The sequence below is a fragment of the Primulina eburnea genome, chromosome 1 (assembly GCF_022965805.1).
Source record: "Primulina eburnea isolate SZY01 chromosome 1, ASM2296580v1, whole genome shotgun sequence".
NCBI lineage: Eukaryota > Viridiplantae > Streptophyta > Magnoliopsida > Lamiales > Gesneriaceae > Primulina > Primulina eburnea.
Window position 1 is genome coordinate 57,426,755 of NC_133101.1, and position 129,559 is coordinate 57,556,313.

At 34.6% G+C, this 129,559-nt stretch overlaps 9 protein-coding genes, 2 long non-coding RNA genes and 2 pseudogenes across 12 annotated transcripts; 7 read left to right on the plus strand and 6 right to left on the minus strand.

Annotated features, from left to right (window-relative positions):
• Positions 1-29,411: 29,411 nt before the first annotated feature.
• Positions 29,412-31,171, minus strand: LOC140833491 (protein trichome birefringence-like 6). The gene is given in 6 exon segments (XM_073197835.1): positions 29,412-29,752; positions 29,826-29,984; positions 30,071-30,261; positions 30,329-30,521; positions 30,611-30,809; positions 30,812-31,171. Coding segments are annotated over 6 exon segments (1,182 nt in total). The 5' UTR covers positions 30,936-31,171; the 3' UTR covers positions 29,412-29,436.
• Positions 31,172-32,809: 1,638 nt separating this feature from the next.
• On the minus strand, positions 32,810-42,268 carry LOC140833502 (probable glutamyl endopeptidase, chloroplastic). Its single transcript, XM_073197844.1, has 15 exons — positions 41,907-42,268; positions 40,661-40,874; positions 40,256-40,366; positions 38,367-38,412; positions 38,029-38,138; positions 37,299-37,802; positions 36,937-37,065; positions 35,697-35,996; positions 35,161-35,619; positions 34,993-35,058; positions 34,369-34,429; positions 34,139-34,288; positions 33,824-33,961; positions 33,300-33,613; positions 32,810-33,130 (listed from the first exon to the last, which is right to left on the minus strand). Coding segments are annotated over exons 1-15 (2,847 nt in total). The 5' UTR covers positions 42,151-42,268; the 3' UTR covers positions 32,810-33,129.
• A 2,279-nt stretch (positions 42,269-44,547) lies between these two features.
• LOC140808808 (bZIP transcription factor 53) lies at positions 44,548-44,964 on the minus strand. Its single transcript, XM_073166091.1, has one exon. The coding sequence runs from the start codon at positions 44,962-44,964 to the stop codon at positions 44,548-44,550; it is 417 nt and encodes a 138-aa protein (XP_073022192.1).
• A 2,404-nt stretch (positions 44,965-47,368) lies between these two features.
• On the plus strand, positions 47,369-49,841 carry LOC140808814 (small COPII coat GTPase SAR1A-like; annotated as a pseudogene).
• A 902-nt stretch (positions 49,842-50,743) lies between these two features.
• Positions 50,744-51,866, plus strand: LOC140812954 (uncharacterized). The gene has a single exon (XM_073171337.1). The coding sequence runs from the start codon at positions 51,161-51,163 to the stop codon at positions 51,713-51,715; it is 555 nt and encodes a 184-aa protein (XP_073027438.1). The 5' UTR covers positions 50,744-51,160; the 3' UTR covers positions 51,716-51,866.
• A 2,837-nt stretch (positions 51,867-54,703) lies between these two features.
• Positions 54,704-57,930, minus strand: LOC140833514 (phospholipase A1 PLIP2, chloroplastic-like). Its single transcript, XM_073197853.1, has 5 exons — positions 57,110-57,930; positions 56,236-56,769; positions 56,050-56,109; positions 55,468-55,884; positions 54,704-55,380 (listed from the first exon to the last, which is right to left on the minus strand). The coding sequence occupies exons 1-5, from the start codon at positions 57,671-57,673 to the stop codon at positions 54,853-54,855; spliced, it is 2,103 nt and encodes a 700-aa protein (XP_073053954.1). The 5' UTR covers positions 57,674-57,930; the 3' UTR covers positions 54,704-54,852.
• A 2,442-nt stretch (positions 57,931-60,372) lies between these two features.
• Positions 60,373-65,064, minus strand: LOC140833525 (dnaJ protein ERDJ3B-like). Its single transcript, XM_073197860.1, has 10 exons — positions 64,815-65,064; positions 64,576-64,724; positions 64,313-64,445; positions 63,572-63,683; positions 63,135-63,251; positions 62,937-63,023; positions 62,051-62,110; positions 61,466-61,543; positions 60,979-61,050; positions 60,373-60,874 (listed from the first exon to the last, which is right to left on the minus strand). Exons 1-10 carry the CDS (start codon positions 64,883-64,885, stop codon positions 60,716-60,718), a joined length of 1,038 nt encoding a protein of 345 aa, XP_073053961.1. The 5' UTR covers positions 64,886-65,064; the 3' UTR covers positions 60,373-60,715.
• Positions 65,065-71,875: 6,811 nt separating this feature from the next.
• LOC140812959 (transcription factor MYB14-like) lies at positions 71,876-73,510 on the plus strand. Its single transcript, XM_073171350.1, has 3 exons — positions 71,876-72,031; positions 72,182-72,311; positions 72,587-73,510. The coding sequence occupies exons 1-3, from the start codon at positions 71,899-71,901 to the stop codon at positions 73,206-73,208; spliced, it is 885 nt and encodes a 294-aa protein (XP_073027451.1). The 5' UTR covers positions 71,876-71,898; the 3' UTR covers positions 73,209-73,510.
• Positions 73,511-91,113: 17,603 nt separating this feature from the next.
• On the plus strand, positions 91,114-100,298 carry LOC140833546 (phenylacetaldehyde reductase-like). Its single transcript, XM_073197880.1, is given in 7 exon segments — positions 91,114-91,336; positions 98,302-98,471; positions 98,866-99,057; positions 99,284-99,446; positions 99,693-99,716; positions 99,719-99,884; positions 99,983-100,298. Coding segments are annotated over 7 exon segments (960 nt in total). The 5' UTR covers positions 91,114-91,230; the 3' UTR covers positions 100,122-100,298.
• An 813-nt stretch (positions 100,299-101,111) lies between these two features.
• LOC140808822 (photosystem II 5 kDa protein, chloroplastic-like) lies at positions 101,112-101,420 on the plus strand. Its single transcript, XM_073166112.1, has one exon. The coding sequence runs from the start codon at positions 101,112-101,114 to the stop codon at positions 101,418-101,420; it is 309 nt and encodes a 102-aa protein (XP_073022213.1).
• Positions 101,421-102,076: 656 nt separating this feature from the next.
• On the minus strand, positions 102,077-106,629 carry LOC140833536 (calcium-dependent protein kinase 8-like; annotated as a pseudogene).
• Positions 106,630-113,288: 6,659 nt separating this feature from the next.
• On the plus strand, positions 113,289-114,940 carry LOC140812969 (uncharacterized). Of its 2 annotated transcripts, none has more exons than XR_012113803.1 (4): positions 113,289-113,422; positions 113,512-113,732; positions 113,970-114,036; positions 114,622-114,940. It is a non-coding gene; the product is annotated as an uncharacterized lncRNA (long non-coding RNA). The 2 variants fall into 2 exon arrangements; XR_012113802.1 differs by having other exon boundaries at positions 113,305-113,422; positions 113,546-113,732.
• A 5,345-nt stretch (positions 114,941-120,285) lies between these two features.
• On the plus strand, positions 120,286-121,655 carry LOC140812977 (uncharacterized). Its single transcript, XR_012113806.1, has 3 exons — positions 120,286-120,462; positions 120,585-120,770; positions 121,008-121,655. It is a non-coding gene; the product is annotated as an uncharacterized lncRNA (long non-coding RNA).
• The last annotated feature ends 7,904 nt before the right edge of the window (positions 121,656-129,559 follow it).

Here is a 129,559-nt window from a genome sequence, read left to right on the forward strand (position 1 = left end):
CGGTTCGACGATCAGTTGTATATCAACTTGATTCATATGATTGATCAGATCGAGGATTGACACGAAGCTAAAGGTATGTGGAAGAATATCCATAAAAGCAGCAGGAACAAATGGAGATAATTAAAAGGCGAAAGAATATTGTGATGGGTACATGCTCAATTTAATTATTTAATCCAACTCGATTATTTATTTGTTGGATTAATAAGAATAAGTCCAATTTAATAAGCTCGATTCAATTAGTTATTTGTTTAGTTTAACATTATTTAGGCCCAAAAATTTTGGATTGTGTGTGCGAAAGCCCAAGCTCATTAAGCACTCCTAAAAATCTATGAATAGAGGAGTTTCTGCCCAATTCAAGGTATGCTCTCATTTTGATAAAAGTTCTCCTGTTCTCCGAGTTTTCTTTAAACTGCTTACTAACTTGAGCGTCGGAGTGTCTGCGTCGGGAACCCTCCCGACGCCCACTTGACAAGTGTTCGTGACGCATGTGACGCCCAGCAAATTAACTGTGTATCGTCTACGTGGATCCGTTTACCAGCCATGTGAGCTCATTTACGGGCCAAGTGGACCAGTTTACTAACCAGTCGGATCTCGCGTGCACAGTCCACGCGACTCATTTATTTTAGCTGCATCAAATATATATTGTTTCCCATGAAAATTTGTTGGGGTGCCAGGCACGTGATCGTGTCAAATGTGAAATGATGTGACTTTTTTTTATCAAGTATTGTGTGTCTTGATTCGATCGTTTGTTATAATTCACTTGGTATGACTTCAAAGCTTAAAATATAAACTGAGAAATATGATGAAATTGTAGAGAAAATTAATGAACAACATCAATATTAATTTTGTTGTTATGAACTCGAACGACATTTTTACAAGAAAGTTGGAGAAATATGCCAAAATTTAAAGAATGTAGAACGCTGGAAATTAAATAATACACAGATACATTATGAAGTGAATTCGGAGAAACTTTGTTGTTGTTTTTGTTGGTACCTTTTTTATTCTTCTTCTCAACTTTTGTTCCACTCCACCAAACAGTTTGGTCATCTTCTACGATCATTCATCGTGGATCATTGATCAACTCCTCTCATCGTGGTCTTCTACCGATCCCTTCACGGGACTTATCCATTGAGCTCTTCATATTTTGAGGGTTTATATCGTTAGTGGGTTTCAAATGATTATATATATTATCAATAATGCATGATTATGAATTGTAATATGAAAATAAGAACACACACACAGATGGATACATAATACAAGTCCATTCCCGTAGAAGGCGAAAGCAGTGAAAGAACCGGATTCTCAGAAAGGCAATCAAACTTTTTTTTGGGGAATATGCATTATTGATAGATGCTTTTTTGTTGCATGCTCGATGGAAAAAATCCTTTATCATTATTTCATATACGTGTATATATATAATTAGTTTATTCAGTGTAATTTCGTACAGATCATCACAACCTGATTATATATTATTATATAATTCTTCATTTTTTTGAAAAATATTTATTATAAATTCATACAGACCATTCAAAACATAGTGACAAATATATGTGGCACAAATTATTGACACGCATATAATCGCACCTCATGTTAAGTACTTTTAATTGTCAATATGTTATCAAAGTTTTTTTTATAGTTTTACTTTTTGTAATATTTGTTAGCTAACTTTTTCAATGTTAGTTTATTAATAATTTGACAAAAGTTCGTGTAAGACGGTCTCACGAGTCGTATTTTGTAAGACATATATTTTATTTGGGTCATCTACGAAAAATTATTACTTTTTAGGCTAAGATTATTAGTTTTAATTGTGAATATCGATAGGGTTGACCCGTCACACAGATAAAGATTCGTGAGACCGTCTAACAAGAGATCTACTCTAATAATTTTTGTCCATCTCTTTATTTTTTTCTGAATTTTCTCAACCTTATCTCTTATTAATCTAAGAGTTCTCACTAAATCTTATCTAATCAATAATCTATAATTATCATATTCTAATAAAATATTATATATATTTTGAACAAAAAAATTTATAATGGCATGAACGGAACACTCTTAATTTATTAAGAACGTACTGGAGACTTACCGAAAGGCACTCGAGTTTGTAAGATGTTTGGTGTCTCGTATTCTTTCTTCTTTGCTTAGATAATTCCGTTTGCACCAGTGATACATTATTTTAAAATCTAAGATCGAATTTTTGTCGTTTTGTCAAAAATTATATTTTATAATTAATAACAATGCAAAACAATCTTTTAACCCATATAATATCCCAACAATGTCGTACCTCAGATTTTTATAGTCCGAGTCGAACTTTGAAAATTGAGTCTCTCAAAAATAAATTCGCTTTGTAAAATTAAATTGAGGTTTCAAAACTAACAATATACAAGTACATACACAATTATAACAACAACTAACATACAATACTTAAAAATTATATCACAAAATTAGATCATAAGGCAAAAATATACTAAATATTTACTTAAACAATATTTGTCATGTTGTTTGTCAACTAAGTTTGCAAAAACTTGTGTGAGACGGTCTAACGGGTTGTATTTGTGAGATGAATCTCTTATTTGGGTTATCCATGAAAAAATATTATTTTTTATGCTAAGAGTATTACTTTTTATTGTGAATATAGGTAGGGTTGACCCGTCTCATATATTAAGATCCGTGAGACTATATCACATGAGACCCATTCTTTTTTTCTTTTTTTTAAATCAATATCATAGCTAATTCATTCAACTTTTCTTACAACATAGTGGATCAGATATAAGTCTTGATTAGATTTGTAGTGACCCGTTCCAGAATCACCTACTAATGAAGAACTAAGCATGCAATTAACTTAATTAATAATAATCAGAGATAACAGCGGAAATATGGCCGACGACAATAGTTATACAACCCAATCGAAATCAGAACAACTCAAAATATATATATTCGGTACAACCATATCGAAAAGAATAGTACTGAAAACTAAACCAACCAGCCATTCACTGTCCTCCTCCTGCTCTTCCTGAGCCATCCAACCTGAGGCCTGCCCCGTGGGAATGGGGTGTCCAAGATAAACAAAACCGAGGACGTGAGCGATAAGAACGCCCAGTACAAAAGCATGAGTATACAAGCCTATATGAAATGCACATGCTATGATATGATACCAGGGTAGTCAAGAAACAGGAGTAACAAAGGATCTCAAAATGCTCAGTCTAGAGGCGCCAAGTGGATAGTGCCGCGCGGTACTCCTCTGGGTCACTGCATCCACTACAAGAACAGACGTGGACCTAAAATGTCCCGGATCACCGAAGCCCTCCGGACCCGTCGGCCACTGTGTACTCTCGGTGTCCATGCGTCCACAAGACAAGACAGGGCTGAGCGGCCCCACAAGATATAGCTTATCTCGAAAGAGATACAGCTCAACAATAAAGGCTATCTCGAAGGAGATACGGCTCAACATGAAATGCAACATGCATCATAAAACGTGACATAATAGCATGCATCATATGACATATATCAATGCACCACATAATCATGCAACACATATAAGGATGTATACTCGACCAGGATATCTCGGATAGTACTTTCGTACCTCTATCACAGCAAGCCTAGCCTTACGCAACACCGCTAATCAGGTCTAGAACAAGCCTACGCATCAAAAGCATACCCAATGAACAATACTACCATGCTCGACTAGCAAAACCAGTACTACCAAAGGTTTAGGGTTTACCTTCGTCCGTCGACAGCCCTTTGATGTCGATTGTCTCGTAACTCAGGCGTCACTACGCTACTAATCCTGGCAGCTCTTGGCTAACGCTCGACCGACAAACTAACCCTAGAAACCTTCCAAACCTCTCAAAATGAGACACAACTTCAAGAATTGACAATCCAAAATGAGGAAATCCGAGCACTATTTATAGGCTATGTTCGGATCCACCGAACCCACTTCGGAACGTCCGAACTCCCACGTGTCCATCGGCTCTTGACACCTCATGATCAGATCCACCGAACCTACACTTCGGATCATCCGAACTCCTACGTGTCGATCGGCTCTTGACACCTCATGATCGGATCCACCGAACCCACTTCGGATCGTCCGAACTCTTCGGTGCTACCGAACCATCTTCGGTCCGTCCGATCATGACCACGGTCAAAATTACACATTAAACCTTCTTAATCACCATTAATCCGTTAATTACCCAATTTGGAATTCGGGCTACTACATTCTCCCCCCCTTAAAAGATTTCGTCCTAGAAATCAGGCTTAGAGGATGAACAAAACGAAATAACAACATCGTTATTACATCTCAATTGTTGTTGAATACAACTGATATTTCGATTACAACTGAAAACACAAACATATACAAAGCATAACTCAAAAGAGCTCTGGATGCTCCGAACGCATACGACTCTCTAGCTCCCAAGTGGCTTCTTCAGTGCCTCTGCGCTGCCACTGAACTAAGACAAGAGGAATGATCTTATTCCGCAACACCTTGTCTTTGCGATCGAGGATCCGCACTGGTCGTTCCACGTAAGACAAATCTGAATTTAGTTGAACTTCAGAGGGATGCAAAATGTGAGACTCATCTGCTACGTATCGTCTCAACAAAGATACGTGGAACACATCATGAATACTTGATAGGTACGGCGGCAATGCAAGTCTGTAAGCCAATTCTCCCACGCTTTCCAATATTTCAAATGGACCAATAAATCTCGGAGACAGCTTACCCTTGAGACCAAATCTCAAAATCCTGCGAAAAGGCGAAACTCGGAGAAACACTTTCTCACCTGGCTGAAAATAAAGAGGTCGCCGCTTGGTGTTCGCATAACTAGCCTGTCGATCCTGAGCGATCTTAATCCGTTTCTTGATTATTGTAACCTTATAAATAGCCTGCTGGACTAACTCCGGTCCCTCAACATGTCGTTCCCCAACTTCATCCCAAAATAATGGAGTACGACAACGTCGCCCATACAACGCCTCAAATGGTGCCATACCAATACTACGATGATAGCTGTTGTTGTACGCGAACTCAATCAAAGGCAAATGATCCTGCCAAGCGGTTCCGAAATCCATCACACAAGCTCGCATCATATCCTCAAGTGTACGGATAGTCCTCTCCGTCTGACCGTCGGTCTCTGGATGATAAGCCGTACTCAAACTTAGTGAAGTGCCCAATGCTGACTGGAAACTACCCCAAAATCGTGAGGTAAAACGAGGATCTCTGTCACTAACAATACTGACTGGCACTCCATGCAGACGTAAAATCTCTTGAATATACAAGCGAGCCATACGATCGAAAGTGAAATCACGGTTATATGGCAGAAAATGAGCAGACTTGGTGAGTCGATCCACCACTACCCAAATAGCATCACTGTTCCTCGAAGACAATGGCAAGTGCGTAATGAAATCCATCGCGATATGCTCCCACTTCCATTCGGGAATAGGTAAGTTCAGCAATAATCCTCCCGGTCGACGGTGCTCTGCCTTAACCTGCTGACAAACAAGACACTTGGAAACAAACTGATAAACGCTGCGCTTCATCCCTTTCCACCAAAATCGTGTCCTCAAATCTTTATACATCTTATTGCTTCCCGGATGAACACTCAACTTGCTTCGATGGGCCTGAGATAAGATCTCTTCCCTCAAAGTATCATCCTCTGGTACTACAACCCGATTAGACAAACACAGAAGACCATTAGACTGATAATGGAAATTGCTATCTCCACCAGCCAACCGAGCTAATCTCTGAGTCTTGAGATCAGACATCTGTGCATCTCGAATCCGAGCGAACAAAGCTGGCTCAGATAAAATGGTAGCAACACGAATGCTCTCCATACCTTTCCGATGTTTGAAATTAAATCCCAACGAACAACAATCCTGGATAGTACTAATCATAGCACTGGTCTGAAGTGCAGAGACTCTCACCTTGCGACTAAGAGCATCGGCTGTGAGATTCGCAGAACCTGGATGATATTTGATCTCGCAGTCATAATCTTTAAGTAGATCCATCCAACGACGTTGTCTCATGTTCAACTCAGCCTGAGTGAACAGATACTTCAGACTCTTATGATCAGTAAAAATTTCAAACTTAACCCCGTACAAGTAATGACGCCAGATCTTCAGCGCGAACACAATAGCAGCTAATTCTAGATCATGAATAGGATATTTTTCCTCGTGAGGTTTCAACTGTCTGGAAGCATAAGCGATCACATGACCATTCTGCGTCAACACACACCCTAATCCTTGAAAAGAAGCATCGGTGTAAACACTGAAACCATCAGATCCTGACGGTAACGCCAAAACAGGTGCAGAAGTCAGAAGTCGACGAAGCTCTTTGAAACTATCTTCGCACTCAGATGACCACTCAAATGGAACATCCTTCCGAGTAAGTTGCGTCAATGGTCTAGCTACCTGAGAGAAATTCACGATGAAGCGACGATAATACCCTGCCAGACCTAGAAAACTACGGATCTCAGCCACCGTCGTAGGACGTGACCAATTCAGCACTGCCTCAATCTTGCTGGGATCCACAGAAATTCCTTCCTTGGAAATCACATGACCAAGGAATACTACACGATCAATCCAGAACTCGCACTTACTCAGCTTAGCATACAATTGCTTCTCGCGAAGAATCTGCAACACAATCCTCAAGTGCTGGATATGCTCTTCCACACTGTGAGAATAAATTAAGATATCGTCGATGAAAACCACAACAAACTGATCTAGAAAATCCCGAAAGACTCGATTCATCAGATCCATGAACACCGCTGGCGCATTCGTCAATCCAAATGGCATAACTAGAAACTCGTAATGCCCATATCGAGTACGTAATGCAGTCTTGGAAATATCATCATCTCTAACTCTCATCTGATGATAACCCGATCGCAAGTCAATCTTGGAGTAAACAGAGGTACCCTGAAGCTGATCGAACAAATCATCGATACGAGGTAATGGATACTTGTTTTTGATCGTCACACGATTCAGCTGGCGATAATCAATACACAATCGCATAGATCCATCTTTTTTCTTGACAAACAAGACTGGAGCTCCCCAAGGTGAAACACTCGGGCGAATATAACCTTTATCAAGAAGATCCTGCAATTGCTGCTTCAATTCTCTCATCTCTGACGGAGCAAGACGATAGGGGCACGAGAAATCGGTGCAGTCCCTGGCATTAACTCAATGCCAAATTCCACCTCTCTAACCGGAGGAAAACCAGGAATCTCATCTGGAAAAACATCAGGAAATTCACAAACCACTGGAATATCATCTATACCAACACTACCTGTGGAGGAATCAATCGCATAGATGAGGTAGCCTTCCCCGCCCGACTTTAAAGCACGACAGGCTTTCAGAGCAGATACCACTGGCATCGGAGGTCGCGCTCCCTCACCATAGAAAAACCAACTAGAGCTCTCAGTCGTACGAAACTGAACAAGCTTCTGGTAACAATCCACAGTAGCTCGGTAAGTAGTCAATAGGTCTATACCTAGAATACAATCAAAATCTTCCATCTCCAGGATCATAAGATTCGCAATCAATTCGTTACCCTCAAAATCTAAGGGACAACCCATCACTAGACGCTTTGCTAACACCGAATGACCCATCGGGGTAGAAACGGAAAGAATGACGTCTACGATCGTCCTGGTCACCCCAACGACCTACACTTCCCTGACTACTCTCATCACCAAATTGGTCAGCCATCGCTACAAGATAGAATGGGGAAAATGGTAAAATGGTCAACGAAAATCCCAAAACAGAATCTATATCCCAAAATCGTAAGCATGCTCTGATACCATAAATGTAGTGACCCGTTCCAGAATCACCTACTAATGAAGAACTAAGCATGCAATTAACTTAATTAATAATAATCAGAGATAACAGCGGAAATATGGCCGACGACAATAGTTATACAACCCAATCGAAATCAGAACAACTCAAAATATATATATTCGGTACAACCATATCGAAAAGAATAGTACTGAAAACTAAACCAACCAGCCATTCACTGTCCTCCTCCTGCTCTTCCTGAGCCATCCAACCTGAGGCCTGCCCCGTGGGAATGGGGTGTCCAAGATAAACAAAACCGAGGACGTGAGCGATAAGAACGCCCAGTACAAAAGCATGAGTATACAAGCCTATATGAAATGCACATGCTATGATATGATACCAGGGTAGTCAAGAAACAGGAGTAACAAAGGATCTCAAAATGCTCAGTCTAGAGGCGCCAAGTGGATAGTGCCGCGCGGTACTCCTCTGGGTCACTGCATCCACTACAAGAACAGACGTGGACCTAAAATGTCCCGGATCACCGAAGCCCTCCGGACCCGTCGGCCACTGTGTACTCTCGGTGTCCATGCGTCCACAAGACAAGACAGGGCTGAGCGGCCCCACAAGATATAGCTTATCTCGAAAGAGATACAGCTCAACAGTAAAGGCTATCTCGAAGGAGATACGGCTCAACATGAAATGCAACATGCATCATAAAACGTGACATAATAGCATGCATCATATGACATATATCAATGCACCACATAATCATGCAACACATATAAGGATGTATACTCGACCAGGATATCTCGGATAGTACTTTCGTACCTCTATCAAAGCAAGCCTAGCCTTATGCAACACCGCTAATCAGGTCTAGAACAAGCCTACGCATCAAAAGCATACCCAATGAACAATACTACCATGCTCGACTAGCAAAACCAGTACTACCAAAGGTTTAGGGTTTACCTTCGTCCGTCGACAGCCCTTTGATGTCGATTGCCTCGTAACTCAGGCGTCACTACGCTACTAATCCTGGCAGCTCTTGGCTAACGCTCGACCGACAAACTAACCCTAGAAACCTTCCAAACCTCTCAAAATGAGACACAACTTCAAGAATTGACAATCCAAAATGAGGAAATCCGAGCACTATTTATAGGCTATGTTCGGATCCACCGAACCCACTTCGGAACGTCCGAACTCCCACGTGTCCATCGGCTCTTGACACCTCATGATCGGATCCACCGAACCTACACTTCGGATCATCCGAACTCCTACGTGTCGATCGGCTCTTGACACTGTAGTATCCCGATGCCTAATTTGAGTTAATTATTGGATTAATTGTATTTCGGTGGGATCGGAAGGACCGAACCGGGTTCGGATCGTCCGAAGTTGGTTCGGATCGTCCGAAGTGGGTTCGGATGGACCGTTCTGTTCGGAGTCAGACGAGTCATGTCATGTCAGAGTTCGGATCGTCCGATCAGGGTTCGGATCGTCCGAAGACAGGTGGCTGGACACGTGGAAGACATGCAATGTTCGGATCGTCCGAAGTGGATCGGATCGTCCGAAGTGTACCGGATCGGAGCGTCCGAAGTGGATCGGATCGTCCGATCGTTGTCTATAAATAGAAGCGCGAGGCTTCACTTGTCACTCGCCAATTCCGAGAGTTCCAGAGCGTTTTAGTCGTTTTTGATGGGTTTCTAGTCTTTTCCCGAGGTTCGGGCACTAGCGGGGAGCTACTGGTTTTGTAGCGGAGCTGTGCTCTAGTTGGGGGCTAGCGGCATCAGTGGGCTGACTACGGACGCAGGTATAGTTCTGGGTTCCCTTTGAGATTTGGGAGTATCTATTAGTCTAGTTAAGGCTTTTAGATGTGGTTTAGTGATATGGTATCACTTGGATTGTAGGCTTGATTCTAGGGCTGATTGCTAGGATCTACTGGTTTGAGGTACGAAAGTACTATCCGAGATAGCAGGATTGAGTATGCTTTACTATGTGTTGCATGTTTATATGTTGCATTATTATCTGTCATATGATGCATGGTTTATTATGCGGCATTTGCATAATCATGTTGAGCCTGATTATCTTTGAGATAGCCTGTTGAGAGGGTGCTCAGCCCTCGTTTGTTGTGGATGGTTGGACCCCGTTGGCCGACGGTGGTCAGGTCACCGGTATATCCACAGGTTTATTTTGGTATGGGAGCCACCTCCTGGTGCGACGGCGCAGAGTGCTACATACCTTGACGTCATTTGTCTGAGCAGTATTTCGTTATACCCAGATCCTGGTATCCAGTACATTTTGCATACATGCATGTCATAGTCTTGTATACTCATGCTTTCGGTGCTGAGCGTTTTATGCTCACGTCCTCGGTTTATCTCTGTTTTGGACACCCTATTCGATGGGGCAGGTCTCGGGTTGGACGGTCCAGGAGGGAGTGGACAGGGAGCTGGCAGAGGTTGACCTGTAGTTGTTGGTATTTGTTCTTGGTATTTAGTTCGATCTGGTTGTTTAAGTATTTTGTACTTACAGATTCGATTGGGTTGTATTACTGTTTTTCCGCTGTTTACCTGATTCAGTTTTAAATGTTAAATTTGCATGCTTAAGTTCTGATTAGTAGGTGATTCTGGAACGGGTCACTACAGACACCTCATGATCGGATCCACCGAACCCACTTCGGATCGTCCGAACTCTTCGGTGCTACCGAACCATCTTCGGTCCGTCCGATCATGACCACGGTCAAAATTACACATTAAACCTTCTTAATCACCATTAATCCGTTAATTACCCAATTTGGAATTCGGGCTACTACAAGATTCTTGGAACAATTCTGCTTCCCTAAACCCAACACTATCTGATTATGTATTATCACATATTGTCTTAACAAAATTGGATGCAGATAATTAGCTGCTGTATAGTTTAAAATCACACAATTAACCAAAATTCTCTAGAATTTATGAATCTTCATAATAAATTCACCAATAGCACTCTTCAATACAACAATTCACAACCATGTAATATAGCTCAAAGAAATTAAACTCCTAAACCATAATTCATACAAACCATGTTTATTAATTCAAATTGCACTTTAAACCAAAATAATCATAGTATTACTTGAATAATTCAATTTCATTTCCATAGTTTATTTTGCCCTAATTGGTATTTCAACATAAATAATTAAATAGTACGACATCGTCTCTACAACATCATGTCACATTCGCAAAACCATGAGATGAAGTTATCAACGCTAACATGAATATAATTTTATCTCACCAACATTTCACACAATTGAAAATGCTCCAATGCTCCATCCTCTCTCTCTTGAGTTTAAAGAAAGCAACAAGTTTCTTTACGTGAAGTGGGATAGGTCGTACGATCTAACCAGCAAGGGATTACTTTTGTAATCTTTTGGAGGGAGCTCTGTTTGGGAGGCAAAGCCGTCGGAGGCAACAAAAAAATGTTTTTATTTTTAACTCATGGTGTTTCAATTTAAAATTTTAGGCGATTAATTTGTATATTTTTATTTTTATCGTTTTTCATCGTAGTATGGGTGAAAAAAATATACTGAATTTTCGATATATCGAGATTATCATATCGAAAAAATACCGAATATTCGATATGGTACGGTAATGATATGAAATTTGAAAATTTTGGTATATACCGGAACACCGAATTACTATACCGAAAAAATACCAAATATTTGCTATGGTATGGTAATGATGTGAAATTTGAAAATTTCGGTATATACCGAAATATCGAAATACTGAAATAATATATAAAAATTTAAAATATATAATATTTTTAAACAATAAATTTATAAAAATTTAAAAATATAAGGTTTTTTCTATATATACCGATATCGCACCGAAATCTCGATATACCGTATAATCTAGGTATAATCGGTATGCTAATTATACGTACTGAAATTTTTGGCAATATAGATATAAAATTTTATCCTGCTGTTATGATGTGACGCTGAAAAATGATGACATATACCAAAAATTGCTAATATGGATACAAATATTGTGGTTGTGTTATTATGTATTGATCGATAACATAACTAAAAAAAATACAATATTTTTGTCGTCGGCCAAAAATGAGGGGTTTTTTTTTTTTTTTCAGCTGGAACACACACTTGCACATTTTGTTCATATCCTTCAGATTCTTTACATGAATCACGCCCATATATCTAAACTCATTTCTCTTGTCCACCACATAAAACTACAAATAAAATAATAGAATTAATCTCTCAATCATAATTTTATACGCATAACTTTCCGATTGCCTGCATATTATTTACTAAAATCCAAATTCATAATTATAATAATAGTAGTCAACTTATAACTAATTACTATCTCACATGTTAGGCCAAGTGCAATATACAGTTATTAATAAAATATAGATTCAATCGAATTTTTGAAAATTTCTTGTTAAATGAATTGTGGGAATCTGTTTTTTGTCACATAATTTTGCTGCTTCGCGATTTTGATCATGTATATTATCAAATTCAAGTTTCATCCTATATTTTTTGATTTTGACAAGTTTAGTATTTTTATCGGGAGTTCAATGAAACTATACGTCATCGTATCATCAATGTATTGGTGTTATGTTAGCTATGAGTTAGAAAAGGATAAAATTTGTCCGAAAAATGCACAAGACGAACAAAGCAATTTTTCCAAAAGAATTTTTGAACGAATCATCGACTAGTGAAATTGGGGTTTTTTAAACATTTTATAAAAAAAATATGTCAATAAAAAATATGATAATGGATTTATTTTATTTTTTTTTAGAAAAAAATTCCTAACCTTTTACTTGACTTGTTAAGATAATGTTATGCCAATCAACTTTATAATTAAATATTATCCAACATGTTTCAGACAGCACCAACATGCCTGCCATATATACATCTCAACTCCATTTCACTTGTATACAAACTATATCATTGAAAAACCTATAAATTTTTTTATATCAAAACTATATACGTATATATATACAATCGTCTTTTATCACTATTTTAAATTTAGAACGAAATCTCGAGATTAAAATTAACGAATCCCCCACCCCAGTGCAATAAAAAAGGAACAAAAAAGACATACATCCTAAACCATTATACGCCAACTCTTGAAATGAAGAACACTACTTCACCAATAGTCATAGATTGATTTGGTGTGCTTATCAGTTATCTAATCTTCTGCATAATGAATACTTCATCAGAAACCAGTTGCATTAAAAAAAATGTTCCGCCGGTGAGGGAAGCGTTCCGAATCCTCACCGCCGCTCTCCTCAGCCTTATCATCCCTCTCTCATTTCTACTTCTTGCGCGCCTTTCTGTCGCCCACTACCTCGGAATCTCCCCCTCCTATAATGGCCAGGATTCTTTTAATTTAAGCTCTGTTTTCTTCTTATTCAGTTCGCAGCGCATTCTTCTCCAGGTACTGGTTTCTGTCATTACTCTGTCATGTCTAGCTCATAGCTTAACCGGGAAATTGGTTTTTGTAACAAGTCAATCCTCATCGGAGCCCTTTGCGCTATCCCATTTATACGTTGCCTGGATTCTTCTCTGCGTTTTCCATATTTGCGTCGGCCTAGGGCTTGAAGGGAGCATAGCCTCCGGGATCGACGGCTCCGTTTTTGGTCAGCAGAGGAGTTTCGTTTGTAGAGTGATCTTCTTTCTTGGACTGCATGAGACAATGCTGTTTTGGAGCAGGATGGTGGTAAAGCCCGTAGTAGACGACACGTTCTTTGGTTTCTCGAAAGCTGAGGGGTGGGCGGATAAGGTGGCGATGGGACTGAGCTTGGGCGGACTGTGGTTGTGGCGTCTGCGGGAGGAGGTGGAGGCGGTTGTCGTAGTGCCAGAGATAATGGGAATCGGGGTGGCGTGTTTCGTGTGGTGGTGGCTGTACAGTTCTACGGTGGCGGTTGGGGTGGTTATGGTGGCCAGAGGTTGTGTTTTTACGGTGGGGGTCATTTTCAGAAGTAGAAATGCATTGGAAGGGCCGGACCATCATCCTGAGAAGTTTCATACTGAACCGGTGTAAGTAAATATATACATACATATATATATACATATACATATATATATATATATATATATATATATATATATAGGTTCGATTTTTACGGACACTTATGTGACGCACTGGAGAGGAAAAGAGGACGTTGTTTCGACGATATTCATGTAGATGTCCGAAATTACAATAAAGAAATATTTACAAATATGTATTTTGGTACAAAATTATATGGTTGTATGTATGATATCCTTGTGTAAAGTATTAGGACAAATTATACAGTGTGACACATTTCATTATTTTCATAATATATTTTATCTAACAAGAAATATGTGTATCACGCTTGATACTCTGTCATTGTCGTTTTATGACTCGTTGATTATATATGAATATATATAAAAATCTTTACGTCCATTTTTTCTTATATTCAAATCCAATTCCTAAATATATAACAGAATGAAGGCTAACAAAATAAATAATAATAAAAAAATATTGACGTTAATCCACATTTATATATATTATAAAAACTTGTGTGAGACGGTCTCACGAGTCATCTTTTAAAAGACGTATTTCTTATTTGGTCATGTATGAAAAAATATTACTTTTTATTATAAAAATATTACTTTTTATTGTGAATATCGGTAGAGTTAATCCGTCTCACGGATAAATATTTCTGAGATCGTCTCACAAAAGACTTACTCTATATATATTTTGATATATTGCACATTCATCGTGTATACTTATGTGAAACTGATGAGGTGTCACTTACCAATTGATGTAATCAAACATAGAAAAATTGCACATTCAAATAGGTGAGTGTTATCTCATTGGTACTCACATACGTGTGCACACAAGTGTGCATGATGAGTGTGTAACAGCTAAATATATATATATATATATACATTCTGACCAAAAGCAAATAATAAGTTTCTTTTCAAATTCCTTATGGACTTAATATTCTCACAGCATATTTCCAATTCATTTTCACTATTCATAAACATATTAATTAAATGTAAAAAAAAAAACTATGACAATTACTTCACACAATTAAAAGCACGAAACAAAATGAATTGGAAATTGTTTATAAAATTTCATACCACGATTCGGAGTGGGGGAGGTGACATATGAATTAATAAATTAATATATTATATATATAATATAATATAATATTGTATTGTCAGAATAGCTGAAGGTTAGAAAAATAAATTTTTGATTTTTTTGATTGAAAACGGAAATTAACAACTTCTTCCAACTGTAAACAAAATTTAAAATCATCATTAATGTATACTTAAACCGTCATAAATTGTAATATTAATATCATTACAACATTTCAACAAGATTTTAGGTTTATCTTTAATTCATATATCCTTCCATTTTCCCACTTTAATTTATGGGATAATTACAATTTTAAGTATATTTAATCCCTCTTCAATTGATATTAATATCATTACAACATTTCACCTACCTTTTAGGTTCCTCTTTAATTCATGCATCTTTCCATTTTCCCTTTTTAGTTTTTGGGATAATTACAAATTTGATATCATTGAAAGATATTACATGCACTGCACATAAAGCCATTTTCTCCAATACACACACATTTATTAAAATGTCTACTACTCGTTTTTCTTTAAAATATACTAGAATTTTTTTTTCAAACTTGCTTTCAGCCGAACATACGCAACTACATAAATATTTTTATTTGCATCATTTAAAATACCAACCAACTTGCTATTTGAAAATCCAAAAGAACGCAGTGCAAAACGTAAAATCATAAACCGTTATACCAAATCTAAAACTAGTCTTTCTTCAAATATCATAATCATAAACTCTTAAATCCTCTCAAAAGTCACTCAAAAACATCAAAAGTCATAAAAAAAAATTTAAATCATACTAATGCAAAAAAAAACTAGTAAATGTCATCAGATTATGTACGCCGTCAGTCCAACCAGTTCAACCATCAAGCCTTCCATCATCATCAAATTATTCTCACATGCATCATTCACAACTAGTAAGTCTATTGACTCAACAAACTTTAATCATGATAGCAAGTAGTATATATACATTCGCATGCACAATGAAAATACTTTTTATAAAAACAGTTTTTAATGAATATGCATGAACTATAAACATTTTTCTTTTGATCATATCCTTTTCTTTTCATCACAAACAAATACATATACATTTCCTTTAAGGTGAATGATTCGGTCGATTAATCAATCTCAGCTGTAACCATGGTACTAGGCGGTGAGACAACATTAACCACTTTTCTGTTATGTGTCTTGGCCTATAGTCGGTAGGGAGATTAGCGGCACTCTCACCCATCAACTGAGCCTTGGCCTTACATATCATCATATCTTTTCGATGGAAATTCGATCGTCGGACTACCTCTGGGGCCTTCTCCCATAAACGGTCTCCTTCTGGGCCTCGTTTATCAGGAATCCCCATTTTCTTACCGTCACAATTAAATCATTTTTTTCAAAACATTTTTCATCGTTTCCATCACTTTAGAAAAATAAATGCAATAATATCTTTTTTTCTTTCTTTTAACGAAGTATGCAACACGCCTTTTAACATTATCGATTTTCACCATAAAATCCCATAAAATTTCAAAATAAACATTTTGTCATTCATTATAGCATTCAGGGCACTGCCAGGACGTCTAACAGTTTTCAGGTATAAAATGATCGTTTTTCCCCTGAAAACCCTAACTTTCCCAATTTACCCTTAGACCTTAAAGCGACGACCTAAATCCATCCAAAATTAACCTAACATCTTAAAATACACCTATATACATTTCTTAGACATTAACTTCAGTTCCTCGACTAATTTTTCAATTCGTTTAAAAACTTAAACCTACATCTCGGTTTTAACCCGGATCTACTCGAAACTTAAACAAACTTTACCAAACTTTAACCATAACTTATTAACACATAACTGACCATTTTCATCCCAAATCAAGCCAATTAAAATCTTCGAAATAGCTTAGAATGCCTACTGAATTTTCTGCACTACAAATTGATCAACCCTAGCTTAACATACCATCAATCCTTTCGATCCTAGACCCTAACCGATTGGACCAGACCCTGACCAACCCCCCTAGGACTTAGACTGAACGAACCCCTTAATACCCACTTGGACCAGCCCTATATAGCCATGCACGAGGACTTGCATGGTTCTTCCTATTGCGCGCGACCACAACTATGTTGTGCCCTAGGTGTGCGCCTGTAATGCCCGGTTACTCGTACAAATGATTAGTAATACGTTTATGTCATTATTAGATAGCTAATTAGCTCATTATGTTTTACATATTGATTGATGTATTGATATTGAGATTGAACATGACTTTTATATTGTTTATGGTGCATTGAGAATGAATATGTGTTAAAATAGTGATAGTAAGAGGTGTACATAGAAATAGTGTAATAGAAGTTGTAGGAAATGAGATGTAGATATGGTAGTTCGTACGGGTTTTAGCATAATGATTTGAATATTGATCCAAATTGAGTGAGGCCATAACCATTAGAAAGCTAAGATATAATGCTACAACTTTCAAGTTTTGAGTTTTGTCCAAATCATTGTGGAAGACAAGCCAAAAGCGGCCCGAAGTGTGTCGTGTATACCGTCATTCCTTCACTGACACATGTTAGGAGAATGGGCATAACTTTTTACTCAGACCTCCAAATGACCTGAAATTTGGGGAGCTTAAAGCCAAGACATAGGGCGACAACTTTGTAGTTTATGACTTTTCCAGATTATGAAGGCAAGAGCCGTTTCTGGAGCGATTTCTGATGAATCAGTGCGCAGAGCCGAAACTGGCTCGCCCTAGCGATCAAAAATGTCCGCCCTAGCAAGCCTGTGCAGAAATAAAATGTATAGGGCCGAAACTTGCTCGCCCTAGCGGTCAAAAGTGTCCGCCCTAGCGAACCTGTGCAGAAATAAAATGTGTAGGACCGAGATTTACTCGCCCTAGCGGTAAAAAGCGTCCGCCCTAGCGAACCCGCTGTATAAAAAGATAAGTATCGACTTTCTAAACTATTTCCATCAGCTTCCTTCCTTTCTTCTTCAGCAAAACACGAAATAAATCAAGAAAACTTCCTCCCAAAGCTCCCTTCTTCCTTTCCTTCAACATTTTGAAGATAGATCTTAGTTCTTCATCACTAGAACATCATAGAGGTGTAAGTTTTCTTCCTTTTTAGTTATCCTACATGTATAGGAGTGATTTTCAGCTAGTTTATACAATAGTGACTGAATTATTGGTATATTTGACAGTATAGGAGCGTGAAACACCGTCTCAAACCAGTGTTATTAAGCTTGGACTGTAAGTTGGCATGTTCTTGAAGTAATACATGAGTAATATTATGAATTTCAAATGCATCTCATTGTCTATTGATATATGTACATTGTTAGTATGTTTATTGATGAAAACATAGCACCATATTCCATTGTTATGTATTAAATATGTAAGGAACTCATGAATATTGATGATGTGTGCTATGTCATGAACAAGAACATGAACATGAAAAGAAAAGGATTGATTTACATGATATAGAGCTTGTTGACATCATGGGTGGTTTTAAGTCCACCAAAGCTATTGGCCAATATATGTTCATGGGGCGTGGGGATGCCAAAGGTTACTCCCTGATGTCCAACACAATAGTAGCTATATAATAAAGCAAGCACGGTAGTACAGGTCAACTAATGAGGCTCAAGTACAAAAATGAACATTGAATATATGCTACGGTATGACATGTTTTTAAGATTCCTTGTTGATCACGACTTGATATGTATGTTCCTTCGATGCATATTGATACGTACAAGTGCCAACTTATTGAGTTTATAAACTCACGTAGCTCATGTATTACAGGATCAGGTAGTGAAGATGCGTAGGATGCCGGTTCGCCAATGGATGCTAGTGACGTGCCTCACCTCGACAAGAACCGGGCTTCTTATTGTATAGCTTCCGCATATGTATTATAATGAATTGAATGTCAGGGTTTGAAACAAGTTTTACAATGTTTATGTCTAGGGGTATGATGGTACATAATATGTTTGTGTGTAAGAATACGATTATATATATATGGGTTGATGTTGTTGCTTGAGTTGAGTTTGTGTCTATGTATATATGAATGTTGTTGCTTGGTTTGGGCTTATACAAAATATAGGGACATCATGCCAAAATTTTTACAAACCGTCAAAGTGATGCCCCTTGTTTGATTTGATTCATAATATAGTTATATCATTCAAACCTTATTTTGATTATGGTAATTATGCTAAGTATAGAGTAAGGGTGTGACAGCGCCCCTCCTCTACTAGCCTCTCCAGCCTTACGTGGACCACCATGGATCGATGCTAGGACCCTCACGAGCCCAGCGCCTTGCCTGAAAAGACCCCGCGTGGCCTCTTCCTTTTAACCTTCCAAAATCGTGCCCTAGCTCTTGTTGAAACTCATAAAAACGTGCAGCCCTTAACCTCCCTTTTCAGCCCTTTCACAGCCCCCTCTAGTACCATGACTAGACCCTATTAAGACCCTTGAACACATCTCAATAGCAGCACATAGCCACGCCCGACAATAGACCCAAATCGTGCCTTAGTTTCCATATGATCCCAATTTTCGTTCCTTGTTTTTCCCTTGTTGTCCAGCCCTTAGCCAAGACTCTACGGACCCTTAATCATGCTGAAAAATGTCCTTATCATGGCAGCCCCTTCGTGCAACATAACCATGGATTTAAAAGCATAAAAACTTAAGTTTTGTTCATGTTTTGCTATAAAACGAAAATATAAGAAAGTATATCATATTTTTCATGCAAACATATATTAACACATATAATATGGTATGAACGATGAGTGAAAGAAGATTAAGCTGTGCTTTTACGTATTTCACGCACGAAAACAATCCTTGACGCGAGAGACATTGGCGGAAAGACGAGGAGGAAGCTAGCTGCGTTTTTCCTTCAACTTCACGTGAATTTCCTTTGAAAAAGTAAGGTGTGTGGCCGTCTGATGGTGGAGATAAAACTAGGAGTCTTTTGAAGTTTGGTGGTGTGTGGTTTGAGGTGTTTAAGGTTTAGAAACTCTATATTTTGATATAATAATTGTGTAGTAATATATGCCCAATAACCTTAGTATAATAGTCTTATTAGGCTCATTATAACGTAGGTAAAATGTTTTGTTTAGAAAACTTTTCGAAAATATTAACTGACCCTCCAAAAAGTCCTTATTTTCGTGAAAAATCAATTATGAGTTTAAAAAGTACAATTCGACACGTAAAACACTTCAAAAAGCACCATTTTCGAAAAAATCATATAGAATATATCATATATTAAATAATTATTTAATAAAAATATTTTATCTTTATGGTCTCTGGTCTCCGTTCCTCGATTGCGTCTCGAATAACCTTTAAAAACACAATTTTATGCATCCTAGTAGAAAACCTTATTTTAAACATATAAACATGTCTGTCACATTAATAAATACAATTAAAATAATTTAATTAGGTATTTTCCATTATTCCTAGATTTACATGCAGTTGGATTACGTTATATATATTCGCTTAATTGTTATATTAACACCTGGATTAACACAATAACATACAAATAAAACAAGTCCGGTAACGACACTGAGCAAACTCTATGAAACAGTTTAATATAAGAAAGTGTTGGTAAGGACAATCAACTCGAGACGATTGATCAAATATCCATCTATTCCACCAACTCAGACAAGACCTTCTCAAGGACATGTGTTTATCTTTTTTTTTTATTGCTCATAAAACACATGCATATTTACTTAATTCAAACTTTAATGCTTTATAATTTATACAAATGAAAGATGCGATAAATAATGTTTTAGAATCAATACTCTTTCGAAGGATATCACATTAATACCAATTTTAAAATAATATATGAAAAAAGCACATTTAGGAGAAAAAAAATTCAAAAACATGAACAAACACGATTTTTTTCATTCAGATGGCTTTACTATCTAGTTATTTTGATAGTCATAATATAAAATTATCCATATACAATCTTACCACACAAAATAAACAAAACCTCCTCGGATTATTGACCCATTTTGTTGGGGGAACTGCATTGGAAATTGAGGTGATCTGTTTTACTGTTTATTAAAAAAAAATTAACAATTACAAAATTGTTTAAAGATATTTGGATCTAACTCAACTCAAAATTAGTTCAAGAGGATATGATTGTTCAATTTTATATATTCAACTCTCAGAAACTCTATCCAACCATCGCGCTCAGAAATGAACAACTAGAGCGTGAACACATTGACGGGTGGCGCAACTACGGCCAATCCAACATATAACGGTGAGTATGTACACTGATACCATGTTAAGATTGAGACTTGAATCTAATTCAACCCAAAAAACTAAATGAAGGAGAGGATTCAACAATTCTATATATATAATTATCAAATATTTATCCAACCGACGTTTGACATCTTAATAAAAAGGATAAAAATTTCACAAATCATGTTATTTTAATTAACGTGTACTTATTTCCTCAGAGAGGTCTCCTACTTGTCATTTGTTAATTTTATTTCCTGCGTGTTTACAATTGTACTTGAAGGAGACACACACTCTCATATTTGGAAGAAACGGGTATGGAACTCTCTTTTTGTTCAATAGCTATTTCCTGTAGCCGAATAAATTGCATGAAATCCTTATTAGAATCTGTAAGGAATTGTTGTACAGGAAATCAATTGAGACATTATAAAGTATGTATCAGAAGTTAGTGTTGTGTCCGGTGTTGTCAACATTGTACACAACACGGCAGCGGAAATTAATTATTTAACACACAAATATAACTTTAATAAATTAACACCAGATTTAAATTATGCACAAGTACGAATACTTGTGCGGTGCCTCATGGCAAAAAATTCACTAGAAAAATTATGTAAATCGTTTACACCAAAAACAACAATACTAGTGAGAAAACAAAACCAAATTCCTTGACACTCCAAGGAATTAAAAATGCATCAAAACAAACCAATAAAAACTAGATGCATAAAATAAAAAGCGTGTTGCTTAAAACCAAACGACGACACTCTTCGATCAACACTCTGCATCAGTGTTGTTCTTGAGTGTTGGCAACACCAATCGGCAACACGGTATAACAGTGAATCAATCACACAAACTTTGCACAATCTGAACTCTGTATGTGCACTCCCGAAAAACCTCCACCAGATCCTCTCCACAACAAAGTGATCACACAATCACACAAAAACGCCTCAACAAAATATAGGTTCGGCTTTTGTATTTTTCTTCTATGTATGCGCTCTTCTGCCGACCTCACGAAAGAGTCACAGCAAAGGACTCACACGAAAAGCTTCAACTCTCCAACTCTCTCCTCAAAACTCTACTGCGGCCGTCCATCCTCTATGTATATATATCCAATGCTTGACCTAGAAACACTTCCATAAAAGAGTCCTAAAAAATATGGAAACAAGATTTCATTAGATATAAAACTCTTTTAAACAAAGATAAAATATCTTGGAGATAAAAATCATATTAAAACAAATCATATAATATCTATACATATATCAATCAAGATCTTATCATATAGAAATTAGTAAACCAATATATTATCATTTAGAAATAAATCAAGCAAGATTTGATAATCTAGAAATAAATCAAATAAAATCTTTTTAGTCTAGAAAGGCAAAATCTTAAATTGATATTATCAATTTAACAAAATAATAAAGGAATAAAATATTCCTTTCAATCTCCCCCTTTTTGCCTTTCTGGACAAAACATCCAAAAATGATAATCTTGGTAAGCATCACCGTCATTAAGCTCCCCCTGCTTTCTCCCCCTGAGTCAAGGTTCGTCTCCCCCTGAATTAAACATGTAAGAGTACTGATGTTGTTGACAGTATTGTCAACACCATCATTAGAACACCTGAAAACATAAAGAATAAGAGCAACCCAAAAACAACATTAAAAACAGAGAATAAGTATTCATTCAATCTCAGCAACTCCAGATGCTTCAGCATCATTGTTTTGCATTTTTGGTCCTCATACTCCCCCTTTTTGGCCAGAATGTAAGCCAACTTTCAAAAGCAGATTATACTCAGCTATGTGTAGAACGTGAGAGAAAATTATAAAGATATATCAGGAGTTAAGCACAGAAAAAAACCCACAAAGAAATCACGAGAGTAAGAAAGATTGTGAGGGTAAATGAGAACAAACAAGAGTAATTATCAGGCATTTAACAACAACAAAACATATTTACTCTTAGAAAAGAAAATCGATTCAATCCTTCAGCTCCAGAGAATTTGCACGGTGAAGGTAATATGTTCGAAATTTACCCAAAACACTAATTACGATTCTATCCCAAAAACAAATAGAAAAATTGATTCAAACTCGTGTTACGACGATTTCAAAAGAATATCCTGTGAAAACCCACGTCGATTATAACCCACTGACATAAGTAGTCACATAAATTCAAAATTTAGGTAATCAAGGTTTTCATCAACCGTCATGAGTCAATACTGATATGTCACTGCACATGATGAATTCACGAAACAAAAATCAATATGCATGTCCTAAATAAGCCTCCAATATGATGAGATATCGAAATGTCAGACATTGTATAAATTGTGTTGTGTCTGAACTTGGTGTTGACAACACCTCCAAGCAACACCACTGAGTTTAATTCAAAATTCCATAAAATTCTTTTGAATCAGAAATGGTAGCTCCCACACTAGAAGAACGGTCTTCAAAGGACTCCCCTAGGTAGCTTTTTCATTACTTTTTACTTAGAAGTGGTAGCTCCCACACTAGAAGAACGATCTTCAATGGACTCCTCTAGGTAGCTTTTTCCATTTTCTTCTAAACAATTTTTTTTTTATTTACCTCTTTTCTGTTTTTCTCCTTTTGCTCACATTTTCCAAGTCATCTTTTCACTTTAGACAAGATCACGATTTTCATGAATGTCCTCAACTACTCAATGCCTTGGATTTGAGCAAAAACTATTTCTCAACATACGATTGGAAGTATGAACACTCAGAGGGTACCTTTCAAAAATTTGTCTTCACTGTTCAGTCATTACACAAATAAATAGGATGATTATGCAGTATGCCTAACATTCTAAAAATAGTCATGCACAAACGGATGTTGTCTCTGGTGTTGGCAACACCATGGACAACACTGAACAAATGTTTAAAGTACACACATGTTGTCTCTCAAAATCCAAAGGTTTCGTGAATATGTCACTCAGTTGATTCTCAGTCCTAACAAATTCCAGTCGAATTATGCCTTTTTCAACCAAATCTCGAATAAAGTGACATCTTATATCTATGTGTTTTGTTCGAGTGTGTTGAATAGGATTCTTAGAAATGTCTATAACACTTGAGTTGACACAATATACCATCATTATTATTGTTGGGTTCAATTTGAGACACAAAACACGAGTGACTTACCTGGGAAAACGTGGAGCTCATGCATATTAAACCAATCATTTTGCGGTAGTCCACCTTTTCTTTGTTTCTTGTTTGCACACCATCATGTAATTCACCAATGATTTGTGATGATGGATGATTCTTCTGAATCTTGCTGAGAATTTTTCTTTCACAATTGATCACCACATCATCATTATCATCGTTATCATTATCCACAGTTTCTGGTTGGTTCAGAGGCGGTGTTGTGCTTGGTGTTGCTTCACTGGTCTCAACACCAGACTCAACACTGTTTTTGGTCAGTGCCTCACTTATATCCAGCAATTCTTCTACATCAGCCTCCGGTGTTTTAACTGTCAGATCTGCAAGATCATCAAACACAACGTTAATTGATTCCATTGTAGTCCTAGTTCTAAGATTAAATACACGATAAGCATGACCATTTGTAGAGTATCCAAGAAAAAGACATTTATCACTTTTTGAATCAAATTTAGCTAGATAATCTCTATCATTCAACACATAACCTACACATCCAAAAATATGAAAATATTTAAGGTTTTGTTTTCTTCCCATTATAATCTCATATGAGGTCATTGTAGAACCACTCCTTAAATAAACACGGTTGGAAATGTGACATGCCGTATTTAAAGCTTCGGCCCAAAAACATTTTGACACATTCTTAGAACTAAGCATGACCCGAGCCATTTCTAGGAGGGTTCGATTTTTCCTTTCAGCTATGCCGATTTTTTGAGGGGTCTTCGGAGATGAATAATCATGAGTGATACCTTTCTTATGGCACAAAGAAATAAAATGAGAATTTTCAAACTCCTCACCATGATCGGTTCTTATTTTAACCACCCTCATATCATACAGATTTTTTATCCTAGCATGCAACTTCTTAAAAGCATCAAATGTATCTGATTTTTCTCTAAGAAAACTTACCCAAGTAAAATGAGAAAAATCATCAACACAAACAAACGAATATTTCTTACCACCCAAACTCTCAACATCCATTGGACCCAGTATATCCATATGCAAAAGTTCAAGGCACTGTGTTGTCCCAAAATGTTGCAATACCGGGTGCGCAACAGGGGTTTGTTTACTTTTCTGGCATGGACCACAGACATACACAACACCTAAACTTAAATTGGGCATACCTCTCACAGCATCAAACTTACGCAGATTCTTCAAGGTATTGATACTCATGTGTCCCAGTTTTTGATGCCATATGTCTAAATCACTCACCTTGACACTTCGGCAATCATCACATTCTCCCAATTGATAGCAATTTTCAGCAGAACGAGTTCCTGACATTACACAAACATTGGCATCATTAAAAACTTCACAATTATTTTTATTGAACTTAACATGTAAATCATCATCACAAAGTTGACTTATGCTTATTAAGTTTGAGTTAAGTCCTTCAACATGTAGAACATTGTCAAGTTCAGGAAGCCCATCAACGTTCAGGGTTCCTTTGCCTACAATTCTTCCTTTGGAACCATCACCATAGGTTACACGCCCACTTTTTATTTCAACATAATCCGTGAGGTGTTCTTTAGATCCGGTCATGTGGCGTGAGCACCCACTGTCGAAGTATCATGCACCTGCAATGTCAGTTTTTAAAGAAGTATAAATGATATTGCATCGAATAACAGTTTTAGGTACCCAAACTTTCCTTATGGAAGATTTCTTGACTGCGGTGTTGCGCCTGGTGTTGGACAACACGATGGGCAACACCCGATTTGATTTCCAATTCAGGTAGTCGACTCTTAGTTTGTAGGGAAGGGTCTGATGTGCCCAGGCTTATAGCAGTAGTGACAGATAAAATGTCGCTTTCTTTGCTTTGGTTTGGTAGTTGAAACTGGTTTCTTGATTTGTGATATCTTCACTGGAGGATCAACTTTCAAAGGAGAGGAAGAAGCTCTATTTTGTTTCGACCTTTGTTCCGATGCTAGCTTTGAGATTGGCAGATTCTCCATAGGAGGGTTCACCATTAAAGAGACATGATTGTCTTCATTTCCCTTTACAAACACAATTGATTTTGATCCGGAGTTGGAAGTTTCACCATGTTCATATGTGCTTTCAACATATCCAAGACCAGTTATGTTGTCCTTTCCCATAGTTAGCATTGAGTCAAGTTTTGACGAACTTGAGTTGAATTTTGCAAGAGTCTTTGAGGCCTTCTCAAGCTCCTCCTTGACTTTGCACAATTCAAGATCTTTCTTGCTAAGCACAACTTCAAGTCGAGACACAGATTCTTTCAGATCAGCATTATCCTTAGAGAGGATGGAATTTATTTTATTTCTTTTGATCCAGTCTTCGTATAGCTCCTCATACATAGCCTGCACACATTCAAATGTGAGTTCATCAGAATCAGTATCTTGGATTTCATGATTACCTGAGTCATTGTGAAATTTAGCATTGAGACACAAGGGTTTTGAATTGGTGTTGCGGCCCGGTGTTGCAATACCAGAGGCAACACCGTGCGGGTTGACTTGCAGCCAGCATTTTTCCTTCAAAACAGCAGTGTTTGTAGACAGTACGTCCATTGAGATTCTATAAAATTTCCTGCAAATAAAAACAACAATAAACCAGAATCAATCACTTAGTGTATCAAGTGTTGGCTCTGATACCACTTGTAAGGAATTGTTGTACAGGAAATCAATTGAGACATTATAATGTGTGTATCAGAAGTTAGTGTTGTGTCCGGTGTTGTCAACATTGTACACAACACGACAACGGAAATTAATTATTTAACACACAAATATAACTTTAATAAATTAACACCAGATTTAAATTATGCACAAATACGAATACTTGTGCGGTGCCTCATGGCAAAAAATTCACTAGAAAAATTATGTAAATCGTTTACACCAAAAACAACAATACTAGTGAGAAAACAAAACCAAATTCCTTGACACTCCAAGAAATTAAAAATGCATCAAAACAAACCAATAAAAACTAGATGCATAAAATAAAAAGCGTGTTGCTTAAAACCAAACGACGACACTCTTCGATCAACACTCTGCGTCAATGTTGTTCTTGAGTGTTGGCAACACCAATCGGCAACACGGTATAACAGTGAATCAATCACACAAACTTTGCACAATCTGAACTCTGTATGTGCACTCCCGAAAAACCTCCAGCAGATCCTCTCCACAACAAAGTGATCACACAATCACACAAAAACGCCTCAACAAAATATAGGTTCGGCTTTTGTATTTTTCTTCTATGTATGCGCTCTTCTGCCGACCTCACGAAAGAGTCACAGCAAAGGACTCACACGAAAAGCTTCAACTCTCCAACTCTCTCCTCAAAACTCTACTGCGGCCGTCCATCCTCTATGTATATATATCCAATGCTTGACCTAGAAACACTTCCATAAAAGAGTTCTAAAAAATATGGAAACAAGATTTCATTAGATATAAAACTCTTTTAGACAAAGATAAAATATCTTGGAGATAAAAATCATATTAAAACAAATCATATAATATCTATACATATATCAATCAAGATCTTATCATATAGAAATTAGTAAACCAATATATTATCATTTAGAAATAAATCAAGCAAGATTTGATAATCTAGAAATAAATCAAATAAAATCTTTTTAGTCTAGAAAGGCAAAATCTTAAATTGATATTATCAATTTAACAAAATAATAAAGGAATAAAATATTCTTTTCAGAATCCAATATGTTGTTGCTTCTTAAGGTTAAATGGGACCATGGTAATGAGAAAAGGTGGAAAGATTGACACATTTTACTTCATTTTCCAACAAGAATGATCCCAAAATTGCAAATATTAACTTTTAGTTCTGAGATTAGTGCATTCTGCTCATTGTAGGAAAGATAACAAGACTGAATCTATAAGAACATCAAAGCAAGACATTGACGATCTTCTTGAGCTTACGAGTTTTGCTTTTCTATTGTTTTTTCTTTGTTTGAGTTGTAGCAAACGATGATTTGGATTGATGTTGATTTAGGGTTACCATGATAAGTTTAAACCATGATTTTGAAGTCTTAGGATTAATATGCAAATCTAAAGGATAATTTTAGTTTAAAATAGTTTTATGTTTGATCTGAAATGAAATAATGTAGTGAAATCATAAAATTGAATCATACAAATATATCTCTAAGTTAAATTTTTTTTTTTTGTAATCTTCGTGACAGTTGGAAAAATTGAATTTTGGTATCATTTACTTGTTTTACAGAAAAGATCGTATGTTTAATTTTTTCTTATATTTTTTTGGTATTTCTTGTATAAAATTCCTCTTTGCATATGGTTAAGAATAAAAATATTATAAATATATTGGAAAATTGAGATACTAATTGAACTTAAAACTAATATTTGATTATTCTTAAGATGAATTCATAATCTAATGATATTCGTTTAAACAAATTAATCATTCTTTATACATTCTAAAATATTCGTTTAAAACATATAGTTTTATTCCTTATAACGAAACAAGAACAATATATCAAATATTAAATTCACACCTTACTCATTTACACGTTAACATATAAAGTAAAATGAATTTCAAATGACATCATTATTTAATGAATTTGAAATTCATCCTAATTAATATATTTGAAATTTATGATCTTATATAAATACATTTGAAATTTTTTCAGCCAAGATTTTTCGGATGCCAAATTGTTATGCTAACACTGGAGAAGTAATTCAGAAATCTATCAATAAAAATGATTACCTTGGAGAATATACTGGTGACTGGTGAGTTAATCTCCCATCGAGAAGCAGATGAGCGAAAATCTATGATGGTGCATTATGGTCTCAACAGGTAACGTTGGTGGCTGGTGATCAACGTGTCAGCATTTTTGCCAATGAGCATATTAAAGCTGGAGAAGAGCTCTTTTATGATTGTCGCTATGGTCCGGATCAAGCACCGGCATGGGCTCGGAAGCCAGAGGGTTCAAAGAGAGTTGGTTTCACCTGTAACTCAGGGTCGACCAAAGAAGCACCAATCTGGTTGAGGTCCAACTATCCTTACTGCATATGATAGCCTGAAACGCTGTGAGCTATACTTCTTCACAAGTTATATATTAGACTGTATAGTGAATTCTCTAGAATAAGTTTTAAGTTGCGGGATGATGTCTTATAACTTCTTCCCTTGATGTACTCATATGTGTATTTAGCCATTGAGCTAAGAAACTGAGACGACTCTTCGATAATGAAATAATTTGGTAGAGGTAGGTAGAAAGAAAAATTAGTATCAACAGGCAAAACAGAATGAAAGAATGTAGATTTCTAGTTTACTAAACTACCCTTTGTTCTTGAATTTAAATTATAGTACAATAACTCATTCCAGATATCTGGGACACCAGGAAGGCACCAATGGCTGCAATCTTGGATGCCATTTGAAGATTTTCTTCCGTAAATGGATGGGTGACCATCTGGTCTAAAATCTGACAAACCTGTTATATTTAGTACGGTAACAGGGTTCTTCATCTGCCTCATAATTTCCTCCACCATCAGATCTTTTTCAGAATATTGAGAGCTATAAGTACCTGGCATGGGTTGAAAAGCATTTTTGCATTGACCGCCAGTGTTCCACAGACCTCCCCTGGTCGTGAATATGCTGTTAAAAGCTACACGGATAGAAATATTTCAACTGTACAGACATATCGGCAGTGCACCTGAAATGAGAAGGGGCTGAGCTTGTAAAGAATATGCGTGTTTTGCGCCGATTAATGTAGTTATCGACCCACGATGCCCATGTCGACAAAGCTCTGTGAAAAGCCTTGTTAACATGGAGTTGAGGATGGACCTGGTCCCCTTCCTGGTAGTAATTAATCCTGTTTGTATCATTAAGTTAAAGTTGAAGACAGAATCACAGATTCAATTATGAGATGGATTCGAATAGGATGAGAAAGAAACTGACCCAGCCTTTGTCTTGTGATGACTCCACCAGTGTCCAGTGTTGAATACTAGAATATCAGCCCTTCTCCATCTTGATGACCCTTTATCAATCCTATCAATACGCAGTGTCTGCACTCTCCTTCCCCCGATTCTCGACGTACTCTCACGAACCAAGAAATGGCTAACATAAAATTCCACTCTACATTTGTAATCCTGAAAGGAGTTTCATAAGTAATAATGATTCAAGAAAACATGCTCAAGAAAAATGGGGAGATTTTACCTCAAACATGAAACAAAAATTTCCCCTCTCTTTTGTTATTTTACGCCCACGGATTTCGTATACCTTCTTCCGATCTTTGACTGCACCCATTAACAAACAAAGCATGGACTCCCAGTGATTCCTGTTTATTGAATCGCCAACAAAGACTACCCTCTTTCCCCTGATTAATTCCAGCATTTTGGTTGCATTGAACCTGCAATTTTTGTTTTTTTTCCCTTCAAATGTCATTACTTTCCCATTGAATCTTGAAATGCAATATCAAAAATCGCGTAACATCGATACCTAGGAATGTAACAATCTTGAGGCTGCCACCTCCATTTCATGTAATCTTTGTCCGCTCTTCCATTAGCCTGACAGTTGAACCCTTCATCTATAAAGGGACAGCTCGCATTTGTGTACAAGGGATAGTTTTCATCCATAACCCACTTCCCTTTTGTAATGTCACAACTCACCTTATTCTTCTCCTCAATCCTATTTCGCCCACCAAATGGAGTGTTCTATCGGAATCATGATCAGACACTAAATCCACATCCTGTTCCTCACTAGCGTCACCTGTTTCCAACACATCATCCGATTCTTGAACTTCTTCTCCATCTGCAGACTCCATGTTTACACCTTCTCTAAATTCTGTGAAGTTACCAACTTTAGACTTACTCACATCCGAGAAACTCACCCCGTCTAAGGAAGTAATCAAACTCAAGTTTCCAGGCAGCAATAAACTGTATTTGGTTCCTGCTTCACCTCCCTTTTTCGGAGCACCACCGGCACTGGAAACATCTCATCTCCTCCCACCAAGGTCGAGTCTTCAGAACAATTTCCGAAGAGTTGCTGCCCAACCCTTTGTTTGCCTGCTCATGAAGAGAAGTAGTATTGGAACGAAGAGTATAGATGTGTAAACGGGACGAAGGGGTGGTGGCTTCCATAACCCAAATCGAGAAGAAAATGAGAAAGAAAACAGAGGAGATGAGGATGAAGGAGAAGACCAAAAATTTGATGGGCTTCTTGGGGAAACTTGGTAGCCTCTCCATGACTGCAACTAAAGATCGGTTCAGTTTCCAGATGGGAAGTAAATCAATGAGTAAAGATGCCAAAATTTCACATGGAACAACTGTTCATATCATTTTGTCTGTAAAATATGTAAAGAAACAAAATTTAGAATAATTTTTTAAATCAAATTACAACAAATCAACTCTACTTCTAAGAATCAAAGATATACATTTGTAGCAGAAAATACTTCATGCAACATGACAAGTGATTTCTTTTTATAAAGATCATATTTATTTTCGTACATAATATGGATTTTTTAATGTAGTAAGTAGATTATTGGATATAGTATTTTGTATATTAATTATTGTTTTTTAAGAATGACATGTTAGGGAGTGTTCATAAAACCAGAAATTAAAAAATGGGAGTGGGAAGTTGGTAGTAGATGGAGTGGGTGATTATGGATAATCTCAAAAGACAAAACGACACAAATTTTTGTGCACATTGTACGCGTAATATTCGGTTTTCTGTAAATTATACATTTTATAAAAACGTAGAAATTGAATTTATTAAAAAAAACATTATAATTATTTATTTGTATAGGAATATGCAAATGAATCAGAGGTCATAGATCAACCTTTAGTGTTTTCGAGTTAGAGTTTGATTTGAAATTTGAAAATTTTAATATTTTTTATTCGAATATGATTCTAGTTAGATCAAATATTGAATAATTCAAACTGTTACTTGAAAATAAAAACTAAAAGACTAGAAATATATTTGTTTGATATATAATTATATTAATTAAAAAATACTAAAGTTCGCAAACTACTGAAAAAAATAATTTGAGTTCAACTTCGTCACGACAAAATTCACTTACTGGCTTATTGCCGTTCCAAACTCCGAAGTATATCTTTCTTGTAATATCCATCCAACCCATTGTATATTTTGAGCACTACGATAATTTTAATATTTTGAGGAATATGATATTTTAAATCGGCTAACCGAATGAAATGACTAAAAATGTCATATCAACTATATATAATATGATAATGACTACATTAATATTATTCTCTCTCAATTTCTTTTAAAATCAATTATTGTAATAATTTGCATATTTTTTCATTTATCACGTCAATTTTCGAAATCCAATTTGAATATGAAATAGATATCACTTTAAGCAATAAATTTTCGAATGGGATGGGATAAAAGAGATGAGGAGGTCGGAGGTCCCGTATCAGTTCGGACTTCGGTTCCAAGAAAGGAAAGTTGAAACCAACACAATCACTTGTCCACTGTTAAATGTTTAATCATAATATCAATTGTCCACCAACTTCATGAGGCCTCATGCAGCACAAAATGTTCACTTTGGGTATCCCATGACACCCAACCCTTTTTCTTCATAAACGAAATAAAGTTGTCTAACATCAACTAACTACTTCAGTCCCGAAGCATCTAGAGTCGAGAGAAGAAATCGTCGACGAACCCACAAGTCGTATAGGTTCACAGATTGTGGAATTGAGATTAAAAGAACAAAGGAAGACAGAAATACAGAAATCATTCACCACTGTACAAAGTAATGACATGTATTCATGGTAAATAACTTAAATTTCCTCCCCATAATCAAATCTTTTTTCCTGATAAATTTAGCATCAATCATTGTTATTTGAGTAATCGAGTCACAGATCCTCGATTATTTATTTGTTGCACATGAAGGAGGACTGTGTTACCTGAGCTGAGGCTGATTTTGTTAAAAATGTCTGTGCAATCCTTGAGCTGAAAGTTCAAAAAATTTGTTCTTATGGCCTGTCTTGATGATATCTGCAATGGACCAGGAATTCAAAATAAGTCGAGAGAAGAATTTTAGGCTACGAATAGCAAAGTAAACAAAGTACTAATAAATAAATAAAAAAAGATGTGAAACATCAATCAAAGAATGAAAGCACGAGATAAACATTTTTTGTCAGAAACTTAAAAGTTGAGTTATTACCACAATGAAGATCTGCGTGTCATGTGAAATCTATCAACTACGAGATCTGCATACTCTTGCTCCGGAACTCCTCCAGCTGCACTGACGGCTTTCCCCTCTGCATCGATTGTGCTGGTTGTATTTTCTTTAAGTGCATTCGAATCATTACTTGCTTCTGATGAATTTGCTACACAATATTTTTGCAGCCATCTGTCCGTTTCCCAGAGAACATGCATCACACTTTCCCGTGCTGCATAACCATGGCTCTCGAAGGGAAGAATAACCAGGCGACAGAGTGCCCCATGGCCTTTCAATGCATTAAAGAATCGATCGGACTGCATAATTTCAAATGACATTTCACAACAATTTTCATAGTTTTCGGACACACATGCTATTAGAAGGAACAACAACAAAATAATTACAATGTTGCGTGTGACTGTGTGAGCATGAAAAAAGAGACTGAGAAACACTATTTTAAATAAAAGATGGAGTTTGTCATGATGTTATTGGATTTCTGCCAACACAGAAAACAGACAGGATCCAACCTGCATTGTCAGTGTCCCTGGATTGGTGTCTTCTTCTCCATGGATCAACAGTATAGGCTTTTTAATTTTATTAGCTGATATAAATGGACTCATATCAACATAAGTAGAAGTTGCCTCCCAAAGTGTCCTATCCTCATTCTGGAAGGAATAAAAATGATGAGGAAACTGACAGACCAGGCTAAACAATTGCACACACTAAGCATAAAGGAAAACTACAGCACACCAACGTGTCACACAAATAAGTACTTGTGGACATAAAATAAAAGGAAAGACGATGGCAAACTAAATTCTAATCCACCTAATCGGAAGCACTACCTGAAACCCAAATGGGGTAAGAGTTCTGTTATATGCTCCAGAACGAGCTATTCCACAACAGAAAAGATGAGGTGCATGAGCAAGGAGGTTTGCTGTCATAAAAGCCCCATAGGAGTGACCTCCAACTGAGATTTTGTCGGGATGGGCCACCTAGAGAAATGCTGATATAATCACTCGATTTTTCTACCAAAATTGGGGTATTATTATTAACAGAAATGAAACAAACTTACCCCTCGACGGATAACTTCCTCTACTGCAGCCTCTGCACTTCCAACAAGTTGCTCAACGTAACTGATAAATACAAGTTTTGAGTACTGAATCATCAACTTATTATCACAAATCTGAAGTTGCAAATGTTTTCAAGTACTATAAGAGCCAACATGTTGATGATTGAATATAAATATGGGAGGTCAGTTTATGCATTTCACAATGGATTGGTTTTTAAAAGATCATTCTGATTCTTTCCCTGTAATTTGTTCTACTAGTTCTAATTAAATTTGACAAGAAATCTTGATATATAATCAGTTGAATGACCAACTAAGACAAAAATAAGATTTGGAACCCAATTTCAACAAGGTAATAAATCACAGGAACTAAGTTTTTCAGTCATACTATAGAGAGATTTCTGTTCAAGGAAATATTACATCAAATAATTACCCACCAAATTTTCATTCTTCCTTAGAAAAACAAACAAACCAGATGCATAAAATTAAGAGCAAGAGTTGTTTAGCAAATGATATAGCGCTTGAGCAGATCTTTTATTTTTTGAAGAGTTAAAAGTTTGATCTCAAGATGGACTCGACAGAAATTTTTTTTTTTAATTTCGTTGGTCAAATAAAAAAACAGTATATCACCTATCATTTGCCTCTTCATTGCCCTCACCAATAATAGGAATCGTTGGTCCTGATAAGATGGCAAACCTGCAGAATTTGTACTTATCATAAATATGCCAAACTAAGGTACAAACAGGCACAACAAGGAAAAAAAAGATATATCTGAAGCAGCAGCAGAGAGAAGTATGCCTTCTTGCCAGCCAAAGTAGGGGAGACGTTGAACCTATTCCAGCAAACTCATTCGGGGAACCACGTACTTGTCCAGCTGCATCTTTACTTTTAAACTCTCCAGGGTAAGACCACATCAAACAAGGAAGGGGTCCATCTCTTGCAGGATCATAATCAGGTGGTAGATACAGGGTAGCAGTAAGCTGAACCCCATCCTTTCTTTCATACCTGATCATCTCTTTTTTTAACGATGACAACTGAGGGTATGGATGGGGGAAGTTTGTAATCTGGTGTGCTTTTTTTCCTGGCCAACTCAGCATGTAGTATTGGGTGTTTTCGGTCTTAGATTCTTTAGAAGTTAATATTTTTAACTGATTAACACAAATTTCCCCTTCATTCTGATCGCTCATCAAAGCGACTACAGTCTCATAATACTTTTCCTTGTCGCTCTCCCATATACGTTCTTTAGAGCCTGTATTTCTGCAAGTCCTTGTGTCATATACAAGGTCATCTTGGCATAAGTTATGGATAATTAGCAAAGAAAACATCAAACTCACATGTCAAACAAATCCAAAAATGGAACATTTCCCTCTGGAGTAGCACCACTTCCATTTAATAAGATATACGTGCTTTCATCACCTTCCTTCTTGATCTTCGCAATCACATAAGTGCCTGCAGGAGTTCGCCTCAGCATGGGAGAACCAGGATCGGAGTAAACATCTTCAGAAGACCGATCAAACAGTATGCGTGGACACACACTCTCCGAACCCGGTGACATAATCCAGGTTCGTATTTTCCTTGTTTTATACCAGGACTCGTAAACTAACGCGAGAGAATCATCGCACCAAGAAATCCCTCTGTGGAAAAAAAAAGACAACAAAAAAGTCAAACAAGTGTGTATGCAATATCATTTCAAGACAGAAAATAGAAGTGTACGTCTAAATATAACCAATAAGAAAATACATTATTTTATGATAACTTAATTCTTATTAAGCTTCCTCAAATTACTAGCCTACTTGAGTATCATCACTTCATTGAACATTCACAAATTAGATCATCATATCGACCTGAAGAATAGTGGTTGGTAATATTAAATAAAAATAATCAACTACAGAAATTCAGATAGGCCCCAATCAATAATTAATATGGTCGTTAAACCGTATAATAAAAACTGACAGTTATTCACATGGGTTCGACGGAAAGAGGTATGTAATATCGCACAAATATAATAGGATCTCGTATCATGTCACTTTATCAAAAGTTACTACTAATAGTAACATAGTATTTAAATCTCTTAATCGTGTAACAACCAAGCACCACATACAATTGTTACCTTTTAGCAATCCCCTTCCAATAATTGGACCAACTTTTACTTCATGCCAATTGAATATGTGTCCTTCTCTTTAAATCCGATTGTACAATCTAGTATATTCCGCTTTACCAAAAGCAATGGCTAATGGTAATTGGGCAATTCAAAATATTTAAAACTTATGGTTGCCCAAATGTGACGTTTCAATAGTTGTGTCAGTGGTCTCTCTCACAAATATTGTAAATATTTAAGTGTAGTTGATCCACAACTTCAAAGTTAGGTAAAGCATAACGTAAACACGAGTGCATGACAAAAGTGTGAGAAATAGTAAGCCTAGGGGAAAAAACTGATTAAACAGGAATCTGACATGGCACCTCATTTAGTAGATGCGATTATAAGATCAGGAAAAACATTTGCACACATATGGGGATTGCGGGTTATCTCAACTTGAGGGACTGAACAGAGCCAGAGGAGTCTGTAATGATTACCCATAGCGGAAATCGAGTTTATGAAAAACTACAGGCAGCTCATTTTCACGTGGCTCGGCAGATTCTGTGTAAATTATATCACGTGGAGAGACTTCTATTTTGGCATCACCACCATCCTGTGTTTCAACCCTATTATTATTCAAAAAAGAACACAAATTTACTTGGATTGACATCAGTCACCACTTTTCATTCACATTTTTATGTGAACGTGTGCATATGAATATGCAAATTACTACATCTAAAGTACAATGATAAACGCTGGATTCCTTAGAAATTTCACGTGAGAGACCAAACAATTCTCAAAATTTAAGATTTATTCTTCCATTTAGATATAACAGATAGAGGAATACTCAGAAACATACCAGACAAGAGTCGATGGTTTATCTGCTCTCCAATTGATTGAGCGCATTCCCCGTCGCACACTATTATGAGTTATAGGAATATCCTCGGCAAGGGGTAAATCACAAAGTGCTCTCAGAAACTTTCCATCAGCTGTCCAAAGATCAACTTTTTTAGGAAATCTCCCGCAAGGCACAAGAAAAGAGTACGGCCTGTGAATTGAACCGATTAAAATATAGTTTTCATCGGGAGAGGGATCCATTGTTGTGTATATAGCCGGTGTTCCAACTGGATTCACTGTTCCATCAAGAGAAGCCAGAACAAGTTGTGAAGTTGCATAGTATTCAAACAAATCTTCATCATATTCGTCTTTTAGAAGATCTTGATATGTTCTGGACTGAATGATATTCTTTTGTTCATTAGATTGGACCTTAGGACCAGAAGGGATCAAAGGTTTCTTTGGTGGATCTCCACGAGACAAAGGTATGGTACAGACCAGTAGAGTTGAATTATTTATCCACACAAAGCTGACAAGAATGAATAGAAGAGAATTAGTATGCATTAAAATCTTTTTTTTTATATAAGAAACTAGATATTATTAATAATTGAATTTGTTACAAGGAAAGCGGATGAGTAATCTGCACGACGACTAAGAGGACAACGTATTAAGCACTATCATAGTAATATCATGCCCATACATAATCTTCATGCATTAAAATCTTCATACACCTATATAAAGTAATGGCAGCATACTTGTCAAAAACTGCATTTAGAAAGATATCTGATGCCTGGAAAAGTGGTCTACATTCTCCTGTTTCAACATCAGCTACCCATAGGCTTAGCCTGCTACTGCTGCCGTCTTCCTGTTAGAAAGTCAAACATAAATATATTGCACCAGAAAATGTGCATCACCATAAGATGAATCTATTGTGCTCAACCATGTCCAAGATAAAGTATAATCTGATCATGCCAACATATAATTTTTGTATCAAGAATATCATTTTGAAGTAAGTAATGAGGCATAAAAACTCAGTATAATATGCACTAATAGTGTCCTAGGCAATAATGAATAATTTAAAGAGCAAGCATACCTCATCGGTTCGCACACTAAAGGCAAGAAAGCTGCCATCATTTGACCTTTTTGAACAGAAATAAATGAGTCAAACATATGAATACGATATTATTTGCAAGACATGTATGGATACCATTATATCTTCAGCAACACAAATTAAAGGAATAGAAGAACGAAGGATCAAAGAATCTAAGAACGAGATGCAAAACAACCAATCTATGAGTATACTCTACTAGCCTATGTCCTGGATTACATTGAAGTAATAAGCAGGTCCAGGTAGATGAGTACCTCAAAGGAAAAAATATGTCGACACAATTGTGTGACACTTTGTCTACATATGTGTTGTGACATAAAAAAGTCCAGAATCTTAAGGTACATGACATAAACTGTTTGTTTCTTGTAATGAGTATTATTAGAGACACAGACTAATTGAAGGATAAACAAAAGGAAACTGTACAAAGTGCTCAAAAAGTCATCAATAATATTTTGGATGAAAATTAGGAGCCAACCACAACCCCCATGTGATGTGAATTAACTACTTGATACTATTATATGATTGATATTTTTTTAATAAAGATGGGAAGGGGTAGATTTGTAGACCTCAACCGGTTATTTTTAGAGAGTTTAATGGGTATTATATTGAATATATTAAGGGTGGGAAACATCTCCAACACATAGGAATTCTTAAGTGATAGTGTTGTAGTTCCAAATTTGGATCTCGTTATGGGATGATCCATGTATTCTAGATAGGGTTTCGAGGCTTGTTTTGATAGAACCTCACGATCTCATATTCACATATTTGATTTCAGAATCCTGGATATTTTATTCCTTGCAACAATAGTCAGTTAAACAAGGAAGGCAATTAATTTTCCTTGCAAGAAATATACCGTAATTCCTTTATCCATGCAATGGCTAAACCACATGCAATATCAAAAAAAGGAACTAAATAAAATCCTTCGAATTAAATTCCTTGTTTATGAATCTTCCATCTGTCAATCTTGTGCACCGCATCATCCTTGATTTCATAAGTTTGTCCTTAATTCTCGCCCATTACAGATACAGATGGTACAAAAACCTAGACAATAATAGAAGGATTGTTTGGTTTTGTTCAGAAGTTTAGGGGAAACATAATAGGAAACTATTTTCGAAAAACTAATTGTATGTTTGGTTTGTTTTGAGAATATATAAGTAGGCAAATTATATCAGAAATTGTTTGGAGAAATAATATTAAAATACTGTATTAGGGATTATAATATAATATAGCAATGGAGTTTTTTGTGGATGAAAAAGTTGAGCTAAAAAAGATATATAAGCTGGAGATACAGATGAAATATATATTTGGGGAAAGAAAATGAAAATGAATGAGAGTACTCATTTTATTTGGGGGTAAGGAGAATCCTTCCAAGAAGACAAACAAACAGAGTAGATTATTTTGAATAGAAAGAGACCATAACAAATGAAATTACAGCTTTTGTTAACAAGTCTGAAGCCAACTCACTTTTTTTTTGAAAATGTGAGAGACACCAACCCATTATTTGATCTCTTGCTAATATCGAGGTTTTTGAAAGTCAAATTTGTCAGTATATTGTTGTTCTTAAATTACAATAGCACCTATGATACTAAAGAAGAGTTTAAGATGCTAGTATGCTACTTTATTATCAAATCATATCAGACTAAGATTCTCATCCATTATTATCATACTAAATATCCATGTGGGCTTATAAAGGAAGAGGTCAATCGATAAATCAAGAAATATATAGAGCCATTGTAAAGGGCCGGTACTGACTGGTCCTTTGAATATAAAGTTTCTCTTTGGCAGTCGGCAGTCCAACCAAAATAAGTATGGCAAGGATTCCAAAAGACAACAATTTGCCGACTTGCGTGAAAGTCACAATCTTTGAGGCTTACCACGTGACAAAATTGAGCTTAGCACCACTTGGAAGGCCATGCATCTCTCTTTCTGGGCCCAAGGTACCATCGTCCATTATATGGTGGATTCCTATACCGGTATAGAAAGACCTGGAAATAAATGTCAGAACAAGCTTTAACTAAAGAAGTGAGAAACAGCGAACTAAAACTAGCAACAACTAACTCATCCACATGGAAGAGTGTCTTGATAGAATAAATATTTAAACCTCAGAAAGGCCCGGAAAAAATAATGTTTCCTAAAGACCAAACAGATCAAGATATAAACAACCATATGGGTAGAGTGCATAGATCGTGATAATTTTAAATATTAAAAATAGAATCTGAAGACTATATATATATATATATATATATATATATATATATATATATATATGTCTTACTCACATTCGACTTCGTGAATTGGATTTTCCATCAATCCTGATACCGGCAAGCTTCTCTTCTGGTTTTGCCAAATCAGCTAGAGGAGGTAAAGATCTCCTCTTAAGGAATAGTAATTTGTCCCTATGAGGAGAGAATGATAGTGTAGGAAGGGGAGGAGCATCAACAATATCTCTAATCTCTTGTGGAGGAAGACAATACCCATTGCCAAAAGATGAATCTGCAAAAAAAGTTGAATGATAAGAAATTAGAGATTGTGCCAATCAGCATAAGAAGGTAAGGTAACGCGCTGTTGAAGTGAACACAGGTTTCAATTTTCAGAACCAAATCGACAGAGCATCTATGTGAAACTAGATGCAAAATTGAAAAGTGACTACACAATATATCAGAAACAAGATCAATATGGGTCATGTAGTGAAGAACACGGGTCAATTAAAAAAGCCAAATTGTCCTCAATCAAATTAAAACTGTAGTTTTTTCTCCCACAATTGATACAGTCGTACTTCCTAAAATAGCGACAAATCTACGTGATGCAAAACAACAACATATGACTTGCTAACTAATAATACAGGGACAAATTATCAACATAGAGTATCAGCAATTCAGAAAGGGGGGAAAAACAAATCCAAGGTTTCCCCCCAGAATCCAGAGATGAAAATCATGTGCCAAGCACCACAATAAGAATTCATTAGTGTGATCATATCGGACATACGAAAACGTTTCAGTAACGAATAGACAAACACGTGCATTGTGATAGGTAATTTAAGTCCCATAACTGAGAACCTCGTCGTGCAATGATAAAAGCAAGTTGTCAACACTTGAATAAACATCTAGAGAGAGATATTCTACAAAGGTAAACTTGACTCTTCTGGTAAGACCTCGATTAAAATTTCCATTCCATCGATTTGTTTTAACTTATGTTTAAGTGGAGAACTGAACATGAAAGAATCAGAAATAGATCCCATTTGTAAACACACGTAACGCAATGAAAGACAGGAGGAGAAACACCTGATCAACCTCTGATCAGACGAAACATGATCACTAATGGTTGATGAAAATCAACCAGTAGAAGAAGCTCAATTAAACGCAAAATCCCAAAGTGAAAACGCTCGACTTTCAACACACTCGATTAGTTTCTCTCTCTCACAAAGCACGACCGAGCAAAATTCAGAAAGAAAAAGGAACAGAAACTAAGAAAAAAAAACGCAAACACCGAATGATGTAAACAACCCAAGTAGAAACGACAAGTTACCATCAAAATCATTAGTGGCGGAGTCGGAAGAAGCTGCACCGTTTGAAGCGCCGCCGTTTTCTACTGCGGCGTGGACTGGTAAAAGATTGCTAAATCTCATGGCTTTAGCTCTGGTGATAGCAGAAGCCGATGGATGAGACCTGTAGAGCGAATAAGGATGAAGAGTGGGGGGCTTCAGATAGAGAAAACGAGGACTGGCTGATAGAATGAAGGGTTTGAAGAAATGTCTGTGAAGGTTCATCATAAAGAGTTAAAAGGAAAAAGGCACTGTACAGGTGTAATGCTTTCGGGAATTTCTTCAGCTCCTGCTATGATTAGATATGTGTGCGCCACAGCTACACAGGAGGGGAGATGGGTCTCAACAAATGCTGGCCCATGTTTAGTTATATCTTTCAAAATGATTTGTTGGTGTACAATAGCTAATTTGTATGTAAAACTATTTTTTTAATAATATTTTATGATTTTGTTTGGTTATAACATTTATTTTATCAAATATACAAACTATATAAATAAAGACTTGAATATGTTACAGGTACCATGAGATTTCTCTCAATGTAAAATAATGAAACTCATTAAAAAACGTATTGTATATTCTAAACAAGTTCCTAGTTGAATCAGTCTAAAATAAAGAAAAATATCAGTTGACCTTGAAACTAACATATATGATCTAAACGCCTTGTTCCATTGATAAGGGCATGGAGATGTTCATTCATACAGATGTGTCATCATTTGATTATGTATTGAACAACTCTTTCTCGAACTGTTCAAGTGGTTATCACTTATCGAGTTGAATAGTTGTATTTATTAACCATTGAGGATCATACAAGTATCGAATTATGTGTTTTTGTTTAGATAGTCAAGTTGAAAAAGTTGAATTTGACAACTATAATTCAATTGAGATCAAATAGATCGCTTATAAAGTAGTTTATAAGGGAATTCTATGTATTGGAAATTGTGAAAGTTTCACTACTAGTTAAGTGGGTGGAAGTGAAACCAGCTGTTTTGGCAAAAAAGTTCACAAAACTAATAACTACCAAAAATGAATCAGCGCAAATTTTGATTTTCAAAATTTTCAATTTACCTTTTATGAACAAGATTTGTATTATTAGTACATCGGTGTTGTCTGATCGTCGATTGAAGTTATAATGAGTTCACAATTATATATTTTGTAAATTTGTTATTTACTAATTAAATAATATTGTTAATAATGTGTAGACTAGATGTATATGATTATCATAAAATATTCTAGAACGATACATAAATGATTAATTAATTTATTAACAATTAATTAAAAATTAAATAATGATTATTTGATTGTAAATATATACATCTATATATATATATATATGTATATAGTATATGCAATAGTACATATATATATATATATATATACTGACTATATAATATATAGACTTTATTATAATGAGAATTTTAATTGGTTAATGAAAATAGGAAACCTAAATGAGATTAAGATTATGAATCTTAATATGAGCGAGATTCCTAATGCGCTCAGAAACCGAAGTCTAAAAATTTTTAATTGAGGGTTACATGAAATAAATAAGTTTTTACACAGATTTTGGCACACAATTTTGTCCATCAAAATTTCTCTCTCCATTTCTCCTCAAAAATTCGGCAACCCCATTTTCACAAAAAATAATTTATGGCCACTTCCACGGCCTGTATCGCCGCCGAATTTCTCGAATTCAAACGATCCAGTCTCAATGCAAAGTTCGTTTAGATCTCTAGTACGATTTAAACGAGGAATCCAGTATCCGATCGTGAACTTGATTAGACAGTCGAATGAGGAAGATCTGTTTGTAGGGATTTACAAGAAGGACCAACTCCGTTAATTCCGAACTGGTTTGATGTCTATCAGTTAAATACGCAAAGATAAACAGTTATACGACGTCCTAAAAAATATTTTGAATATCAAAATTAAATTTTTAAACTTTCGATGTCTTTGAATGTGAGAAAACAGTACACTAACAATAAATTGATTTGAAATACATGGATTTCGATTATAGTTTTATTATTTACAATGAAATAAGGGATCAAATTTTAAACTCACATTTTACTTGTTTACACGTTAGTAAAACAAAACGAAATATATTTCAAAATACATTATTAATAGATGAACTTGAAAGTCGTCCTAGAAATACTCAAAAGAACGAATTTGAAATTTAAAGACTTACTTATTTGAACAACAAAAATATATTTAAATGTATAAGTTTAAAACTCGTCGATCTAAACACAATTACTTTGATGAATTTAACGTGTTTTTCTTTTCAGAAACAACAATTTTTTTTTTGGATAAGTTTTACGTGGAGGCCATGATTGGCAACAAAAAATTTGCGTCCACACACCCGTGCCAGGCTAAAATGTACCCGACGTTTGCTTTCAAGAATCCAATCATTGCACCAGTGTTAACGAGGAAGTTTCTCTAACACAGGATGGAGATAGAATGACCAGATAATATTGCTAAAAAATTGGCTGTACATAGAATAAACATCGGCAGTGACTGGCCCCGAAGGCAACGAACACATGTATCACAAACTAGGAAGTCAAAATTTTACAAGTCATAGCAATACTGCGAGACCCACTTCGATAAATGTAAACAGACTAAAACTAGCCCCACCGTTGTTCAGCATTTGAACTTGTCAGTAGAAGCGGGGATAGGTTGCATGGGGCAAGGCAGGCGCCACGGCTCGAGCAAACTGTCCGGGATGTCCTGGATATCGAACACCAGGTCGCTCACCTCGGATGCAATCTGAAGAACAGAATTGAGAGATCGGAGGCGGTCGGTCAGCTCAGCAACCTGTGCCCTCAACACATTGTTCTTGGAAACCAGGTCGCGGTGCAGATGAGAGGTATCATCTATCGTCTGACTCAGCTTTTTGTTCTCGTCCCCTATCCGTTTCTCTTGAGCAAGCAGCTCATCCAAGTGTTGCTGCTTCCTCATCCGGGACCTGCGGGCCGATTCGCGGTTAGATAACTTCCGCTTCCTCTTCCTTTCTTCGGTATCAGAACCAGAGCTACTCCGCTGTTGCTTGGAAGACATTATATAACAAATGCAGATCGAGGGGGGGGGGGGGGGTGGGTTTATTATGAAGGTAAAAATTGGGTTAAATTGATGAAAAAAAAGTGGAGGGAATAATTCATGAAATAGAATACAGCCAGTAGAGTAATACAACAGAGAACGAGTGAAGAATTCTAAATCGACGCATCAGAACAGCGTGTGCCGTAAAAACCAAGGCATGAAAAAATACGGGAACAAGGAAATGACGATAAAAATTTTACTCTCAAATTGACGATTCGAGGTTAATTAAAGATGATCGGTATGCAAAATGTAGATCTGTTTTCCACCGAAACTTGTTCGGGATGGCGGAATCGATCTGCAGATGATAACAAAACCAAAAAAAAAAAAAAAAACACTACGTCATGGATCGATTAACGAATCAAAAAATAAAAAATCAAAACGAGCAAAAAAACACAATCAACATTAAATCGTAAATCTGAGGCCAAAATCAAAGCGAAAATAAAAACGAAACAAAAAGAAATACAGCCAAAAAAAAAAAATCAGAACACAGAGATAGAGAGCTCTTACCTATCGGCAGCATCCGAAATCAGGCGGAAGAGATCCTCAGAGTAAGGAGATGGGGCTATTTATAGAGAACTTAAGGCCCGCATAAAGATTATTTTTAAATTTAATTGTTTTTTATTATTAATTATTTTTATTTTTATACCAATAGAACTTGTTGTCGATATCTTTAGACGTGTATTGAAAAAATGCAGGGCTTACATAGTAACTTGGTTTGCATTAGCTAAATTGTCAGTCTAACGCAATTGCTTACATCTGACTAATAAATTGTTAATTGTCTTATATCAGTTGGATAAATAACCTGATAGTTATATATAAGCAAAAACTTGTGTGAGACGATCTCACGGACCGTATTTGTGAGACGGATCTCTTATTTGGATCGTCAATATTTTTTATGCTAAGAGTATTACTTTTTATTGTGAATATGGGTAGGGTATACCCGTCTCACATATTAAAATCTGTGAGACGGTCTCACATGAGATCCACTCTTGTATATATGGTCTTGGACAATCATCCCCCTTAAGCTAGCTTTTGGAGTTGAGTTATGTTCAAGTTCCAATCATAACATAATATCAGAGTCAAGTTCCACCGTTATGTATTGGACTGTCTATAATTAGGTCACCCGTTCTGCCCATAGTTGGGTCATTTATGAACTCCACGCTTCAGATGTTCATTTCTGGGCGTGAGAGGGTTGTGTTAATTGTCCTACATTGGTTGGATAATAACCCGGTAGTTGTATATATGGGATTGGACAATCCTTCTCATTGAACTAGTTTTTGGGATTGAGTTAGGTTCAAGTTCCAATCTTAACACATATTAATCAAGTTTACATTTGATAAACTATCGAATTAATGCAGTAGCCGTAACAAGACTAGCAAGATAAACAGCACCAACAAATTTAATGTAACAAACTCTCTGAAAAAATATTGATAAAAAATTAAGTTTATAATTATTATTCAAATATTCACTAATTTCACAAACTCAAAAATCTCGTTTTTTGTTATTAGTTTAGTATGAGTTGGTGTACAGAAGGTGTTGGTGGCGAATGAAAAAAGTGGAGACAGCGAAGCAATCGGGGCCCCATGGGTTGAAGCCTGGCTTGTTTTGGCTGTACAATCACAAAACATTTTTTGTTTAATTAAATATTAAATAAATCAAAATATATTTATTTGAAATTTGATTTAAAAACAAATTAAATATTTGAACTACAATAGCTCATTTTTTAAATATTGAATATCAAAAATTAAATCAAATTTGTTTTATAATCAAGCGGAGAACCAAAATAATCTCTCGATTAAATATATTGTAAAAAATTTTAAAAATATATAAGTTGAATGTATTAAAAAAAATTGGTTTAAGTATTTATCAAATACTTTATATGTAACAATTTGGTATTTCAAAGAACACATAAAATACTTCAAAACTACAACTCAAAATAGAAAAAAATAATTAAATGCAATAAAATAAATATGCACAAGTTTATTTTATTGATGTTCATAGATTAAAAACTCACACATCATATTTTCTTTGAAGGTATCTAGTAGAAAACTTTGAGTGATACAATTCTTTGTTCAAACATATTTCCACTTATGACTTACATGTTTTTAATCAAAATTCCTAGTACACCTTCGATTGTAGGCATCAACATCGTAATTTGCATAATATTTAACGTCTCTTATGTCAAGACTACAAACAAAATGTTTAACGTCTTTGTGTAAAGACTATCACTCAATAATTCGTTGAAGTTCAACTCTCATATATATATGTGAGTGATTAAGTGTGCGAGGTTTCATTAAAAACTTTAATAAAAAAAGCTCTTACAAAATATACTTTTTTGGAAGTTAGAATTTTTGGTTTTGAGATTATGCTGGTACTTCTCTTATAAATTAAAAACAAAACATTTTTCAACATTTATAAAAACTTTAAAATCTCTTCTATTTTTTAATAAATAAAATCACTTAAAAAACTGAATTATTTAAATATTTTTTAAACTACAACTTATATATCCAAATTCACTCTAAATCAATTTCGGATTAAATAGAATCTACCTTAAATATAATTTCACTGATTTCTAATAATATCATTTCCTTACCATATCTACCTTTAATATGAATCAATTTAGGTTTCTGATTCAGGATTATTTCAATCCGACTCAACAGACATGTCTTTAATCCGAATATTTGCGAATCCGTTTATAATGCAGTGACAATTTTCTAAGTATCATCAGTATACTCTAGAAATCAAAAAGACTTTCTGGAGAAAAAAAGTATCAAGTTTCTTAAAAGTCTTGATATGGTAACTCACGAATCTTTATCATCTATGAGACGTACCAATGTACCGCTATTCTGAATTTTTATCCAGTCTCACCATCCGATATTCCTATTAAAAAAGTAATACTCTAGTTATAAAAAAATAATATTTTTCTAAATACTAAAATAAAAGACCCGTCTCATAAAATATAGCAAAAAACCACTCACACCCTTCGATTCTATCTTGTAATGAACATTTAGTTGAAGTGAAATTTCCCCCTAATTCTTGTCGTTTCAGCAGTAAAGTGCATAAATTTTGCAGGGCAGCGCGGCAGTCGCGTCCATATGAAACAAGCAGTGAGCGAAGCCAAAATTTGAGCCTCGATCCGATCGGAATCGGACATCTCTAGTACACATCATACCGAAGAAAGATTGTTCTATTGGACTGGTTTTACGGGGTGTTGGCATCCCTCGGGTTATGGCAGAAAGAGGCTAAGATCTTGTTCCTTGGCTTGGATAATGCCGGTAAAACCACGCTCCTCCACATGCTCAAGGATGAGGTACTTCCTTTTCAGATTGTTTATTTCATATTTCAATGGATCCCGATTGATTGATTGGGTTGGGTTGTTGATTTGATCCAGAGATTAGTGCAGCATCAACCCACTCAATATCCCACCTCGGAAGAGCTGAGTATTGGGAAGATTAAGTTTAAGGCTTTTGATTTGGGAGGGCATCAGATTGCCCGCAGAGTTTGGAAGGATTATTATGCCAAGGTAGCTTGAATTCAGATATTTCCGACTGTTATTTTGTGGAAAGGCTCGAATGCTTGCTATATCTGTTGTGTCCTGTCAGCTGTATGATCACGTTTTCATCAGAAAGGGGAAGTTAAATTTGTGTTATGCTATTAATGTTGTAGAGGATTCAACTTACTTAGAATGGATAGTGGCTTGTAATATATGCTATTTATCCACTGTTTTGCCTCCACTGCTTGGCTGAAAGTATCTGTGAGTGCTTGAGTGGATTTGTTGTCGTTCTTATGCATGTTTGCTCGCTACTGTGGCTACGCATGTAGAGTGTTTGTGATGTTATATTCACCTCTACGATGTAGCCTCCCTTCTGTAGATGTGCGAGAAGTATGAGTATACACCCTTGCATTCATTTTTTATCCTCTGCCTCTGGTATATGACATGAAAGTGAAGCTCGAGACATTTGTCATAAAAATGTTGAATCATGCAGTTATTACTATCACATTTATTCGAATAATATATTTGTTTAATCTTGATGGAACTACAGGTTACTTTTGTAGCATGGCATACCCTTTGCCGGCACCAAATTTTTGTCAAAAACTTTGAACTCCAAATCAAACTATTTCCTCCCGAATATCCTCATGTTCCTGCTTTCATTAATATGTATTCTTGTGATTCGACAGGTTGATGCAGTAGTTTACCTGGTGGATGCTTATGACAAGGAACGTTTTGCGGAATCCAAAAAGGAGTTGGATGCACTCCTCTCTGATGAGGCCCTTGCTGCAGTCCCCTTTCCTTATTCTGGGGAACAAGATTGACATACCTTATGCTGCCTCAGAAGATGAGTTGCGTTATCACCTTGGCCTCACTGGTGTAACCACAGGAAAAGGGAAAGTGAATCTAGCAGAATCTAATGTCCGTCCTTTAGAAATATTCATGTGCAGCATTGTTCGGAAAATGGGCTATGGTGATGGCTTCAAGTGGGTATCTCAATACATAAAGTAGGGTTTTAGCATCGACTGAATACGACCATAACACTTTGTCCTGGAAGGAGAGGGGCTTCGATAAAGATGTTGTGAAGAAGGGGAGAAGTTTCACTGATGTAGTTGCTAAAATTTGTTCCGCATGGTGCTTTGTTTTTGGTACGTTATCCAAATTTTTTTGGTTCATGTGTTAATTGTTGTTGCATCAACTTTCAATAGTTTACTCAAAAACATGTCAACTGTCATCTGCCTAATTATTAATTATCACTCATCGGACTATGACTTGTTTTGGATCTGCAATTTTGAGAAGAGGAGGTTCTGGCGCAGTTATGGTTGATAATAATACTGCTTTCCCAATATCATGTTCAGTTGTTTGCCGTCTTTGCAAGCAAACCACTAACCTTCTCATCAATTCTTGATATGTTTATATATCACGAATTGCATTGTGTTCTTGGCAACGAGTGGCCAACAATTTGAATGTTAATGTCATTGTATCCTAAAAAATGCATTGATACATTAGCCTACAGCTGTTTGCTTCCCATTTCTCAAATTGTTTGGTTGTCGGCATATTTCATTAAGAGGTGTTAACTGTACCGACTGACTCTGTGGTACATACACATCCATATAAGACATACACTGGAAAAAGAAACTGATTATGGTTGGGAGGTGTCCATAATAAGTGTACACATGAAACTGACGCTACGCCACATTAGCGTATAATACACACACGCACATGCGCGTACATACACAAACATATATTGACACACATGTACACAAATATGTATATATATATATATATATATATATATATATATATATATATATATATATATATATGTCAAAACAGGCTGATGGGACTGTCAACCAACAATCAGTCATTAGGCTTGGCGGGCCACTAAATGGCCAACCCATCCTAATCTGCCTTGGGCCGTGTGTTAGATGGGCCCTAATTTAAAAAAAAAATTAAAAAACGCTAAGAAATTTTTTTAAAATAAAAATGTGCTAAGAGCATTTGAACAAAATATGAAATACTAAAGAAATATAACAAAGTGAATTATCATTAAAATTTATTCAAAATAAGTCAAATAAAACTTAAAAATATCTATTTAAAAAGCATAAAAAATACAATTTTTTTTAAAAATAATAATAAAATCCTATTGTGGCATGCTGACCCGCCCCAAACCGCAATCCAAACAGGCTCAATTCGTTTGGCTCGCCTACAAATTGGTTGAGATTTCTCAATCCAGCCGTCTCATTTTTTAACGGGGTCGGCATACCCGGCTGTCCTAAACCAATTTGACAAACCTATACATACATATATATGTATATATGTTTAATGCGGGTGTTTCATTGAACGGTTCCTCTGGCATTGTGTATTTTATATTAGTTGGGGATGGTTGGTTTGACAGAGTCCATGGTTGGGACTCCATATTGCATTATACTAATTACTTAGTTAGATAACTGTGACATGTACTATATATTAGTACAACGTTTGACAACATCAAATAGAGGGTCTTTCATATATCCACCTTACCTAATATATTTGTAATTTGTTGTTACCTAGTCCACCATAAAAGTTGGAGCGGTTTAACCAACACCTTCCACACCACAGTACCAGTAGTAATATATTGCATGTTTTTATTCATCCGATAATCTCACATCAAACCAACCGCCACCCATGGGGAATTCCATCTCTCACTGGCAATCAGGCGGTGCCGCCGCCACCGGGAAGGTAATATTATCAGACGGTGCTGTGTTCAAGTACGACGAGCCAGTCACAGCTGCAGAACTCATGCTAGAGCACCCGCAGGAGGTTGTGGTTGAACTGATCAATGGGAAAAAGCCCACACCATTGGCAGCCGACGAAATCCTGGATAGGAAGAAGCTTTACGTCATGCTTCCAATCAAGAAAGGTAAGCAAACCACACTATCATACCAAGAAGCCAAAGAACTGCTAACCAAAACCAATTCTTTATTGAAATCCAAAGCCCTGTTATCTTTCACTGGGTTTCTTCCTATGTTTGTGAGAATTTGTCATCCCGTTCGGGAACACGGTTCCCCCGTGACAATGCATACAAAGGAGGACCGTAATTATTTCAGTGCTGTTTCTGAGTTGGAGGAGCGTCCAGAGTTTTTAAGCAGGCAAATATCCGGGAAAGGGTGGAAGCCGAGTTTGGATACTATAAACGAGAAGACTACCAAGGCTAAATCTATCCATTGGTTGCAGTTTTAATTATTAAACGTACTGTTTTCATTGATAATCACTTTTGGGAGAGCACATCATATGATCACTGTTATTATATTTCGATATCTTTGTACATTTATGTCATATAACATCATCCATGTGCGTGGTGTAATCTCTGAAATATGTTGAATATTGGCTTGTCATCCACCGTCCCCATTTTTGCAAAGATGTCGCCTCTGGACATTCCCGCATTTATCGTCCACCTAGAGGGCAACCAGGTAATCTGTATACATTATAGATCATCTGCATATCACATGTTCCACATTTTATAATAGAACTTCACGAAAAATCATTTATATTGGATTCAGACGAAGAAAATGACATCGATTTTGAGTTTGAATCTGATGCAGATGAAGTATTGGAGAAATACGGAAATGAACAAAAATATTTTAGAGATTTTAGGCTGTGCTTGAGTATTGGAGAAATACGGAAATGAACAAAAATATTTTAGAGATTTTAGGCTGTGCTTGAGTGGCCCCCGCTTATAGACAATGTAACAAAGCTCGATAGTGGTAAATGTGTGTCAACCTCGAATCAATAATCAATAATATTGGTAGCAGAAAAAGAGAAAACTAGAAAAATGTTGCAAGATAAAACTATTATCATGTATATAATATAATATTATGACATTTTTAGCCTTATAACTTGTTAATGTTTCTTTTTTATTCAATAACATATATTTCTTTTTAGTTCTAATTTCTTTCGCGCAAAATCACTAAGGGGGGTGTATTCAATCTAAACTTTTAATGACTTTTATGGAATTTTAAAATCTAGAGGTATTCAATCTAAACTTTTAATGACTCTATATATGTTTAGTGGTATTCAACATGGATTTTGGTAGAGTTTTAAAAAGTCATGTGGTATTCAAACTTGACTTTTTAAAACTCTACAAAAGTCAAGAGGTATCCAAAAAATCCATAGATTTTAAAGGATTCTTATTTTATTATTAATGTACAAACCTTGAAGCCTTATGTACAATTGCAGTAAATCTAAAATATTCTTCCACCTATACCAAAGATTTTGATGGACTTTCTTTTTTGAAAAATACGCTATCTCTCTTCTATCTCAAGCCATCTATAGGGTTCTCTCTCTCAAAAAAATTTCTTCTATTCAAAGGTATGATTGGTCAATCTTGAATTTATTATATTGCCAATATTTATGTGTAAAAATAGATGAATTGTTGTTTTTTTTTCTTGAATCATTATGATTATTGTATTTCATAAATTGTTCATTTTAATAAAATTTTATTATGAACTTATAAAAATATTGTTCATTAATATATTGAATTGACATAAAGAATTGAAATTTTGATTTCAATAAATTGGATAGTTCATTTGTCGTTTTTCACAAATTAAATTTATTTAACCTTTAAATAATAAGTAAAATTTATTTACATTTTCATAAATAAAAAAAAAATTAAAATTTAATAGGTTATACATGTCCAATAATTATTTAAAAAAAATTAATAAAAAAATAAATCACAATTATAAAAGTTTACAAAAGTTTACAAAAGTCTACAAAAATCTTGAAAAAAAGTCTATGAAATATGTTTTACAATTCCATGAGATTCTATAAAAGTCAATCAAAATCCATCAACTCCACAAAAGTCCACCTTTTAAAAATAGTCATTAAAAGTCATTAAAAGTTTAGATTGAAGACACCCCCCTAAATTAACCAAATATGCATTGTTTCTCTCATATATTAGTCATATAGTGAGAATAAAATATATATTTTACATTAAAATATATCTAACTAAAAAATAAAAGAAACAAAAAAAAAAATTTCCTTCCATTTTGTAATATTCAGTGTTGTTTTGTTTTATTTTCACAACTTTTTTATATTTATGTAATATAAGTTTATTTTCGACACATCAGAAGTAAGATAACATTAACATCAAATATAATAATATCCGATAAATCTAAATTATTGAATGAAAATCAAACATGAAAAATTAGATAACTAAAACCCAAATATTCTAATCTTACAATACTAAAACTTAATCTTACAATACTAAAACTTTAGCTTGTAGCAAAAAAAAAAAAAAAAAAAAAACTTACAATACTAAAACTTCAACATTTCTTATATAATATTATATTAGTATATTAAAATGCAGAAAATTTCTGGAAAAAATTGAAATAAAGAAGAGAGAGCGATCGTTTGGCTACTATTTTGACCTATACACGTACTGAGCGCATGGTCCTACCTGCTCCATGCACGTACGCAACATCTTCCTTTTTTTTTTTTTTTGTTTTTTGTTTCTTTAAAAAGAAATTTATATTATTGAATTTTAGATAAAATCACATATAACCTTATATTATACACTCATTTATATTTAATACGCAATATATTTTAACCATTCCGATTATCTTGTATACATTATAAAAATGGAGAAAGTAATGTATATTAATATCCATATATTAGAATTATTGTATCATTAAGAGTAAGTATCTTGTGAGACGGTCTCACGAATTTTTATCTGTGAGATTGATTAACACTACCGATATTCACAATAAAAAGTAATATTTTTAGGATAAAAAGTAATATTTTTTCATGAATGACCCAAATAATATATCCGTCTCACAAAATACGACTCGTGAGACCATCTCACACAAGTTTTTGTCCATCCTTAGATGATATTTTTTGTGGAACCATTTCCGATTTGTTTGCAATTGTTATGATTATAATAACACAAGAGTGCACACGAGCTAAGTCGACTTGATTTAAATTTGTAGACTTGAGATCGACTCGAACTCGATATTGCTGACGAACTACTCAAATAGAAACGATCAAAACTCAACTTGAGTGAATAGTCGAGCTATTTGAACTCGACTCAAGATCGGTCAAATCAAGATTTAATCATCTTTTTAATTAAGAAAACCATTTAATTAGCATGAAACTATCTAATTCCTTATTTATTTCATTTTTTGGAGTTCATATATAAATGTATAACATTTTTTTTAAAATAAAAACGTAGGATTAAAATTCAATTTAGAATATATTGTTCATCCAATATCATCAAGTATACATGCGTAACTCCATCCCCAGACAAAAACCAGGGAGCATTGAGTCTCTTTCTTCTTCTACACATAAACAACTGAATAAAGAATGATATACAAAAAATTCACCTATCTTTGGGTCGTGGGAAGCAATAGCACCACAAGCAAATGCATGTTCTTTGATCTCATCAGCGTACTGAATCGTTTCAAAGACTCTCTGCTGCTCTGTACGATGCCAGATATATTGAATTGAACTTGTCCTACCAAGTTAACCGACCTACTTATGATGATTCCAGCACTGATCCCGTGTCGAACCACGACCGGCCACAAGAATTTCCGCCGGTGCTCTCTCCTAGCTTTCTTCATTCGGCTAAGCTCTTGTCGAATAAAGTGTCGAATGGATTTCAGGTAAGAGTTCATATCGTGGTCTCTATGGATGGTTCCTTCCGAGCCATATGCGGAACGGTCACTTAATATCTCGAGAGGGTGTGGGGAGTTTAAGAACACTGCCTGTGCGGCGAAAATTTGCTTCTCTGCTTTACCAACACCTGTAAAAACATATAGACCACTGCCTGGAGGAAGAAGATCGTGGCTCGGAGAGAATTTTTCGTCTGGTTGAAGAATTAAAAAATCTCCCATTGGAGCATATAGCAGCTTCTGTGGATAATTAATGAGAAAAGGGTAAAGATTTTGACAAATTAATAGAGGATTGGCCTTACAGTAAGATGATAAATAAATACTTGCCTGTTCATTAAGACATGGATGATTGCGGAACTTCCCATTTACAGCCTTGAGAAGTTCGGCGACATGTTTTGGATAATGGCAAGAGAAAGCTCGGGGGACAATATCCCTGTGCATAGCGATTGAACGAACATGATTTCGAGGCAATCCAAGGTTGCGGAGAAGGCGGTCCCCTCCACACATGATCGACGGTGTCCCAAAAGTTATAACCGGGAGTAATGATGAACGAGGTGCTTCACCCCTTATCAGCAACATGAGATTTACAAGCAAAGATAAACTTCCGCCAAGAGAGTGACCCGTGAAACAGAGTTTAGCACAATCACCTCGAGATTCAATGTGAGCCCGAATTTCAGGCAACATCTGCTCGTATATGCCTTTCGCTGCCTCGTAAATACCTCTATGCACTATCACATCAAGTCCCTAAAGCAAAAGATGTGTTGAATTCATTTATTGTGCACACACCGTACAACCATATTAAAGAAGGAATAAACTACATCTAAAAAGCATTTTTTCAAGAATATATTTGACTCCAAAACCCAAAATCAGCAGTTGATGACACCTAAAAAACGGTAAATAAATTATCACCTCAAACTGAACGGGCTCAAAAAGCAAATTGGCCAGCCAAGAAGCCAGCGACTCAGATCCCTGTCAGCAATAAAACATTTGGAAGCTTTTTAGAAATCAAAGGGTCATCAAATCAATCATATCACGGAAAGCACACAGATTCTTTAAGTGGTATAAAATTTTCTGAACTTAGTCCAATTCTCCTACCTGAATGACAAAAAATCGAGTGGCACTCTGATCATCATCGCACGCAAACCACTCGCATGGCGATGAGCGAGTTGAATTCAAATCATCTGCCACAGCTTGCTTTACTTCTTCCTTTGCTGCAACAACCGCAGTCACCGAATCGGTGGTTGCAATTAACGAGGCCACGTCCTGATTGAATGCATCAACATCGACAGTTCCCGCTTTCATTTTTTCAACCAACTTTTCACTTGACACGGACTTGGAAGAATTGAATTGAAGAAAGCTCCTCGTATGAGAATGTAGATACGAAGCAGCAGAAGCAGCAATCTGATATGCAGCAGATACCCTTCTAAGGTTTCCATTTAGAATTGTGTCTACTCCTTCTGCCTGCTCGATTTCATTTCCACGTGCATCACGTGTTTCATCTGCTGCTTTCACTTTCTCTTGTCGGTCTTCAGATGGTACTCTATCTTTCTCAGCTTCCATTGCTTGCTCTTTTTTCTCAACAGATGAAGTCAAGAAACGCAATCCATGGTTCTTTAGGAGATTCTCAGGCTATGACACCATTCAAAAATCAAAGCAGAAAGATCACGCCATCAGGGAATAATCTCTACGCATTAAAATTGATCTGCCCACATCAGATTACTAAAGCCAGAACTTCGGAGTTACAAGCCAAGCCAACATTATCACAACAGTTCAATACACAGGTCTTAACATTTTTCAAGAAAAACCAAGATCTAAAGATAACTATAAATAAAGAATAAACTCAGAACTAAAATCCAAGTTTAGAGTCCAAATATAAACATCACATATCAAACAGATAACGATCTTTTTCGATGCCCTGTTGTTTCCCGAAAAAAAAAAGGAAAGAGTTAAATGTCAAGTGAAACCTTACCTTAATCTGAGGAATGGAATAAGCCAGGCTCCCTAAATAAGACATCTTAGCATATAATCTAGCTTCCGCCAGCGGCACCTTACGAAGCAGTTTCGTAAACGACTCTCTATCAAACTCAATCTTTTCATCGTTGTCAACAGCACATACATCACACCCTCCAGTCTCTTCCCCGCAGAATTCATCTCGGTTTTCATCATCTTTCTCCATCTTTCTTCCAATATCATAAACCCGATCCCCATATTTATCTTCCTCCCTGAAAAGAGACTTCACACGTAAAATCTTGAGAACCCAATTCTCATCCTGCTCTTCTGTACCCGCCTCATCGATTTCTTCATTTTCATCCACCGAAACGGCGTCGTCCACCGCGATTGCCGGCTCATACCGGTGTTTACCATAGGGCCAGAGAGATCTCAGCGGGTGCCGGAAAGTGAAAACCCACCCCGGATTCCTCCGAGGCGGCGCTGAAAAATACGGCTTCTCCAGGGGCACAGAGCTAAGTCGGTGTTCCCCATTTGGCGCAGCTGCCACTGCATGAATCCCGGCCTTCAAACACAAAACATCCATGTTTTTCCTTGTAATTGATTCAAATCACACTCTTTGAATGATCGTTTCCTCCTGTGTTCCAGGGAGAGATTGAGGAGGAGAAAATGATGTTTCTCAATTTGTGTTAGAAATCAGATAAAGCCGGTGAGCCAACTTGCTCCTGTATCCATTTTCCACCGGAGATGGTTGAGGATGGGAAGAGGAGCGTTGTGTTGTATCAGTTCAACCTTTAATCAAACGTTTTCATTTTCAACAATCTGAGGAAAGCCTTCTTAAGTCTCTTCCCCCCTTTGGTCACATTTTCTTTTAAAAACATGATATTATTTCACAAAATAATTATTATTGGACAAAAAGTTGTGTGAGATGGTCTCACGGGTCGTATTTTGTTTGAAGAATATTTTATTTGGGTCATCCATGAAAAATTATTACTTTTTATATTAAGAGTATTACTTTTTATTGTGAATATCGATAGGGTTAATCCGTCTAGTAGATAGCCCTGGTTCGGTACGGTATACCGATTTTTTTAATAATACCGTATACCGTACCGAAATTTTTCGATACCGAAAAATGAATACCAATACAGTACCGAAATTTCGGTATACCGTCCGTCATGTCAGTATAATGAAACTTCGGTATGACATAAATTACATACCGTTCTTATCAAAAAAAGTCTATACCGATTTTTTTTAAAAAAAATCGGTATAGTCGTTCTCCTCCTATGAAACTTCGGTATGACATAAATTACATACCGTCTATACCGATTTTTTTAAAAAATTGTTAATCTCATCACAATCACAATAAAATAATTTTATTATAATAATTTTTCGGTATTTCGGTATATACCGAATTACCGAACATTTCATAAACATATACCGATACCGAAAATTTATACCGTACCAAAATTTTTCGGTATACCGTTAATATCAATATATGCGGTATATTTCGATATGGTATGCACAGTATACTATTTTTTCCTAACCCTACTACATACAGATAAAGATTCATGAGATTGTCTAACAAGATATCTACTCTTATTATTGACGAGATTTAAGCATAAATCAAGACTTGTTTATTTCAAATAAAAAATAATTAATTTATCTAAATAAATTAAAAAAACTATTTATACGAGCAAAACTCGAATTTGAAACCAACAAATCTCATTGCCTCACCTTTAACCGTTCGGCTAAAGCCATCGGCATTTTGGTCACACTCACATTCCATTGAACCCTTTATTTTCCAAAAATCATTACTTATTTCTTTTTTCTAAAAAAAATTTCTCCGCAATTTTAATTCAACACGGTTTTTGGGAATAGTTTTGAAAATGATATTAGTCAATTTTTTTTTTTTATTTTAAATTATCATATGTTTAAAAATATTTATTACAAAATGACCTTCTAACACATTGGAAAAACAATCACCAAAACAAATGTTAAAAATATGTAAAATATATGTTCAAACAAGTCATTTTCTACAATTTCTTCGATTATTTTCTTTCCTTTTTCATGGCTTATTATTATTATCATCATTATTATTATATTGTTTAAGTTACAAGAGGGTTTGTTTGAAACTTGACGAGTAACGTTGGAAGACAAAAATGTTTAGATTTAGTAGAGCGAAGACAAAATAAATGAAATTCAAGTTTAGTAATAAAAGATGTCGGATTACTGATAAGTGAGATCTATATAATAATGAATAGACTAATTAGTATTTTAGATAAAAAGTTGAGATTGAGTTTATTGAAAAAAAAAAATTGAGGGAGATACGTCTAAGATGATATGAATACGTATAAAGACAATTAATAAAGAATTCAGTTAGGAGATGTCAGATCATTATTATAGAGTAGGTCTCTTGTGATGCGGTCTCACAAATTTTTATTTGTGAGACGAGTCAACTCTACCGATATTCACAATAAAAAGTAATACTCTTAGCATTAAAAGTAATATTTTTTTTTATGAATAAACCAAATAAGATATTCGTCTATAAAATACGATTTGTGAGACCGTCTCATACAAATTTTTATCTATGACGACTATATACATATTAATAAAGCGAACACATAAACAAAAAAAAAGTTGGATAAAAATAATTAAACATGAGATATATTTTTTAAATATAGACGAGGAGCACGACTACGTTGGTGGATTCGTATGGCCTATCCCCATTTATCTGCTAAAGAATCGTGTCTTGTTTTTGTTGTTGTAAGAGAGTTTGTTTCGAATCCGATACCTAATACAAAAATTGGTCATAACTAATTGTTGTTTTCGGGACAGAAGCTGGATTTGGTTATAGTTAGGAGAGTCGGTGGGGACAGGAATCCAGACCGAGGATATTGATTAAGGGTGGCGTAGCGTGGCGGGGAACTTTTGAAGGCTCTGATTTTGTCGGAATGCTGGCGTTTCCCTACAACGTGGTCAATTGAGAAGATTCTGATACTTTTTTCCCATAAAAAAATATATTATATTATTATTCTGATCCATTTGAAAAATCCCACAACAGAGATTATTTTTAATGGGATTCTTAAATTAATATTTGAGGGAAAAAAAGGTTTTTTTCTATACTCTTGGATCCTTGTATCTTTTAATGTCCTTGCTGCCTATATTTCTCAATTTCCCACATAGATAAAGTTTTTCATAGAATATTTTGATAATTTTTAAGATGAGCAAACTATACTACCAAACTAAAATTTAAAATACAGAATCAAATGAAAATTGCACATCATGTGAGCACAAAAAAGAGTGAGGTGTGGAGAGATTGTCCTATGTTCGCTGTATTCAGTTAATCATATTACATCAAAAGTCTTTCTTTCCACCCACTTTAACATGGAAATTTGGTAGTAGTTGGTAATTGATGGTCCACAAACAAAATAATACACAGGAAAAAATTCAAGGTTGGGTCCTCATTTCTGCTGGATCCCAGTGCTATTAATTGGCCCGTGCGGTCCAAAAAGCCAAGAGATGGAAGGTTGAACCTAAACATCCTACTATTTCAATTTGAACAAAATTGGCATAGAGTGGTGAACAGAATTTTAATTATGTAGTCACATTCATTGTGGTCCTCTGGTTCCTAACCAAGAATTTCCTTGATCTTTGTCTTTTGGTTCTCTGTCAATGAAGTGGGAAAAAGAACTTCAAACTTGACGTATAGATCGCCCTTCTTGTTGCTAAAGTGTAACGGCATCCCTTCGCCCTTAAACTTCCTTACTTCCTTAGGCGTCGTGATACCCTGATGGAGGAGAAAATATTCATGATAAATTCTCTTTTCGATACAGCAGTAATACAACATAGTTGGAGCTAATGCAAACTATAGCAATGTAAATTGGCACTCACCTTGGAGCTAACGTCCACTAAATGTTCATCGAGGTGTTTAATGGTTTTCTCAAAACCAACAAGTGCTTGCACCTGAATGTGAGAGGACATTAGAAAATGATAGTATGATTTTAAGAGCAGAAATTTTAAAAATACAGAATCCGCACGAGCTCACTGTTGCCAATCAAACAAGCTATCAATGATTAGCAGAGATTAGCAAAAGCTTGTTGAGTAAAAGAAAATCCATAATGTCTCCTGCCAAAACCTACTCAATGGATCTTCTTAAATGTTCAATTTGAAAAAAGCGGCATTTCAGAACCTTAAGATGGGTACAGCACACAATTGTTCTAAGTAACTCAACCAACCAAATAAACAAGCCTTCCAAAATGATTTGCGATGAAAATTATCTTGCAGCGGCAAAAATACCATGCCTCTACAAATTGTTGGGCAATAAAGTGAAGTTTTATGATGCAAAAGGAAGGTGTAGAATTGTCCAAAGCATCATTACCAAAGTAATGGTGACTGTTGTGTGTAGATCATTGCCTTCCCTTCTGAAGCGATCGTGGGGTGCTGTACGGATTCGAAACTGTCCAAACACGAATAAACAATCAAGAAAGTTAAATGGCTTGTCACCATCCTACAAACACGAGTTCAAGGATTCTAGTGGGTTGTGCCAAGACAATGAGATACAAAAAAAGCAGAATCAATAATAAGCCTTGTCTATTTCAAGTTTATACCATGAGAATACACAAAATGAGGAGAGGGGGAGATTTTGCACTTGTAGTGGGGAGAGATGAATAAAGTGGGAGTTAGTTACTTAGGCAAGGCAATTTTTCACGATTGGATGTTGATAGCACTGCTGGGTGAGAGAATTATATTCTGTCAGATTATTATTCTTGCTAAAGGGGGCCACCTCTATTGAAAAGAGAGGTCATTATCTTGTAAAACATCCCTCTTCATGGAAGATACATTTGTATTTTGTTATTGAGCTTTAATCCTATCTATGTCCTGTCCACACAACTTGTGTGTTTGATTTAGTGGTAGTAACACGACAACATTAAATTTATTGAAAACCATGGAAAAAGGACCAAACCTTGAGATCTCCAGCTTCACCATCAACTATTGGCTCCCCATCCTCATAAAACAGCACTTCCTGTGGAATAAACAGGAAATAGTTTTTTAAATTGAAATACCGACGGACTCAAAATGCAGTTGAGAGGATAACAAAGCATACCATAGAACAACAAATTTAAATATCTCAGAAAGTACCCTTTAAATAGGTCAGAATTCAGATGTATCACTAGACATCAATGGAAAAGACTTGTGCAAAGAAACAAGTACATAAAATGTAAATTACAATTCAGCTTCATATCTCAAGCACATGTAATGCAAATTTAGCAACTGCGGAACACATATATGCAAGATCATTTCATGGAGGAAATTCAATACGCGATTAGCACAACAAGTGGATATAAATCTGGGAGATCAGCCCCATAATGTTCGGAGGCAAACTCATTTTTATGGACAAAAACCAAAACAATAGTGGTTTAAATCATATGATATAACGGTGTAGCATTCTGAAATTGCATGTGTGCTGCCAGAATGCCGTGTTGTTAGGGACAGTTTTACCTTTAGGAAAGTGCCACTCCAAGTTTCCAACAGGAAAAAGGAATTCCTGGCTCATGGACATTTGTTGGACTCTTTTTGTATTAAATAATAACTGAATCTAATCCTAACTAATCATCAGACCCTATCTAAGCATCCAATGTCCACATAATTGGCTGGTAAAAAGTAGTGATGAAGATGAAATGGCTCAAGCAAATGAAAGAAAGGTATCCAAAATAACAGTATGTGGCTGGTTAGGATATACTGATGCAGTAAGAACTTGGCATCTGCTCAAAAAGACGGTAGTCATTGCCTGAGGCCCTGAATGAAAACAAGCACCAACTGTATCTGAACAGGGATGGTGGCAGACTTACTTGCCCATCCTGCATTCCTTTCTCAATATCCACTGTGATAAAATCACCTTCTCTTTCATACTTCACATTTGGGCATTGTTCACAGACCTGGAATGCAATAAGCAATTTAGATAGATGTAACATAAAAGAAACCAGTGGCATGAAAAGTCCAGCTGCCGCCACACGATATTCAAAGATATTTCATAGGAAACAACATGCCTGCTCCGTCATCTGCTGGAACATCCCCGGACCAATTTGCTTGTGATAAACCTCATTTCTACAGTTGCAGCGTCTCTTCCCTGGGGCTGGTTTTAGCACATTTTTCACTCTCCAAACCTGATGATTTTCACATTTGACAATGGTTATTGACAATGGTATTCCAGTATGAAAGTAAAACATGTTCATTAAAGTACGATGAATTTTTATGTAGTGAGCAAAGCATTGGAAAAACCAAATCCAATAGTGAAAGTCACACAGACTGGATGCAACAAGTCAATGAAAGAACATATTTTTAATGAAATAATTATATTTGTTTGTATGCCTAAAAATATTGTTTGTCCCAGCACTTTCCAGAATCATTTTTTTTTTCAATTTTTATAATCAAGGAATTCAATCTATGGGATTGTCTATGAGCCTACTTGTTTCGAATAAAGTACCTTCATGGTGCCCCCCATGTACAGATCTTCAAGTGTTGCATCCAAATCGACAATCACATCATCTCCTTTCACAATCTTCTCCTCCTCTTCAGTGGGACCTCCACCAAAAAAACTTTTAACATATTTCTTTGTCAGCAACAATACATATTGACTTATGGCTGGATTTTGAATTTCACAATCAACAAAAAATGCCACTAAATTTGGGAGAAATATGACAAATGAGACACTAAATGAAACTACCAGCGATCTAATAAGCAATCTATATCACAATAATTGACAATATTCAACACCCCAATAATGCAAGAAATATTTTGATTAAGCTATGAAAAGTACTGAGGGAACATGGATGCCAATGTAGTTGCTGCCTCAGAAAATTTCTGCAAATAGGTGCACTACTATGGTGATCTCAAATTCCAAATTCTTGATTTGAAGAAACCCACTAACCCGGTTTGTTGGAATCCACTGGCTAACAGCAGAATTCTTGCATGCACTTTTTTGCAAAATAGAGCCCATAAATGGCCCCCTTTGCAGATTCCAAAGCAATATATAAGTATAGAAAGCATCAAACGCATATTAAATTTTCAGTATATCTCTTCCATAAAATCCACAGACTTACAAATCATCACAACAAAATCAAACGCACAAATTTAGCATCATATGAAGATTATCATTTCAATTGGCAAAACATTTCTGCGAGCACAACGATGCAGTAGCGGGTAATGTATAGCCGAAGGAACTTACGAGCTAAAAATATCTTGAATATTCATTCCTCCTCCTCCACCTCTACCACCACTAGCAGCATGCTGTTTGAGACCTTCTTCGCCATATCTATCATATATACCTCTTTTTTCACCATCAGATAGTACCTCATAAGCTACAAAAAGCCAACCATTTCAATCCAACTAATAAAATCTTAGAGAGAGCCACGTCAAACTATATGATATTAATTTCTAAGCTTATCCCACAAAGAATATGGACAAATAACACAAGAAATCGAATAATACCATTATTGATTTCAGCGAATTTCTTGTTTGCCTCTTCGTTTCCTTGATTTTTATCAGGGTGATATTTCAAGGCAAGCTTTCTGTAAGCACGCTTTATTTGCTCGTCCGACGCGCCTTTGGGAACTTGGAGAATGTCATAATAACTCTTCCTGCAAAAAAAAAAATCCCAGATAAATTAAGATACATTGAATCAATACCATCGCACCAAAAATTATTAATTTACAAATACTACTACTCACGCGGCAATGACGATCAGATGGCAGGATAAAAAGCAGAAGAGGAGCAATAATTTTGATCTTGGATGCGCCATATCGCTCTGGCACAAAGATCAAAACTATCACTACGAAAATTAGGTCTTGAAATCGGAAACCAAAGGAAATCAAATCAACAGCCTGTGTAGAACTGCAATGGCTACTCAATATCTGTGCACGTATGAGTGCGAATTTGGGTATGCGAACGGTGGAGGGCGGATCGAAATGCGAATTTTTCATAGTTGCGTCACGCTGGACACATGCAACGTGTTCTTTTGGGAACTGACCAATCAGAGAGCCCTCAAACATGTTTCATCCAATCAACGTCCGCCACGTTTCAAATCACCCCGAGTTTGGCGGGTACGGGTTCTCTTTCCTGTTATTAGACGCTTATTGTGATTATAATTTAGGGGTGATGTAATATCCGAAAATTATATATTGTATATCATATCGAAAATTATATCGATATTTTTTGATACAGTAAAAATTTATGTGAGACGATCTCACGGGTCGTATTTGTGAGACATATATCTTATTTGGGTTATCCATGAATAAATATTATTTTTTATACTAAGAGCACTACTTTTTATTGTGAATATGAGTAGGGTTGACCCGTCTCACAGATTAAAATCCGTTAGACGGTTTCACATGAGACTCACTCTTTTGATACATAGGATTAGCATATTGATTACATTAAAATTGTATGTATACTGATATTTCGATACAGTATTGATATATTTTGTTTTTATATCGAAAAAACATCACATTTTTCTATTTTTATAAATTTATTGTTTTAAAATATTATATCTTTTAAAACTTTTATATATTTTTTCGATATTTAGATATTTTGATATATATAAAAATTTTCAAATTACATATTGTTATCGTACCCAAAAATTCGATATTATTATCGTATCATATCGAAATCTTCGGTATACCAAAAACTCAGTATTTTTCTCATCCCTAATTATAATTAAGACAAAAATGCTACAAAGAAAACAAAGTAAGAACACAAAAAACATATTTTTATCAATGGTAAAATCAAATAGAAGTGATTTATAAATTTTTTTCCGACTTTTTACGTGAATATGTTCTATATATTCAAAAAAATATTTTAATATAACCGATAACTTAATTAAACAAGTGTTCAAAGATTATATCAAATCCTTAAAAAAAAAATTGATGATTTGTATTTCATCTGATATCAAAATCTGAAGTGTGAGATGAGATCTCAAGTTCGTAACTCGATTATAATAATTTTCGCTCAAGAAAATACCCAAGCTATTGGCCAATAATTAAAATTTATAATTTGATAGGGTTGGCTTAGTGCCACAGCTTGGTTACAATTTTTTGGTTTTATTAGGGTGGCTAACATATATAATTAATTAATTCAATTAAATCTCAGATATATTAATGATTGAGTAGGTCTTTTGTGAGACGGTCTCACGAATTTTTATCTTCGAGACGGGTTAACCCTACCGATATTCACAATAAAAAAATAATTAATTTATAAGAAACTTTGATGTAAAAATAATCCAGTTTTACTAAAATTAAATTTTAAGGAGTAATAAATTGTTGGTTCGAAATAAATTAATTAATTTTAAATAAATAGAATGTCAAAATTTCCATTACTCTTCCATAAATAATTCTAGTAGCCAATATTATCTTTAAAACACTATTTCCTTATGAGTAATTTTTTAAAAAAGATATAATTTTGTACATAATTTTTTTAAATTTCGTTTAAAAATATTGTATTTTGTCAAAGTTAATTTTTTTAATATATATACTTTATTCAACTTTAATAATTTAAATGTGAGAATAATTTTTGAATTAAATTGATTTGTTCATATCCCTATCCCTACATATTAAATGTCTACCCTATTTATTTTAAGGCAACGTAAATAAAAACAACTATAGAAATTAGAGAACATAATAGAATATTGGCGCACATACAGATCTTATGATGCCATTGTTTTTTTTAGACAAAAACTTGTGTGAGACGGTCTCACGGGTCATATTCGTGAGACGGATCTCTTATTTGGGTCAACCATGAAAAAGTATTACTTTTTATGCTAAGAGTATTATTTTTTATTGTGAATATGGGTAGGGTTGACCCGTCTCACGGATTATGATCCGTGAGACGGTCTCACATGAGACTCACTCTTTCATAATCCGTGAGACGGTCTCACATGAGACTCACTCTTTTTTTTATATGATTGGTCAAAGAGATCTTCCGAAAATACAAGTCGGTAGTTAGGATTTATTTTGAATTTGTGAATCCGGCTCGAAGAATGCAGACATACACTGTAGCAGTTGGAGAGTTCGGCTAGATATAAAATCCAGAGCGACTTGACTTCTTGCAAGCAAGTTAGAAACCCGTAAATACATAATAACCTCTTGTAAAATCTTAAAAAAAAACTAGTAACATCTTGTGAAAAATAAAAGACCCCCCTATATTTTTAAAATAAATACCCTTAGACCCATTATAAAAAAATTAATATGATTCTAACCCACTTTTTTGCATACAAAATAATTTTTCAACATATTTTCTACATATAATTCAAATTTTAATTAGTAAAAATGAACATAAATCATGTTTTTTTCTATTTTATTTATTTAGTCAAGTTGCAGTGAATTAATTTTTTTTTCATTTTGTTGTGTCATATTGCAAAAAAAAAAAAAAAAAATTATATTTTGTAAAACAATTTTAGTATGATTTTAATGAAAATTTCCATACATCAAACACATAAAATGTAAATACATATTGTCGGAAGTTTAAAAAGCGTGTACATCTAAAATTATGAAGTTGAGATTATTTAATTTTCTTTTAGAAAAACGTAGGGGGTTAACTCACATAAATCTCAATCAAATGAACAAAGATTTTCAGTACTACTCAACTACTCAAACTGCTTTTGACAAGCCATATTTTAGAGTGTTGTGTTAACGGTTGAATTTAAGGATTTATACAACTAGGGTTTGATTTTTTACGGAGTTTTTACTTTGATTTTTATGCATTTGATAAGTTCAAAACTGAAGTGGTTACAAGTTGTTGTAACTGAAGTGGTTAAATAAATACTCAATGTTTAAATACTTTTTTTGAAAAATTTCAAAATTTTGAACACCATTTGACCGTTCGTAACTGATTACTGTACATGAAGGATCTAATGCCGAGCACCTTGAGGTGCTTCAAACAAAATATTCTCCAAGAGCTGCAATAGTTCGTGTTCTAAGAATTTTTACACCGATGAATTAGATCAAGTTTGGTATAGAACCAAACGAAAAACACTTGAAATAATCATTCGTTAAGAAATACTGATATATTTGTATATCTTGTGTTACTGAATAGTCAAAAGACTAGATTATTTTTGCATTGATTAGTTCAATTATGGTGAAAACTGAACCAATGGATGCTCTAACTAATTAAATCAGTTTGAAAATGATAGTTAAAAAGTTAAGTACACAAGATATGTTTATGGATGTTCGGAGACTTCAACTGCTTCTACGTCACGTCACCCCTTCTACCACCTCGGGTAGGATTCACTAGAAGATTTTGATCTATACAACAACTTGTTCAAACTCACCCAGCTTAGGACTTACCTACTGCCTTAACTGAACTTCTAGACTAGACTGAAAGCAGCACCTTTCAGTCAACACTTCTTTAACGTCTATGTGAGAAAGACTACATACACAAGTTTATTGTCTTTTTGCAAGATTGTATTTGAGTGGTGGTGAGTGTTGTGTGTGAGAACTGATCTCTGAAAACTATCCGAAAAGTGTTCTCACACACTGAGAAGAATAGACTTCTAATCTAAGCTGATAACACATTGAAGTGTTCCCTCACAACTGAGTTGAATGCTTCTTTCTTAAGCTGATATGACTCTGATGCGCGCCCTTTTGTATTTGTGTTATGTTCTATATGTTTGAGTCTTCACTGGTCTTTTATTTATAAGCGGGAAGATTGATCGTACAGTGAGACTAAATAATTGTATTTGTTGCATTTGAATTTGTTCGTCGAGATCTGCGTTGTACTCCTCGACAATCTTTCTGGAACATTTTTGTCTTTAAGTTTTGATGCAACGTTCATTATTGTATTGACTGGACAAATGTTTTGTACCTTTGCGCACAACTGGATTCCACTTAAATCAGCTTGTCTTCATCTGCAACTGATTGCTCCAAAATGATGTTCTGAACTGGTAAGTTGAACTGGTCTTCAGTTGGGCTGGTGAAATCAGTTGACTCGTCATTTGAACTGATTTCACTCTTGTTCAGTTGAACTGATCTTCAGTTGGGTTCTTCATCAGTTGAACACTTCTTCAGCTGGTCGAGCTTCCGAGGTTATTCTGCTGAACCACCTATCAACTGAACAATCAGTTGAACTCTTTTACGATACATCAGTTGAAGTGGTTCAGTTTTGTAGATCAGTTGATGCTCTCAGTTGGCGTCTTCGACAGCTTCAGTTTTACCTTGCTTAACTGATCAGTTAGAAGCCTGATCAGTTCCTAGCTACCTGTACACTAAAGTAAATTATTAGAAACAAAAATAACAAGTTTTGTTAACATCAAAATTAAGATTGCGAACATGAGATGTTCCAACAGTACATTAGGTGATGTGGCTGGTCAAAACATATTGGATAAGATCAAGTTTCCACAAACTCTAGCTGGTTCAGCTAGACATGTATACCAGCTTGACTGACTATTTTACTAGCTTGACATTATATTTTACCAGCATAACACAATGACTTTCTAGCTTTCAAGTCTTTCAGTATGCTTGGTCCGAGAATGTAACATTGATTTTTAAATGATAGCAATGACACTGATATTGTCATAAAAGAATGGAGATTCAACGCACATGATACCATAATCTCTGAGTTGTTGTTGAATCCAAAGCAAATGGCACAACAACTACCAACATCCAGGTACACAATCTCAACAGTTTATGTGGCAATCGAGGTTTGATTCTAACTAAGTCAAGATATCAGTCTATCTCCAATAAATTGACATGATGCACTGGTGCTTTTTCTGTCAATCTTGTTGCTTGAATCGTAAGCATTTGAATATCCAACTAGATTAAAACTTAAGTTTTTAGGATACCAAAGACCCATGTTAACAAAGTCTTTAAGATATTTAAGAATGCGTTTAACTGCTATGCAATGAGATTGCTTAGGGTTTCCGTGAAATCCAGCGCACAATAGACAATAATCATGATGTTTGTTCGACTAGAAATTAAGTATAACAATAACCTAATTAAGCATCAATACATAGCTACCTCAACTTGTGTTCCATCTTCATCTTTGTATGGCTTGGTTGATCTCATTGGGGTAGAGTCAACTGGACAGCTTTCCATGCCAAACTTCTTAAGCAATTTCTTGTTGTACTTGGCCTGATTGATGAAGATTCATTTGTCGAGGTTCTTGAATTGCAGTCCGATATTCTCATCTCAAACTTATCGTGTTAACTTGGAAAATTTCTCACAAAAATTGGATTTGTAAATCCAAATATGATATCATCAGTTTGATCTAGCTCTTTGTAAACTTAATATGCACTACAACAAAAACGGTAAACTAAAACAAATTTTATCCGTTCTCGTAGATCATTTAAAGCTATTGTAATTGACTGTGTTGTTGAAAGTGCGTTCAACGACAACGGCTTAAAACCGTTGTCTATATTGCGACAGTTTTTGCTAGTTACCGAAGGTTTATAATATATCGTCGCTACAATTAGCGACGGTTTTTGACTAAGACGTCGCTAATTAGCGACGGTTTAAGTTATACTGTCGCTACAATTAGCAACGGTTGTTGACTAAGCAATCGCTAAATAGCGACAATTTTTGGTTTAGAAAAACACCTTCACTAATTAGTGATGGTTTAGACATAATCTGTCGCTAATATTTTAAGTAAAATAAAAAAAATTACTTTTATAATTTAGTAAATCTAACAAAAAAACTTACAATCTTTCTAAGTAATAATATTCATGGTCTTAACTAACACTTAGAAATTTACCAAGAATTGAAGCGAAAAACTTACCATAAATCGAAACTAAAATCGTATAAGAGAGAAAAATTTATCGTAGACGTGGAAGTTATGGACCGAAAATGCGAGTATTTATAGACAATTTGCGACGATTTTTGGTAAAATCGTCGCTATTTGCGACGATTGTTTATTAAACTGTTGTTTGTTAATTAAACTGTCGCTATTAGTTACGGTTAAGCAAATAACGACAGTTTTTGTTTAAACCGTCGCTAATTTAAAAATTGCGACGGTTTTAATAAAAATTTCGCAATTTTAAATTAACGACGATTTTAATAAAACTGTCGCAATATTAAATTAGCGACGGTTCAAAAACCATCGCTAATTTGTTTAAACCGTCGCTATTTTAACAACATTTCACTAAAACCGTTGTTGTTTCTACGAAAAAAACGCTAATCCATAACGGTTCACTAAATTAAAATCGTTGTCGTTTCTCCGAAAAAACACGCTAATTCACCACACTAATCCACAACGGTTTTCTTCAACTACATATTTTCTTGTAGTGATGGTACCGAAACTGCTAAATGGTCTATCGAATCAGTGCACACACATGTGATAACATATTAAACACCAACATATGAATAATTTGCAAATGGTCAAATATCTTATTATTTATATTATGCATGCAAAATACACCGTAAAATATGCTGTAGATCCCTTGTACACCAAAACTAGTTACAATTTTAAAGAAAAATAATATAACTTAATTATGTTTCTTATCGAAATACTTTGTTGTTTTCGTGATTCGTCGTTATTCGTCGCTCTAAAATTAGGATTCAAGAGGGAACTTTAATTAGTTAATATCAACTCCAATTACTATAATGACTTCTATCATGTATAGGAAGGCTAATTATCAAACATCCACAGTTTAAATTAATTAATTAATCAATTAATTAATGAAAGGAGGCTGCATTTGCAGCTAGGTGGGGCAAAGCAAGTTGTAGAGAATTAATGGAGCTGCCTCTATAAATATGCACATTTAGGACGTACATTGAGTCTAGTTTTTGTGTTTTCGCACGTTGGATTTGCGAAAAAATAAAAATAAATATGGGAAGAACTCCATGCTGCGAGAAATTAGGTCTGAGAAGAGGAAGATGGACCGCAGAAGAAGATGAAATACTTAGAAACTATATTCATCATAATGGAGAAGGCTCCTGGAGATCATTGCCCAAGAATGCGGGTATATATATATACATATACATATACATATATATATATATATATATATATATGTATGTATGTATGTACTGATTTGATTAAATTATATATGATAAGTTACATATATTAATTTGATTGATTTTCTGTTTGCTAAATATATATAATTTATAAGGTTTACTTAGATGCGGGAAGAGTTGCAGACTGCGGTGGATAAATTACTTGAGATCCGACCTGAAGCGAGGCAATTTTTCATCTGAGGAAGAAGATATAATCATCAATCTCCATGCATCACTGGGCAATAGGCCAGTCTTTATTTCTTACTAATGTTATATTTTTAAAAAAGTACATAATATATTTTATTTTGAATATAAATTTATCTAGCGATTTGATATAGGAAGAATTCGGAGAAATACGTATATTTTGTGTATAAAAAATAATGAAAAAAGCTTTTGTGTTCTTTTTATTTATATAACAAGCACGTGTAATTATGTTAAATTTAATTTAAAGTTGGCTTTCGACTTTATTTACGTTAATAATTGCTAGCAACTACTTAATTAATGAATGGGTTGACATTTAGGTGGTGTTTGATAGCGGGTCAGTTGCCGGGCAGGACCGATAATGAGATCAAGAATTACTGGAACTCTCGTTTAAGCAGAAAAATACACAGCACTTCCCCACAGCCCAATCCTCAGGTGGCTCCCCCGCCCCCAGTGAAGCTGCCTCGGAAGCGGGCATCCGTCAAGAATACCCGAAAAAATATAGCTGATGGTAATGATACCACACCATCTGATCGTGCTACCAATACAGAAGATACGGATACGAATAGCGGAGCCAGCACGGAAATTACAGAGAAATATTCCACAGGATCAATGGATAGTGGTCAGATTTCATGCGAGATGAAGGACGATGTCACGAAACATGAGGACAGTTTGATGATGATCGGTACGTCGGATCGAGCAGATGAAACATTGGCGGAGGATAATGATGACAGAGAGAAATTAATGGAGATGAAGAAGGAAACCCCAAAAAGGGAACCACGTGATTTTGATTGTGTGGGGATAAATGGTGGAGATGTTGGATGGGAGGGATCGATATCGTGGGGAGAAGATGAGAACATATTGTCGCACTGGCTCTCGGATATTGACAACGTAAACGGTGTCGAGAAACATAAGCAGATGATGGCCTGGCTCTTGTCTTAAATTGAAGCCTGCATATATAGTTAACTGCACCGACTCGATGATCCAGGAAGTAAGAGTGCATGATGCTTATTACTTTGAAACTTGCACCACTACTGGTTCACAAATTATCAATGGATAATAGCCCTTTTCGTATGAATAGTTTGCTTCGAATCAATTCTATTTGAATCGAAAATATTCTAGAAATGGCAGAGGTATTTCGAATTGTTTGTTGTCATGGACAAAGTCGAGAAAAGCTTATGAAATTATTCCAATGTTGAACTTTATAAAAAGAGGGATTATAAACAAAATCTCTTTAGAAATAAGATCTTTTGTCTCATGGTATCCTGCCCAAGTCTCTTACAAAACTTTCATTACTGGATTAGACATATATTTCACATGTTCCTAGCGATTGACATGACATCATGATCAAATTATCATGCCATGTCTCGATAAGAATCTACAATGCATCAGTACATCATTATTGGCGATCCTTTATTCCGACATCATCTAGGATTTTGTGAAAGAATATTTTGGCTTATTTAAAGCTATATTTGTGTTTGTGGAAATTATAGAGTAAATCCGAGATTAGATTGGAAAGCTATTTAGGTTGTATTTGAATTGAAAATTTTGTATGGATTTGATTTCAATTCCAAATATCAAATTCATTGTATGCATTTGGCTCAAAATTAGAACTAATGATTTGAAATAACTTGTTTTTCCAAGCATTTTTTTCTTTTTGGCTTCAAAATCAAATTCAATATCCAATAGTGGCTGGATTTACGTGAAGTGGCTTGATATCATAATGGTTTTATGTCTTTCATATGATACATATGCCCGATGAATTTTAAATCCATCGTTATTATAAATGATGGATTTCAAGTTTTTCGGCAGCTTGTTTGGATGAACCAAATTCAAGTAAAGTTTAAATCTTTTTTGTATCAAGTTAAGTAATCCTAATAATAATTGTGACCGATTTTTTATTAAATCAAATATTTTCGTCCAAATTAAATAATTCAATCCAATTACAACCCAAAAGAAATTCAAAATATAAGCATGGGAACTTCCATGTATCAAATTAAAATACTACCAACGATCCCTAGATAAATTGTAAAATGTAAGATTCAAAAAATCAAATAAATCATGAATTATAAAAGTTGGTAAAATTTGGTGATCTTTAATGCCATTTCAGTGAGTCCAAATAAACAAATTTAAAACTCTAGCCCCCAAAACTTATATCAATAAAATAATATAAAAATAAAGACACGCACACACACACACATATATATATATACATATATAACCAAAACTTGTGTGAGACGGTCTCACGAGTCGTATTTAGGAGACGAATTTTTTATTTGGGTCATCCATTAAAAAATATTACTTTTTATGCTAAGAATATTGCTTTTTATTGTGAATATCAGTAGAGTTGACATGTCTCACATATTAAGATCCATGTTACGGTCTCACATGAGATCCACTATATATATATATATATATATATATATATATATATATATATATATATATATATATATATATATGTCAGTGTTCCATATGTCAAACCCTAGAGTAATTAAATTTCCAATCTTTGCTTCAAAATTTACTGATGTAATATAATTAAAGAGTGCCCACCCTAATACCTCAGGCTCACGCCCGGAAATCAATTTTATTGAATTTTCAAAAAAAAAAAAATTATATTAGGCCAAAAAAAATTATTATTTTTCGTGATGCATCTGGACTGGTTTGGACGCGTGGATCATGTGCACGTGTCTATTGATTTGGCAGTACAGGTTATGTCAATTAGGCACAAAAAGCTCCTTCAAATATTAATGAAAGTCAGGGATGATTATTTCTTTCCAACTCAGAAAATCTGATACCTAACTTCAATGGAAGATGGCATGAACATAATTTTTAATTCGATTAAATAAATAAGTAATCGAGTATAAAGATTTTTGAGCATGTGAATGAAGAAATATATTTAAGAATCATTCTCATATCTAACCCGTAACTCACACATATATGATTTTTCGGTTATGAAATTAATTCTAATATCTTTTTGTTAAATGATATTAGTTGGATGAAATGAAGAATATTATTATTTTTTTTTTATTGTAAATGAAGAATATTATTAATATAGGGGTTGATGTTATTTTTATAGGATAAATTGTTTCTAATTTTCTAATTTTTATATTTAATTTTTCTAATATTCTGAATAATTTTATAAATATTCATAGCTTACTCGAATAATTCAAATATGAGAAAATGAAATTATGGGTGGTAATATGATATGTGGGTATGATATGAATTGTCACACCCTTACTCTATACTTAGCATAATTACCATAATCAAAATAGGATTTGAATGATATAACTATATTATGAATCAAATCAACAAGAGGCATTACTTTGACGATTTGTAAAAATTTTGGCATGATGTCCCTATATTTTGTATAAACCCAAACCAAGCAACAACATTCATATATACATAGACAAAAACTCAACTCAAGCAACAACATCAACCCATATATATATAATCGTATTCTTACACACAAACATATTTTGTACCATCATACCCCTAGGCCTAAACATTGTAAAACTTGTTTCAAACCCTGACATTCAATTCATTATAATACATATGCGGAAGCTATACAATAAGAAGCCCGGTTCTTGTCGAGGTGAGGCACGTCACTAGCATCCATTGGCGAACCGGCATCCTACGCATCTTCACTACCTGATCCTGTAATATATGAGCTACGTGAGTTTATAAAACTCAATAAGTTGGCACTTGTACGTATCAATATGCATCGAAGGAACATACATATCAAGTCGTGATCAACAATGAATCTTAAAACATGTCATACCGTAGCATATATTCAATGTTCATTTTTGTACTTGAGCCTCATTAGTTGACCTGTACTACCGTGCTTGCTTTATTATATAGCTACTACTGTGTTGGACGTCAGGGAGCAACCTTTGGCAACCCCACGCCCCATGAACATATATTGGCCAATAGCTTTGGTGGACTTAAAACCACCCATGATGTCAACAAGCTCTATATCATGTAAATCAATCCTTTTCTTTTCATGTTCTTGTTCATGACATAGCACCCATCATCAATATTCATGAGTTCCTTACATATTTAATACATAACAATGGAATATGGTGCTATGTTTTCATCAATAAACATACTAACAATGTACATATATCAATAGACAATGAGATGCATTTGAAATTCATAATATTACTCATGTATTACTTCAAGAACATGCCAACTTACAGTCCAAGCTTAAGAACACTGGTTTGAGACGGTGTTTCTCGCTCCTATACTGTCAAATACATCAATAAACTCATCACTATGTGTATACTAGGTGAAAATCACTCCTCTACATGTGCAACAACTAAAAGAGAAGAAAACTTACACCTATATGATGTTCTTGTGATGGAGAACTAAGATCTATCTTCAAAATGATGGAGGAAAGGAAGAAGGGAGCTTTGGGAGGAATTTTTCTTGATTTCTTTCGTGTTTTGCTGAAGAAGGGATGAAGAAAGCTGATGGAAATGTTCAGAACTTCGAAACTTATCATCTTATATAAAAGGCGGCGCTCGGGCGGTCGTAAATTACCGCTCGAGCGCGGAACATTCTGTCCTAGACCAGATTTCCAGAACCATTGGCGCTCGGGCGGTAAAATCCTACCGCTCGGGCGCCACTCATTCTGCTTCTGCGCACTGGTTCCTCAAAGATTGCTCCGGAAACGTCTCTTCCCTTCATAATTTGGAAAAGTGGTAAACTAGGAAGTTGTAGCCCTATGTCTTGGCTTGAATCTCCCACTGGTTTCATGTCATTTGGAGATCTGAGCAAAGAGTTATGCCCATTCTCCCAACATGTGTCATTGTAGGAGTGACGATACACACAACTCACTTCGGGGCGCTTTTGGCTTGTCTTCCACAATGATTTGGACAAAACCCAAAACGTGAAAGTTGTAGCATTATGTCTTAGCTTTCTAGTGGTTATGGCCTCACACAATTTGGATCAATATTCAAATTATTATGCTAAAACCCATAAAAACTACCATATCTACATCTCATTTCCTACCAACTTCATAACACTATTTCTATGTACACATCTTACCATCACTATTTTGACATTTATTCATTCTCAATGCACCATAAACAATATAAAAGTCATGTTCAATCTCAATATTGATACTTCAATCATCACGTGAAATCTAATAAGGTAATTAACTACAAAATAAACGACATAAACGCATTATTATCATTTGTACGAGTAACCGGGCATTACATGAATATTCAATCATCTGGCGGGTATGAGAATGTAGATGAAATTCAATACCCGATGGAGATGATGATGAAAAAAAAGAAGTTGAATATAATAAACGAAAAAAGAGGACAAAGAATAAGAAATCTTACCCAAATCCAACTCAATTGTCCTCCCTAATGAAAGCTTATAACTTGATTATTAGGTACAAAAGGGTAAAATTAAACGAGAGTGCTTGATTGGTCAAACTTTTCGGTTAGCCATCGAAATTCTCGACTCTTCTACTAAAAAGTAGCACATGTTAAAATACCTCGAAAGATGATCACGAATCAATTTTGTTAAATAAATCGAATCTAACCATTCAAAATATATTTTTTTATCAAAGAAAAAAAGTGAGACGACTTGCGCAAAAGTCGGAACCACTATGGTGGTGCTCGAATCAGTATACAATTCAATGAGAAAAAGTATTGAAATCGTAGAATTCAAGTAATTACATATGAAAAACGTACCTTACTGGAGATGAATTGGTCTCATGTGAGAGCGTCTCATGGATTATAATCTGTGAGACGGGTCAAACCTACCGATATTCACAATAAAAAATAATACTCTTAGCATAAAATGTAATACTTTTTCATGGATCACCAAAATAAGAGATCTGTCTCAGTAATACGACTCGTGAAACCGTCTCACATAAGTTTTTATCATCGAAAATTATGAGCCCTCTATATAAATCTACGAAACATTCTAAATAATCAATAAAATAAAATCAAAGTTATTATGATATTTTTACTATATCATCACTAATTATAGAAGCCACCTTTTTGTTTTTTTCAATGGTTTAAAGTTTTTTTATTAAAAAAAAGATAAATTTAGATGAGAACTAAAGTATTCAAAAAACTACGATTAAAAAAAATGTTCAAAAAACTCTATAAAACAATAATACCATTAAGAAAAAAAAAAAAAAAAAAGACGTGTTACACATAGAAGAAGGTGTGTAATATGGCATATTAACAATTGATGATTTTGAAATAAAAATTCATCCCCTAAAGAAAAAATCAAACTTTGTTATTGATCAACTCGATGAATTTAGTAGATCAATTTAGAAAGAGTGAGTCTCATGTGAGACCGTCTCACGGATCTTAATCTGTGAGACGGGTCAACCCTACCCATATTCATAATAATAAGTAATACTCTTAGCATGAAAAGTAATACTTTTTCATGGATGACCCAAATAAGAGATCCGTCTCACGAATACGACCCGTGAGATCGTCTCACACAAGTTTTTGCCATTTAGAAAACCCAAATTAGATTACAATAGATCAACCAATACAATTTTTTTTTTATTTTGGCTGGCTGTTCGTGGTCTGGATCTTGATTATCGTCTAAAATTTTGATTATTAGCTGAAATAAAAGGGTTATAATAAATATAAAAATGGAATACCATTTAGACCAACAATTATATTGTGTAGGGTCATTCTATGCTACATCGAAGTATTACTTTCTGTGTATTTTTATACAAGATGTTAATATGAATATCTTGTATAAAAACAAACAATATGGGTAAAATTTGAGTTGTCTCATATGATAGATTTTTTCATGTTACATCTCGAGTGTTCTATCAGTATGATGTGTGTTGGAGTGAAATAATTGTTCTTGTTTGTTATTACAATCGAAACGTGGTGTTTTGACTACTATATAATTTAAAAGATTTGAGTTGCACAATTACCACCAACTATAACTTTTGGTAAAACGACAAACGCTAAGTCCTACAATTGGAATCAAAGCCAAAATTACAGGTTCGATTCTCATTGATTGTTAGGAGTGCAATTATTGAGAGGGAGATTGTTTGAGTGATAACTTTTTGTGTTTGTTATAGCAATCGAAACATGTTGCTTGAGCTGTTGTACAGTTTAAAAGATTTGAGTTGCACCATTACCATCAACTATATTTTTTGGCAAAGCGGTAAGTTCTCAGTCCTTCGATGTGATAGAATTTTGGCATTTGGATAATCGACACACGATGTCAACTTCTATTAAAATTTGAGAGAATCGTATGATATAGTGATGTTGAAATATGGAGAGAATTATTCTGAGTAACTCTCTCTAAATACAGGCTGTTTTTACTTCAGGTTGTTGGTTTACTTCAAGTAATTTTTTCTTTTCCAGTTTATTTTTTGTTAGTCATTCATATGTCTGTAAATATTGATTTAGTCGCCCTTCTAACTAGTTTATTTATTTGAAAACTATAATTCATTATCAATAAAGCAGTAATTTTTTAAAAAATGTAATATATAACCAGATTATTAAAGGCTACTGCTTATGAGATTCAATAAAGATATGTTGAAGTTTCAACCAAAATTTATTATCAGATGGCAAATCTTAATCATTTATATTTGTTAAGGAGTTATCTAACGAGTTATTAATTATATAAAATGAAATGTAATTTAAGAAATCTGTTTTATTATTAAAACTTTGTAGTTACAGGTTAGTGATTGATTAGGTGCCCTTTCTATGATGTCAAATAGATTTAAAAAAATTGACATTTAACCACCAATTATGTTTCCTGACTTTCAATTTTATGAGTGTAACATAAACTTTATTAACGTTACATATGTTATGTAGGAGAACATCGATGTCAGTTAAGCAATATTCAGTGAACTTAACTGCGTCGGGCAAAAAAAAAAGACAAAAACAAAAAAAAATATATCAATTTATAATACTCAAATTGTAACTTTCCTATTACGTTTACAAATGATTGCGGTTTGGTTTTGATTTTGGAAGAAATTAAACAAGTTTGTATTATTTTATTGAGTTAGTCTTTTGTGAGACAGACTTACGGATCTATATTTGTGAGACAGTTTGATCCAATCCATATTTATAAAGAAAAGTAATATTTTTGACATAAAAAAATATTTTTTTCATGGAAGAGATCGAGTTGAAAATATATCTCACAAAATTCATATGTGAGATAATCTCGTAAGAATTTTTCTTTATTTTATTCATGTACAATAATTTTAGTTAACATGATAATTTTCAACTATATAATGCAAGTAAAATTAAGTGGAAAGAGAAGTCTTCTCCACCAATATAATTTTCCTTGGCGGCTTGCGTTTCCCATTCAAATAGACTACAGAATTCAAGCAAAAAAATAAAAATATAACTTGCATCAATATTCAATACAGGGAAATCCTTGTTTTTTAAAATAAGGAAGAATTGTATCCCCAAAAAAATAAAATTAAAGGAAAGAAAAAAAAATCCCAAAAATTCCCCTTTCCATTTTTTTTATGTATACACGAACTTATTTCATAAATTACATTTTACATATCCAAAAACTCACTGGGCCAAAGACCAGCCTTTTTTTTTTTGTCAAAAGTGACGTTTGATTTTAGCTTACATAGGAACTTATTGGACCATAAATTTATTTAATCATAATATATATTCAAAAAATTTATATTTGTTATTCATTTGAATTTAATTTAATTTTATTCATAAATTCAAATATTAAACCATTGAGGATGATTATATGCATGCGTAAGTGTATATACAGTCATAAAATAATCTTTAATTTTTTTTAAAAAAATTAAATGTATAATATACTGTGAAAGATCAAAAGAAATTAAATATAAAATATGTTTCTTGTAAGTCGATCACAGACACATAAGAAACCACTCGAAAGACCAGGATAGAAAAAAAAAAATTAATATATCATATATTTTAATTATGACATGGCCGGCACAATCAAGATTTGAACCCACTAGTTGGCCAAAGAATTATTGTATGGACAGCAGACAGAAACCTTTCGACTTTGTTTTCAATCGATTTGGAGACATTATCTCGTGGGACCTTCCCACACCATCTACGATTTCGTGTTACTTCTAGTGAGTTTTATGCCACTCTTTTTCTCTATCATTACTTCTTTTTTATGTGAAATTATCATTTTGGATTTTTGAATAGCTTGGATTTTATAAGAAACATTGAAAGATTATTATTTAAATAAAATACTATTACGAAATTGATAAGAAGCTTGATTACTGGAAATTTGATTTAGACATAAAAAATAACAGACATTATAAAAGTATCGAACTTTATTATTATTTATTCATGAATGTGGGGTTAAAAAGTGGTTGAGCAATCTTGTTTTTGATTATTTTTTTTCCTTAAGATCCAAATTTCATTAAATAAACATTAGATCAGTTTTCATGTAAGGATTAAGAGTAAGTTTTTTGTGAGATGGTCTCACAAATCTTTATATGTGATACGGGTCCATCTACTGATATTCACAATAAAAAATAGACAAAAACTTGTGCGAGACGGTCTCACAGGTCGTATTTTGTTAGACGGATCTCTTATTTGGGTCATCCATGGAAAAATATTATTTTTTATGTTAAGTTACTTTTTATTGTGAATATCGGTAGGTTGACCCGTCTCACAGATAAAGATACGTGAGACCTTCTTACAAGAGACTTACTGATCTAAATAGTAATACTCTTAGCATAAAAAGTAATATTATTTATGGATGACCAAAATAAAATATTTGTCTCAAAAAATACGACTCGTAAGACCGTCTCACACAAGTTTTTGCCAAGAAATTAATACAAAGAAGAATGGCTTAATCAAAAGCTAAGTTTATTCTAGAAACCAGGCTGATTCTAGCCAATTCATGTGCAATTTGATTGGTAATTATAGAGCAGTGTTGAGTTTGATCTTTATTGTATACACAGTATAGGTATAATTATGGTCCACTGCAAGTATATATTATTGTAAGTCATTATTTTTTTTAGAAATTTATTGTCTTGTATTTCCTTTACTTGTGCCTCTATGTTGTGGGTTGTAACCCAAATAAAAAAATGGTATTTCCTTATATTTGGTCAAGATGGATGGATTGATACATCAGGAATTATTCAGTTCGAGAACATTTCAATTCATTGATTAAATATTGGTCTTTGTGTTGGGTTTGGGGGAATAATTTATTGAAATTTGATATTTACTGTTTTAATTATATTCAATATCTTTTAGGCCCAGTTTGGTAAGTGTGATTAAGTTTGGATTGTTAGATAATCTTATGTTTGGTTCCATTTATAAATTTGAGATTGAGTAATTGTAGGACAATTTCTACTGTTTACCTTGGCAAATGTATCCATGCTTTCAGGGTGGATTAGTTTTATCCGAGTGGACTGAAAAATGAAATGACCATAATAGCCCTTACCGTGAATAAAAAAATTGCAAGTGGGTGAGTCTATTTCTTCTAAAGAAAATCGCTTAGCTGACGGTTTGTAAAAATCCTTCGCAAATAGCAACGATTGTTTTATAAACCGTCGCTAAATGTCAAATTAGCGACGGTTTTTCAAAAAAGATCGGCGACGGTTTCTCAAAACAAGATCGGCGACAGTTTCTCAAGATCGGCGACGGTTTCATGCACTAATAAACCGTCGCTAAATGTCAAATTAGCGACGGTTTCACAAGATCGGCGACGGTTTCTCAAAAATCGCCGCTATTAGCGACGGGTTTTCAGAAGCCGTCGCTAATTTTCCGGCAGGAAGGAGACCGTTCCCGATCGGCCGCCTGCCGCCGCCGCCACTATCGCCGTCGCGAAGGAGAAGGGCAATTTCGTCTCTTCATCAAAAAATTCAAAATTATCCTACACTTAAAAATCGTACCAAACTTAATATTATTTTACACCATATATTACAATTCTACCACAATCATTTTCTTTATCATTTACGTACTAATCATTAGTTTATCTTATCCTTCCAACCAAACATAGCCTAAAGGTTGAAAAGTTACACTAGTAATTGATTAGTTTCACCAAAAGTGAAAAAATGGTTCTATGTACTTTAATAATCACTTATTAATAGCATCGTGGTGTACCATCGTTTTAACTCTTTGGAATTGTTTAAATTTTTATTTTTAATAAGCATGTGAAAGTTAAGTGGATTAATACTTCAAAATAATAACTTTTTTCAGTACCTAATAGGTTGGTTTCTCTAATAGAAGATCGAGGTGACAAGAAAAAAAATATGTTTTCATTTTTTTAACCAAAAGATAGTACATCAACTAGAAAAGATCATTCTCCAACTACTGTTGAGATCTCAAACCTTGATGACTAATTTACCACTAAGTATCAAATGGTTGAAAGTGATGTTAGTGGTTATGTTCAACTAGATACGGTTGTACATACTCTACTGTGGCAATGTCTATCAATGAAAAAGATGCAATCAGACAAGCCAATATCTCAAGGGGACATATCAACCTGTTATGGAGTATGCGAGAACCAAATTAAGATAACAATATCGACGATTTCAAAAATGTTGGTTTGAGTAGTTTACTTGGTTGGATCTCCTAATAAATATGTGGCATTTTGCTTCCCATGTTTATTTTTCCAAGGAAATTTTCCAAGAAAAAGAGTTTGTTATTCTACATATACGGTTAATGGTTTTCGAAGTTGGAAAAAAAGTTAATAATGGGAAGAGATATGCTTTATTGATGCATGTGAGAGGTCTCATTTCACCACATAACAATGGAGTTCAATCTATGTCTTTTGATGAATGAAAATGATTACATCGATAATGTACAAATATCAAGAGAATCGAAGAAGAACCGATCGAGGCTTAAGACCACAATTGAAAGCATTTGTTGGCTTTGTTTGCAAGGAGGTGCATAGAGATAGAGAGGACATGATGAATCTTCATCTTCCAACAATCAAAGTCATCTTACAGAGATGATAAATCATATAAGAAAAATAGATGTTATCGTTAATAATGTTTTTTATAAAAAAACACCAAGAAATGCAAAATATATGTCACCAGACATTCAAAAAGATATTTTGCATATTCTTGCTGAGAGACTGAGAAAAAAAATACGTGAGGAGGTTGGAACTTGGAAGTACAAAATTTTGTATTTTGGTTGATAAGGCTAAAGACATATCATACAAAGAAAAAATGATTATTCTATTGAGATTTGTTGATCGTGAAAGTTTCTTAATAGAGCGTTTCTTTGATATTGTGCATGTTGTTGATACCAATACGATTAAACTAAAACAAAAATATGTAATGTGCTTGGTCGAGGTGAGTTGAACATCAAAGATATTCGGGGCTAAGGATACGATGGAGCTAGCAGTATGTGTGGCTCATGGAACGGGCTACAAGTTCTTTTTCTGAAGGATTCTCCACAAGAACATTATGTACTTTGTTTTGCACATAGACTTCAAATGTCATTGGTAGCGGCTGCTGAAAAAGAGAGTACTATTTAACTCTTAAAAATAATTGACTTCTATTTTAATCTCATTAAGGCATCTCCAAAACATCACACTAAGTTTCAATCTGACGAAGCTTTTGAAATTGCAAATATGATAGCAATTTGTATTCGCAAGACATGTATTGTCCTTAATCAGATTGGCACTTTTCAACGAGCTAGCAAGACGCGTTGGAGTTCTCATTTTGAGTATATTTGCAGTATGATAGATATATACGACTTTTTTATTATCGTGCTTGAGTATAATATGGAAGAAGCATATTCAAATTCTATACAAGGAGAAGTTACGGGTTCTTTGATTGCATTGAGATCATTTGATTTTGTATTTATATTATATTTGATGCACAAAATTATGGAGATAATTGATTTGCTTTGTTGAGCTTTGCAAGAAAAATATATAAACATTTTTAAAGTAATGGAGTTTGTCTCAACTACGAAAGCTTTACTTCATACTTTGATAGCAGAATATTATGATATTCTTCTAACGATCGTGCAATCAGTTTGTGAAAATAATGGCATGGAGATACCATATATGAATGCTTGTTATAGATCTGCTACAGGACGTTCATGCCATTAAAGAAATTCTATTACATTTGAGCACCATTATCGTTTTGATGTAATTCATGATGCAATAGATTTTCAAGTGGAAGAACTCAATAACAGATTCAATGATGGAGTTGTAGAACTTCTTAGACTTAGCTCTGCTTTGGAACCTCGAGACAACTTTAAGTTGTTTAATGTTGATGATATTTACAATCTTGCAGATAAATTATATCACAGTGATTTCAATGGACAAGAATTACATTATTTGATAAGGCAGTTGGAGCATTATAAGCTTGATATAGTTCATCATGAAATGGTTCACAACATCTCTGCCATTTCTGAATTATGTCGACAATTAGTAGAAAATGAAAAGACGCAACATTGTCATTTAATTGACAGATTGATTCATCTTGTTTTAATGATTTATGTTTATACTGCATCAACGGAACAATCAATTTCAGCTATGAGATTTCTTAAATCTTCTCCACGGAATAAAATGGAAGAAGATTTCTTGGCAGATTCTATAATTGTCTACATTGAAAAAGAGTTTGCCGCAAAAATCGATACTTACTCAATAGTTGATTAATTCTATTCTATGAAAAACAGCATAACACAACTTCAGTTGTTTATATCTTGTTCATGTCACTATGTAATTTTTACAGTTACCATTACATATTTGATAGTGTTTTAAGATTTTAATTCTTTTGTCATATTTTAAATTTTAAGATTTAATTTGTATTATTTTATTTTTTATCAATCACATATCACGAGAATCGAGATCAAAAAATTTACTTGTTACGCCCTTGGTCACTTATCTATTTTTCTGTGAGAAAGGTCAACCCGATTCATGCGTAAAATAAAAATAATATTTTTGGCATAAAAATAATATTTTCCATGAATCAGGTCGGGTTGAAAACCTGTCACACAAAATTAACATGTATGTGAGACGGTCTCACAAATATATATTACTGAGAAAGATCGATCTTGTCAATATTTAAAACGCAAAGTAATATTTTTGGTACAAACAATAATATTTTTTTATGGAACGACTCATGTTAGAGATCCGTCTCACAAAATTAACTCATGAGATGATTTAATGAGATTTTTTGTGGGGGCTGAAATAAATATAAGTTCTAAGTTTTTTACGTATAAAATCAATTGTAAAATATTAATTCGTCAAGATATATAAATCTAATATATTGTGTTCGAATATAAATAACCCTAACTTTTGATTAAAAAAACTAACATCATTGAGTTGTTTCGGGGCCTGGCTTTATCTATTATGTATTTACAAGTTTCTAATCACTAGACAAGTCAGATCGCTCAGCTTAGTATCATGAGCTCAAGCTGCAGACAAGAAATTCATCACTTATATGTTTCAAGTCAGGCCACTCTGTCGAATATATGTTCAAAGTATGACCATTCAACTCTAAATAGTCAGATATTAACAGATAAAGATGTATACTCCAAGTCAATAAGATATTTACAGATCAAGATGGATACTTAAAGTCGAAACTTTCAATGGCTATCAGATAAAGTGACAAGCATGGTACCATACCAACTTTAAATTGACAAAAATGTTTATTAAAATTTCAATGAGTCAATTAAATTTCTAAAGCTAAGAATTAAAGCCGTAAAAAGCAAAGAAGCATTGAATGAGGATCAAGAGAGATTGACAATATCATTCTGTCGGGAGTTAGTACAGATGATCGTTGAAAAGTTTTCCTACCATTGAAGATTTTCAAATATAAATATGCACAAAGAGACAACGATTCAGTTGATAGATTCAAGCTTTCAATATGCAAGATTTAGATCACACTTATTTTTTAAACATCAAGATGCTCACTTAGCATACACATATCAGTTTACATCAGATCTTCTAAAGATCATTTTGTGTTACCCCACCAACTCCAACCATCAAGCTACCCTTGGTTATTGTATTGGTTTTTGGTGAAATGAGGGTTCTTAAATAGCTAGAGATTGTATTGAGATATCACCATGAATTTTAAATTGGGTAGTGATAAATTCTAGTCGAAGTGAATTGTTACTGAAAGGAATATTTTATTTCTTTATTATTTTGCTAAATTGATATTATCAATTTAAGATTTTGACTTTCTAGATTATCAAATCTTGCTTGATCTAATTCTAAATGATAATATCTTGGTTTACTTATTTCTAGATTATGAGATCTTGCTTGATTTATTTTTAGATGATAAGAACTTGATTGATTTATATCTAGATATTATATGATTTGTTTTTAATATGATTTTTATCTCTAACATATTTTATTCTTGTTTAAAAGAGTTTATATCTAATGAAAATCTTGTTTCCATATTTTGTAGGACTTTTTTATGGAATAACTTTTAGGTCAAATCATGGATATAAATATGTATAAGCTTATAGTCGTAGATGGGGTTCTGAGAGTGCTTTGTAGAGAGAGAGAGAAGAAGGGCTTTAGAGAGAGAAGAGGCTTTTGGTGGAGAGAAGCTTTTCAAGTGTGTTGGACATAGTTCTTTTCACATAGAAGAAATCACAAGAGTCCAACATATATTTGCTCTACAGTTTTTGTGTGATCGGGTGATCACTTTACAGCGTATGAGAGCTGCTTGAGTTTGTCTCTGAACACACTCATAGTTCAGAGGTGAAGATTTTCCTATGAAGGGTTTGTGTGATTGATTCACTGTTATACCGTGTTGCTGATTGGTGTTGCCAACACTCGAAGAACAACACTGACGCAGAGTATTGGTCGAAGAGTGGTTTCGTTTGGTTTTAAGCAATACGTGTTTGTTTCATGCATCTAGTATTTACTTTGAGTGTTTGATGAATTTTAATTCCTTGGAGTGTCAAGGAATTTAGTTTCGTTATTTTCACTAGTATTGTTTTTTAGTGTAAACGATTTACATATTTTTCTAATGAAATTTTTGCCATGAGGCATCGCACAAGTATTCGTACTTGTGCATAATTTAAAACCGATGTTTATTTATTAAAATTATATTTGTGTGTTAATAATTAATTTCCGCTGCATGTTGTGTGCTCGTGTTGACACAACGCAAGAGCACAACACTAACTCCTGAAACGCACATTATAATGTTTTAATTTATTTCATGTACAACAATTCCTTACAATTACGAAGAATTGTAAAACCAAACTCTTTTAATGAATTTCTTCTTAAGTGAAAGGAGTGAGTGACGATGAGTATTCATCTCCGAACATCTATAAATTTTATCCTATTCACTTACGCACTTTATTGTGCTTGTTTGATTATTTCTAATTCTCTTGCTGATTGTTATTGCATTACATATACACTCTATCACCAAATCTAACCGGACCCTTTTTCGCAAATATTTTGAAGTGGTCCAGTTAAACCTAGAATTTCAAGAAATATTTTTAACAGCAAGTTAGAGGTTTTAGGAAAAGCGGGAGTCCCCGTCGTGAGGTTAGCTCTACCGAAATTTGAATGCCCCAGCTTAGCTGCAAACGTCAAAAAAGTATCTGTGAACAAGTCAAGCTAAGCAAGGGTAGATACAGAGGGACAGAGAGAATAAAAAAAGATCCAGTTAATCAAAAGCGTTACTTTCAACGGGTCCCTCCCAAACAGGACTGAAGTGGTCCAGTTAAACCTAGAATTTCAAGAAATAATTTTAACATCTAATAATAAATATTAAAACAAGCTTATGTTTTAAAAAAATCAAAAAAGTTCATTCACACCCATCTAAACTATTTTCCAATAATAACATACTGTAATGAAAGTATTTCAACCGAATACATAAACACGAACTTTTTCGTTAATGAACGGTAGAATGATATTATAAAATGAGATCGATAAATGCTGCAATTTATTGATATTTGATTTAACTAAATGATATCCTTCCAACCCGCGGCCCGACAGGAATGTGAGAGGAGGTAAATCATGGTGACTCAGCCAACCAACAACAGCTAGACCTTATGCTACGCCGCGCACAAGGAGCTCCCTCTCATTGGAGGGAATTTAACTCCCACACTGCCGCTTGCGAGACTCGATCCCTGGTCATTTCTCCAAGATTCACTGCTGCTGACCAACTGAGCTAAGCCATGCGGGCACGAGATTTGAATTATAAATTATATTGTATGAGAAATATATGAGTATTACATTTTATTAAATTTGTTTTTTTTTTATCATATCATAATCGATAACATATGAGGATTAATAATTTTAACAAATAATGGATTTTTAAAAAATAAGTAAAACAAAAAAATAGAAATAATATTGTTTTTAAATATCAACTCCAATTCTTCAATGCAATATATCAAAATATCGAAATAATATATAAAATTTTAAAATAAAATAATAAAAAAATACAATGTGTTTTTAGTATAAACCATATATATCAATACCGTACTGAAATCTCGTTAACCCGCAAAATTTGGTACAATTCATATACCGAATTTTTCGGTACAATATTAATACACATTTTTTATACCGTAATATTTCGATAGAATATAAATTATATAATTTTTAATACAGTATCATATGATATGAATCGAAAAATTAAACCAACATAGTGTTGATGTTTTTGAATTTTCGCTCTCAAATATACTGGACTAGAATGTGTCTCATGTGAGACCGTCTTGCGGATCTTAATTTGTGAGACGGGTCAACCCTACGGATATTCACAATAAGAAGTGATATTCTTAGCATAAAAAGTAATACTTTTTCATGGATTACCCAAATAAGAGACTCGTCTCAAAAATACGACCCGTGAGACCGTCTCAAACAAATTTTTGCAACTGGACTATTATCATTATAGGTACTGTAACTGGTATTCTTGATCTTTGTCCGCACAAAAATTTGTATTGTTGTTGCGCTGTCTTCTCCAAGTTTCCATTTTTAACTCTTTAGCACGAGTTCGTATTATTTTATGTATGTTGTGGTAAAATTATGATTTGACAAATGTTTTATTGTTTTGATTGCAATTCGATGCATTTTATTTTCCGATTTGTAAGATCACAATGATTTATTGTTTAATTTTTTAAAGATCATAATGATTTATTGTTTTTTTTACATTGTATCTGGATTATATTTTAAAGATCATTAAATATTTATGTACATAAATAAAAAATAGTATAGGTTTATGTATTATTTATTATTTAAAATTATTTGTTTAAATGAATTTTATTATAAGTTGGTCAGTAATATATTATATATACACATTATATAATAATACATCAATATCTTAAAATAAATATCTTGATCATTTTTTATAGAGGGGGAAATGAGAATAAATGGTGCAACATGTGACTTTCAAAGGCTGAACATGTCACTTGATGTCTATTTTAAATACCAGATTAACAGGAAGATCAAATCCGGAAAACAAATAAAAATAAAAATGAAGGACCAGTTTGGGATAATTGGAAAATTAAGAACTAAATCAGGAACATTATGTAAAATAGTGAAATGGATTAACTATATTCATATTTACTACAAAAAGTAATTTTTTGGTATAAAAACTTTGACTAGTAAGAATTATATGAATAAAAATTATTACAAGATCACATTTTAATAAATTTTAAAAATAGTTAAATGATTTACTAATCATAATTTAAAGATTTTACAAAAAATATTTACTATTTGTGAAGACAAATTATTGGGGCAAAAATTTGTGTGAGCCGGTCTCATGGATCGTATTTGTTTTTTATGCTAAGATTATTACTTTTTATGGTGAATATGGATAAGATTGACTCATCTCACAGGTTATGATTCGTGACATGATCTCACATTAGACCCACTCAATTATTGGATGCATGATAATGCACCGCTCAGGTGTAGTCAACAAAGACAGCTGTTAAAAATGGTATCAAAAAAAAAAATGATTGTAACATAAACAATAAACAGACCATATTAATATACCGAAACAAAGCTGGCTTGAGTAGCTGAAGCAGTGACCGCGGTCACAAGAGGAAATCAGGCATCCATTGACAAGAACGAAGATTAAGAGATGAAGACTGTGTGTGTTACAGGAGCATCTGGATACATAGCTTCGTGGCTTGTCAAATTCTTGTTGCAGCGAGGTTACACTGTCAAAGCATCTGTTAGGGATCCCAGTTCTGTAACTTTCGATTTTTCCCCTTATTATTAATTTTTTTTTGCGATTTTGTGTGTCTCACATCGTTTGGTGATATGGGCTTTGATTCTACTTGGTTTAGTGTTGTATTTCTGATTTTTTGAGTTGAAAGTTTCTGGATTTTGTGCTAAATAACTATCCGCCAACTTCAAGAAAATATGGGTTTACATTTTCTTTTCTTTTTTTAGGCTTTGTATTTGTCCTGTGTTTTGGTAGAAACTAAGGCGATGTTGGATAAGTATATCTTAGATTGTTGATTTATCGTGTCAAGCTAAGTCATTTTAGTGAATCATGAGGGAGTTTTCCTGTTGAAGCGTTCATAAGTCCTTTTGGTGCAACTGTTGAGAAGACAGATTGGAGCCGGGGACAGACCCAAGAAAATCCTTTTGAGTGGAAGCGAGAGGAGTGTATTGTTGAATCAATTTTATTTATATGGGCTTATACGTGATTGTGTTGTGGATTGTCTATTAAGTTAAGCCTAAAATAAAGTGGTCAACTAAGGTTTCGGGTTATTGAGTTTTAACCTATCTAATAGGTTGTGGACCTTTAATGTGTAGAGATATAAGTGTAATTTCTGTTTTTATGATAGACTAAAACAGGAATATCATAAGATAATGATAAACATTATCTATATATATGGTTTATGGTATCCAGAGGACGCTCTATCACGTTCTCTATTCTCTTCCCCATTAAAAAGATAGTTTAGAAGAGAAACTAAATGTTTCTCTCAAGGAAAGAGCGCATAGATCTGGAAGATCAATATGCGTTCTAAAGAATCAAGTATTATGGCTTCAGGTACGCTTTCCCTTAAGTTTTTAGTCAAAATCTTAATGATTTAGCACGATGGATTCTGCAGTTTATGGGTTTTCCCCGACAAGTGTTATCAGAGCCACTCATGCTTGAATCGTTGAGATTTCTTTGAAGTTTTGGATATTATTTGGATCAAGATCTGGAAAAGAAAATTTTGTTTAAAACTTTTTTGATATTATTTCAGATGTGGAAAATATTTTGATATGACTTCAGATCTGGAAAATATATTGATATGGTTTCAGATCTGGAAAATGTTTTGGTTGAAAACTAAATATTTTAAAGTTTCAGTTTTGTTAAAAAGATTTGGTTGAAAATTTTAAAGATTTGATAGTAAGATTTCTATTTTCCTTCCAGTGTTGTTCAACAAAATATTTTAGAGGAAAATCGAAAAATTTGGATTATAATTTTTTTGTAAAAAAAAGAGTACGGTAACTGGGTCGGGCCGTACGGATTCGGGTCGACATGTATGGAATTTCGATTTTTTTTGGTTCAAGTTTATTCAGTAAGGTTAAATATTCAATTGTTCAAATAATGATATGGTCATATGTAATTTTAAAAATAGATTAATTGAAATAAATTGTCGTCAATATTATCTCTTTTATGGAAATTAATTTTATTTTGAAATACAAAAGGATTTTGGGTGTATGTAAGGTTAATATTTAATATAATTACATATGAACTTGTGGTGATAAACATGCGATAGTTGTTCGATTTTTCATGTAAATAATAATATGCCCAAAGGAAGGTTGTTATTTGACATGATAGTTACTATCAGTGTTTGACTGCTGCACCAGGATATCAGTTACAAGTTAATCTTTTGTGCAAAGATGAAACATTAAAGCAGGATATCAGTTACAAGTTAATCTTTTGTCCAAAGATGAAACATTAAAGGAGTACTCGATATTCTGTTTATGGGGTTTACATTATTTTAATTTATTAATTATTTTATTGGATATTTGGTTGAGCATTTATATTTGGTTTTTGTTCTTTGTTCAGATTTGACTCCTGCAAATATTCATTTCAACATTAATTATATTGTTATGTTAAATGGATTTAATTTTATATCTTGGCAAAAGAATTTATTGATAGTTCTCGGAGTCATGGATTTGGACCTTGCGAGAAGGGTTGACTCTCCTCCTGCTGTTACGGATAAGAGTACCTATGATGAAAAAGAAATTGAAAGGTGGGAGAGATCGAATCGCATGTGTATGATGATCATAAAGAGGGTCATTCCAGAAACATTCAGGGGCACAATGTCTAACAACATTGCTACGGCTAAGGCTTTCCTTCAGGACCTTGAAAAGAGATTGCGTAAAGTGAAAAGCCTGAAATTGGTACATTTTTGGCAAGCTTTGTTTTAATGACGTACAGGGGTAAGGGCAAAATCAGGGAGTACATTATGGAAATGTCTCATCTTGCTTCAAGGTTGAAAGCACTGAAGCTTGACCTCTCTGAGGACTTGTTGGTGTATCTAGTTTTGATATCTCTTCCTTCTCAGTTTACCCAGTTCAAGGTAAGCTATAACCGTCAGAAAGAAACTTGGTCTCTGAATGAGCTCATCTCGCACTGTGTCCACGAAGAGGAAAGATTGAAGTAAGACAAGACATAAAGTGCTCATTATGCCTCCACCTCGAAGGATAAGGGAGCTGCGGATACACAGACTCCGAAGAAACATCAGAAGAATCCTAGTGATTCTCAAAGTTCCGGTTGTTTTTTTCTGTGGCAGTGATGGGCATATGAAGAAGCAATGCAGTATTACCACGCTTTGCGTGCTAAGAAAGGTATGCTTCTGAATATGGTTTGTTCTGAGGTTAAATTAACTTCATTGCCTAGACACACGTGGTGGATAGATTCTAGTGCAACAACTCACATCAGTGTGTCTATGCAGGGTTGTCTGGATTGCCAAAATCCAAGTGATGCTGAAAGATTAATCTGCTTTGGATATTATTGTTTCGTTTGATGAATCAATGCAAACAAGTAGAGGCACTAAAAGAAAATTAATCAGTGAGAATTCAGCTGCGTTATGGCACAAAAGATTGGGTCATATCTCTGAAAAGAAAATAAGAGGACTTATGTGAGACAAAATCTCGAACATTTAGATTACACAGATTTTAATAATTGTGTTAATTGTATAAAGGGAAAACAAACCAACAAAAGGAGATTTGAAGCCAGCAGATGTTCAGGCGTCTTAGAACTTATACATACTGATATTTGTGTATCATTCCCTTCGGTTTCTTGGAATGGTCAACAGTATTTTACAACGTTCAAAGACGATTTTTTAAGATATGGCTTCATTTATCTCATTCTGGAAAAGGCATAATCATTGAATGTGTTCAAAAACTATAAAGCTGAAGTTGAAAATCAACTTGGCTTAAAGATTAAAAGCATTAGATCTGACCGCGGTGGTGAATATACTATTGTAGATATGACCGTTCAGGTGAACAATGTCCAGGACCTTTTGCTAGATTCCTAGAGGAATGCGGTATTGTCCCACAGTAAACTATGAACTTGTTCACCCTCTATGAATGATGTTGATGAAAGACGAAACAGAATGCTTAAGGGCATGGTGAGAAGTATGATCGGTCATTCTACCTTACCAGAATCACTCTGAGGAGAAGCACTACCGCAGCATATATCCTTAACAGGGTTCCAACTAAGGCAGCGACCAAAACCCCTTATGAACTTTGGATGGGTAAAAAGCCTAGTCTTAAACATCTGCACATTTGGGGATGTCTAGCTGAGACAAGGCCTTACAAGCCTAATGAAAAGAAACTGGACTCAACGACAGTCAGTTGTTATTTTATTGGATGCTCTGAAAGATCCAGGGGGTACAAGTTTATGATCCCACAAGTACGTCGATTTTTGAGTAAGGAAATGCCCGGTTCTTTGAAGATGATGAGTTTGCGGAGGGAGATAAAGTAAGGGATATTATCTTTGAAGAGGAATATGTAAATATTCCCACAGATGTCTTGGAATTTTATCAGGATCACAATCTTCACTTTGACCAAGACACAATACATGAAGACAATATTAGAGATCCTCCCATTTTAGATGAACAAACTCAAGCACCTCCACAACCTATGCCATTAAGGAGATCCACTAGAGAGCGGAGAATTGCAGTGTTAGATGATTACGTTTATTTCTTCAAGAACATGAGGCAGACATTGGACTGATGGAAGACGATCCTATTAACTTCCGTCAAGCCATGGAAAGTTCTAACTCTCAAAAGTGGAATCATGCTATGAATGAGCCAATGAGGAGATAAAGTCCATGATGGACAATGACGTATGGGATCTTGTCCCATTGCCTAAAGGTACGAAGCCCATTGATTGCAAATGGATATAAAACCAATAAAGATTCGAAAGGCAATGTGGAAAAATATAAAGTTCGTCTTGTCGCTAAAGGCTTTACACGGAAAGAAGGCATTGACTATAAATAGACTTTCTCTCCGGTTTCATCGAAAGACTCTTTAAGGATTATAATGGCTTCGGTGGCGTATTTCGATCATGAGCTTCATCAAATGGATGTGAAGACCGCGTTTTTAAATGGTGACATTGATGAATGATTTATATGGTGCAGCCAAAAAATTGTGTCCAAAGACAAATAATATGGTTTGCAAATAAAAGAAATCCATCTATGGGCTCAAGCAGGCATCTCAACAATGGTATTTCAAATTTCATCAAATGATCATCTCGTTTGGTTTTGAGATGAATTTGGTCGATTATTGTGTGTAGCATAAGTTCAGTGGGAGTAAGCATATTTCAAGTTTTATATGTTGATGACATTCTACTCGCTAGCAGCGATATAGAGTTGTTGCATGACACCAAGAGATTTCTAGCTAAGAATTTTGAGATGAAAGATCTTGGGTGATGCATCTTTTGTACTGGGTATTCAGATACATCGGGATCGTTCTCGAGGTGTTCTTGGTTTATCTCAGAAAGGCTATATCGAGAAAGTTATCAAGCGTATGGGATGCAAGATTGTAAACCAATGGATACCTTAGTGGTTAAGGGACACGAATTTAGTCTCAAACAATACCCAAAGAATGATTACGAGGGAAATGAAATGCAGCAGATTCCATATGCATCTACAGTGGGGAGACTGATGTATGCTTAGGTTTGTACAAGTCCAGATATTGCGTACATTGACATGAATGTTGGGACGATATTTAAGTAATCCAGGAGTGGAACATTGGAAAGCAGGCAAAAGGGTTTTACGTTACCTACAGAGAACAAAGGATTACATGCTCATATATCGGAGGTTGGATCAGCTTGAGATAATTGGGTATACTGACTCCGATTTTGCTGGATGCCAAGATAGTATGAAATCTATGTCGGGCTACATATATCTCCTTGCTGAAGGTGTCATTTCCTGGAAGAGTGCTAAACAGACACTTATAGCCTCTTCCACCATGGCAGTTGAGTTTGTAGCGTGTTATGAGGCATCCAATCATGGAATATGGCTGCAAAATTTTGTCACGGGACTGCGTATTGTTGATGGCATTGAAAGGCCACTAAGAATACATTGTGACGATAAATCAGCAGTTATGTATTCAAATAACAACTGGAGCTCGACGAAGTCAAAACATATTGACATCAAATTTCTGGTTGTTAAAGAAAGAATTCAAAGTGGAAAGTTGTCTATTGAGCATATCGGTACAAACTCCATGGTTGCGGATCCGCTTACTAAGAGACTACCACCTAAACAGTTTCATGAGCACACTGCTAGTATGGATATTATGTCAATTGAGGAATTTCAGTTTTAGTGGGAGTTTGTTATTTTAAATGTTTTTCAGTTGTAGACTTTTTCAGTTACAGTTATGTAAATTTATTTTCTGCAGAAATAAATTTCAAGTTAAGTCACACTCTGATTATGGTTTAAAGTTTGATCTCAATAAGGTTGAGGGAGGACCAGTTGGAAATAGGCATGTTACGGTCACATTGCATGAAATTTCCATGTTATCAACTTCATGATCCATGTCATTCAGTTGTGTTGGCATACATGACCATTGATGGGTCCAATTACCTTGAGTGTAGCGAAGACTGCTTTAATTCTATTTTGATGTGATTGATGGATCGGATTAGTTATAGATACATTTCGGAATGACAACGATTTTGAGCTCATAAGAATATTTAACAAACATAATTATAAGATTGTACATATAGCCCAAGTGGGAGATTGTTGGATCAATTTTATTTATATGGGCTTATATGTGAATAAGTATGCATTTGTTGTCTATTAAGTTAAGCCCAAAATAAAGTGATCAACTAAGGTTTTGAGTTATTGGGCTTTAATCTATCTAATAGGTTGTGAGTCTTTAATGTGTAGAGACATAAGTGTAATTCCTGTTTTTATGATGGGTTAAAACAGTAATATCAGAAGATAATTATAAACATTTTCTATATATATGGGTTATGGTCCCCAGATCATGCTCTATCACGTTCTCTATTATCTTCCCCATTAAGAAAATAGTTTAGAAGAGAAAACTAAAAGTTTCTCTCAAGGAAAGAGCGCGTAGATCTGGAAGATCAAAACACGTTCTGAAGAATTCAGGGACTTCATGTACGCTTTCCGCTTAAGTTTTCAGTCAAATTCTTAATGATTTAGCATGATTGATTCTGCGGTTTATGGGTTTTCTCCAATAGGTATGAGGCGAAATATGGGTTTTAAAACAAGCTTTTTCTTAATGAGGGAACCGCTCCCTTCGTTCTCCTCTGGGTTCGCCCTGATTGCCGTGTAGCGACACTAAATGAAGAACCTGGGATAGATCTTTAAGTTGAACGCATGACTATTCTCTTGTATATTTTAAATATACTTTATTCTACAAGTAAATAAGTTTTGCCTTGCCTGCAGTCATGTGTTAACGAGGATAGCTTCGATGCTAAGGTAGATCCAATGGCCAGGGGCACATTTTTTCGTGTGATGTAAGGATTGGTCTACCCCAAGGGTAGCATCTACTATCCGTCCATAAGACTGTGTGTTTGTGCGGCCGGGGGCGGATTAAAATTTGATGCATTTACAAGTTAATGTCACAATTTGTGAAAAGTGAAGAAGTCAATCTGTATTTTTAATCTGTTATAGTTGCATCAGAATCTTGCTGTTGATGACATATTGACATTCTGAAATGATCTGCAGATGATCCTAATAAAACACAGCACTTATTAGCACTTGACGGGGCCAAGGAGAGACTTGAATTGATAAAAGCAAATCTACTGGAAGAAGGGTCTTTTGATGCCGTCGTTGATGGATGTGATGGCGTTTTTCATACCGCGTCTCCTTTTTACCATGGAGTCACAGATCCACAGGTTACTGCCCCTTTTATTTTTTCATTCATTTGGTGTGGCCGTTTATGAAAGAATATGCACTATTCAGGTGAAACCAAAGAAAAATAGGATTCCATGATTATGGAAGCATTAGAGGTATCAAAATGGCCACATAATTGTGGAACCATATTTTATTAAAAAAAGTCCTAGAATTAAGAGGGAAATCAAAGATGGGAATTTTCCTTGATTGTCACTTGAATGGTACATAAAAAAATTTATGGTCTGATAGAATAAAATATAAATGAAGCTTGTGTTGGTCAGATTTAATTTTATGTCTTTTAGTTTTTTTTTTCCAACATATTTACTACCTACTATCAGCTGACTTCATTGTGTTCAGCTAGCATTTGCATATTAATTCAGCTTTCACTTCCATCAGGTAGAATTGATTGATCCCGCACTAAAAGGGACACTCAATGTGCTTCGAGCATGCGCTAAAGCGCCATCAGTTAAAAGGGTTATTTTAACATCTTCTATGGCTGCCGTTGCTTTCAATGATAAACCTCGATCGCCGGAAGTGGTAATCGATGAGACATGGTGGTCTGACCCAGAACTTTGCAGGCAAGCGCAGGTGAATCTTCACTTTCTATATTTGTTGTGAGAAGTGTTAGTAAGGATCTAGCATTGTCACCTTTTTTTTCAGTCACTAGAACTATGTCCCTGTCTTAATCGAAACTTTGAAACGAAATGTGATTCTTTGCATTCATGTTTATAACTTAGTGTATGACGATCTTGTTTTTCGGGAGCTAAGTAAATTGACTTTCTTATCACCTTCTTTGGTCAATTCGTTTCGATAGCAATGGTATGTTCTTTCAAAGACATTGGCTGAGGATGCTGCCTGGAAATTTGTGAAAGAGAAGGGAATTGATATGGTTACCATAAACCCAGCTATGGTAATTGGTCCACTATTGCAGCCAACCCTGAACACAAGTTCTGCTGCGATCTTGAGCTTAATAAATGGTATTTTTTTTTTCCTCTCTCTTTTTGAATTTTGCCACCGATACAGAGACATCTACCAATTCAGGATGGCTAAAAGTCAAGGACGAAAAATAGAGCATTGCCTAAAGTGCTAAACATGGATGTAAGACCACGGCCAAGATAAAGTAACATTAGGACCTAAGCAACACCGTGAAAACCAGAATCAAATTCTTGTTCCTAAACACAACCTTTTGATTTTATACTCTATGTCTGTCTTTGAATGTGCAGGTGCAGATACATACCCAAATGCTACCTTGGATGGGTAAAGTCAAAGTCAAAGATGTTTGCAAATGCACACATTCTGGCATTTGAAAACCCTTTGGCCAGTGGAAGATATTGCATGGTGGAGAATGTCGCACACTACTCAGATATTGTGGAAATATTGCGTGAGCTGTACCCAACCTTCCACCTTCCTGAAAAGTGAGTCTTACTTGTTTTACATACGTTTTTTTTTTGGTATTTGAACAATATAGGATCACGCGATTCTTTCTTTTTTGGAAATTCGTGCTTCTATGCAGGTGTGCTGATGACAAGCCATTTCCACCCAAGTACCAGGTCTCAAAAGAGAAAGTTAAAGGCTTAGGCATTGAGTTAATTCCTTTTAAAGATAGCATCAAAGAAACCGTGGAAAGCTTGAAGATGAAGAATTTCTTTTAATGCTGTTTGATTTGATTGCTCTGTGCATGTTCTAGCGAGAAAACATCGTGAACCTCTACACAACCATTTGTACAATAAACAGAACACAAAATTGTGTCGCATTAACTGTGGCTTAACTGGAAATTCTGACGTTTCTAGACCGTTCTTGAATTGAAAACCTGTGGAGGTTCACATATATTTCTACCTGTCTGTACGATTTTTCATCCCATCAAAGTCTTGTTTTTTTTTTTTTTAAAAAAAAACGGTAAAGGGATTACAAAGACTTTGCTTTGTTCAATGGAAAGGGAAGATCACTTTTCTTCACTCGGAGAGATCAAAGTTGGTAATTTGTTTTTCTTCTTTAACTTCATTCAAATGAAACTCTATAGTTCTCGTGACCCTCTCAGTCACCGAGTGCATTCGACCGGTATGCTAGTTCTTGATTCTTACAAAATCCTCTCGCCAACTCAATCAGTCAAGTCTCTATCTATTTTCGATGTTTATCGAGTCCGTACATTCTTCTGGATAATGAAAACGTTTTCAATCCAAAATATTATCCTACATGTTACTTACGTTTACAGTATTCAAGATAATTTTGTATGTTTCGATTTTCCATTGATGTTCATTGAGATAACTGAAAATTCAAACCAAGAAATACCAAATCTTATACCTTTTAGATTTTATCATCAAAATATCTAATTCACATGTGGAAAAATGTTTTATTGGTTAAAAAAAATTGGAAATTTTAAGGATAAAACAAAAGGGAATTTGTGGACGCTAAAATGAAAAATCGAAGCCACCTTGGACTCTTAGAACCACCGATGTTTTCTTCTACAGATAGAAATCCACACATGGCACCACACAATTGGAAGCACTTATCAATTCAAGATAAGAAAATGGATCAAAATTGTGTGAATCACTAATGTTATAGTGTAGTGTGTAATACCCATTGGCACACTCCATTTTTAACTACCAACCAACACCCCCACTCATCCCATCTGTAGCATTGCAATGGCTTCCATGACTATGACAGCCTCTTTCTTGGGTGGCTCCGCATCCACCAAGCAGCTCCCCGCCACTCCCCGCCGTGGCACCTTCGTGGTGAGAGCCTCGAGGGAGACAGAGAAAACGGCCTCGAACGAGAATGAGGAGAGCAGCAGCACTAGGAGGGACTTGATGTTTGCTGTGGCTACGGTCGCTGCGTGCTCCGTTGCTAGAGTTGCGCTGGCGAATGAGCCGAAGTCAGGGTCTTTGGATGCCAAGAAGAAATATGCTCCTATTTGTGTCACCATGCCCACCGCGAAAATTTGCCACAAGTAAAATGCTTTACGTAGATATCTTGTTGATCCATCACCAATCGTGATTCTTGTAAAATCTATATTAATCTTGTGCTTGTTGTGTTCTTGGCATTTTCCGAGTTTTAGTTTGATGCAATGGTACCAAGAAATGTGGATAATTGAAATCAGGAAATGAAAAACTGAGGAATTTGTCCAATAATCATTTCCAGTTTCCAAATATGCAGAATCCTAGCCGTTCTGCGTAGAGTAAACCAAAAAAATCAAACCGATAAAACTTCAAATCTTCTCTTTGTGGATGTTTTGCCATAGCCTGGCTTCAACATCTTAAAATTGGTGACGCTCCAATCACCTCCAGGGAGAGGATTGACACGGCCCCTCCAAGATGTAATACTCTATTTGAATTTCAGGGATGAGAGTACATCATAGTTCTCAGGAAATTTAATGAACCAAGAAAATTCCCACCTGCTTGGGGCTCAAATCGATCCCAGAATATCGAAAATTCAAGTGCATGGTCTAATAAAAGTGAAGGGTTCGCTAGCACCAACTTTAGTGTGAAATTTTCATGTTCTTGCTTAGTTTGAAATACTGACAGAACACAGATTGCACGATACGATAACACAAATTTCAATTCTCAATTCTCCAAACAAGGGTACGTCTCTGTGGTGTGTAGACAAAGTAGAATCCAGTTGTTAATATTTTCAGATATAGCAGACAGCAGTCCGCAGTTTGCATATATACAGATAGGGTGAACATGGTTTAAAACTTCCAGATACTTAAGAATTAAACAACTCGACCTAAATACGTACAGCCAACGCACCTTAGCCTGATGATGCTAATGAGTCCTCTAGCGCATGGAGAGGAAAAATAAGCAAAAGGTAAAGAATGAAAAAGCAGCGAGAAAAAATGCCAGGGAACAGCCATTTTAGGATTAAATTCCCCGTTTAATTTCTGTGGTCTTTACCAGTTTATCGACCCTCGTTAGCAAAATGTACAGAAACATCCCTCATTAACTTCAAGCTAAGACTGTTGAATCTTTCACGGGAATATTGTCTTGATGCTTTTCTCCAATCAGTGCCAGCCTTCATCATTGCAGCAAATTCTTCATAACTTATACGGCCATCCTGCAAATCAAAATTATAAGATAAATAATATATATGCTAACAAAAAGATCCAGGAGGATCCACGAATTCAATACTGAGGGGCGGCCAGATGGCAGCAAGCTTTGCGGGGGAAAAATGGGGCATAAAATTTCACAAAACACTCTCATTAGGGAAGAGCATGTATATGTTTAAGGAAGAGCATATACACATATACATGCGTTAACGCACCTTATCTGCGTCAACATCATGCATGATAGCACTGATAACTTCCTCGGTATTGGCATCACCATCATCACTCAAGGCATCTCGAAGCTCTTCAATCTCTATATATCCACTCTTATTTCGATCAAAGAAGGAAAAAGCCCTGTGTAGGTGCTCGTCGTTCGCCATCTTTCTAAGATGCACAGATACCGCAACAAATTCCCCGTAGCACAAAGTTCCATCTCCATCAACATCAGCCTGTGCAATATGGTCCCCAAAGGGCAGAAAAAGGGCCAGTGATAGAATATTCAAACAACAAAACCCGTACATAAAGTAAAATCAAGAATTAAAATGGGTATGATGGAATATAATTCTTACAGCTTCCATTAGAATCTGAAGATCATCATCGGGTATCTGATGACCAAGCTTTTGCAAACCAACTCTAAGTTCTCCAAGGTGAATTTTACCTTCTTCCCTGAGTCCATCATCTCAAACGCTTCCTTAATTCCCGCCACTTCCTCCACCGACAAGTGCTCAGCCACGATCTGCATGTGCAAAACAATCCCAGGGAATTAACACAGAAGTCTTATATTTGAAATACATTCTCCTTTTCGGGGATGGACGGGGATCGAATAATTATGCTGGGCATGTAGTCATGTACCCTCAGAGCCTTTTTCTTGAGCTTATTCATCATAGAAAATTGTTTGAGCCTTGATTTCACGGTCTCACCCAATGATACATTCGGTGCCGTCTTCGCATTTTGTAACCAAGGATGCTCTGCATTCAAATAAACAAAAAACATGAAAATGTACTTCTACTTTGCCTCCCCATTCACTATAAGCACAAAACATCAATTGTCTAATAAACCCAAGAAAGTATCACCAAGAACTCGCTGAGCTGTGAGACGCCGGGTGGGGTCTGGATCAAGCATTTTTTTTATGAGATCTTTTGCATTATCAGATACCTTTGGCCAAGGATCCCTTTTAAAATCAACTACAGATCTAATAATTGCTTGTGCCACTCCTTGCTCAGTTTCTGCACAGTCATATTATGCCTTCTCAGAAAATTAACTAAAAAATAACAAATGACCAGCCAATACGACTAGTGAATATACCAACTAACACAAAATCAAGCACACGATCCAACAAGTTAGGTTCTTCTGCTTCTCATATAAGTCCCTGAATCCCCTTAGCAAGGAACATGACTCCTTTTGTCAAAGGTCGTTTGAAGAAGTAGAGATAAATGCTAGGAAAATAAACAAGCATTTCGAAGCATAGAATTCCACTGCAAATGAGATGTGAATGCAATAAATGAGACTACGAGGAGCAAAAAAATTTTGATTTTCAAAGTCTGCCATTAGATGAATAAATTCAACACCTTGGACAAATAAACCATGAGCAAGCCACTTGCACATGTCCTTAGCTCTATTTTGGTTTATTAATATTTTCCGGTTAAATTAAGAGGACACAAAACTTGGATTTAAATCTAGAAATCAATTCTACATCACAATAAAAATTTGAATCTTTATGCTTTATATGCATAACATTCGATCACATATTAATTTCTTAAGCGATTTATGTTCTGTATTTCAATTTGTACAAACACAATTGAACCGAACCAAGTGAATTTCTTGTAGCTTAAAAGTCTGGCACCAACATCTAATGATTATGGTATTGCACATTATAGAACAGCTTAATTAGACTCTTATATTAATTTTGAACTATAATTCACAAAGCCTTATAGCCTATACAGCATTTTCTACATTAGCTTGAGACTTGGAAACAGTAGCAGATAAGAACCACAACAACAAACCTGCCCAGAAAGGAGGAACACCGCAAAGAAGAATATAGAGGATAACTCCAGCACTCCAAACATCAACCTCTGGGCCATAACTGCGTTTTAGAACCTCTGGAGCCATGTAGTAAGGACTTCCAACAATCTCATTGAACCGCTCACCTAAAGAATGGTGAAATAAGACAATGAGAGAGGAAGAAAATGTTAGCCCGGATAGACAAGAGAAAGAGGCCAAACTTCAACAAGAAAACAGATTTAGAGGATGACGTTTGCATACCATGTTTGAAGAAAACAGACAACCCAAAGTCAATAGCTTTTATGGGAGCTGTTTCCTTCTTATTAGCAAAAAGAAAATTTTCTGGTTTGAGATCTCGATGTATCACTCCATGCTGGTGGCACATCTAGGCATAATTAAGAAGCAAGGAACTAGGAAATAAGTAAGATAATCGTACAAATATATATGGTAGAAACTAAAAAGACAAAAAAAAGAAGAAGAAAAATATGATCATCATCTGCAATAACATAAAGGTTAAAGAAAATGAAGAAATTCAACTACAACACCTCCAAATAAGAAAAGCCATGGTAGAAAAAAATTACTGTGTAGTGTACCAACCAAATCCAATTAAGAGTTTGAAAGAATAGGCATGCTCCAGAACTCACACTGAAGAAAAACAAAACACAATATAGGATGCATAAAATTATGAAGCTTGTATTGACTGAAACTTTTGATGATCAAAGTTCAAAATTTGTAATCGGTAACAACATAATAGCAACATTATGTCCTGAATTGCAAGGTTTTAAAGTAAAATTTTCACGTGATGTGAATAACCTCTCATGCAAGCATCACAGAAAAGTTAGTTGCTTTGGACAGAGTACAGAAAACTCATTGAAAAAAGCACGGAACAAATACTTCCATAGACACATCATATGAAAACAAATGAATACAAAAATTCAAGCCACTCCAATTGAATTGAGAATTATTTTTGCTGCAATTTAACCTGAACAACTTCCACAATGGTCTTCATCACAGCTGCAGCTGCTCTCTCTGTATAATGTCCCCTTGCTACAATCCGATCAAACAATTCACCACCTTCACAAAGCTCCATGACTATATTTATAGCAGTATCATCCTCATAAGTGTCTTTCAAGCTAACGATATTCGGGTGCTTAGGCATTTGCTTCATGATCTCAACCTCCCTTCTAACATCCTCAATATCCACTGATGTCCTGAGCTTCTTCTTTGATATCGACTTGCAGGCGTATTTTTCACCAGTCTCCAATTCAGTGCATAAATATGTGATCCCAAATTCACCTCTTCCGAGCTCACGTCCAAGATCATATCTTTCACCAATATCGTGTCCAGTTGGGTCTTTCAACACAACAAGCTTGTCCGTAACCCCAGATCCATGATTGACACCATAATCAATTGAAAAAGGGTTTGGTCTATTCTTCTTTTTCTTCTTCTCCTCAGAAAAACCAGGAGTCGTACAGCAATTTCCCATGATTTTAGAACAATCTAATCTTGATGCTTAGAATAAAAATATAACCCCTAAGATTTTATCAAAGTACACCAAGAAATAATGTCAAGAAAAACTCGGTCCAACATTTCAGCTGCCTAAATAACACGAAAAACCAATACAAAAATATTACTACCAAGCTTCGTAACACGTACTCAGATTTGACCATGATCCCATAAATGGAAATTACATTAAAAATTTTGAAAAAATTAAAACCTATCTTCAACGGTAAATAAATCGGTATCCCATGAAGGAAATCTCCAAAATAATCCATGAATCGATTCATCTGACCTTAGAATCAAAAAACACAACATGATTTCTCTCACATGTATAAATACCAGGCAAGAATTAAACTATCAAGAATCAAAGGGAAGCCATAGGCCATTCCACAAAACAAACAAACAAAAGAAACAAAAATGCAGGGAAACAAGAAGAAAACCCCCACCTCGAATGTAAACTATTCTTCGGACTCTTGATCACGAAAATAGAAATGAGCAATAAAAACCTGAGATTTGAAATGAATTAATCGGTGAAGGTGTGAATCTGCCATGTGAAGAGAGAGAGGCCCAAAAATTCCTTCGCAGAGACTTCTCTCTCTAAATTTCACCTTTCTTGCGTAAATTTGTAACTGTTAACCCCACCAATTTGACTTTTCCCAACCAAAAAAAAATTACTATTTTTTTATATAAATTAAATCATATTGGGTTCTAATTAAATATATATATATATATGCTCTCTATTTTTTATTATTCAAACTTTGGTTCTTTTTTTTAAAATTTCTAGATTATGATTTTCAAATGAAAGTATAATTGAGTTGAAGTAGTGTGGGAAGATCAAGAGGATCAGTAAAAACTTGTGTGAGACGATCTCACATGTCGTATTTTGTGAAACAGATATCTTATTTGGGTCATTCACGAAAAAATATTATTTTTTATGCTAAGAGTATTACTTTTTATTATGAATATCGGTAGAGTTGACTCATTTCAAAGATAAAGATTCGTGAAACCATCTCACAAGAAATTATACTCTTAAAAATCCTACTATTAAGAACCATACCAACTATTTTGTCAACCAAATGACATTTCATTTTTTCATAAAAAATATCACAAAAAGAAAAAAATGATAATATTTCTTTTTACTAGCGCATTATTTAATTTTGACATATTATATAAAATTACGATATTTCATTTTCTTGAATTTATATAGCCTGGAACATCACGAGTTTTTTATGAATGTAAATAAATAAATTTATGTATTAGGCTCATGATTTGTCAAACACTTCTAGAAGCAAACTCCACGTGTGCCAATATAGCCCACCACTTACGATAGAGTCAAATTTCGATTTCTATTTCGATTAATTCAACCCCTAAAAAAAATAAACAAATTTATAGTTTTCAATAAAAACACACAACCTATAACTGCTTTAAAAAATCGTATACCAGTCTAAACAACACGTATCGATCGTTATTTTTAAATTTTTTCGAATTTTTCGTTTAAACTAATATATTTTTTATTCGAATTTTATTTTATATATGATACTAAATATTTTCGTGGACGTTAATTTTGTGAGGTGTGACTTCTGACTGTTGTAGGGATGTGTCTCAATTAATTGTTACATACTTGCATGTTTGACATAGTTCTCATTTGATGGAACTTCCAGAAATTGAGAGTCATATATATTATCTTGCAATATTTTTAAGGCAAAAACTTATGTGAGACGGTCTCACGGATCATATTCGTGAGACGGATCTCTTATTTGGGTCATCCATTGAAAAATATTACTTTTTATGCTAATAGTATTACTTTTTATTGTGAATATGGGTAGGGTTGACCCGTCTCATAGATTAAGATCCGTGAGACGGTCTCACATGAGACCCACTCTATTTTTAAAGTAGTTGGAAATCAAATTTGAGCCGAGCCGATAAAGCCGAGTTGAGCGAGCTAAAAATCTGCTTTTTTGCAGCAGCCCATACTGAAACTCAAGAGGAATTATTTCGAGGTCTTGTTGGGCCAAAAATGGAAGCCCAAGAGAAAGAGGCCCACATTTTTTACTATAATCAAAGAATAGCCAAGAAAGCACGTGAGGCGGATCTTCCTTGTTGAGTGGATGTAGTAATTTAGGATTGGCAATTTCCTCCGAACCCGTTGGAAGATTCGATACCCGACTCGAATAGAAGAGGGTATGGAGGGATTTTAGATCCGATTAATAATTGGGTAATCGGGTATGAAGATTTTCGGGTTTCGGTATGGAGACGAATTTGATATAATCCGACCCACACCCGACCCGAATACCTGTTTAAATTAAATATATATATATATATATATGTATATATGTATATATATATATGTATATATATATATATATGTATGTATATATATAGTAATTATATTTATTTATATTAAAGATTCATCTTCTCAAATCAAAGTAAATCATACATATATAGTAATTATATTTATTTATATTAAAGATGCATATTCTCAAATTCAAATAAATCGATACTTTTTTTTCTCTTCTCTTTCGCTTTCACTTTTATGTTTCAAGTTTTACCGCTCTTTTATTTTTCATTCAATTTTTTATCTTCTCCATTGGTAAGTTTATTCCATGTTTGATTTCAAAAATTGAAAAATATTTTATTTTTGTTGAATTACGTACTTTTATTTAACTAATATGAACTATTTTTAATATTTTTTTATTTTTAATATAAAGTTTATTTTGTAAATTTTCATCATTAATAATTTTTCATATTGTTAATTTAAATAATTTTTTAAATATTCATAACTTCATTGAAACAATTTAAATTCGAAAAAATTCAATTGTATATGATAATAGGGTATTTGGGTAGGGTATGGGTATCCAATAATCCGATGGGTATGGGGATGGGGATGAAATTCAATACCCGATGGGTATGGGGATGGGTATGAGGATGAATTTAATAAATGGGTATGAGGATGGATGTATGAAATCCGACACATACCCTACCCATTGTCATCCCTATGTAGTATTCTTTTTTTCTTATTTCAGAAAAGTATCAATACGATAGAATGAGAATCTATCAGTACAAAAAAAAAGGTACATTCACATGTTCAATATAGTAACCACGATAATATTCAGTATGGGAAAATTATTTGCTTAACTAAAAAAAATATCGTAATCAAGATATAATTTTTTTAATAAAAAATTATATTATGTCAAAACATGAAAGATTGCTCCTTGCAAGTAGATAGAAGTTATTTTTCACCATGAAATTCCGAGGCATGTGGTTTCAACATAGTTGTTAAAAGCGTTTGTTTCAGTCGCTAAAGCTCGAGGCGACTCAAGGCACAAAGGCTTGCTTCTGGGAAATCCAAATTGCAGCAGGTCCACGCTTTTGTGTACTTCGCTTTGAGGCACTAAGCACTCGCTTATGCGCTTCATAGAAGTCACACATCTTTTTTTAAGTTTCTGACAAACTAAATCGCACTTCTGTATAAAAAATGTGTTTTAAAAAAATTGAAGTTTCTAAATCATCGTATTGTTTCTCGCTTTCTCATTGCCTTCACCTCTCACTGTCTCGCCTCTGTCTCTATCTCTACCTCATCGCCCACTCTGTCCCGTCTTCCCTTGGTTTTGATAGGAATTCTTTGTAATTCATTGTATTCGAGAACAGCTTGAATATAATTTTCGAGTTTCAATTTTGGCAGTGTTAAGTCTAACCGAACTAGGTATTTTGCAAATTGCTTGTACAGATCAATACCTTTTAATGTGAGTTTTCCGAAAAAGAAGAACGAGTGACGTGACATAGGAGCTTGAGTTATCTAAACATCCAAAAACAAACTTGTGTCTATTTACCATTCAGTTTACATAGTCAAACAATTTTTGAATTGTTCTAATATTTCAGTTTGGCTTCCTTCCACGTGTATTTTTGTTAGCCAACTGACATTGACATCGAGAATATCAAGTTCAGTTTCTAGCCAAACTGAATTATTTTAAAGTTAAGAATTTTTTTGTGATGTGAGTATTTATTCAACCCCCTTCTAAACACTTCATCTGATCCTATCAACCAACTTAACATGGATCTCGTGTCACTACAAATGAAGGTAAAGTACGAAAGTGATAACAAGTTGTTCGAGTCAGTGAAGGCCAAGGACAAAAATGCTGATGGATATCATCTCAGCCTGTCTCTGAGAATCAGACTGAACCAGCTCCTCAAAAAGCCAAACAACCAATGCAAATTAGAGATTGACATCTCAACCTCTGAGGCCTATCACCTTGGCAAACATAGATGAAAGTGTGCAATCAATTGTACAACATCAATAATAATAGGATTATGATGATGACATTACTTTGAGCAAACTCTTGTCTGCATCTTCAAGAATTCACAAGACTGATGCAATGGTTACTAAAGAAAAAATCATCATATTTGTGTATATACTCTTAATAGAGTTTGATGAAGTTGCATTCATTCAAGCCATAGACCAGAAGTAGTTGAAATTGCTATGGTTGGCCAAGCTCTGAGTGAAACTGGTGTAGAGCCAATCAGTCAAGTTGAAGAAGCTCAAATCAAAGCATTTGTCAGTCAGACTGACTCAAGTTTACTGATTATTGAACATATAGGTCCTTCAAGCAATCACGCTCCTGATTTGACACTTGTTGTATCTAAGGAACCTCCAAGAAAAGAGTCATTTTCTCCTTATCTGGATCTATCAGATGAAAACACCTTGGACATAATCCATTATAGCCTTACAACTATTTTTTCATCTATAACTATTCTCAAAAAGAGTAACTTGAATATCGAGGAAGCTTATCGGACCTATCAAAAGGCATTATTGATATATTTACTCGACTGGATAGATTAAGAAGGCTAAAGCGGTTACTCATCTTGGTGGGCAAATACAAGATAATGATTTACAAATTTACACCAAGATTGAGGATGTTCAAGCTAACTTTAATGAGAAGATTGATGGGGTTAGCTCTCAGTTAGCGATTGTTTCTTCCTACTTGAAGGCACCATCTTGTGTTGACAGAAAAAAAAAAAGCAAAAAAAAAAGCCAACTAAATCCTCCAGTTAGGCTCATAAGAAAGAAAAATAGAGCCAACTGACAAGCACTTTGGATCTCAAAAATATTATCATAGAAGATAGTGCTTAGAGGACATGTTTCGTATATTTGGCAAGTCAATCCAGATGTAATTTTATTCTGATTAATGAACTAGTATTTTGATTCAAGGACACAATTTTGTCAAGCACCAAAAAAAAAAAAAGAAATTGTTAAAACATTTCAGTTTTTGGTGACAAGACAATTGATCCAATAGATAACTAGATAACCTAATTATATTGAATTCAAGAAGAAAACTGAACATTCACGAGCAAACATTTTCTAAGTCAATCAGAGTCTAAATGACTATCGAGCCAAACTAATAATACACTATCAGAGGTATAAGGGATACTGATAAGTAAACTGATCAAACTAAAATTGATGGAGCTCAATTGATAGCAAGTTATTTCAGTCGATCAGTCAGCTCAAATCCAAATATTCTCTGGAAATTTCATTATATTCATAACTTAATAATCAGAGCCCAGCTGAAATGTCAAATAAATTTGTTTGTACCAATAGTCAATGGTTCCAACATAATGTCAGAATTCACGTGCACTACCAAAATATGTCATAAAGAACAATGACATGACATAAATAAAATCTGTATTTGAAAACGGATATATGATTTAAAAATATGTCTATTGCAGATGAAGTATATATATAGATCGGTTAGACAAGCTTTTAAATCTCTCTGACTCTCTGATTTTCTGAATTTTCCGATCCTTTAAATTTCTTGAAAAAGATTTTTGCAAGACAAACTGATCAAAGCAAGCACACGCTGATAATTTATTATCTGATCAATTGATAATAGATTTGTTCTTAGAAATTTCCTTGTGAAATCTTTGTAATTGAGAGTAAAAAGTGTAACGGCTCATTCTAATTAAAATTGAAGTATATTAAAAGTTTTAGTTAGGCAGTGATAAGTCCTGCTAAGTAGCTGATTTCAAATTGTTTGTAATTACCAAAGTCTTTTAATGCAATCTTTCTGTAAGGAAAAAATAGGTGACATAGGAGTATCGAAGATTCCAAACATCCAGAAACAAACTGTGTATATTTACATTTCAATCTACGTACATTTAATTTTCATTTGATAGCCCAACTGTTGGAACATTTCATGTTTGTAAATCTTGATTTTAATAACAAAACTTGTTATTTTGTTTCTAATTAATTTATCTAAGTGCACAGAAAGTTGAAACTGATCAGTTTTCAAACTGATCAGTTATCGAACCAAAACTGAAGCTATCAAAACGCAAACTGAAAGTGCCAACTGATTGCCCAAACTAAACCAGTCCAACCGAAATATCAAAAACCAGTTCAGTTGATAGGTGGTTCAACAGAAAACCTTCAGAAGCCCGGCCAGCTGATGAAGAGCTCAACTGACTAGTTCAACTGAATCAGTGAAATCAGTTCGGCTGACGAGCCAATTGATTTCACCACACCAGTTCAATGATCAGTTTAGAGCATCAGTTTGGAGTCAATCAGTTTGTAGAACAAGGCAAGCTTATCTAAGTGGAATCCAACTGTGTGCATTAAAGAAAAAAATTGTCCAATCAAAGGACAATAATGAACGTTGCAGCAGAGATTAAAGTTAAGACGTTCCAGAATGGCTGTCAGAAAAGACAAGACACAAATTTCAAGGAACAAATTCAAACTGCAACAAACATATTTGATGAGTCTTGATGTACGGTCACATTGTCTCTACAAATACAAGGTCAAGATCATCAACAAATAAGTAAGGGTGTGGAAAAACAAGTTTGTATATTAGCTTACAAGAAGCAACCAACCCAGATTTAAGGGACACTTCAACGTGTTATCAGCTTAGATTAGAAATACAATTCCCTTAGTGTGTGAGAACAACTTCATGTTGTATTAATAGTGTAATGACCCGATTTAATTACGTGTTATTTGGCGATAATTAAGATTAATTATTTTAAATTGAGGAATTTAAAATAATTAAGCCAAATAATTAAATTGTGTGTTTATGCATATTTAAATTTCATAACACACGAGAGTTGAAATAAAATAGATCAGGTCAAATTGCGAACCCCGAAAAGATAAAAGATAAACACACATATAGGATATATATCACACACACCTATATATATATATTATATATAGTATGTGTGTGTGTGTGTGTGTGTGTGAAATGATAATCACCATCATCCTCAAATTTCTTCCTCGTGAGACGCGCGTTCATCCCGTAACTTTCTGTACAAATCTCCAACCCACCGCCCAGCTTTGACTGCCGATTGTGGCCGCACCGGTGATCGAAAAATTCAAGTAAATATATGATTGGAAAGCCCTTGACGAGAGCTACAATTTGGTACCAATATTTCAAGGTATTTCGCTACTTTGATTTTCGGCCGTCGGAGTTAGTAGGCGATTTTCCGGCTAGTTCTTGACTGAATTCGATAGTTTTGGGTTGTAGGTTGCTTATAGTTGAGCTTATGATGTTTTCGCAGTTAGTTAACTCATTTTCCTGACGAGTTCAGTCCCTGCCTCCGCCCACTGTTGTTTTCCGGTTGAGCTCCGCCCCCTGCACGACCGTACGCTGCTGCCTGTTGCCGGTGAGCTTCGGTTTAGGCTCGATTTTAGCCACTGTCATTGGAAGTACAAGTTGTATCGGTTCCGGAATTGTGCAAGTTGGAGGTATAATCTGGTGAACCAAGAATTTATCGATGTCGCTTAAATATTAGTTTAGCGTCGCTTAAAGCTAAAAAGAATAATTACGACGATAAAATAGAAATGATTGATTTTAGGCATTTTAGTTGCATATTGGAATTTTAAGAATTTAAATTGCCTAAATTGTTGAAATTGGATTTTAAGTGAATTTAAATGGTTTTGGAATTTTTATATGATAATAAGACCATTTAAATTAATATTCAGGTGATTTGTCTAAGTTGGAATTTCCAGGAATTTCTTGAGGATTTAAGTTACTGGTAAATTAGTTGAGGTACGTAGAGATCAGTTATTTTCACGATGTCTGACAGAGCATCTGATGATCATGTGTATGATTTATTTGATATTTGCTGATTTATGTGATATTATTTGCCGACTCGCATATTATCAATTGGTAATTGATGTGCAAAATAAAATAAAATATTTCTTGTGTTCACACACATTTTATTTTAGTTAGACACATCAATACCACTGAACATATCATATTGAGCCTATCTGTTATTAAGATCCAGTTATATTTCGGTTGAGATCCGTTATATATGTATGATGTGTTATGGTGTTCTGGAGATGTTTGGCTACCTTGATTCGGTCCGGCTTAGGTAGTTGCTGGCTTCAAGGCTGGGCCATATCCCAGGCACGGTCCGCTGCCTTCGTGGACCAGCTCGAGCATATATGTATGATTGTTGATATCGATCATTTGACTCCTGATATCCTGATATCTTGCACCTATTCATGCATTGCATTCATGCATGGCATCATTGCATTTCTATGTCATATATCGTGGTTTCTTGATGTCTCGTACTGGGGTTACTGACCCCCGAGAGGGGGCTGTCGTGTCTTTTGTGTGTGGACATGACAGGTGGTACAGGTGGTTCGACCTCAGGCACTCGAGAGGAAGCCTCGGGAAGTACCAGAGCTCCTTGAGAGTAGGATCAGTTGTATTTAGGTACTGCAGTGGTGTTGTTGTCTCCCAGATACTATATGTATATATTTGGAGGATTGTATTATGGTATTATCGAGCCTTGTCGGCTCTATGATATTTTGGTTTGTATATGTCATGATCGTGTCTGGCTGGCACGTGTGTATGCTGTTGTGTTTATTGAGGGCACATGTTGTTTATTTTGAGTATTTGATTTTCTGGTATGTCCTATTTACAGGAAGGTCATGCCGAAATTTTTATAGGCTCAACCTCAAATTTTTAACTCACTTTTCCGCTGTTAACTGATTAATCATGATTGCATGTTAATAAATTGTTATTAGGATAACGGGCCCTCACAGTTGGTATCAGAGCGTAGACTGGGATACGCTCGTACTAAGTTAGTACACTCGAGTTTAGGCACAAGATATTTGTGTGCATGTGTTTGATTATTTGAAATTACTTGCTCTTGTATGGCATGAATTATATGTTAGTATCTTAGGGATATGACATGTAGACTATACATTTGAGTTTTATTTCAGTGTTTTGGCTTACATTGAGGTTATTGAATATTTTGGGAATATAACCTTAAATCCTGTAGAATGGCAACTAGAGGAAATAAAGGGAAAGGAAAAGAAGTGGCTCAGGAGTCTGGGGCACAGAATATCGGAGGAAATGATAGAGTTCCTCGAGGTAGACGCGGGCGTCCTGCTGCAGAGATAGCCGCTAAAGCAGATGCAGAGGTAGAACAGTTAGTGCACCGAGTTAATGAAATGGAATTGGCTGTAGCTCGATTTCAGAATATGCATCCTGCGAAATTCTTTGGAAATGAAGGCAGTGATCGAGCAGAAGGATGGTTGAAACATATGGAATTCTTGTTCAACACAGTACATTATGATGCTGATAGAAGGTTAACTATGGCAGTCCTCCAACTACGGGATCGTGCACAACGTTGGTGGGAGGCTACTACAAATGTACTGCAACAAACAGGTAGTCAGATTACTTGGGAGGTGTTTCGTGCTAAATTTCTCCAAGAATATGCTCCACCATCCTACTACTCAGCCAGAGAATCTGAATTTTATCGACTCGTTCAGGGCTAATATGACTGTGGAAGAATATGCTCGACAACTTTCTGCTCTTCTCACTTATGTACCACATGTGGCCGTGAGTGAAAAGGGAAAATTTCAAAATTTTTGGAAGGACTGGACTACCAAATACATGCTATGGTTATGGCTGGATCGCCTGCAACTTATGCCGAAGTTGTTGACAAGGCGATTGGAATTGAAGCTGGATTGAAAAGGGGTAGACAACCACAGGCTCCACAAATGCCTAGTGGTGGTTCATTTTTTTCAGCAGGTACACCATCCATTCCACCTCAGCAGTCATACCAACAGCAGAAACAAAAACAATTCAGACCAAAAGGAAAACAATTTAAAAAGAAATATCAGTCCAGTTCCTCTAGTTCGAGCAGTTCGCAAAGTGCAACAGGTGGACAGTACTCCGTGATTTACTGTGATCGATGCGGACGAAGACATCCTACTGCACAATGTAGTGGAGTATTGGGTTCATGTCATACTTGTCGTCAGTCAGGGCATTTTGCCAGAGTTTGTCCGAACCGTGCACAGGGACAGATGCAGCCACAACAGTTGCCTTATGCCAGAGGTAGTTTTCCATGTGGCTCATCTCAACGACCATTTTCTCCTGCACCATCTTATCAGCAGTCTAGTTACCCACAGGTCAGGGGTAATGTGCCACAGTCTTTCCAAGGTCCTCAACAAGCCCGAGTATATGCTTTGACCGAGGATCAGGCTAGAGAGGCTCCAGGCGGTGTGATCGCAGGTACTTGCCTTATTTACGATCATATTGCACGAGTTTTATTTGATACTGGAGCATCTCATTCATTCATTGCATCCGATTATGTTGATGAATATGAACTTTGGACCACACCATTTCATGAAACTGTATCTGTGTCTATGCCAGCTGGTCGATTTATTCCATCTGGGCAAATTGTGTTAGATTGTGTGTTGCATTTCGATGATAGCATTATGATCACAAACTTGATTGTATTACCAATACATGATTTTGATTGTATCATTGGTATGGACACACTGTCTAGTTATCGAGCCACTAGTAGATTGTTTTCATGGTGTGGTACGATTTAGGCCATACTATGGTAGCAAATGGAATTTTTATGGTCGAGGATCACAGGCTAAGATACCGTTGGTCTCAGCGATGGAAATGTTTAGATTATTGTCTTTAGGAAATGAGGGATATATGGTTTATGCTGTGGATGCTACCAAGAAAGAACCAAAATTATCTGATATCCTAGTAGCAAAAGGATTTCCTGATGTCTTTCCTGAAGAAATACCAGGCTTTCCACCGCAGAGAGAAATTGATTTTAGCATCGACTTGATTCCGGGTACTTGCGCCGATTTCTAGAGCGCCGTACAGAATGGCTCCTGCAGAACTAAAAGAATTGAAAGAGCAGTTACAAGATTTACTCGAAAAAGGTTATATACGTCCTAGTATGTCACCCTGGGGAGCACCTGTACTGTTCGTAAAGAAGAAAGATGGTTCCATGAGAATGTGCATTGATTATAGGCAGCTCAATCGAGTTACTAGTTAAAAATAAATACCCTCTGCCTAGAATTGATGACTTGTTTGATCAGCTTCAAGGAAATTCTGTTTATTCGAAGATTGATCTTCGATCAGGATACCATCAACTTCGGGTTAGAGAAGAAGATGTTCCTAAAACAGCTTTTAGAACTAGATATGAGCATTATGAATTTCTAGTAATGCCATTTGGTTTAACAAATGCACCAGAAGTGTTTATGGATTTGATGAATAGAGTATTCAGAAATTTTCTGGATAAATTTGTTATTGTCTTTATTGATGATATTCTGGTGTATTCGAGATCAAAACGGGAACATAAAGAGCATTTACGATTGGTTATTCAAACACTTCGAGATTCTCAATTGTATGCTAAGTTGTCAAAGTATGAATTTTGGATGGATAGCGTGATATTTTTGGGTCATGTGATATCAGCCCAAGGTATATCTGTAGATCCGAGTAAAGTTGAAGCAGTCCTGAATTGGGCTAGACCAACCAATATACCAGAGATTCGAAGTTTTATGGGATTGGCCGGGTATTATAGACGATTCATTGAAGGATTTTCGCAGATTGTCCGACCTATTACCCAACTAACTAAGAAAGATGCAAGGTTTATTTGGTCAGATGAATGTGAGAATAGTTTTCTTACATTGAAAGAGAAGCTGACAACAGCACCAGAGTTGGCATTGCCATCTGGATTAGGTGGATTTGTGGTTTGTACTGATGCATCATCAAGAGGTTTGGGATGTGTTTTAATGCAACATGGAAAATTTATTGCCTATGCTTCAAGGCAATTGAAAACACACGAATCGCGATATCCAGTTCATGATCTTGAACTGGCAGCCATTGTTTTTGCTTTAAAAGTTTGGCGACATTATCTATACGGTGAGCAGTTTATTATTTACTCAGATCATAAGAGTTTGAAATATCTGTTTACTCAATCAGAACTGAATATGAGCCAGAGACGATGGTTAGATTTGTTGAAAGATTTTGACTGTGAAATACAATATCAGCCATGAAAAATGAATCAAGTTGCAGATGCATTAAGCCGGAAGTATCAGGATGTTATGATAGCATCTATCCATGTCTGGCAAATTATGATGATTTATGTACTTCTGGTTTGACTTTTCAGCCGAAAGGCAATCATTTTATTGTATCTGCTTTACAATTTGAGCCGAAGATTATTTCAAAAATCAAGAAAGCTCAAAAGAATGATCCACAGGTTCAGAAATCGAAAGATTTGGTTTTGTCTGGTAACCCAGATAAATACAATATCTCATCAGATGGTTGTTTACGGATGAATAACAGGTTAGTGGTACCAAATGTACACAGGATTGAGAAAAGCATTGCTTCAAGAGGCACATTGTAGCCGTCATAGTGTCCATCCTGGTACTCATAGAATGTACCACATACTGAAGCCATATTTCTGGTGGGATGCGATGAAAAGAGACATTTCAGAATTTGTAGCGAAATGTTTGACATGCCAGCAGGTTAAAGCCGAGAGAATGAAACCTGGAGGTATGTTACAGAGTTTAGAAATACCACAATGGAACTGGGAACATATTGCAATGGATTTCGTGACTCACTTGCCAAATCAAACAGAGGTTGTGATGCTATCTGGGTGATAGTCGACAGATTGTCTAAATCAGCACATTTTATTCCATACGATCGTACTTATGCTTATAATAAAATGGCACGATTATATGTGGATAATATTATTCGATTGCATGGAGTTCCAGTATCTATTTTATCTGACCGAGATCCTAGATTTGCTTCTAAGTTTTGGAGTAGTCTTCAAAATGCTTTGGGTACTAAGTTGGCAATGAGTACAGCTTATCATCCCCAAACAGATGGTCAGACAGAGGGGACTATACAGACTTTGGAAGATATGTTACGATCCGTGGTTATGGATTTTGGTGGAAACTGGCAAGAATCTTTACCCTTGGTTGAATTCTCCTACAATAATAGTTTTCAAACAACTATTGGGATGGCACCATTCGAAGCTTTGTATGGTAGAAGGTGTCGATCTCCCGTATGTTGGAATGAAGTTGGAGAAAAACCATTGGCACAACTTGAGTTTGTTGAAGAAATGAATGAAAAGATAAATTTGATTAGAAAAGGAATGAAAGCATCTCATGATCGTCAAGCTAGCTACGCAAATAAAAGACGTAGACCTTTATAATTTCAAGTTGGCGACCAAGTTTTCTTGAAAGTTTCACCGTTTCGTGGAACGATGAGATTTGGGCGAAAAGGGAAGTTAGCTCCACGTTATATTGGACCGTATACTATTGTTGAGAGGATCGGTTTATTGGCTTATAGATTGGACTTGCCGCAGAGTTTGTCTGTTATACATGATGTGTTTCATGTATCTATGCTGCGGAAGTATGAGCCGGATCCATCTCATGTTCTGAGACCTGAGGATGTGGAGTTGGACAATTCTCTTAGCTATGTTGAGTATCCTATACAGATTCTTAATCGAAAGGATAAGCAACTTCGAAATAAGACAATTCCACTGGTTATGGTACAGTGGAGTAGACATGGGACTGAGGAGGCTACATGGGAATTGGAGGCTAAAATGCGGCAAGAATGGCCTCATTTGTTTGAAATTGTCACAAATTATTCCATGTACTCTGACTTTCCTATGTACTATCAGTGGTAGATGTGTGACTAGGTTGTATATAAGGGGTGTGTTGTGTGTTTTGATTTCGAGGACGAAATCTTTTGTTAGAGGGGGAGAAATGTAATGACCCGATTTAATTACGTGTTATTTGGCGATAATTAAGATTAATTATTTTAAATTGAGGAATTTAAAATAATTAAGTCAAATAATTAAATTGTGTGTTTATGCATATTTAAATTTTATAACACACGAGAGTTGAAATAAAATAGATCGGGTCAAATTGCGAACCCCGAAAAGATAAAAGATAAACACACATATAGGATATATATCACACACACACACACACACATATATATGTGAAATGATAATCACCATCATCCTCAAATTTCTTCCTCGTGAGACGCGCGTTCATCCCGTAACTTTCTGTACAAATCTCCAACCCACCACCCAGCTTTGACTGCCGATTGTGGCCGCACCGGTGATCGAAAAATTCAACTAACTATATGGTTGGAAAGCCCTTGACGAGAGCTACAATTTGGTACCAATATTTCAAGGTATTTCGCTACTTTGATTTTCGGCCGTCGGAGTTAGTGGTGATTTTCCGGCTAGTTCTTGACTGAATTCGATAGTTTTGGGTTGTAGGTTGCTTATAGTTGAGCTTATGATGTTTTCGCAGTTAGTTAACTCATTTTCCGACGAGTTCAGTCCCTGCCGCCACCCACTATTGTTTTCCGGTTGAGCTCCGCCCCCTACACGACCGTACGCTGCTGCCTGTTGCCGGTGAGCTTCGGTTTAGGCTCGATTTTAGCCACTGTCATTGGAAGTACAAGTTGTATCGGTTCCGGAATTGTGCAAGTTGGAGGTATAATCTGGTGAACCAAGAATTTATTGATGTCGCTTAAATATTAGTTTAGCGTCGCTTAAAGCTAAAAATAATAATTGCGACGATAAAATAGAAATGATTGATTTTAGGCATTTTAGTTGCATATTGGAATTTTAAGAATTTAAAATGCCTAAATTGTTGAAATTGGATTTTAAGTGAATTTAAATGGTTTTGGAATTTTTATATGATAATAAGACCATTTAAATTAATATTCAGGTGATTTGTCTGAGTTGGCATTTCCAGGAATTTCTTGAGGATTTAAGTTACTGGTAAATTAGTTGAGGTACGTAGAGATCAGTTATTTTCACGATGTCTGACAGAGGCATCTGATGATCCTGTGTATGATTTATTTGCTATTTGCTGATATATGTGATATTATATGCTGACTCGCATATTATCAGTTGGTAATTGATGTGCAAAATAAAATAAAATATTTCTTGTGTTCACACACATTTTATTTTAGTTAGACACATCAATACCACTGAACATATCATATTGAGCCTATCTGTTATTGAGATCCAGTTATATTTCAGGTTGAGATACGTTATATATGTATGATGTGTTATGGTGTTCTGGAGATGTTTGGCTACCTTGATTCGGTCCGGCTTAGGTAGTTGCTGGCTTCGAGGCTGGGCCATATCCCAGGCACGATCCGCTGCCTTCGTGGACCAGCTCGAGCATATATGTATGATTGTTGATATCGATCATTTGACTCCTGATATCCTGATATCTTGCACCTATTCATGCATTGCATTCATACATGGCATCATTGCATTTCTATGTCATATATCGTGGTTTCTTGATGTCTCGTACTAGGGTTACTGACCCCCGAGAGGGGGCTGTCGTGTCTTTTGTGTGTGGACATGACAGGTGGTACATGTGGTTCGACCTCAGGCACTCGAGAGGAAGCCTCGGGAAGTACCAGAGCTCCTTGAGAGTAGGCTCAGTTGTATTTAGGTACTGCGTGGTGTTGCTGTCTCCCAGATACTATATGTATATATTTGGAGGATTGTATTATGGTATTATCGAGCCTTGTCGGCTCTATGATATTTTGGTTTGTATATGTCATGATCGTGTCTGGCTGGCACGTGTGTATGCTGTTGTGTTTATTGAGGGCACATGTTGTTTATTTTGAGTATTTGATTTTCTGGTATGTCATATTTACAGGAAGGTCATGCCGAAATTTTTATAGGACCCAACCACAAATTTTTAACTCACTTTTCCGCTGTTAACTGATTAATCATGATTGCATGTTAATAAATTCTTATTAGGATAACGGGCCCTCACAAATAGATCAGTTCTCACGCACGCACACACATCACTCACATATACACAGAGAATAGAGCATATTGAAAAGCTGAGTAAGTCTTGCACAAAGGCATTAAACTTGTGTATGTAGTCTTTGACATATAGACGTTAAACAAGTGTTGGCTGGAAACGTGTTGCCTTCAGTCTAGACTAGGAGTTTAGTTAGGCAGTAGCGTAAGTCCTAAGCTGAGTGAGTTTGTACAAGGTGTTGTATAAATCAAAGTCTTCTAGTAGATCTTACACGAGGTGGTAGAAGGGGTGACATAGAAATAGTTGAAGTATTCGAACATCCATAAACATATGTTGTGTATTTAAATGTTTAAATTTTGTTTTTAAACTGATTTGATCAGGTTCGAGCTGATATCAGTTTAGTTTTTACCATTGAACTGATACAAGCAAGAACTGATTCCCCTTATTTCAGTCAATCAATTGACACAAGCTAAAAGCTTTAAACGGATCAGCTTTCTTAACGAAGGATTACTTCGAGTATTTTCTGCTTGGTTTAAAACCAAACTTGATTTAATTCATCGGTGTTTACATTCGTATAACACGAGATATTTCAGCTCATTGAGAATATTGTGTTTGAAGCACCCTCGTAGGTGCCTAGAACCGATCCCATCACCAACTGAAGATGTGAGTGATTTCACAATTTCACAAAAAGGTATTTTTGAGCCCATCACGAAGTCTTTTTATAAACCATATTCAACGTTCGAATGAGAATAACTCTTTTTCCGTTATGATTTCCTGAATCCAAAATATACTTGTTATTCGTTTTTATACTCAAAATGGTAGTGGACAATAAATGATAGTACGGTTCATTTAATGACTTTAAATAAAGTGTACTATACAAAACAAATGAAATAAATATGAGACATCCTCTATGATAGATAGTACAAACAAAAGGATGTCACTAGTATAATCTGACAGATTATTGTAAAAGACTTTCTTCCTGAATACTGTTTCTTAAGTACTTCACCCCCCGAAAGTTTAACACAACACTTTTTTCAATTATATCTCAAATTAATAAATTATCCATACTTTTTCTCTTCTCTAATCTCTTGTATCATTTTTTCTCTTAACTTCTTGTCAAATTTAACCAGTTATCAATTCCTATTAAATTAGGCATAAAATTAAGCGTTTAAATAATTTTTTAAAAAAATATTATCACTTCACTATATAAATTATGATCATTATTTTACACACACAAATGTATGTATAGTTCACTAGTATATATAATATATTGGAGATTCAATTTTTTTTTAAAAAATCACTGGGACTTATCGGTAAATCTCCCCTTTTTATTTATGATGTCTTCTATGTTTTTTTTTAAAAAAATAAATAAAAATTCAGGAACTTCTACTATGCAAAAAGACACAAAACCAAATATGAGAGATCGTGTCCAAAAAGCCAAGATATCATTCAAAAACATAGTCCTGATAAGAGTAAGACAAATTTCAAACTAATCCTCTCTATTCTCATCCTCTTCTTTTCAAAGTATTTGTAGATCCAACCCTAATTTCTTCATGGAAAAGCATAAAATGTCATAACGTAGAGGTATTAGCGACTGTTTAATCATTAGGGACGACATAATAATATATATTTGACATACAAAATATTATATATTTCTTAAAAATAAATTATTCTTTTCAAAACTCAATCTTTATTAATAATATAATTAATCCTTCATGCAAAGCAAGATATTAAAAATAAATAGCTATATATATGTATATAGAATTGTCTCTGAGTGCCAAACATCTATATGATGATTGATGATGTAACATCAATCTATTAAATGTGATGAAATTATAGGATGAACTCCACGATTCTCATGCTTACATAGATGAATAGCGGATGCAAAATTTGATATAAAACCAGTTGCCGATAAAAGAATGAAGGTGGACGATAATCCCTTCTTCCAGCAATGAAAACGCGCGCGCTGTGATTAAGATTAGGTCTCGGATAATTGATCCATCGCAGGCTGCAGCTCTTGCCTGCAGCGATGAAGCCCCGCGTTTCTGGCCACGTCTCTCCGGCAGCCTTGCACATTTATGAGCATGTAATTCATCAGCTTCTCGTTTTCCTCCGGCGACCACAGCCGCTTCCGCAGCTTCGGGTGGCGCCATTAATGGGTAATCATTGTTTTGTTCAAAATATTTGACGTAATATATATATATATATATATATATATATATATATATATATATATATATATATATATCTGTGTGTGTGTGTGTGTGTGTATTTATTTATTTGACTCCACATTTATTTTGTCTTTTATTCGATTTGGATTGTTCGATTGAAAGAAAATGATTTAAGCAAAAGTATTGTATTTCATGTCAAAGTTTATAAATACATGTAATTGGTACGAATTTTTTTTATTAACAGAGCTTTGTAATTTGATTTGTTTTCCCAATTTTTGACGATAAAGCTATTGTTTATTTTCATTTTTTTGAGATAACAATAAAATATAGGAAAATGTTTGGAATTTTATCATGAGGTCGTGCATTAATTTTCTTAATTTGATGTGGAATTTTATTGCACTTTTTAAAAGAAACCACATATAAAGGGGACTTTAGCTTCTCATACGCATAATATATAGTATTTAATTTTAACATTTTTAAAGAAACCGGGGGTGTTTTTGAAAAGAACACAGATACTTAACACTGTATTGGGTATGGTGGTTTAAGCTCCGGGAAAATTGCATTTTTGTTTATTTGTGTATCTATTTACGATTATCAATAGTGTCAAATTTCAATTTAATTCATTACCTCTATTATTTTTTTTATTTTTTTTTGTCAATTTTAGTTCTTTTTATGATGTGGGGCTGACATGTGTAATATCACATATGTACTTTCGGTAAAAAATAAAAAAATTGACTAAAATTACCAAAAAAAGGAAAGATATATGATTAAGGATGATATTTGATAACATATAGATTCAAAATCAAAATGAGACAAATATAAATAACAGAAATTGTCATTTTCCCTTAATTTTTTTATTTTTAAAATATAATGGTTGAAAATGAAGTGCTGATGAACAGCTTCAAAAATGAAGGATTAAAATATCTCAAATGGGAAAGGAGAGAATTAAAGCTACTAGCACTTTATATATACTTGTAAACTATACACAAATCATAATCACAATTTATGTTTAAAAACTTATTTTATTAAATGCTTAATTTTATGTTTAATTTAATAATAATTGATAGAAATTAGTGAGAGATCATAGTGCAATTTGAGAGATGTGATATTAAAAATAAGTTACAATGACAATTTTGAGAAAATATGTTGATATAAGGTTAATCGGGAAACAAAAGATGATGTCATATATGTGACAGATTCTTGATATAGACCGGGTGGAAGATGTACACACAATATGTGTGATATTATTTTTTTAAAATTGATCAAACAATACTAAAAAAATTAACATGAATTTATTCATTTTAGAAGAGTTGTTCAATTTAAATGAAAAGTTTGGTTTAGAAATTCTTTTATATATATTATATATACTAGTAAATTATGCACACACATTTTATGTGTAAAATTACAATCATAATTTATATAAGATTTTTTAAATTTTATTAAAATTTTAATTTATGTTTGATTATTAATAATTGATAGAAATTAGTAAGAGACTGCAGGGCAATTTGAGGAGAGGAATATTCATGAAAATTAGTTACAATGAGAATTTTGAGAAAAAAAATGTTTGTGCATAGACAATTTGGGAAACAAAAAATGATGCTCTTTAAGTGACAAATTCTTTATAAAATAGCACACTTAATTTCGTATTTGAATATAATAATATTTTTAACATCCTATGTTTAGAATTAAAACAAGCATAAAACCCCTACAAATGTGGAAAATGTGAATAACTCTTGCTTTTTTATATTAATTTCGAAAGTGGTCCTTCTAAATAAAAATAGTTTGTCGGTTTTTTTATGAATTTATAAATATATATTTCGCAAAATTGAATATGATCATATATTACATCACACGAAATATTTTGTAGTCAAGATTAGAAGGGAATAAAAGTTGAACTGACCCTTTTATTTAATGATACATATGAATAATATTGCAATTCTAATTTTGCAATTCTAAAATTTTCATTTATATGGGATCATTATATAAACCAATGCATTATTTTATATCTAATTTATATATCTTGCTTAAGTATCAAAAAAGATATATGCAACTTATTCTGTAATTTTTTTTGTGAAGTCCGATTTAAGCGAGTGCAAATAGTTACGGTCACAATTAATCAATGATCAACTAAAAAGTTCTGTTTGTCAAATTAAATTTATTGGTTCAGAATCTATAAATTTTGAAATAATATTTCCCAAAATATTCCTACTTTTGAAACCACATCTTCTAAACCAAGAAGAAAAAATTGGATGATGAACGTCTCACAAAGACATGATACATCACTTCCACCAACAGGGCCGGAGCCACCCTTGGGCTAGGGTGGGCTCCGGCCCCACCTAAATTTACAATTTTTTTTTTAGTTTTTCTGTATTTTTTTCTTTATTTTTATGTTTTGTTACCTTTACTTTATTGATGTAAATTTGAATAATTTTTGTTAACTATGCGTAATTTTTTAAAATGATCTTCTGTAAATACCTATAATCAAATTTGACTTTCACTCGTATTTTGCTCAAAAGATTTAAGAACTTAATGTAAGTTGATTTTTAAAATTAGCTTTAAGTCCCAAACATATTTTTAGACTATATTTACAATATCACACAAATATATTAAATTTAGTTAATATGATAATACAATTATGCAGTTACTACATATTTTATTATATCTTTATTTAATTTCTATTAATACTAAAAGTTTTATAGAAATTTTAATTTTTTTAGTATGAACTATTGTATGTTTATCAGAATTGATTTTGAGAAAAATAAAGTAAGGACTTTGAGAAATTATGAAAATTTTTCATGTGAATCATAGTATGTGATATTATATGATTTAGCAGTGATTTGAATTTTGTGTATAATGACTTAAATGATGTATCAAGTTTTTTGTTTTCTATTAATGTCCATATTATTCTTTGATGTTTGTCAATATTCATTATTATTTTTTTACTGTTGGTTTTAAATGATGTGAACTGACTTTGGCTTTTGACCGCAATGATTCTTAAGAGTAAAAAATTTTAAAAATCTTTTTTGGAATTAAAATAAGGCCATACATCAATTCAGTCTATGGGTGAACAAAATATCGATTTCAATCAATATAACTTATCGAGCTCAATTAATTTAAAAAATCAATTTGTTTAATTGGAATTTTGGTTTTAGTTTTTAAAATCTGGTACAGGTCGTTCTTACCAAAAAATGATTCAATCACAGTTGAGCACCACTATCGTTTTAATGTATTTACAGCTACAATAAATTTTCAAGTTGAAGATTTAAATATAGTATGAGACGGAGCCAGCCCCAGGTAATTTTGAATCCTGGCTCCGCCCCTGTCCACCAATATGACATTTGACAATAAACAAAGCAACGTTAGTTTATGAGAATTGGTTTGGAAAGAATATAAGCATGATATGCCAGATGAATGGAAAGTACGTACATGAGAAAACATGGAGTAACATTTCCCGGATGTTTCAAAATGAGTGTTTGTTTCAAAAGCAAAATAAATGAACTAGAAGCACTCAAGCAGATCATCATTTGAGATGAAGTTATTAGTTCTATTTTTTTTAACTGAAGTTCAACAAACTCCAAAATAGATTAGTTTTGTCTATTATACTCAATTTCAAACAATGTTGGAGTAAGATTATAGAAGTTTATGGTCTGATGAGAAAGTTTAGTTAGTGATGAGAGAGCAACCAAAGTGGAATATATGTTTGTTTGCATAATTCAAAGGAGTTTCGATGAAGGCTACTAAGAAACCGAAGAATATTGATGACGATTTATCTCCATCTACTTTATCCACACCATCTGATACACCAAAGACCGATAAAAGGAGATGACGTGTAGGAATTGAGTAAAACCATTAGGCCAATGATAATGAAGGGTTTCAAAAGACCATGTGAGGAGAATGATCGTAATATCCAAGCTTGGTGAATTTACTGAAAAAAAATGCAAGAAGATGAGAGACACAATATTATAAAAAAGAAGATGCAATAATTACTCTAGAAAAAGAGCATTATGCGAAAATTCAACAACCTCTAGAACATAAAAACATAATAAAACAGATGAAATAGGAAAATTTGATAATGGAGAAAGATGTTAACCATCCAAAACTGAGTGACTTTCCACGTCAATATTATATGAAGATGCAAGAGCAAATTATTCGAAGATCCAGTCACTAATTTATTTAGTTTGTAGTTAATTATATATAATTATTTGTATTTTTAAAATCTGGTGTAAGTTTCTAAATTTTAATTTTCTCTAATTTAATTTGTTATAATTACGTGAAATTTTATTTTACAACTGTATGAACGCGAAATGAAGTTACCAACTATGAAACACTTGTCTCTGCAACTTCATCTCATCAACAATTTTTATTTTGGAAGTATTATATTTAGGTAGAAAGAAATTAGAACTCGCAGACTCCATATTCAGTAATAAATTAGAACTATTTATTAAAACCATTAGTATAGTAGTTGGTGTTAAAAAAATTTATAAGATAGAGTATAAAATACATTGAAGGTGAATTAAATCATCGGTAATGTGAATGAACTATTCAGTAAATTCATAAGAGCGTTTAGTCCAAGTATGCATTGCATTAAATTCTCGACTTTATCGTCAAATAATAATAGAAAATTCCTGATGTATATTTTAGATTATACGCATGCTTACATTTTACATGATAAATTACAAAAGTATCATTGAATCCAATTACATCTATTTTATTTTTTTTATTCTTTATTACCCTTGAAAATGAAAAATTGCATCATGAATGTAACATTATCATGTAAAATATTTATGCTAAATTAATGGATGCTCTTCAATGCTATAATTAAGGGAATAAGCTATTTAGTGTACATTGACATTATATTAGAATTTAGAAAGGTCGAGTCAATTTATTTCACAAAATTTAATAATCGAACATCTATAAAATTTTCGTGTTATTTACTTTCTACAAAACTTGTTTTCCGTATTCTAATTTTTCTCAGAATATACTTTTTTAAGAACGTAAAGTTATTAGCAGTACAATGTATCTAAGATTGATTTGATAACAAATTCATTCACATTACACAATAAACATTACACAATAATAACCTATTAATTTTTTCGGTTAACTAATGTGATGTAACCATATTAATTCATAATTATTACATTGCATTTTCTTCTATAAAAAATTTGCAGACCTTTTTCGAGTATAATTTATGATGGGTGATTTTGATTTCATTTTGTTAGAGAAACTTTTTACAAATTATAAAACAATGACGTTTGCAAAAATATCACATACATGATGATCACGAAGAACATTTTTGGATGCATTTGGGCATACGGATTT

What these genes read in the sequence shown, in the direction of transcription:
- LOC140833502 (XM_073197844.1), bottom strand. Translation starts at nt 42,150, where the DNA reads ATGATGAACCTTCACAGACATTTCTTCAAACCCTTCATTCTATCAGCC. An exon ending in CGCCACTAATGATTTTGATG is followed by an intron (nt 40,875 to 41,906) that starts GTAACTTGTCGT and finishes CTTTTTTTGCAG; the next exon opens with ATTCATCTTTTGGCAATGGG. An exon ending in CTACTTTGGCTGGCAAGAAG is followed by an intron (nt 35,059 to 35,160) that starts GCATACTTCTCT and finishes CAAATTCTGCAG; the next exon opens with GTTTGCCATCTTATCAGGAC.
- LOC140808808 (XM_073166091.1), bottom strand. Translation starts at nt 44,964, where the DNA reads ATGTCTTCCAAGCAACAGCGGAGTAGCTCTGGTTCTGATACCGAAGAA.
- LOC140812954 (XM_073171337.1), top strand. Translation starts at nt 51,161, where the DNA reads ATGGGGAATTCCATCTCTCACTGGCAATCAGGCGGTGCCGCCGCCACC.
- LOC140833514 (XM_073197853.1), bottom strand. Translation starts at nt 57,673, where the DNA reads ATGGATGTTTTGTGTTTGAAGGCCGGGATTCATGCAGTGGCAGCTGCG. An exon ending in TTGAGCCCGTTCAGTTTGAG is followed by an intron (nt 55,885 to 56,049) that starts GTGATAATTTAT and finishes CTTTTGCTTTAG; the next exon opens with GGACTTGATGTGATAGTGCA. An exon ending in ATCCATGTCTTAATGAACAG is followed by an intron (nt 55,381 to 55,467) that starts GCAAGTATTTAT and finishes AATTATCCACAG; the next exon opens with AAGCTGCTATATGCTCCAAT.
- LOC140833525 (XM_073197860.1), bottom strand. Translation starts at nt 64,885, where the DNA reads ATGGCGCATCCAAGATCAAAATTATTGCTCCTCTTCTGCTTTTTATCC. An exon ending in ATTCAAGATATTTTTAGCTC is followed by an intron (nt 63,684 to 64,312) that starts GTAAGTTCCTTC and finishes ATATGTTAAAAG; the next exon opens with TTTTTTTGGTGGAGGTCCCA. An exon ending in ACATGGGGGGCACCATGAAG is followed by an intron (nt 63,252 to 63,571) that starts GTACTTTATTCG and finishes GAAAATCATCAG; the next exon opens with GTTTGGAGAGTGAAAAATGT.
- LOC140812959 (XM_073171350.1), top strand. Translation starts at nt 71,899, where the DNA reads ATGGGAAGAACTCCATGCTGCGAGAAATTAGGTCTGAGAAGAGGAAGA. An exon ending in ATCATTGCCCAAGAATGCGG is followed by an intron (nt 72,032 to 72,181) that starts GTATATATATAT and finishes ATAATTTATAAG; the next exon opens with GTTTACTTAGATGCGGGAAG. An exon ending in CATGCATCACTGGGCAATAG is followed by an intron (nt 72,312 to 72,586) that starts GCCAGTCTTTAT and finishes GTTGACATTTAG; the next exon opens with GTGGTGTTTGATAGCGGGTC.
- LOC140808822 (XM_073166112.1), top strand. Translation starts at nt 101,112, where the DNA reads ATGGCTTCCATGACTATGACAGCCTCTTTCTTGGGTGGCTCCGCATCC.